Source organism: Emydura macquarii, unplaced genomic scaffold (genome assembly GCF_026122565.2).
Source record: "Emydura macquarii macquarii isolate MOO-44397 ecotype Brisbane River unplaced genomic scaffold, CSIRO-AGI_Emac_v2 contig_561, whole genome shotgun sequence".
NCBI classification, from domain to species: domain Eukaryota; kingdom Metazoa; phylum Chordata; order Testudines; family Chelidae; genus Emydura; species Emydura macquarii.
This window is the reverse complement of record NW_027130698.1, coordinates 2,603,973-2,725,868: the sequence shown is the minus strand read 5'-3', so window position 1 is coordinate 2,725,868 and position 121,896 is coordinate 2,603,973. Positions and strand designations below refer to the sequence as shown.

General features: G+C 43.6%; 2 protein-coding genes across 2 annotated transcripts; both read right to left on the bottom strand.

Annotated features, from left to right (window-relative positions):
• Positions 1–230: 230 nt before the first annotated feature.
• Positions 231–106,605, bottom strand: TDRD12 (tudor domain containing 12). Its single transcript, XM_067540026.1, is given in 29 exon segments — positions 231–747; positions 14,187–14,313; positions 15,461–15,472; positions 18,051–18,227; positions 19,875–19,967; positions 20,711–20,921; positions 21,436–21,623; positions 36,815–36,914; positions 37,839–38,059; positions 38,191–38,330; positions 42,351–42,468; positions 47,810–47,938; positions 49,580–49,771; positions 56,460–56,587; positions 64,951–65,107; positions 74,541–74,726; positions 79,081–79,185; positions 80,403–80,463; positions 82,244–82,320; positions 84,401–84,480; positions 92,230–92,428; positions 94,188–94,273; positions 95,942–95,997; positions 98,120–98,239; positions 98,938–99,074; positions 99,540–99,692; positions 103,792–103,845; positions 104,509–104,631; positions 106,494–106,605. Coding segments are annotated over 27 exon segments (3,372 nt in total). The 5' UTR covers positions 103,822–103,845; positions 104,509–104,631; positions 106,494–106,605; the 3' UTR covers positions 231–658.
• A 5,045-nt stretch (positions 106,606–111,650) lies between these two features.
• NUDT19 (nudix hydrolase 19) lies at positions 111,651–115,761 on the bottom strand. Its single transcript, XM_067540025.1, has 3 exons — positions 114,996–115,761; positions 113,826–114,033; positions 111,651–112,547 (listed from the first exon to the last, which is right to left on the bottom strand). The coding sequence occupies exons 1-3, from the start codon at positions 115,707–115,709 to the stop codon at positions 112,309–112,311; spliced, it is 1,161 nt and encodes a 386-aa protein (XP_067396126.1). The 5' UTR covers positions 115,710–115,761; the 3' UTR covers positions 111,651–112,308.
• Positions 115,762–121,896: the final 6,135 nt, after the last annotated feature.

Sequence of the window (121,896 nt, the reverse complement as noted above, 5' to 3'; positions counted from 1 at the left end):
TATCTGAACTCTAATCTGAAACGAAGTTTGAGAGGTAAGTGGAGTCCTTGATGCAGAACTGTCAGCAAATGAACCAATTAGTGCTAAAAGTGATGCTGATTCTGTGACATATATACAGCGTTAGTTCACTAGGAACTGGACTTGCAATAAGCACTTCATTTTACCAAGGCCAGTGAACAACCATAACATGGCAACAATTTTTAATCATTGTTAACACAGACCAACCACGCATCAGTGACCTAGCAATAATAATTCCAGTTGCTTCCCCCAATCTAGTTTAGTCCTTTTTAAAATTTTTGCTATCTGGGCACATTGTTTTTTATACAGTACACCATCAATAAATGACACAGCTATTTCAAAGTAAATGAACAAAAAATATTAAGAACATAGGTAGCCATTCTTCTTGCATGGCATAAAATTATTATTTCAAATTCAAGTAGCCAAAATAAATCAGACAACATATTTTAATGCAATAAAGGGCTCTGTTCACTGTTATTATACCAAAAACATATGGACTTGATCTTGCAGCCCTTAAACTGTTTGCGTAGATCCACAGAGTTTAGAGGAAATGTTCATGTGAATAAGATCTGCAAAACAATCTTTAATCATCATTCTGGGTTGGGAGAAGAAAAGGGATTGATAGAGATTTATCTGCTGACTAGTCATCACTCTCTGTTCCACTATCTTCTGAGGATTCTTTCATTTCTTCGGTTACCAATGCAGCAGCATGATGTACTTTTTTTGCACCTACAATAATGAAGGAGGAAATGTAGTAAATTATAAAGTAAAATAAAAAAGTTAGACCATTAAAATATATTTTGTACAAGTAGTATGAAAAATGGTACTGTAGACTTGTAGTTAAAAAACCAAAGCACACACTGGAGAAAAAAGAAATTGATGCAAGAAAATAATGGCGTACTAAACTGGTGCTTTGTTAAGGATGCTGCATTCACAATTAAAAGCAAGACTCATTTTTCTATACCAATTAAAAAGAGCCTGAATTTACCTGGTTTTGGGAAGAGGTGTGTAAATAACTGTTTGGTCCAGATGCTTAACAGGAAAGGATATGTTTATACATCAGAAGTGAAATTAATACCCATTAAACTTGTACTTAAACAGAACTACTAACCTGTCCCCAAAGGAATGGGTGGACAACCAGAGAGGAAGAACAACTGGCACTGAGCTCTGGACAAAAGAGTCAAAATGAGAACTTAACAGGCATGAAAGGGGGGGTGCATGAAATAGCTGGGCCCCAAGGTCAAGTGCTTCCCCTTATGAGACATATCCCTCTTCTGGGATATTCTTGCTGTCTCGTGTGGAAGGGCTGCACAAAGGGGGCCTGTGACCTGTATGGCTGCTGTTGCTGTGCCTCATAACGGCATCTCTATGCGGGTGACATACACACCCACAGAAACTTTAAGGTAGCCCTTGAATCCTTGAAGGAATAGAGGGTTTCATTAGTCTTAATTGAAAAAAAGGTTCGGCCATCCAACAGCAAGTCCTCAGTTGCTTGAATCCAGCACAATCCCTGAATTCTAGAGCCAGGATGTCCTCCTCAGAGTTACCTGACCAAAGTGTACACATCAAGGGCAGATTGCAAGGATTTTTTTTGCCACCAAGCAGCTCCCAGTGACAAATATCTGAAATACATCCCGGGAGGTCTCGGAAAATTGCTCACTGAACTTGGCCAAAGCCAACCAGTTGAGGAAGTCGTATTTAGCCACCAGGGCTTGCTGGTTCGCTATCCTCATGTGACCTGACAATGAGGTGTACGTCTTTCTGCCTAGGAGGTCTAGGCATTTTGAGTCTATCTGTGGAGGACTTCAATCTTCCCTGCCGGGGCCTGTCATTCACCACTGTGACCACCAGGAAGTTCAGGGTTGAGTAGGAATAAAACCCCTCATATACCTGAACTGGGACAAAATAGTGCTTCTCCAAGCACTTGGCTAACGGCAGCATCAAGGCCAGTGTGCCCTCACAGGCTTGGGGCGCACCTCATTAATTGGGAGGGCCACTCTTCCAGTAACAGAAGGCTGGAGAATATCCACGAGTTTATGTATTATCCTGGAGAAATTCCACCTGAATTCCCAGGGAGAAGGCCATCCGATGTAACACATCCTGGTTTGCCCTTAAAGTCCTCCAGGGAGGATGAACCAAGCAACACTGCGCTGTTTGGAGATGAGGATGAGGCTGTTGGCTGGACCACTGGCAGGTCCTCCAGAAAAGGAAACTCTGGTGGCTTCACAGGCAGGGGAACCACAGGTGTCTGAATTTGCATCTGGTCCACAGCCACCAATGCCACACAAGCAGGGAATATTACTCGACTTCAATGATGAGCGAGACTTCCAAGAGCAAGGTGCCTCCCCCTGAGCCCAACACAGACACTGGTATGGGAAAGGCACTGGAGGCCAGTAGGCACTGGGTCAGAGACCTCCATTCTGGCTCCATCCTGTCACATGCTAATATTGGTAGCCATAGTGTTTCACTGGTGTCCCCTGGACTCCCTCAGGTGAAGTGGAGTGGGACGATGAGGAACATGACTCCAAAGCAGACAAGTCCCAGGACCTTGGAGACATGGGAGTGATTATTCCAAAGGAAGCCAACAAAAAGAGGTTGGGATCAGCGCTGCCGAAGTAGTTGGCACCAGTGGTGCTGAAAAGGTTGCTGCTGCAGGCAAGGTTGGTCCCGAGGTAAACAATGGTACCAGAGCGCCTGCATGCCTTGACACTGAGGATAGTGACAGCCTCCATGGTACCATTTGCGGTGTCAATTGTGTTGGTGCCAAAGAAGGACCAGTACTGAAGAGCCTTGTACTCTCTCTAATACAGTGTCCATACCAACCCCCCCAGAAGGGCTGTGTTGTGGTGCAGTGCCAAGACTTCAGCAGCATGCTCCAACTGGGGTTCCAACACGGGCGTCAGCCTCATGAAGTCCTGGAGCAGCAGGACTGAAAGGCAGAGCAGGACCATCGCAGCCTGGCACACCAACAGCACTGATCCTGTCAGTATTGGCATTGTTTCCATCTGTACTGGACTCAATGGACGCCTGGAGGATGGAACCAGAGTCGATGGTACAGGGCATCTATCCTTCCCGCCCTGCACCAAGGGAGGGTCTAAAGCTCCTGTGCGTTGAAGCCAGCACCGTGCTGGTCTGTGCTCTTCTTAAGAGAGTCATCCCAAGACCTGGGGCACTCCCAATCAGTCTCATGCGACCTCTTCTTTGGTGCCAATGATGCAGAACAATTCCTGTGCCTCTTCAGAGATCCCTTTCTTGGAAAGGGAGGCAGAAGCACTTTCCAAGCACAAAGGAGATCTGTGGCCCAAGGAAGGCCTCAGTACTGGATCAGGCCTCATGGCCTGCTCCAGCAGGTGCTGCTTAAGGTGAAGGTCCCGCACCACCTGAGTCTGCTTCTTGAATGATCTGTAGATCAAATAATACATGAGCAAGCACCATATGTGGCGATCACTTTTGGGAATCACCACTCCACACAAAGGGCAATGCTTGAAACTCAGTAAAGGCATCACTGGGGAGCACTACCACTACACTAAAACTTTTAACACTACAAACTAGTTAATAACTATGTATGACAAACTAAACTAATATATGAATTTGCGAGGTTGTGAAACAACAACCGCACAAAAGCTGCAACTCCAACCAATGGATGGGAAGAAGGAACTGAGGGGTGTGAGAGTACTGCCACTTCGTATAGCCACAGAGAGACCACAAGCATGAGCACCACCCCTCTATGGGTACTGCTAGGCAAAAGTCTCCAGCTCCAGCATGCACATACCTACTTGGAATAAGTCTGCATCTACTTGAAGGGTTAATGTGATGCTTGTCCCTTATTAATAGTGAGATTCTTGTATACAGGCCAGACTGATTAAAGGAACCTAAAACCTCACAGGAACAAAGATGTGCACCAGTAAGGTTACTATCCATATTCTGTAATATTTCATATAAAAGGATGTTGAAATTATTACAGGTTGTATTGTTTTATTTTGGTGTTTCTTAAGCCACTGCTTACTAAAGACAATTTCCAATAAATCCTGTCACAAGAGATTGTGACCAACTGGTTTTTAGATTTTGGGTGCACAACATAAGGGCATCTCTTCTCTGAATTCAGAAGGTATGAAAAAATCTCTGAACTTTGTAGGCAAGGAAGCCACTTCTGTAAATACAATTGAGAGAAAACACTTGTCCTTGGTTATACTTTACTATTCTGCTAGAAACTAGTCTATAATCCTAGTGGTTATAGCAGAAAGAGTGAAGAAACTGTCAAAATGTATCTCTACCTTTGCAGAAGCCACTGGTTTGGGCTTTCTTCTGCTGGAGCTTTGCTACAAAAAGGGACACAACTGGAGAGCATTAATTATTTGTATGGTGCATATCAACCTCCAAAATTAAGTCACTGTCAGCCCATTTCAACTTTTTTAAGCTCGTCATATCTGAATTACTCCAACTTATTAAATGGCACCAACTGGAGCGCTATAAACAACACAGGATAAATAGGATAGTAGCTCAAGATCTGATCTAGAGGATCAAGTGGTGATCTAACAGGAGCTATGAAGTAGTGGTCTAGAACTGAAAGAGCGCAGGGTCACTGGTATTCTTTCTGGCTCTGACATCACCTATAATTAAAAGTCGGCAATTAGAATTTACTTAATTTTGTGGATAAAGAGCTATCTAGAATAGACTCTTGCTCACTTGTCAGCGCACTGCAGTGTTAACAGAAGTAAAAACTAGTTGTGACAGATGTGAGATCTTGGAAATGCAGAAATTTCAGAAGACTATTATACTGAGACACTCCAGATGCTAAAGGAATATGGAATATTCATAGACTTCAGTATCTCTAAGTATTATGCGTATATTTGTGAGCTGGGGACTGTATTCCGACTCTATAGGGAAGGATTACAGAGCTTCCTTGAGGAACTAAAATCAGTGGGACATAATTACTGCAAATCTCTGGACAGGTCACCTCCTTGGGAGGAACTGCATATAGTAGTTCAGACTAGGCTCAAGAGGCTACAGACAAAGAATAATAATAATTTGATAATAAAAGGGGAGCTGAACCATTTCAAAAAGCTCTTATTTGATCCTCAAACTGACAGGAAACTGTAAGCATGAGGGCAAAACCCTGCCAGAAGGACTTGAAGAACTTTGTGAACCTAGCAGGGTCTCAATGTGGAAGAGGTGTGACACTTGGTAAGCCTTGAATGTGTAGGTTGTTTAGTTTTTTATGATATGCTGCTCTGTAATGCTTTTGTCCTAAATTAAATATACTGTGCTAAGTAAAAGCTGTCTGGTCACTAGTAAACACTGTCATTGTCCCTTGAGAGAGAGTGTTTGATGGGGACTGGACTAAGGTCAAATCTACTGGGATAGTCACTGTGAATTGCAGAGGGACTGCAAGCTTAAACCCCAGTCAGGAGAAATAGGGATGAGCATTCCTGCCCATAGAGAGATGAGGGCTAGAGGCCCGAGATCCAAAGAGGCACCACTAGGCAGACCACAGAAGGGGCAACAGTGCAATTCATTCTGGAATTATGACAGTAGTAAAAAATTATTTGAACCAGGAAACTGTAACAGATGCGAATAATACACCATAGGGTCAGTTGTGTTGAATAGAAAGATCCCATTTCTAGAGTCACTTGAACCATAAATGCATAAGAATGTAATTTCTGTTTTCTACAACACAGAGTTCTTGTAGTAGGATATTAGTCACATGTGTACTTTGATACTGCAGCCATGTTGGAAACGAGGAGTGGTGAGCATGTTGGATCTAGATTTCTGAGCTCCTTTGCCTCAAAATTTGTAGCTATGGAGAAAACAAGGTTAGTTACCAGTAACTGTTGTTCTTCGAGATGTGTTGCTCATATCCATTCCAATATAGGTGTGTGCGCGCCCAGTGCACAGATTCCCGGAACCTTTTTCCCTAGCAAGCCTCACAGGGCCAGCTCAGGCGCCCCCTGGAGTGCCGCGCTCATAACGCGGTATAAAGGGCGCTGCTGGCCCTGCGGGTCCCCAGTCCCTTCTTTCTGCCGACTCCGACAGTGGGGACGGGGGGTGGGTTTGGAATGGATATGAGCAACACATCTCGAAGAACAACAGTTACTGGTAAGTAACCTTGTTTTCTATCTTAGAGTGATTGCTCATATGCATTCCAATATAGGTGATTACTTAGCCATACCTTGGAGGTGGGTAGGAGTTATCGGTGACCTGCTCTTGATAGCACGGCTCTGCCGAATCCCGCATCTTCCCTTGCCTGCTCCACGATGGCGTAGTGCGACGTGAACGTATGGACTGACGACCAGGTCGCTGCTCTGCAGATGTCCTGCAGGGGCACCTGTTCCAGGAAGGCCGTGGAAGAGGCCTGGGCCCTAGTAGAGTGTGCTCTCACCGCACCTGGAAGGGGCACCCCTGCCTGCTCGTTACATGCTCTGATGCAGGCAGTAATCCAGTTGGAGATTCACTGGGTGGAGACAGGTGAGCCTTTCATCCTGTCCGCCACAGCCACGAATAGCTGTGTCGACTTCCGGAAGGGCTTGGTCCGCTCGATATAGTAGGCCAAGGCTCGCCTGACATCCAGCGAATGTCCTCTCCTTTCCTCCTCCGAACCGTGGGGTTTTGGAAAGAACACAGGAAGGAAAATATCCTGATTACAGTGGAACTGGGACACCACCTTAGGCATAAATGCCGGGTGAGGTCTCAGCTGGACCTTATCTTTGTAAAAAACTGTGTAGGGGGGCTCCGAGGTCAATGCCCTTAGTTCGGAGACCCTCCTGGCCGAGGTGATGGCCACCAGGAAGGCTACCTTCCAAGACAAAAGGAGAAGGGAGCATGTGGCTAGGGGCTCAAAGGGGTGTCTCATCAGCATGTTAAGGACCAAGTTGAGGTCCCAAGGCGGCACCGGATCCCGGACCTGAGGGAAAGTCCTCTCCACCCCCTTAAGGAACCTAACTGACATGGGGTGAGAGAATAGGGACCGCCCCTCCATCGGCTGGTGGAAAGCCGAAATGGCTGCCAGGTGTACCTTGAGGGAAGCCAGGGCCAGGCCTTGCAGCTTAAGCTGCAGCAGGTACTCTAAGATAGCCTGTATGGGTGAGAAGCTCGGATGTAAACCTCTCGATTCTGCCCACCCCGAAAACCTCCTCCAGTTAGCTTTATACGTAACTTGCGTGGATGGTTTCCTGCTTCCCAGAAGAACCTGCTGAACCTGCAGGGAACAGGCCCTCTCTCCCTCCGTCAGCCACAGAGTCTCCAGGCAGTAAGGTGGAGGGAGTCCAGGTCGGGGTGCAACAATCTCCCCTGGTCCTGGGAGATCAAGTCGCATCGTCTGGGTAGCGGAATCGGCTCGGTGATGGAGAGGTCGAGCAGCATGCTGTACCAATGCTGTCTTGGCCACGCTGGGGCGATAAGGATGACGTTCACCCTGTCCCTCTTGATCTTGAGAAGGACTTGGGGCAGGAGCGGAATGGGGGGGAATGCGTACATTAGGTCCCCTGTCCAGTCTATCAGGAATGCATCAGACAGCGAGCCTGGCTCGCAACCCCTGAGTGAGCAGAACCTCAGGCATTTCCTGTTCCAGGCTGATGCGAACAGGTCTAGACGGGGAACACCCCACCTCTGGAAGATTAAAGTCACTATGTCCTGGTGTAGTGACCAGTCATGGCGGGGTGAGAATGACCTGCTGAGGCGGTCCGCCTCGTCGTTCCGGACCCCAGGGAGGTGAAAGGCAGATAAGTGAAAATCGTGCCTCACCACGAAATCCCACAACCGGATAGCTTCCTGGCAGAGAGCAGAGGAACGTGCCCCCCCCCCCCCCGTCTGTTCACGTAGAACATAGCTGCCGTATTGTCCATGAGGACTTGGACCACCCTGCCCTTCAGGAACTGAAGGAAGGCCTTGCAGGCCAACCGGATCGCTCTGAGCTCGCATACATTGATGTGCAGAGCTCTCTCCTCCAGTGACCAAAGCCCCTGGGTGCCCCGGTTGCGACAGATGTGGGCTCCCCATCCCATATCGGATGCGTCTGTGATGAGCATCACAGATGGGGTTAATTCTCTGAACGGAACGCCCATCATCACTTCCCTTGGGTCCCTCCACCAATTGAGAGATGACAGCACCTGTGGGGGAACCATGACCACTCTAGTTAGAGAATGTCTGTTTGGCACATATACCGAGGCTAACCACGCCTGGAGAGGCCTAAGCCTAAGGCGGGCCAGCCTCACTACATACGTAGAAGCTGCCATATGTCCCAACAGCTGCAGGCAATGCCTGGCTGTCGTCGTGGGGGACCTGTGGAGATCGGATATAATAGCCGCCATTGCCTCGAACCTAGTCTGAGGGAGGAAGGCTCTGGCCTGTACCGCATCCAATGTAGCTCCAATAAAATCTATACATTGCACTGGAGTGAGCGTGGATTTTTGTTCATTAATAAGCAACCCAAGTCTGGTGCATATCTCGCGGGTGAGGAGTAGACTATTTCTCACATGAGTCCTCGACTTCCCCCTGATTAGCCAATCATCTAAGTAGGGGAAGATCTGAACCCCGTTGCGACGCAGGTGGGCTATTACCACAGCCATGCATTTAGTAAAGACTCTGGGTGCTGAGGAGAGCCCAAAAGGTAAGGACCGAAACTGGTAGTGTCGCCCAGCTACCATGAACCTCCTATGGCCAGGTAATATGGAGATGCGGAAGTACGCGTCCTTCAAGTCTAGGGCAGCGTACCAATCCCCCGGATCCAGGACCGGAATAATCGTGGCGAGGGAAACCATGCGGAACTTAATACGTCTGATATACTTATTCAGACGACGTAGGTCCAGGATGGGTCTAAAGCCCCCTTTCGCCTTGGGGATTAAAAAATATCTAGAATAAAATCCCCGGCCTTCTTCGGCCACTGGGACTTCTTCTACCGCCCCCAGCGCCAGGAATGACTCAATCTCCCACACCCGGAGTTGAACGTGGGCGGGGGTCCCAATGGGGGAGATCCTAGGGGGAGCATCGGGGGGGAAGGCCATGAGTTGGAGGGTATAACCCTTGGCGATCACCTCTAGGACCCACCGGTCCGTAGTAATGGCTTCCCATTCCGTAAAGAAGGAACGGAGCCTATCTGCAAACGGTCGGTTGAGATCCCGGGGAGAAGGAAGAGTACTACCCTCCTGCACAGGGTCAAAAGCGTTTATTAACATTACCCCCTTTAGAAGGCCCTTGTTGGCCCCCAGCAGAGGACCCTTGCCGGCCTCCTCTGTTGGGCCCACGATAGTGCTCGCGACCTCTCCTCTGCTGGGCGGGTCGGGGAACCTGCCTAGATGGGGGTGGTGGTTACCTCTGGGCTTGCGGCCTGGACGGTATACAGCCCGAGGGACTTCAGGGTAGCCCGAGAGTCCTTAAGGGCACGCAGCTTTTCATCTGTCTTTTCTGAAAAGAGCCCTAAGCCATCGAAAGGCAGGTGTTGTATGGCCTGTTGAACCTCCTGCGACAGGCCGGACGCCTGCAGCCAAGAACAGCGGCGCATGACGACAGCGGAGGCCATCGCCCTGCTAGCAGTGTCCGCCGCGTCGCTGGCAGACTGCAGGGCAGTGGTTGCCACCGCCTCCCCCTCCTGCAGTACCGTGGCAAAATCCGCCGCTTGGTCAGGAGGTAACGTGGCTGCAAATCTTTGCATAGAGGCCCAGAAGTTTAAGTTGTACTTGCCCAAGAGGGCCTGGTGGTTCGCTACTCTAAACTGCAATGCTGCAGTAGAGTAGATCTTCCTCCCAAACAAGTCCAGCTTCCAGTCCTCCTTGTCCTTGGGAGTATTCCCCTGGTTCCCCTGGCGGTCTCTTTGATTGGCCGCATCGACCACCAGAGAGCCCAGCGCAGGGTGGTTGTATAAGAACTCAAAAGGTTCCTTGGGAACATAGTATTTTCTCTCACCCCTTTGGAAGTGGAAGGTAGGGAGGAAGGGGTCTGCCAGAGGTTCCTGGCAATCTTCATGACCCTGTCATGAACTGGCAGGGTTGCCCGTGATGGCCCAACGGAGCTCGAGGGTCCAAAGAGGGGGTCCTCCTCCTCGGACATGAGTTTGAACTCCATGCCCAAGTTCTCAGCTGCCCTTTTCAAGAGGTCCTGGTGGGCGCGGAAATCGAACAGGGGAGCCCTGTGATCCCTGGCCGCCGCATCATCAGGTGATGAGGAGGAGGATGGAGGTATGGGTCCAGTGGAGGATCCCTCCCCTGGGTCAGAATCTTCCTCTGAGACTTGCCCTTGTGTTTTAGGGAGTGGGGGCACTGGAAGGGCCACTGCCGACTGTATAGACACCGACCCTTGGGGCATAGGAGCATTCCACGGTCCCCAATATGGCCACTGCCATGGCACTTGGCTCCAACCCGGGGCCTGCAAGGGGGGCGGCTGCTGTCCTGCGGCCCGTTTGTCTCCCGAGCCTCCCATGCGTCGCTTGCCCCTTTGACGTGGAGAACGGCTGGACGACGATGATGTTGACCGGTGCCGACGTCTGCGGTGCCGGTGGTAGGACGAGACCGGGGAAGACGACAACGTAGAGGACCTGCCCCTACGGCAAGACGATTTGCGGTGCCGCTTACCCTCTCGAGAGCGTGAGCGGTGCCGACGGTGGCGATGCTGAGGAGACTCTGTCCTCCCAGTCATCGGTGCCGGGCCCATCGGCGTCGACGTAATGACTGGGGCCAGCACGGACGGAGGCTCCCGGGTTTCCGGTGCCGCTGGTCGTGGGCTACTGTCCCTTGATGTAGTGGACAGAGACCGGGATCGGTGCCGGGACGGGCTCCGTACCGGAGTTCGTGAGCCCGAAGTGCGGCCCTTGCCGGGGTCGGAGCTGGACCGACGTCAACTCCAGCGATGGACTCAGGACCGCCCATAGTGCCGCGGTGCCGAGTCGCTCGACGACCTAGAGTCGGAGCTCGGAGGGGAGCCGACGCTCTCCACCCTCCGTGACCGTCTGGATGGAGACCTAGATTGAGAACGTCTCCAACCACCGGGACCACCCAGGGCGGGTTTGCCCCAAGACGCAGGTCCCTTGTCCCAGGGGGGGACGGAGGCGTAGGCATGGCCATGAGGGCTCGTGCCGCAGTAAACGCCTCCGGCGTTGACGGCCCTTGCAGGTGCACTCCCCCACCCCCAGGAGTCGGGGGAGGCAACCCGCGTGGAGACACCGGGGCCGGAGTGATCTCCACGGCCCGGGGCTGGGGTGTCTCCTTACTCGCTCCGCGCTGCGGTAGCAGGGAGGAGTCCTTAGGTGCGGTCAGGGACCGTGCCGTCTTCTTTGGCCCCTTCGGTACCTGCGTCGGTGCCGAGGACGGTGCCTGTGGGGGGCACTCCGCACCAATGACACACTCGGTGCTGACGGTGACCGAGAAGGCTCGGACGCTGGTCGGAGCGCTGACTCCATCAAAATCGCCTTCAGCCTCGCATCTCTTTCTTTTTGAGTCCGAGGCTTAAAGGACTTACAGATCCAGCACTTGTCTCGTCTATGTTGTTCACCAAGGCACCGGAGGCAACGGTCGTGTGGGTCGCTGACCGGGAAGGCTTTAGCACAAAGGTCGCAGTTTTTAAAGCCTGAAGAGCCCGGCATGGCTCCAATAAAGGACCCAGTTCAGGGGTACTTCTCTCTAACTTAACTATAACACTATCACAGATACTCAACACTAAACTCTAAAGAACAGTCAATAACAGCTAGGGTACGAGTGCTACTTGCACACAGCAAGAGGCAATAGTTCCAGCAACCGTCACAGGCGGAAAGAAAGAACTGGGGACCCGCGGGGCCAGCAGCGCCCTTTATACCGCGATATGAGCGCGGCACTCCAGGGGGCGCCTGAGCTGGCCATGCGGGGCTTGGTAGGGAAAAAAGTTCCGGGAATCTGTGCACTGGGCGCGCACACACCTATATTGGAATGCATATGAGCAATCACTCGAAGATAGAAAGCATTTTATCTTTATTTCTCTTGTAACTGTATAATGCCTTATACTTCTACTCGCTTAAAATCTCTTTGTAGTTAAATTTGTTTTATTCTTTAAACAAAACTAATTGTGTTGTGAATTGTTTTGGTTACTCCATTTAAAATAGCAACTGTTAGATATTTTTCCCTTACAGGGGCAACAGATCTAAAATATCTGAATTGTCCAGTAGAGGGCTGGAAAAATGCAGAACACAAGCTTTTGGGGAAAAATTCGAGATGAGGAGTGTGTTGGAGTTACCTTGCAAGTAATAAACCAAAGCTGCTGGAAGCCAGAGTATGGCTGGTGTGCTGCTGACAGGCTGCTGTGGTCAGAGGTGCTGGACCAGGCTTGTGGCTATACACAGACACGCAGGTTGGATGTTACAACAGCAAAGTATTGTGTGATTCATTATAAAATATATTCAAGAGGCCAAATAACCAATGTCAGTCAGGTTTATTGCTATAAGCCAACAACAACACACTACAGGAAAAAGGTTCAATATAACACCAGTGTTCAGGAAGCTCTCAGGCAGTGTTGATATATTCACTTTACACAGTTGTACTCCCAAATTTATACCCCCTAAAGCCAACTTTTTATATCCTTCCTGTTTATAAGTCAAAGATACTGAAAATAGATTTCTCATCAGCTTTCTACCTGTTTTTTCTGGCACCATGGTGTATCCCTTATCTTTGACCTGAACACGACACTTCAGGTACCAAGAGCGTGAAGGCACTTCCTAGGTTTGTTCTAGAGCAGAATACTCATGTCTTGATGTTGACCATTTCCCTATCTATTTAAGCCAAAACTTACTTCAGCAAATGGAAGGTGTTATGGGATACTTACATAAGTGAACAGGATTATAGTAAAGGCAAAGGCCAATTTAGGCTATATATAACTTATATTTGTGCTTAATGCTGTTTGTGATTAATGCAGACTAATATTTATGGCAGAGATAATACATATTAATATTTTATGCACATAACATATATATTAGCCTGCATATACTGGTCAACAAAGCCGAGACAGATCTTCACAGGAGTAACAGACTTCTCAGCATGCCCAGGCACATTGTCAGATGGGGGACGGGCAGTAAAACCAATGCAGAGCAGTATAAAAGCCTCTGTGGAGGGAAAAAAGTTCAAGCAAACATTTCCCTCTGGGTGGGAAGATAAAGACAACAGGGTTTAAACACTAATATTTACACCACCTGCTCATCAACAAAATGAGTTGACACCTTATTAAGGGGATGCTTGCTTTTGCATTTTTGGGACCAAAAGCCTCTAGAGTTTGCAAGACTTATCCTTTAGCAGGCTGAGAGAGTTCCTCCTGGCTGTGGGAATGCTCATGCTCCTTGTCTAGCCTCCCACAATGGAATTGCAGCTTTATGCATGCTTCAGGACCTAGACCCCTCTCCACTTCAAAGCTCTATGCTCTAGCAGAGTGAAGGTTGGTGGCTTGCAACTACAGGACATAACTCTGCCTCTCAAATCCATATCCCTAGCAGAGCAAGGAATGACATCTTATGGCTGCAGAGCATACCTTGCCCTCAAAGGCTCCTAGAAAGCTGCCTATAGAACATGCTGAACTTGACTCAATGCTTGCAGGGCTTCACTGCCACCTCCGTGAGGGGAAGAAGGAGCCCACTCATGCCCCAGAGGTGCTGTAGCAGAAAAGCCAGAATTAGAGCCTCAATATTCCAGTAATTCCTCACCTCAAGAGTGCGTGAAAGGAGCTAGAAGTCATAATGACGTCTATACTACAAGAAAAACAAATGAAAATTAAAGTTATAAACTAAAATTATCAGCAGAAATAGAACCATCAAGCTGTTCTGCCACTGGAGGCAAAAATTTGGTGGCCTAAGCTGAAGGGCAGTATTTGTCCTGGAGCCTCCAGTAACATTGGAATACCGCTGAAATCCACCTTTGGGAGGTACAACACATTAATACTGAATGAGGAGAGCAGCTGTGCAGCAGAATTGACATAATCCCATTCTAGTGTATGTTATCAAGTAATTTACAGTGTATCTACTGTATCTATTGCTTCAGTGCAGCAGTTCAGTGTACTAATATATTGCATACATTTTTCAGTATGCTCAGGGCAATATGCATTTTGTAAAGAGAAAATCAATAGATGCCATAATTTAAAGATTCAACATTCACTTACATATTATCTTTTTATGGAAATTTGTTCAGAAAGTTTGCAACAGTTTACCAAATAATGGTAGAAATACTTACCACACTGATAATTTTTCAAAATCATTTGAGAGCAATTGTGAATGTCAGTGAAATTTTCTCCCATTAATAAGCTATGTGGACTGGCCGTATCCTGCTCCAGCATACTTTGTGGGCTGGCCACATCCTGCTTAATTCTTTTTGGTGTTAACGAGAGCATTCTGAAAATAAGAAAAGCTTGACTACTATGTAATAGTTAATAGTATACTTTATCTTTGAAAATCTTGCCAAATAGTATCTTATTGATATATATTGAAAACATAGTAAAAACGTGTTAATATACTCTTTTGACATTTCGTGAATATCAACATATGATTCCTGAATTTAGAATATTAGGGAAAATTTTCCACAGAAATTAAAGCACACAGAAATTTCAAAAGTTTTTATTTTGTGGTGGTGACTATTTGGTACTCTGTACTGTAACCATATCTATCATTAAAATTAGCTTGCATATGTAACGATTGAAGGGTAGCCAATAGAGCTAGGTAGAGAATGGCAAGTCTGCTTTGTAGAAGATTGGGGTTTCAAAATCTGATTTTGTTCTAATCTGGAATGAAAATCAAAACGTCTGAAATTCTCCTTGAAATAGAATTACAGTTTTCCATTCACCTCTGCCAAGAGCCCTGGATTCTAGGCTCTCAACTACTTGGCAGCCAGAGTGCTCAGGGTCCTGGGACTCCCAAGACCTCCAGACTCTCAGCTCACCAAGCAAATGGATGAGAGTCTGGGACCCTGGAAGAATAAGCTGGCAAAGAGCTGGGTGGCTAGTAACCAAGCAGGTTTCTGACAGCAGAGTTCTGTGGGGAACCTCCCTTATTTTCTCTGGAAAAATGTCAAAATCAACATGGTCCCACAGATTGTTTCAATTTTAATGAATTGACAGATATTGACATAAAACGGCTATGATAGGTACATGGCTCCACCTACTCAAAGTGTTATTTGCCCCTTCACATAACACACAAACCAGGGGTCACCCAACGTAATTAATATGCAGCACATTTAAAAACAAACATAACTAAGTACTTCACACATCACACAATCAATCTATGACACTCATTGCCAGGGGAGGTTGGGAAGGTCAAAAGTATAACTGAGTTCAAAAAGGCATTAGATAAATTCACGGAGAACAGATCCAGCAATAGCTATTAGCTAAGATGGTCAGGAACGCAACATCATGCTCTGCATGTCACTAAATTTCTGACTGCCAGAAGCTGGGAATAAACGATAGGGGATGCATTACTTGATTAATTGCCCTGTTCTGTCACTCCCTCTGAAACATCTGGCATGGACTATTGTCAGAAGACAGAATACTAGGCTAAATGGACCACTGGCCTGATCCAGTATTGCTATTTTTATGTTCTTATGGCAGGTAACACCTAGGAATAGCTAGATATGTCATTTGGGAACATGGACCTGATACTGTTTTGGCACTGACTTTGTATATTGTGATGTACGTTTTGATGGCAGCTGGTCTGCCTTTCTGGTTCTTACATGGGTATGTAAATACAAATGTAAAGTAGTATTGAATTCACACACAAGTTTTATTATATATTAGGTTAAATGTGGCACAAACTTTACTGCGTATCATCTCATGCCCATTCTCAGTAACTTTCATAATAAAAATGTACAAACTGCCAGTGTAATTCATAAACTATGAGTTTCAGTACATCAACAATGATAAAATGCATAACACATTTCCATACATTTTATTAAAGCGTTTACAAAATTCACAATATATAATACCAATATATTTTGAAAATTCTTCCCACAGCTGCCCCTCACCCATGTACAGCAAAACCTCTAATATAATCTCATTCCCCCTCATGTAAGACCATGCATACCCATCACGTGGATACATGTAGCATCCCTGATTTCCATTGCATGTCAATCTACCACCAGTCATGACAGATGCACTATCTGGCTGTGTACACCAGTTCAGAAATCTAGCAGTATCCTGAGTCCACCTGTGGCGACAAGGTTCCCCCCTGTTCTTACAGACATTGTGCAGAACACAGCAGACCACAATAATGCAGACCATACTGATGACATTGGCATCTAAACCATTTTGAAGGCAGCACCAACACGATTTCAATCTGCTAAATGCTCATTCCACCTCCATCACCATCCTACAACTATTGAGTGTGTAGTTGAACCTTCTTTTGCCATACCTTCTGATGAGGGTTTCATAAGCCATGGCAACAAAGTGGTTAGTGGGGTCCCTCTAAAGCAACAGGAGGAACAGTAACACCATTTATAATTTCATTCAGTGGGATTAAATGTCTCAGTTGTCCATGAAGGTAAAGTCCCGAACTCCAGAACACCCTGACATCATTCACCCTGCCAGTGCATCCCACATTAGTGTCCATTAATCTGCCCCTATGGTTGACCAAGGCCTACAATAACAATAAAGTAGTACCTCTACAGTTTATGTACTCATGTGCTCCTTGTGGAGGGCAAACAACAAGCACAAGTCCCAGCAATGGCCCTGGTGCAGTTTGGAAAACCCACTCTCACAAAGCCAACGATTATTTCAGGAACATTTTTAATGCCCATCAATTTAGGCATATCACAATCCTGATCACCTCACAAACCTCTGCAACAACTACCCTGACGGTTCATTTGCCAACACAAACTGGTTAGCCATGGACCCGTAGCAGTCTGCAGAAGCCAGCTTCCAAATGGCTACCACAACCCAAATATTGACTGACATGGCCTCCCTCATGTGGGTGTCCTGGTGCTTGAGAGTTGAGACAAACTTAACACAAACCTCCAGCAACACCTGCTTCTTCATGCAAAAGTTCTGAACCCAATGTTAGTCATCCCAGGTCTGTATGACTATGAGATCCCCCCAGTCTGTACTTTTGTCCCTGCTCTCAAGTTCTGGCCTACACGGGGAATCTGCGCCTAAGGCAACAGGCATGAGTAGGCATCAGCTAGGTTGTAGCTGGCAAGTCAGTATCCCTCCACAAAACCTGTTGCCAAAATGTCCATCAGCATCTTGCAGATGCTTTGCCTGTTTTCCAAAATAGTACTGACAGCATGAGGCGGAAAAGTTCTACCAGGTCAAGATCCATGCTAAATAGTTCCAGCTGCTGGGAGCATGCAGACACAAAATACCTAGTCTGGATGTGTTTGCAGGGTAAAACCACCCAAAACACTTCTGGTCAACTCCCATGGCATAGCAAACAAGTTCTGTCATACCCCACTATGAAACATCTCCTAAAGTGGCTTTAGCTGGCAATAGTGCTGGAAAGCCTGGGATACAATGGTATATACCTACAGAAGCTGAACATGTGACTCAAGACTGTATAGTGCAGCATGGATACATCAACATAGTTGCGAGGCCCAGGTTTCCAATACAGTGTGGATGCTCAAGTGGATGCGCTTGGAAACAAGTCTGCAGGTATGGGTCACACCGACCCAAGCTAAATGTGCTATAGTCACACCCTGAGTGCAGTGAGGATGGAAGATAAGCATGTATTTGATTACTAACATTTCACACTGGTAACCGCAAAAGTCCAGTCTTTATATTAGATTTTAACAGTTCACCTGCCCTTTTGATGGAGGATACTGAAATTTGGTACTTATTCCTTAAGAGCTACTCATCACAATAAACAACAAATTTGACTTTTCTATAATAGGTCATTTGAAGGTTAGCAACAATTTCTAATTTTTTTCCTATGATGTGGCAATGTTGGATATGAGCCCAGAAAATGCTCTTAGAGACAGCAAGTATGCTGTAGGTGCCAACCAAGTAGACACCACGTCCAAGCAAAAGGTCAACTGTTGTCAATTAGAATTCATATTGTTTAAATATCCTGTTTATCAAATTAAGAAACAATTTGCTGACCAAAAATCAAAAGTAACCACTTATGAAGTTTGCAAGGTCTTCTCAAGAGCTACCGTTTTTGCATGTTTACACAACATTTGGAGTTGTTTTGTATGTTCTGGATTGTCAGTTCCCATTCCCATAGACAAAATCTCAGATCGAATATTGTATTCATTGATAGAAGTCTTCAAATCTGAAAGTTTGGTGACCCGGACCTTAAATTAAAGAAAATATATCATGTAAACACAATGGTTCTTATAAGAAACTCATTAAAAGCAAGGAGTTCTGAAACTCTGCCCTAGACTACATTAAGCCTAAGCCTCAGAAAACACTTCCATCATTTGAGTAACTTCCAGAATCACAGAGGAGGAGTATTGTGAAAGTTAATGTTTATGAAGAACTCAAATACTATAATGATGAGTGCCACAGAAAAGCCCACCAGGAAATTAGTAATTCTGTCTTCATAGCAGGGTTTGAATTGCGTGCAGTAAGGCAGGCATAGGGCCACACACACTAAACAATAAAAAAAACAAAACAGAATGAGTGCACTGAATGAGGCAGGTGTCTTGTGGAAAAAAAAGAGTATGTGATCATGTAATTAAAGATGCATACTCACAAAGAATGAAATTAAGGTGAATTAAGGTGAATGAAATTAAGGTTGCACAGGAAATGCCATAATTAAGGTTGCCTAACTTCTGAGTGCTTGATTTCGTAACCTTAATGTTCTTTTAATGTAGGTGTGTGTGCACGTGTGTGTGCGCATGTAACACACACAACTGTAAACTCTTTGGGATAGGGACCATCTTTTCATTGTGTGTGTATAGTGTGACAGTTTTGTGAAAATGTCTGTGTCCACCAATAAGTTTCATTTTGTTTTGTATCATTTATTACTGCAAACCTGCATTGTTGATTAGAACCGCCACTTTTTATATTACTCTACTTTGTGTCCTGTGTTGACAGCCAGCATATGTAACCCATCAGGATGTATAGTAAGGCCAGAGAAGGAGGGGGTATTTCTTACCTTGTGAAGAACACACAAGAAGAGTTACCCACAGTTGCCAAGGACTACTGACTTTTTAATGACTCTTATGAACTTTCCCAATTCCCTTGGAAATAACAGGGACTGTGCATGTGAATACAGCATAGTAGGGATTGTGTATGTAAAGGGGGCCAACCATTACGAGCAGCAAGAGAGGGTTGAACGCCTGAACGAGGACCTTAGACCCAACAGATTTTCAGGAGTAGTGACAAAAAATAGAGGTAAACACACAGACATTTGTTTTGTTTTTTAAATAGATCTATCACTCTTGTACACTTCATAAGTGTGTGGTTATTTAAAACATTTATTTACAAAGCCTGTTTGTTCCTTACTTTAAGGGTATAGCTAGACACACCAGAGCTCACCCAGTACTGGAAGGAACAGGTCTAAGCGAATGGTAAGCTCAAGAGGACTGACACACTGCTTTCAGAGTCTTAGCAGCTGGACTGCAGGGTCATATAACCAAGACACGTATCAGACACAGGGTCTGCAACTGAGGAGTATGCCTGAGTAAACCAAAGCTAGAACAGTGATCAGTTGCTACACAGACTCAGGGAGCTTAGCAGCCCATGGAATTAATGTTTTACTGGCATTTATTTGGGATGACCTGCATAATTTACTTGCACTTTTGCCACTAGAGCATAATGCAGCTATCTCAGAACTTACATTACACCATCATATGTTTTCTAACTCGGTATATGCAATACACATTCACAAAGTATATATTACATACCAATAAAAAGAGAGAAGGGACAAAAACATTTACGGGGCATTTAGAAGGAATTTAAATAAATATTCTCTAACAGTACAATTTAATACTCACCATTGGATCAACCCAAATTGTATTTCCCAAGGCAAACACTATTTTTGCTTCATGCAGTTTTCCTTTAATTTTGTGATGAATATATCTAGTAACCTAATAAAAACAATTCTGATATTATTTAAAGTACATGTCTTAAATCAAACACAAATTTGTAACTATTTTAAGCTTAGAAGGTTACTGAATTATAATTAACAATGAAATCAGGGCACTTATCAAATAATGCCAACAATTTTGGAGCAAACCGCACACAAACTATGAAAGGTACACACTGAAAATTTACACTTAGCATTAATACTGCATGATTAAGGGGGCTGGCCTAGAAATCTAGTGAATTGTTTTTTACTACTGCAACATGGAGAAAATACAAGTATCAGTCATGGGTATTGGAAGCTGTATCTCCAGTTGCTCCTGGCAGACCCCAAGGAGCAGTGATGGCTGGTGCTGGAAGAAGCCACAACTAGTCTTCCTGCATTGGTGGAAGGAGGCAAAAATGATTTCATAGGATTCTGAGAAAGGTTCTCTCAGAAGCCCATTCCCCAAAGAAACAGCACCAAGCATTTGCCAACTTGGGGCGGGGGGGAGAGGGAGAAATTTGGATTAAAGTGAGAATTATGAAATAGGTTGTTTTGTCCTTTCTAAAGGCACAGGAATATTAAATCTCTCAGTAATGGAAGGTCTTTAAAAATAATTAATGAAATTTACTTACTATACTGATTTCTAAACATTAAGGATTAACTATGAAGCATAAACTACCAAAAATATTGGCTTCATTTAAGTGATTCAGAAGTAAGTTTACTGAACAAAAAGAGAAACATACTGTATAAAAGAAAGATTACCTTTGGGTACCATTCAATTTCATTATCAATAGGTTTCACCCTACAAACAATAAATTCCATAGCCTGAGGGGGCAAAATTTGAAATCTTGAAGGTAAGTGAAACAGCTGATGACCTTGAACTTGACCAGTTCTGCCTTCATCTATATACCTGATAGTAACATTGTAGAACAAACAATTTTCATCTTTTGGGAGTATCTCCAACACTTGAACCCTTAAGGGATAAAAAAAAAAGTGAAAAAGTATTTTCTTTTGCCAAATTAAATACAGTATCAGAGTAACAAAAATGAAATACTAAATACAATCTTAATCTATTGGGTTTTGCCTAACATTTATGAAAATATAATCACAGTAAATGAAAATATGAGCTAACTGAGAGACAAGTTGAGTGAAGTAATATTTTATTTTATTCACCAACTTCTGTAGGTGAGTCACAAGCTTTCAAACCACTCAGAGCCCTTCTTCATCTTGTCTCTCTAATACTTTGGGACCGACACAGCTACAACTACACTGATGCTATCTAAATGAGACATCGTTTGTGTAGAAAGTTTACAAAACAACTATACGACATGGAATCTGATTAATAATGGTCTCAAAGTCCTTTCAATACTAATAATTCGAGCTTTTTCAGGTATACACAAATATTTCAATACAAAGTACTTATTTTAAAATACCCAGAAATTTTATTTTTTTAAATAATTTTTTCCAAACCAATCTGAATATTTTACCTGTGAAAAATATCTTCTTCATGTAATCCATATAGAGCTAGTTTCTCTACCATCTCAACGGACATTTTATTCTTGGCTTTCATAAAATACTCGATCATCTCTGCAGCAAGAACTGCATATTGATCTTTTTGTTTATCTACTATGCGACCAAAGTAGTTTGTTGCATCCACAATATGGAGAGGTACTATCTGAAAGTGTTTAATAAAGGATATATAAAGAAGGACAGACAACTCATGAGATTAAATTACTGAACTACACAGGCTTTTATAGCTAAATTCACTGATTTCATTCCAACACAGGTCAGTAGTAACAGTAGCCTATAAGAAAAGGAATACTATGAACTGGGCCTCAGTCCAGTTTCTAATGGATGGGTATTCATATTATAAGAGCCAACGCCAGACTACCAATATGCACAGTGTTTCTACAGAGGCCAAGAATTGAATTGCACCCATGTTTGTTGAGGTGTTAAAAATTGAACAGGCAATCCAGACTGTTCAGCTTGATCCTAGTAGTAATTCCTCTACCACAGAGTTGAGTCAATGATAACCAAAATGATTTAAAATGATAACCAATTATTTAATACTACTTTGCAACTGTACAGCATTTTACATTTACAAATTATTCAGCAAGAACAACCACAACATTCCTGAGAGGTAAGTACCATCCCCACTTTACATGGGACCAAAAATACAGTTTAAGTGACCTTCCAAAGGCCACACAAGTCATATAGATACATGTACATTTTTGCACAATAAAGTCAGAAAGTCCATTAGGAACGTATTGGTTGCTCATTTGCAGCTTTCTTTTTTCAAATGAGAACCAAAGAAATTAGTGCACTATCTATCCCTCCTGATTCAGTTCTAGTCTACACATCTAGCAGATGCCACAAAGATGGCACCCAAAAGACCACCTGGAGAGTAAGATGGTGGATCAAGCAGTCCATAAAGCTTTCAAATGACTATGCTGCAATTCCATGATAGAGTAGATTCTCTGATTGGTGGGTAAATATGCGTTAGGTTCTTGAAAAACTTGGATACTACCAGATGGGAGAAGACCAAGAGTGAAATACTGGCAGATGATATACCAATATTGCTGCCACATGGACCCTAACAAAGCTAAAAGAAAATCTAGAATGTTTTAACTGCAGCCCACAGCCAAGAACCTTTGGTACTGGGATTTGCACCAGCTCCAGGGCATTTTGGGAAGCCCATATTGAGAATCTTTTCCATTTGGAGGAGTTAAGTCTTCCTCAGACCTCTTTTTCTGTCCTGTACCAGATTTCTTGTGAGCAGTCCTTTTTAACATGGTGCTCAACCAGCCAACAACCAGGCTATCAAGTGCAGCTTTTTTGGGTCTGGATGTAATACTTGACCCCAATCTTGCACCAACAGGTCTGGAAGCCTGGGCAGTGGTTTCATGCACATCTGTAATAGGTCTATCAGGCAAAACTACCTCAATCAGTACGCAGCTATGAGGATGAGCATGGGCCTGGTCTCATCTGGCTCTGGCAGTCACCCCTGGGGACTAGCAGGGGGAGAGGAGAAACAGAACTGGTACCCCTTTGTTTGCTTATGTAGTCCACAGCAGATATACTGTCCTTATCTGCACTATCATGGAGGAAAGCCACACATCAATATAACACCCTGTATTGTAAGGTGTTTATATATGCAGGCCTGTGTCCTCTGGGACCAGGTTCCTCTTTTTGTAGATAGTCAGGGTGAGCTCCTCTCCAAATACTGACACATCCATGACTAATGTCCTGTTGGGACAGGGTCACGAATAGTACTTATTCTGGGGCCGTGTCAGGATGCAGCCACTAATCCAACACTGCAAGGATGAGGTAGTAATAGGAATTTCTTGCTTTGCAGGAGAGTAGACTGATCTGAGATAGAGCTGTAGAGGCCTCAGGTGAAGTGTGGCAAGCACGGTCATGTATGTACAGAGACATATGGATAATGGATAATAATGCAAGGCAATTCAGTTCCATCATTGCCCGGTATGATTTCACAGTGTTCAGCGGTAACTTAAGTGAGAGAAATGTGTCCTCTGGCAAGTAAGCCCTCACTGTCACAGAATCTAACCTGGGCCTTATATAGATTATCATCTGTGATGGGATGAATGAGTTTCTTCAGTTCACCAGGAGGAACAAGCAGAGAGAACAAGCAACGGAGAAAAAGATTACTTACCAGTAACTGTTGTTCTTCGAGATATGTTGCTCATATCCATTCCAATATAAGTGTGTGCACGCCACATGCACAGATTCACGGAACTTTTTTCCCCTTAGCAAGCCCCCTAGGGTCGGCTCAGGCGCCTCCTGGAGTACCGCGCTCATACCGCGGTGCATAGGGCGCTGCCAACCCTGCGGGCCCTCAGTCCCTTCTTTCTGCCGACTCCGACAGCGGGGATGGAGGGTGGGTTTGGAATGGTTATGAGCAACACATCTCCAAGAACAACAATTAATGGTAAGTAACCCTGTTTTCTCTCTTCGAGTGATTGCTCATATCCATTCCAATATAGGTGATTAAATAGCCATACCCTGGAAGTGGGTAGGAGTTACCGGCGAGCTGCTCTCAACAGCACGGCCCTGCCGAAGCCCGCGTCCTCTGCACGATGGCGTAGTGGGACGTGAAGGTGTGGACCGACGACCAGGTCACTGCTCTGCAGATGTCCTGCAGGGGCACTTGTTCCAGGAAGGCCACGGATGAGGCCTGGGCTCTGGTTGAGTGCGCTGTTGCAGCTCCTGGGAGAGGCACCTACGGCCACTCGTAGCAGGTCCTGATGCAGGCGGTGATCCAGATGGAGATGCACTGGTGGAGACAGGTGAGCCTTTCATCTGGTCCGCCACTGCCACGAACAGCTGCGATAACTTCCGGAACGGCCTGGTCCGCTTGATGTAGAAGGCCAAGGCTCATCTGACGTCCAGCGAATGTCATCTTCACTCCTCCTCTGAACCATGTGGTTTAGGAAAGAACACGGGGAGGAAGATATCCTGGTTATAGTGAAACTGGGACACCACCTTAGGCAGGAAGGCCGGGTGGGGCCTTAGTTGGACCTTATCTTTATAGAAAACCATGTAGGGGGGCTCCGAGGTCAATGCTCTTATCTCTGAGACCCTCCTAGCCAATGTGGCCACCAGGAAGGCTACCTTCCAAGAGCGGACGAGCAGCGGGCATGTAGCCATGGGCTCGAAGGGGGGTCCTGTCAACATGGCGAGGACCAGGTTCAGATTCCAGGGAGGCTCCAGGTCGCGGACCTGCAGGTATAGCCTCTCCACCCCTTTAAGGAACTTGACTGACATGGGGTGGGAGAATAGAGACCGCCCTTCCATTGGCTGGTGGAAGGCCAAGATAGCCGCCAGGTGCACCTTCAGGGAGGCCAGTGCTAGACCCTGGAGCTTCAAATGGAGGAGATACTCCAAAATCGCCTGTATGGGTGAACGGCTCAGTGGGATGCCCCAGGACCCTGCCCAACACGTAAAAGGCTTCCACTTGGCCTGGAACACCACCTGAGTGGAGGGTTTTCTGCTGCCCAGCAAAACCTGTTGGACCTGTACGGAGCAGGCTCTCTCTCCCTCCGTCAGCCACAGAGTCTCCATGCCGTCAGGTGGAGGGAGTCCAGGTCCGAGTGCAGCAGGCGACCCTGGTACTGTGAGTGCAGGTCGTAGCACCTCGGAAGCAGGATCGGCGTGGTGATAGACAGGTCGAGCAGCACACTGTACCAGTGCTACCTCAGCCAAGCTGGGGCGATCAGTATGATGTCCGCTCTGTCCCTCATGATTTTCAACAGGACTCTAGGCAGCAGCGGAATGGGGGGAAATGCATACATGAGGGTCCCCATACAATCTAGAAGGAATGTATCAGAGAGGGAATCCGGCTCGCGACCTCGAAGCGAGCAGAACCTCGGGCACTTCCTGTTCCAGGACGACGCGAACAGGTTCAGTTGGGGAACACCCTACTTGTGGAAAATGGAAGTCACCACATCCGGGTGCAGTGACCAGTTGTGGCGGGGTAACAACGACCTGCTGAGGCCATCCGCCTCATCGTTCCTGACCCCCGGGAGGTGAGAGGCAGATATGTGGAAGTCGTGCCTCACCGTAAAGTCCCCAAGACGAATGGCCTCCTGGCGAAGCGCCGAGGATCGCACTCCCCCCTGCCTGTTCATATAAAACACGGCCACCGTGTTGTCCGTGAGGACCTGAACCATTCTGCCCTTCAGGAATCTGAGGAAGACCTTGCAGGCTAAGCGGACTGCTCTGAGCTCCCTGACATTGAGGTGAAGACACCTCTTGTCTGTTGACCAGAGCCCCTGGGTGCTCAGGTCACAGCTGATGTGGGTCCCCCATCCCATATCTGAGGCGTCCGTAACTAGGGTTACTGATGAAGCCAAGTCTCTGAAGAGGACACCCCTCAAAACTTCCACCGGGTCTGTCCACCAGACTAGAGAAGTCAGTATCTGCCTGGGAACTGTGACTACTCTGTTTAAGGAGTGCCTGGCTGGCACATACACCGAGGCCAGCAACGCCTGGAGAGGCCTGAGTTTGAGGTGAGCCAGCCTCACCACATACGTACAGGCTGCCATGTGTCCTAACAGCTGGAGGCAGTGCCTGGCTGTCGTCGTGGGGTATCTGTGGAGATCGGCGATTATGGCAGCCATCTCCTCGAAGCGAGGCTGTGGGAGGAAGGCTCTGGTGGCCCCGATGAATTCTATGCGCTGCACCGGGGTGAGCGTGGACTTCTGCTTGTTGATGAGCAGCCCCAGTGTGGCGCATGTCGCGCAGGTGAGTGCTAGGCTGTTCCTCACTTGGGCCCTGGACCTGCCCCAGATCAGCCAGCCGCCCAGGTATGGGAAGATCTGGACCCCTCTGTGGCGCAGGTGGGCCGCTACCACCGCCATGCATTTTGTAAAGACCCTGGGGGCGGACGAGAGGCCAAAGGGCAGGGCTGAGAACTGGTAGTGGCAGCCAGCTACCACAAACCTGAGGAACCTTCTATGACCAGAGAGGATAGAAATGTGAAAATAAGCATCCTTGAGGTCGAGGACAGCATGCCAGTCCCGTGGATCTAGAGCGGGAATGATGGAGGCTAGGGAAACCATATGGAACCTGAGGCATCTGATAAACTTGTTCAGACGGTGGAGGTCTAATATCGGCCTCAGGCCCCCCCCTTGGCCTTGGGAATTAGGAAGTACCATGAATAAAATCTTTCCCGTTTCCTGTGGAGGAACCTCTTCCACAGCTCCGAGCAGGAGGAGGGAGCTGACCTCCTGTATGAGGAGTTGCTCGTGAGAGGGGTCCCTGAAGAGGGACGTAGGGGAAGGGTTGTTGGAGAGGTTGATGTAAACTGTAAGGCATAGCCCCCGAGACTATCCCAATGACCCAACCGTCAGAAGTGATCTTTGCCCATTTGGGATAGAAGGGCCTTAACCTGTTTAGGAAGGGGCGGGGTGGATCCAGGAGAGCAGTCGGGGTGCCAACCCCAGGCGCACCATCAAAACTGTCTCCTCCGGTTGCCCAACCCCCTGGGGGGGCCCCTGCTGGGGCGCTGAGGACGAGCTGGAAGGCTGATTTCTCCTTCTAAACCCTCTGTTCCTGTCCCTATTCCTATAGGGTTGAAAGACCTGGGCGGAGGCCTTGGATGCTGCTGCACCTGGGGCCGTGACTGGCACCCGGAAGCCTGGGGTGTGTACAGGCCCAGGGAGCGAAGCGTGGCCCTGGAGTCCTTCAGACGGTGCAGCTTCGCATCAGTCCAGTCGGAGAATAGGGCCGACCCATCAAAGCTGAGGTCCTGAATCGACTGCTTCACTTCCTGGGACAGGCCCGAGGTTTGCAGCCATGGGCACCTTCTCATGGAGATGACGGAGGCTATGGACCTGCCCGCCGACTCAGCAGTGTCACAGAACATCTGGAGCACTGCCCTAGCCACCGTTGTTCCTTCCTCCACCATGGTGTTAAAGTCTGCGGCCTGGTCCTGGGGCTGGGCCTCAGCAAACCGCCTGAGGGAGTCCCAGAAGTTGAAATTATATCTACCCAGGAGGACCTGATGGTTGGCAATCATGAACTACAGGCTTGCCATGGAATAAACCTTTCTCCCAAACAAATCCAGCTTTTTGTTGTCTTTGTTCTTGGGAGTGGACCCCGGCTGACCTGGCCTGTCACGCTGGTTAGCCGCATCTAGCACTAGGGTTCCTGGGGCACAGTGAGTGAACAGATACTCAAGCCCTTTGACCGGGACATAATACTTTCTCTCGGCCACCTTTGACGTTGGGGCGACCGAGGAAGGGGTTTGCCACAGGGCCTTTACAATTTTAAGGACTCTTTCGTAGACTGGGAGGGCCACTCTCGCTGGGGCAGCTGCCGCCAGCACATTAAAGAGGCTATCTTCAGCCTCTTCTAACTCTTTCACCTCCATCCCCAAGTTGGAGGCCACCCTCGAGCAGCTCCTGGTGCGCCCTGAAATCCTCCACTGGCGCCGAGTGGTCCCGGGAGACTGCCTCGTCCGGTGAGGAGGAAAAGGACTGCCGAGGCACGTCCTGCAGGTGCGCCCGCTCTTGGCGAAGGGTTGCACCCGTTGAAGTTCCCTCCATGAGGTCTGACTACTCATCCGAGGAGTGGTGTCTATGGGCCCTCTACTGTGCTGGAGGCACAGACTGCACCCCCATGACAGGATGGATTGGGACTCCAACCTCATCTGGATACCCCATGGGGGCCAGTAAGGCCATTGCTGCGGCCACTGACCCTGGGGCCAACCCAGGGCTGACTGCGCCACAGGCTGTGATGCTGTGTGGGGGCATCGGCTCTCCCAATAGCTGTCACCCCTGGGAGACCCTGAGACACTGGATCGGCGGTACCGTGTACATCCTCAGTCCCGGGCGCCCTTCCATGCCAGGGACCGCCCTCTCGACACCTCCGACCTGGAGGACGACAAGGACTGCCTCCATCGCTGCGAACAGTGCCGACGAACGGAAATGTGCTCCAAAGAGCTAGACGTATCAGAGCATCGTCTCAGTAGCGATGACTTCCGGTACCACTTGCCATGCTGCTCTGCAGACCCTTTCAGTGACAGAGGTCAGCGCCGCTCTGAGCTCCTTGGTGCCGAGATGGACTCGAGCGACTGGGTTCCGTGTCGTGGACTGCACGATGCTGAATCCTCTGATGGCAACTGGGTTCTGTGCCGTCTGGGCACGGGAGAACTCCTCAGTGCTGGGGAACTGGGATGGGAGCTGTCAGAGCGCCACCTGGCAGACCTCGACAGGTGCCGCCTGCCTCCTGGCCTGCGCTGCCTCCGGTGCTGGGGATTGACGTCGGCACCAAGAGGGAGACTCCAAGTCCTGAGTCGAAGCAGGTCGGCTCGACGACTCCAAACTAGAGCAACTGCTGGGGGAGCGGCTCTGCTCTACCCCCGTTTGCCGTCTGGCAGGAGATCTTCCTTCTCGTACTGGGGATCTCCACCGCCCTTCAGGGGGACCCAACATGGGTTTCCTCTGTGACACCGGACCCCTTCTCCCTCGGTGGGGGAGAGGGGGGTGTTGGAAAAAGATTCCAAGTGTAGTTCATTACCCTGCACCGATAAGAGACCCATACAGGATTTCAGGCTGGACAGTCTCCAAAAGAGTTTATTCTGCAGAAGGTCAATTCCCAAGCCCACAAGTGGACAGTGGAAAAAGACACCGAACAAAGGATTACGGACAATTTTATACCTTATTACTACTAAAACATTCATGACAAGACCATACATATCCACCTTACAAGGGCACAAACCTATTTTCTCTATAACTATTGATCTACATTATTATTCATAAGATACTTTTACAGATGTTTTGCAGCTAACTACAACTTATCTATCAAGGTTGCAGAGCTTGCTGAATTCAGCCGAGGCTTATCTCCTTCTGCATTCCTAAGAACTTTCCATGATCTGTGCACAGAGTGAAACGGCCTGGCCTTATAAACAAAGAAGCTGCAAAAATGGAGTAACTATAGTCAGACAATTATTTTCCTTCAGGATGGAGGTGGCATAGGCAAGGTCAACAAGGCTCTTGCTGCCTGAAAAGCCTCCGGTGTCGACGGCATCGGCAGGGGCACTCTTCCACTCCCAGGAGTCGGCTCCCTGATCAGAGATGCAGGCACCGGAGAAGACTCAACGGGCCAGGTCCAGTGCATCTCCGTGCTCAATCCATCCTGTACCAACAGTGCAGTTAAGTGTCCACACTCCACGCGTTGCTTCTTCCTCTTCAATACCAGTGATGTTGCTTGATGCCAAGTCGAGGTCGGTGGTGCACTCTGCATCGAGGTCACGCTCGAAGCCGAGGTGGAGTGGTCCAGCTCGGATGCTGGGTGGAGCGCTGACTCCATCAGCAGGGCTTTTAACCACATTTCTCGGTCCTTCTGAGTCCTCGGTTTAAAAGCCCTGGAGATCTTGCACTTTTCTTTTTGTGTGCCTCCCCCAAGCATTTAAGGCAGAGGTCGTGGGGGTCGCTGAGCGGGAAGGCCTTCCCGCAGGAGGCACACAACTTGAATCCCAGCGACTGGGGCATAGCCCGGCCGCTCTAGGTTCCCGCAGGGACTTGCCTTATCTCTAACTACTCTTTTTAACAACACTTAACTACTTAACTAACTAAACTACTTAGAATACCAAACAAGTTCAAAGAAGGGGAATAGTACTTGCTGAGAGCAAGGCTAGTTCCAGCAACCATCACGGGTGGAAAGAAGGAACTGAGGGGGCATAGGGCTGGCAGCGCCTCATATACCGCGGCATGCGCGCAGGGCTCCAGGAGGCGCTGGAGCCAGCCCTACGGGATCTGCTAAGGGGAAAAAAGTTCTGGGAACCATGCACGGAGACATGCACACACCGACAGTGGAATGGACATGAGCAAGCACTCCAAGAAGAACTGTCCTATTTTGTTGGTGTGATCTGCCTTCATCAGCCACTCGCCTAAATATAGGCAAACATAGATGCCCCTTATATCTTAGTTGTGCCACCACCACAGAAAGGCTTTTCCCAAAAGACTCTTGGAGCCCTGGAGAGTCTGAAAGGCAATTACTTTGTACACATTTAGTGATTTGGCTCCACTGAAACCAAGAGTTACTTACTTGTATTGTAACTACTGTTCAAGATGTTGTTGCACACTTGTATTCTACTCAGGGGTGTGTGGGCATCCAGAACATCTGAACTGAAGTATTCTGCAGCAGTATCCCCTTCAGTTTCTTTGCACCAAAACATGGCAAAACACGATCAGAAACCATGGAGATTGAATCAAGAGACCATGAAGACCCAAGAACTAGCACAGTCTCAACCAATCTAAAGCTATAAGAATTACCTTGGCGTGGTCTTGCTTCAATTTGAGGCTCACCTGTGGGATTAGTGGAATGTGGGAATGTGTTCATGAGAGTTGGTCTACAAGCACGTGAGAACGGCACCAGTGAGCGAGCCTGGACTTTGACCCATTCAAGAAAAAACAGATACTCACGTTCTTGTAACTATTCTTTGAAATGTTATGCATATATCCATTACTCTCCATTCCAGATGGAGCAGCACTTCCATTTGCTCAGATAACTAACGCTTGTGGAAGGTTTTCTGCTATTAAGGAGAACATTCTGTAGTACTGCCACTGAGCAATGTGCCTTCTCTGCATTTAACCACTAAAGAACTATGCAGTAAGGTGTAACTCTTTGAGGTGTAGCACTGGCTGTGGTGCTTTATAAGGACTCAGGTTACTGGTAACAAAAGGATCCAAAGTGGACAGTTTTTGGAGGTGTGAATACCATGCCTATTTTGGTTAAGCTAGGGCTATAGGGATCATTCTACCATCATCTTGTGAGAGTATGAGAATGAACCTTGAAATCAGGGATACTGGCAGGTATGCACAGAGCAGGCTCTTGTTCCGCAGAAACAGGAAAGCATCCAGTATTAATCCAGGACTGTGACCCATCCTGGAACAGAACTGGGGACACTTCCTGTTCTGAAGAGTCGCAAATCAATGCAGTGATGGAAAGCCCCCTATACAGAATACCTAAGCTACAATGTTCTTGTTGAGACCATTTATGGTTAAAGAATCTGCTCAAGACGATTTGCCAGACCATTCTGAATTCCCAGCAAATGAGAAGAGCCCTGAATGCACCAGTTCCACAACTGACTGCCTCCTGACAGAGGCCATCTGATGTGGCATCCCCTTGCTTGCTCACTTAAACACTGCAGTTGTGCTGTCAGAGACTACCTAGGCAGTCTTGCAAGTTCTTGATGTAGGAACTGCTGACACCCACAAAAATACTGTGAACAATTTGAGTAGGTTTATGTGAAGACTGGCCTCATAAGCAATCCACAAGCCTTGAGCCTGAAGGGCATCTAGATGCACTCCCCACCACATGGCTGAAGCATCCATTATCTGAGTCATGGACTGGGGAGAACAGCAGACATAATCTTAACTCATCCATCAATCCAGCAAGGACAACACCCTGTCCAGGATGTATGACAGCCTATCTATATCAAGGTAACAGGCAGGAGAGAAGACAGTTTAGCAGTTACACTAGCAAACCAAATCTGCACTCCAGAAAGCCTTCCAGGAGCCTGACTAAGAGAAAACGGATTTTGGATAATGTAAGGGGAGCAAAAAGGCCAACACTGAGGGGATACAGCATAAAGCACTCTGAGGCTGTGAAAGTTGGATCCCTTAGTCTGGAGGGCTAGGGATGCTAGTAACTTGATTTAAGAAAGAAAATTGCTTAGACAAAGACTTATTTGCTACAATTAAGCTTTAGTCATTAGAAAGCATGTCTGTTTTATTTGTAACAATACCATCTCTTCTATCCAGCTTCTACCTTCTACAATACCCACCTAGGGACGTAAAGAAACAGATTGACAGAGGCAGACAGGTAACCAGAAGTCACCTACTAAAGAAGTGACCCAAAAAGGAAAACAACAGAATGCCACTGGCCATTATCACAGCCCCCAGATAAAATCTCTCCAACACATCATCAAGGATCTACAATCTATCCTAGAAGATGATCCCTCACTCTCACAAACCCTGGGAGACAGGCCAGTCCTCACAGATAGCCCCTCAACCTGAAGTAAATTCTCACCAGCAACTGCACACCATATAACAGAAACACTAACTCAGGAACGTATCCTTGCAACAAACCCTGTTGCCAACTCTGCCCACATATCTACCATCATAGGTCCTAACCACATCAGCCACACCATCAGAAGCTTATTCACCTGCACATCTACTAATGTGATATACACCATCATGTGCCAACAATGCTCCTCTGCCATGTACACTGGCCAAACTGGACTGTTTCTACACAAAAGAATAAATGGACACAAATCAAACATCAGGAATGGTAACATTCAAAAACCAGTAGGAGAGTACTTCAATCTCCCTGGACACTCAGTAACAGACTTGAAAGTTGCCATACGTCAACAAAAAAACTTCAAAAACAAACTCCAGCGCAGAACTGCAGAGCTGGAACTCATATGCAAACTTTACACTATCAGACTAGGTCTGAATAGAGACTGGGAGTGGTTAGCCCACTACAAAAAACAACATTCCCTCTTTTGATATTCACACCTTCTCATCAACTGTTGTGAACGGCCCCATCCACCGACCGAATGAACCTCGTTAACACTTGCCCTCCTCACTCTGTGATGTAACTCACCCATCCTTGCATGTGTATATATGCCTACCAAACTGATGTTTCCACTTCATGCATCCGACGAAGTGGGTTTCTGTCAGCACAAAAGCTTATGCCCAAATAAATTGGTTAGTCTTTAAGGTGCCACAGGATTCTTGGTGTTTTGCTAATACTTTCTCTGTTATTCTTGCTTAGTATCACTTAAATCTCTGTTCTTTGTTAATAAACTTATTCTTGTTTTGTTACAAAACCATCTCAGTGCTATGTATTAAGTGAAGTGTAAGGCTTTAGCTAACCTAATAGGCTGATGTGTGCTCTGTCTCTTAGGTATGGTTGCCAACCCTCCAGGACTGTTCTACAGTCTCTAGGAATTAAACATTAATTTTTAATTAAAGATTATGTCATGTGATAAAACCTCCAGGAATACATCCAACCAAAATTGGCAATCTTAATCTTTAGAGGCAGCACACTTAATTTCTGTGAGTGTCCAGAGAGGGACTGGACACTGTAAGGAGATATCTCTGAGGAACTTGGGAACTGGAGTTCACGGTTTATCTTCTACAAGACAATGTTTAGATTGGCAAAGTCTTGAAGAGTTTGCTGGCAAGGTAGACAGGCTTGTGTATCAGAGAATGATGCACAGTTTAGCAGCAGCAAAGCTCTCACTCTTGCTAAGGCAGAATGGTAACAGTGGCTCACAGTTCCAGGTGTCCTGAACAGAACATCACATCACAATGTTGAATCAAGAAGTGCCTCCAATGAATTCTATCCTCCTCAGAAGCAGTGACATTGACTTTTCTTTGTTCATTTTCAGGTCCAGGACATTGACCAGACTTATTGTTTGATCGACTGCAGCCTGTACCTCGTGTCTGAAAGGAGCCCTGACTAACCAGTAATCCATGTAAGAATATCTGTGGATACCTGTTTTTGAGCAGGTAGGCAGCCACTACTGTTGTGTTCTTGGTAAAAATCCTCTAATAATGACAAGCTGCACGGCAGGATGGTGAATTAGTAATGGTCTTCTCTTACAACAAACCTCCTGAACTTATTGTGGGCAGGATGAATTTCCACATGGAAATATGCATCCTGTAAGTCAAAGGAAGAAAACTAGTCTCTTGGATCTAGTGAAGGGATAATTGTAGCCTGAGATACCATACAGAACTTTTTCCTGATACATCTGTTGAGGTTCTGAAGGTTTAGGATGGGATGGAGACCTCTCTGGCCTTGGGTAATAGAAAATATCAGTAATAAACCCCACCCCCCCTCTTCTATGGCTCCCTAAGAATGTAGTCTGCACTTCTTGTTTTAGCAAAGACTCAGGATTATTCTTGCTCAGTATCAGTATCTATCCCCCCTGAAGGATTGTGTCAAGGGGGACAGAAAGGAAGTGCAGGATATAAATCCTGATTCCACCATTCTAAGCACTCATTTGTCTGAGGTGATGGACTCTGACCCAGAAATGGGATATGGGATAACTGACCCAGAAATGTGGGGAAGAGCCAGTAAGTCCCAGATTGGGTAACATACTGTCCTCAACATAAAGTCAAAATTGCTGTTTGGTGCCCTGGGAATGCCTAGAAGAGATAAAGGAAGTAAAAGGCATCAGCCTACTCCTCAGGGTCCTTTGACTCTTTCTAGATTGGTCAGTCTAGGCAGATATTGAGGACAATATTTTGTCTTTTTCATGGCCAGAGCATGGAGGTCCAAGGACTTCAGAACTGTTCTCAAGTCCCTTAGGATGTGCAACGCCTCATCCATTTTGGACGAAAACAAGGCACAAGCCTCAAAAGGAAGGTCCTAAATTGTGTGTTGCACCTCCCACAGCAACACCGAAGGATGGTAATGAAGAGGAACAGCACATCATTACTGCTGTCGCCATGGATCTGGTTGCAAAGTCCATCAAGTCCATGGAAGCCTGTAGGACGACTAAAGAGATGAGGCAGCCCTCAGCGATGAGTGACTGGAATGACTCTTTGGAAGCTTCAGGCAGCTTGCTGGAAAATGGAACTATGACCTCCTCATTTGAGAAATCAGATCTGGACAATAAAGAGTGTTGACTGGAGACATGAAATTGCAAACTTGTTGCAGAATGAATTTATCTGAAAAAAAAAAAAGTTGAATTTTTTGGCATCTTTTTTTCTGAGCATAGCGTTAGCCTGACTCTGATGGCTTTTCTCTTTCAGCGTGACCACAACTAACGATCCAGGGGTGGAATGTAAATAAAAGAATCCTTTGGGACTGAATTTGGTATTTTCATTCCAATTGTTTGGTCACTGGTGGAATGCAGGAAGGTGACTGGCAGAATGTTTTGGCCAACTATATAATGGCATCATTTACAGGGAGGGCCACCCCCCCCCCAAAACAAAGGGATGGAGAATATTAATAAGCTTGTGCGTACTCCCCTCCACAAGCTCCACTTGAATGTCCAGAGAGGCTGCTGTTCTCCTGATGCACCTTAAAGTCACCTGGCACCAGGGAGGACACATCCAATACCAGGCCTTCATCCAGGTACGAGGCAGCTTGAAGGCGTGGCAACAAAGATGACTCCTAAGTCTGATCTTATGGTACCAACACCAACTGCAGTTCTAAAGCAGGCTGAGACAAGTCTGATACCTAGGAGTGTGAAGACTGACTGGCACCTATCATCACAAGCCTTTCAGTACTAACAGAAGAGTGCATTCTTCTGGGAAGATCTCCTGCTAGACCCTGGTGATGTAGATCTGGATACCGGGGGCATCCCCCCAGAGTATCCAATAAGGCCACTGGAGTGAGCAATTTGGGAAGGAGTCTTCAAAGAGCTTCCCAGGGAAAAATGAGGGGTTTCCAATGCTGGTCTCAGGGCAGCCTTCTTGAAGATATATTGGAGGCACTACTTCCTCAGCTTCTTCTTCCTGTTAAATGTGTTGACGCCATGACAAATAGAGTAATGTGACCCTCACCGAAGCACCTGAGACAATGCAAATGAGGTTCACTAACAAGTAACGGCTTTTTGCTGCCTATGCGAAGTTTGAAACCTGGGGACCTTGATACAGGCACCGCTGGTACTCGGTGGGGTCTGAAGTCTCACTGGACCGCTGGTACTGGGTGGGGTCTGAAGCCTCACTGGACCGGAAAAAATATCAAACTAAGAACTACATTTTCAAAAAGAAAATTTGAGATGTAAAAGAAAACATGTAAAAAGCCTAAAATTTGAGTACCAGTAGATAGAACTAAGCAGTTTTTTATCCATAGGAACCACAAATACTCCAGCCATCGACAGTAAGAAGGAAATGAGAAAGGGGCAAGGTGGCTCTGCCTTTTATACCCTTGCTTTGGAGCACAAAGAGCTCACCTGGGGGAGGGACCCCCACTACAGTTACCACCAGGAAAAACTCTCTGGCACCAATACAGAATGTGCACACACCTACAGTGTAATGGACATATGCAAGCACTCAAAAGAAATGTTGTCAGTTCTGTTCTTTCTTTTGTTCCAAACAAGTAGAATGATGGAATACCCCAGACCTGAAAACCACATCATTCCTCATGGAGCACTGTGGATACTGTTGTGAACAGCAGCAGTCACATCTGTTCACTTCCCTGAGATAAAGCAAATCAGGACAGAAAAAAGAGCTGAGGGGGAACAGGTCACACCAGGGACCAAACATACATGTTATTCTGTTGATGCTGTTAACTGTCAATCATCTTGCATACGAGTCCCACTTAGCACTCAAACCTAAGTGCTGGCAGAGTTAAACAAGTCAAATTCTAATAACTTACTGTGACACGTCCATCCATTCGTATAATGTTATCTGACATCTTCTGAGGCATGTCTATTTGTAAGTGAACTCGATGACGATCTGGACATATTCTCATATCCCTGCATAATCACGTCATAAGAAAAACAGTTTAAGAACAAGAGGAGAACTCATGTTTAAGATAGCATACTGAAATAATTTAGATCATGGTTTCAGGAAAGCTTAAAAACTCTAAAAGTCTGTAAAAACCTTAAGTGAGACAGAAGTGTAACAAGAAACATGAGGAATAACAAACTTTGGGGGACAAGCAGAGATTTCAGAAATGTGATGTGGAACTCAACAGCAGTAGAAAGAAATCAAGCACTAAAATGAAAATTCAGAACTGAGGATTATTTATTTTTACTATCTGATCTATGATCTGACCCAATTGCAGTAGGCATTATATATTAATCCATTAATTTGTGTGCACATTTAACCCCTCCTCAATCCACCAAAGCAAGAGAGAAGTTAATGTTTATCTTCAAAAGTTCAATTTACTTAAGAGATCATTTCAGCACGCACTGAAGAATGATTGGGTTGATTAGTCTTCACAAATGTACTCTCAGACATACATATTTAATCAAGACAGAAATAAATAATATTGATCATTACTACAAGAAAAATACCACAAAGACAACTGCAACAAAAAAAAATCCATCAGTTCTTTGCTCTTCAATGAGCTAACCACCAAAATTTTAACAATTATTTTCCAGAAGGCCCGTTCACTATCCACAGCCCCTTCACTATCAGAGGAAAACCACCTGACAGGCAAGAAAGTAATGTTATAACTGCCAAAGATACCTACTGTTCTGTGGAGGCATCTGAACACTTTTGCTGTTAAATATTATAGAGTACTTATCACACACAAAAGAAAAAGAACCATGACTGCAATTCTAACCTGAATACAATTCTCCAAAGAGAATTCTTATCAAATAACTAGTAACAGTCATTATTCAAAGCAGAAGACATTAAATGAGCAAGTTACTATAAACTTGGTATTTTCTTACTTGCAAACACCAAATCTTTTAAGGTACTGACAAAGTGGCCCTGCAAGTTTCATATCTTCTTTAGCTTCAAGCACCCCCGCTGTAAAGTCACACAGTTCCGGTGGAATTTTAGCTTGTGTGTGTTCTAAATAACGCAGTACACCAACTGAATGGCATCCATTTCTTTCTGTCAGCAATAAGATTGATTTTGCTTTTGTATATACTTGATCCACAGAAGAACCCTTCAGGAAAAGTGGAAGAAATTTATTTTTAGGGTTTAGAAGTTATTCAATAGTCATGTGACAAAATGTTACTGTTCATAAATGAATGTTAGCCAGCAAAACTAAAATGTCTATTAAGAAGATACTCAAACCTTTTCTAGTACATTTTGGAAGTTATCAGACATGCTGTGTAAGCGCACACCAAAGACTCTTGGAGAAGCAGGAAAACTAAAATGAACCACACAAGTTGCATCAGTAATTCCCAAGGATGGCATACAATCATCAGTTAAAACTGTAAAAGAAAAAAAAATTGAAACATACAGATAATGTAAAAGTACGACAAAGTATTACAGAAAAAGCACATTATTTAATGGTAAATTGTGTTTGTCATAGCTATTCTCCCTTCCTCATCCACTCCTAACTATGTTATAATTATTTTCCAAGAATCTAAAGGTAAGACGTCTTCCTATCTTCCATCAACACCCTTACAAAAGGCATAACTTAACCCCTTTGCAGTCAGTCAAGGAATTTTACACACAATCAAAAATGAAAAGAACATAGAATAGAGGAAGAGGTGACAAACTTTAACCACAGGTTATTTTAGTATGTCAAGGTATATCTCCTCTTTTCTCATTCAACAGAACAATTCCTTATCCTGAACTGATATAAAAGAACAGTAATGAGGAGAAGGAAGAGGTCACTGTATCATGCTCTTTGCAACAAATGATGTAAGAGCAGAAATCATGCTCTTCATGTAAAGCAAAATGGATGACAAACAGCTTTTCATAAAGATATATACAGAAGAGTTTTGATAAAATGAAGTAGATTATCCAATACCATGAGTGCTCAGGGTTTAACCCTTTGCTCTGCATCCACAGAAAAAGTGTCTACATTTGAAGCAACAAGGTGTGCTTTTTTATTTTTAACATTTTTCATATCTTTTATTGAACCAACTTTTCACCTCATCCACCCACTTTTTCCCTCCAATATCCTGGGATGGCTACAACAACACTGCAAACCATCAATCTGAAGCACCAGCTTTCCAGCTTGATGTTTAAGAACTTCAACAAATTTCCTCCAGATTCACAGCACAGTAATTACAAATACAGTTTAGGCCAAAATAAGGCACAGACTCACAGGTTCCAGGGGAGGTCACAAAAAGAACCTAAAAAAAGAAACTGCCTTCTGGAAACAGGAAACATATACAAAGTAAAATAAACTAAACTCTGAACTGGTATCCATGAGGTGAAAACTGAATGTGGAAGTAGCTTGCATTGAGGCCTTTCAAATGTTGCCAAAGAGAATTCACAGATAGAAGATACGGAAACCTACAAATGATTTATACTCTTAAGGTCTAAGTTTCCCAATGAAGGAAAACTTCCCTAGTCAGTTGGTATGTACAGCTGGTAGACTTTTTCTTAGGTATTAAAAGAACATCCACAGCTTCTGGTGATTTACCAAATTCTACAATATAGAATATCTCAAATTCTGTGCAGTTGGGCTCAATCTTTTGATACCCAAATATTTAAGAGGGAGCTTCTGAAGAAGGCTGAGAAAAACTGGAATTTTCATGATTGATCTTCCAATTTATCAGATGCTAACATACATTTATCTATTAAGGCAGCACTGAGCAATGACAATTATCTTATCCTTGCTGGCACAGATCTTCCTGACAACTCAAGCAAGAAATGAGTAAAGAGGGAAGTTATGAAAGAGATACTACAATGAAAAGGAGAAGACATCTGTGTAAGAGGACGTTTCTCTTAGAACCTGGAACAAGAGTTGATAATCATTTTGTTGGACTGAAAGGCACAAAGATTCAACTGAGATATACATAGATGCTATAATTTGACAAGTGTATCTCCCACCCATCCTGAGACATGATGAAACTACAGCATATCACCCTGAGGGTTCAACATTCCATTACGATGAACATTTTCTTGCTAACTCAAGAATGAAGTTTTATTGCTTGTGATCTTAGCTTTTCGTACCCTCGATGTATCTCACCCTGTTTTTCTGATATTACAGTTCAACTGTGAAATAGTGTTTTGAGTCTTTGGGAAACAAGTTATTATCTTGGTGGCTGCTTTGAGTGGAACAGTTCATGCTTCAACTCCTTTTTTGAATATTTTCTGTGATGGACTCCCACCTAAGTACAACATCTGGGCAAAACGTAAGCTTGATATAACAGGAAAATTCTTTGGGAATACTAAATCCAGATTCTGGTGCTAGAAACTCCTTCTCTGAAGAATTAAAAATTGCAGCAGTCTTTGATGAAGTGCCTACGTGTTTGTTCCCTAAAAAGAAGCTATCACCATGAGTTGTAGCAATTATCCCTTTTAGTGCTTTTAGAAATTTGTAAACCAAATGGGAGTCTCTCTGGTGTACTCCTGTATTTCTGCTGTTTTTGAAAGCGAGTTCTTGTTTCCCCATTTCTCCCCCCCCCAAGAATCAAGTCGATAACAGACCAAAACCAAAACCTGCAATGGGAATAAGGATCTCTTTCCCAGATTTAACAAAATCACAGAGAGGTTGACTTGATCTTGGCATGTCTAACATGATCCTTTTAACAAATACACGGCCATTAGAACAAAGAATGTTTTCATCAAATAGGGATCATCAAGGCATTGGTAAATTTGGTTTCCCTTTTCTCAAGATAACACGATCACAGGTAACTTGGAAAACAGATTCTGGGACTGAAAGGAAGCCGAAAAGTTAATACTTGTTACTTATAAGAAAATGAAAAATATAAGGCTGCCTGGAGAGAATAAAATTAAGGTAACAATTTCAGATCTATGGAGAACAGGTAATTACTTGTCTGGGTCCCTTTCAGGCATACGAATTGAAAAGTGACTAATCTGGGACCAGATGAAAGTCTCTGGTTGTCTTGGCTGCCACATATAATCCAGAGTAAACAGAAAAACATTCTTCTGAAGGCAGAGGGGATATAATCCAAAAGTTTAGGAAGTTCTGAATGGCTTAGAAAATTGCAAAACATTTCTCTGCAATAGAGGATAGAGATAAATTCAAAAAAATAGTGCCGTGGTTCTCTTGCATCCCCATTAGATATTCTCTGAAAATTACTTTCTGCATCCAGTTGTTTTGAGTTTTAGTGGCTAGAAGATCAAGAAATATTTTAGACATCCCCTAGTGGCGAAAGACGACTGGGCTACAGTTTCATTATCTTTGGTGGGTACTGAATTCTGGTTCTCCACTCACTGGAGGAGATCGTATTGCAAAAGCACAGTACTTTCCAATCCAGAGATCTGAAAGAAATGAAGAATTTGAAGGCTGATTATCATGAGCCTAACAGCTGAACCTGAATTGTTGAATTCTGATGTCCGTGTTGCCATGAGGCAAAATCCTCTCAAACTATGAGGTGTTCCCAAGTATCTTTACTAGGGATCCCTCAACTCTGTCCCATCACAAGACACTTGAGAAAGTCAATTTAGATGAAAGTCAGAGTTCCAACTCATCTGGCTAGTGCATTACTGGAAAAGCAAGTCACATTGCAGCAAGCATCAAATATTTAAAATGATTTTTAGAAGACTTTTGTTATCAAGATTTTAGTCATGACAGCATCACCCTGGAAGAGACAATACTGTTCTTGGAAGTCATCAAATGCCTAACAAAAATCTCTTATGAGAAAATTATGTGTCTTTCAGGACTGCAGAACCATTAAACAGAAAGAGAATGTTTTTGGAACTGTTCACTGTAATTAAAAAGGAATACATTATTTTCAGAGTAGAAGAAGAGCAAGGATACTCCTACACAATGGTTGTCATTAGGCCTCAAGTACCCGGCTTTCATCCACCTACCCCATTGTTGTCTATGCCTTTGGATATGTATATGTTGCCAATATTTGCTGTATTATTTCTACCAACTGCATCTGAGGAAGTGGGCTGAAGCCAACAAAAGCTTATGCCTGCTGAAATTAAATTTGTTAGTTTTTGAAGTGCTACAGAACTCTCATTGTTTTTCTCAGAGTTACTAATCTACTCCAGACTGCCAAAATTCAGAGCCAATTGCCTCCTGTAGAAAATCTGGCATAACCTAGCAATGAGTATTTAGAGTGGTGTATGATCCACACATGAAAAGTAACATAAAGCCAAGAATGGGCAAATTAAACATTTAGTGGCATTTTAAAGCTGCTTTCTCACTTTAGTAACGTAACTAAATTAAACATTTATCCACAAGTTCTTATATGAACTCAATGATGAAATACCATTGTCTGGAGACAGTCTTTAAAAACAATGCTAACGAAGATTCTACATTTTTTTAAAATGACAAACTCAAAAAGGAATGTACTTACCTAACACAACATGGGTGCCAGAACTAAATTTTTTTTCCCATTGCTCTATGGCATATTTAAAATGAAACTTCATTTCTTTGTGTACTTTCAAGCAGAATATGGAACTGCTCTCCACTGCCTGATGATGAAACATAAGAGTTATGAGTTTTTCCAACAGTATACTACACAAATGAAAGCTGATTATCAATTATTACTCTAGCTGAAACAAACTCTTCTTGGTCAACTGATACATTAACATACCTCGTGTGGAAGGGGTAACCACAAAATCTTCTATTTAGAAATAATTCTGCTTTACAATTTTGTTTTAACTTTAGGTAAACAGGTTTTTTCTTTATTAAAATAAATTTGGTGTTTTTCTTATTTAAAATCAATCCTCTGATATAAAAACTATCAGAATTCTATTTAAATGTTTTTGTGAAGAAATAGGTTTTCTTACCAACTAAAATGTTTGATGTTTTTTGAATGCAGGATAACTCAAAATTAGCTTCTTCAGAAGACTTCAACTTTCTGTGGACTTAGTCCTCCATTCTGATTAGAGCTAGAAAAAACCTCTCTCTCAAATAATTATCAGAAGTATTCAAACATTGCATCATATGCATGTACAGGATTTTCTGCTACTAATATTTTAATAATTTACCGGATATAGTAACGTTTATGAAGTGCACCATATATTGAAATAAATGCTACTGTTTTTATTTGTAATCCTTTTATTACACAGTCAGATTTTTTTCTTTCAAACTCTATTGAGTCAAAAGGAACACACTGCTACTCTTTTTCCATGATTCATTTGTGTGGTACCGTCTCTGAATATCTTGCGGTACTGTGCAAAATGCATTGATGCACCAGCACCGGTGAGCAGCCTGGAAACCCGGAACAATGAGTGTGACGGGACCAGCACTTGTCCTTAGGTTTCCTATAAATTAGGCGAGTGGGGTCATGGTGCTGGGGAAATGCACCATGAGTCTGGCGACCTGTGTCACTCCATAATGGTGCTCCGTTCGGTGCTGGTCTTCCAGAGATCGGTGACAGGACCCCGATCTAACAGTGTCTTGACCCGGAGAATGTGGTCCCAACTCCGGGGACCGCCTGCACATCAATGAGCGGTGCCTTGGTGATGGGGACTGTCAAGCAGATCTGTCTCTTGATAGAGCGCCCATAGGCGTCGGTGCCAAATCTCGGTGCGACGCCCTTCTGTCCCTCAGTGTCTGTGGCACTGGCAGTGCCAGGAGGTCCTTCATCACCTGGAAGGCCTTCAGAGTCGATGGCACCACTAGGCGATGATGGCCTCTACCACTACCTGGAGTCAGTGTAAGGCCCAGTGCCGGGGTCAACGCTCGCAGAGGCGAGGGACCCTTCTGAGGAGGGAAGGATTGGCAGTCTGACACAGGTCTTACCTGGTCTTCCTTGGCCTTCTCCACAGGAGAGCGTCCCTGTTCCATGCATGTCGTCTTTTACCTCTTCTTCGGAACCAGGGAAGGAGATCGGTGCTGAGAGGAGGAAAAGGGCCTGGAGGGACACTGCTCAGCGCCGAGTCCGACCTGCTCGGCTCTGATACCAGTCTAAGAGCTGACTCCATCAGAATGGCCCTGAGATGCATATCCTGGTCTTTCTTAGTCCGTGGACGAGAACTTTTACAGACTTTAAACCTCTTGTGGATGTGAGCTTTCCCCAGACACTCTAGACAACTTTGATGAAGGTCACTCCTCGACATAAGCTTCTTACATGAAGCGCGGGTTTAAACCCTGGCAGATTAAGCATGCCCCGACCCTGGGATTCGAACAACTAACAAACCAGAACTAACTGTAACCAAATGAGTAACTCTATACACTAGAAAGATGAATAATCCACTAGGTTTGGTAAAGAAAAACTTGCGAAGGCAAGAAACATTCCAGCACTGGCGGCAAGAAGGAACTGAGAGGGAGCCGGAGGTGCCTATATGCGGGTGCATGTGCACACCACTGCAGGGGGTGCTAGAGCCGGCTCCTATGGGTACCAGCAGGGGAAAAAGTTTTCCGGCACCAGTGCATGTGGCATGTACACACACCTAAACTGGGAATGGACATAAGCAAACACTCAAAGAAAGAATAGTTGCCAAAATTAAGGTTGCCTGTGCAACCTGAATTCAGGCTCCCTGTGCAAGTGCATTCTCATACAAAGAATCATAAAAATGTAGACCTACAAGTGACCTCTAAATAAATAGTCATCTAGTCCAACCCCCTGCACTGAGGCAGGAGCAGGTATACCTAGACCATCCCTGACAGGTGTTTGTCTAACCTGGAGTTATTGAAGAACAATTACAGGGATTCCACAGCCTCCCTTAGAAGCCTATTCCAGTGCTTAGCTATGCTTATAGTTGGAAAGATTTTCCTAATAACGAAACCCTTTCTCCAGCTGCAGATTAAGCCTGTTACTTCTTGTCCTAATTTCAGTGGACATGGAGAACAACTGATCACAGTCTTTTTTATAACAGCTCTTGGAATATTTGAAGACTCTTATCAGATCCTCCCTCTCTATTCTTTTTTCAACACTAAACACTACCAAGTATTTTTAACTTTTCCTTACAGGTCAGGTTTTCTAAACTTATCATTTTTGTTGCTCTCTTCTATATCCACATTTTTCTTAGTGTGGTGCATCTGTATTACAGATGAGACCTCACTAGTACCAAGTAGAGTAGTACAATTACCTCCCATGTCATAAATACAGCGCTCCCATTAATACACTCCACAATTATATTAGCCTTTTTCATAACTGCGTCACATTGTTGACTCATGTTCAATTTGTGATCCACTAAATACCACAGATTCTTTTCAGCAGAACTACCAACTAGCACTTATTTCCCATTTTGTAGTTGTGATTTAAATCTTTCCTTAAGTGTAGCACTTTGCACTTGTCTTCACTGAATTTCATATCTTGTTAATTTCAGACCAATTCTCTAATTTTTCAAGGTCAATTTGAATTCTAACCTTGTCCTCCAAAGTGGTAACTGCTCCCAGCTTGGTGTTATACGCAAATTTTATAAGCGTATTCTCCATTCCATTATTCAAGTCATAAATGAAAACACTGAACAATACCAGAGTCAGGACATACCCCTGTGGGGCCCCACCAATATGTCCTCTAAGTTCGACAGCAACCCATTGATAACTACTCCAAGTGTTGTCTTTCAACCAGTTTTGCACCCACCTTACAGTAATTTCATCTAGACCACATTTCCCTAGCTTGCTTATGAAAATGTCATGTAAGACTGTGTCAAAAGCCTTCCTAAAATGAAGATATATCCCATCTACTGCTTATCCACTAACCCAGTCAAAAGGAGGAAATTAGGTTGGTTTGTCATTATTTGTTCTTGACAAATTCATGTTAGCTATTCCTTATAACCCTATTACATTCTAGATACCAACAAATTGCTTGCTTAAGAATTTGTGCCAGTACCTTTCCGGGTATTAAAGTTAGGCTAACTGGTCTGTAATTCTCTGAGTCTTCTTTGTTTACATTTTTAAAGATAGGCACTATGTTTGCCCTTCTCCAGTCCTCTGGGACCTCAACTGTCTTTCCTGAGTTCTCAAAGATAACGGCTAACAGTTCCGAGATTGTTTCAGCTAGTTCCTTAAGGACCCTAGGAGCATTTCATCAGGCCCTGCTGACTAGAATACATTTTACTTATCTAAATATTATTTAATCTATTCTTTCCCATTTTGTCTTGAGTTCCTTCCCTCGTCATTAACATAAATTGTATTAATATATCTGGTCACAATATGCCTTTTAAGTGAAAAATGAAAATAGGCATCAAACATCTCAGCCTTCTTGATATTTTCTGTTATTAACTCTCCTTCCCCACTAAGGAGAAGACCTACACTTGCTTTCATCTTTCTCTTATTCCGAATGTATTTTAGAACCTTTTTTTATTGTCTTTTATGTCCTTTGCTACATGGGACTCATTTTGTGCCTTAGACTTTCTGATTTTGTCCCTACATGCTTGTGCTAGTCTTTTGTACTCATCTTTTATATCCTTTTGAATATTTGTAATTGTATTATTACATACTACATGGCCCTGCCTCATTCAGTGCACTGTAGGATGGTGCTCAATGACTGGGTAGCTTATTCAATATATCATATTATACACATTCATTGTTTGGCCCCAGACTGTATTTACCATAGCCATGCAAAGCCAGCACTGAGACAGTATTTATTTCCTTATAAGCTTTTATATTATGCTGCTCACAGTAGCCTCTCAGCGCTGCACAAACAATCAATTTATATTTACAACACCTCTGTGAGGTAAGACAGTATTATACTCATTTTACAGAATGGGGATCTCCAAATTAAGGTCAGGATTGTGTCCACTAATTCTAGGAGCCCAAACTAAAATGTCCACAGCCACATTTTTCTCAGTATTTAGGGATCATAGGTTCTATTCAAGGTTTTGGAAGGAGTGTGGCTATAGACTTTTCTACTTTGTCTACCCCAGCATGTTGCTGGTCTTTATGCTACCTCTATACCCTCAAAGCTGTCACTGTCTCCTCAGCTCCTACAACAAGCATCCCCTAACCTACCTCTGCCACTTCCACCCGTTTTCACTTGAGCAAGTTAGTTTGCGTCCTCCTCCTTACAGACCAGTCAGCCTAACTTCAATACCTGGAAAGATACTGGCACAAATTCTTAAGCAAACAATTTGTTAGTACCTACAGTATAATAAGGTTATAAGGAATAGCTGACCTTGCCTGAGAGACAGCAAAAGGTGTGCTGAGAGCTCTGAAATTCTGGTGCCTGATGCCACATTTACTCCAGGAAAAATTGCAGGGAAGATCTGCTTAGTTCCTGTACCCATAGTATAGAGTGTACTCAATCCAATCAGCAGACAGTAGTGTGGAGATGCAACATGTTCAGTGAAAATACAATTTTTGGAGAAATTTTCTGCCAGCCAGCCTCTGACAAACTGCTACTGAGCATGTACAAACTGCAATTTTCAGAGATTTTACTTAGCCAAATTATTTTGTGGATTCTCAATGAAACTGTTGTAAAAACAGCACATAGACAAAACCTAAACCACACTCTTTCTCCTAATTAATGCTTGGAAACAACTTTTGCTAAAACTTCCCACCATAGAAAAGGTCAACCTCAGAAAGAGCCACTATTAAAAATTTCATCCTGAATGGCTTATAACTTTATCAAACTTTTGCAGATGAAAACATCATCTTACATGAAAGTGTTAGGAAATCTCAACTGTACTATAACCAATGGCTAAAAAAAATGTCTCGGGAAAGTTTGAGCAAAGGAACTGAGAAAAGAGTATAATTTCTTTCCCAATGTGAAAAACCCATTCCAGAAGTCCAAACTCTTCCTCTCTACTCAGAAGCCAAGACAGTATTACCATATCCTGTTGTACCTTGCTACTTAAAAAAAACACATTCCATATCAACACATACATTATAGGTTAATAGCTAAATATTTCTAATACTTACCTTATAGACCATTTCTGTTTCATCCAAAGAATTAGTGAAAATCAGGGTCTTTTGAGCTTTATTGGGAGTAAAATCTAATATCTGGAGTAATACGGAGGTTTTCTCACAGTTCAAGCAAAGTTGCACCACCTAATAAAAGTGACAAAATAAAGTCAAGTCGAACTAAGAAGTCCCATAACATACAACTATTTTACTATACATATATTTTTACTTAGAGCACTTTGAGCATTTGTCTATTGCACTAATACTACCTGAATCAAAAGGCATAAGCCAATACTAGTTATGAAGCTGCACTATCTAATCCTAGATACTGTACTATAAAGATAGCATTGTTGTAAATAAGATGGTTTAGCTAGTAGCAATATTGTTGATACATACATTACATATAGTACACACACAGAGCTACCCACTCACCCGCATACATATGCAAGCAATATCCATGTGATAAATTGATTTATCATGCACCTTTGACCATTCTACTCATTAATTTATCTCTCAAATTCATACCAATACTACATTCATATCTGAACTATTTATGTAACTATACAGATCATGCATTATTTCATACACAAGTAAGATATCTATACTATGTATAATAGTTGCTCAATATCCTGAAAATGTTCATATTTATATACTGTAAGAAAGAACAACTCAGTTCGTTCCAGCTGTGGCAACAGTGCACACAGGCTGCATAAACATAATTTCTATTCACATACAGAAGGTGCACTTATAATCCATTACGGTTTTGGAGGTATTATTGATTAAAGTGATATTCCCCATATTTAAAGTTAATGGAATCCATAATACCTCTAAATCTAGAACGCACTTTAAGTATGCCCATTCCTTTGTCCTCCCCTGAAATGTAACCAAATCTGGACCAGAACTGCACCTTGCATAACACCACATAACAATATGTAGTTGCAATCAGCTAAGGCTCTGGAGCTGGAGTCTCCTCAGTATAAAAAAAGTGAGTTGCTAGCAGGGCATTCTCTGCAAGGAGCCCTCAACTTTGAAATTCACTTCCTCCTTGATCCAAAAAAGCCCATTTGCTGACCGTCAGGGAACCCTGCAATGCCCATCTTTTCATCCAGGTTTTTGGTTAAGAGGGTATGATAAGAGCTAGTATTTGTAAATAACCTGAGTTACTGTTTGATTTAATGTTACAGTTGGTTATTTTGGGGGGAAGCTCATGGTATTATATTTTTTTTAAATATTATGTTAAGGGTGTCTAGAGCTCTGGATAGCCATTTCCTCCCCCATGTGTCATATCTAAATAAATTAAACAGAACATTGAACAAAAGTTAGAAAATAGGAAGTGAATACTACATACAACTGAAAAAGCAGAGGGAATTTAGGCTAGAAGAATAAAGTTACCCAAATGGAAACTTGTAAGTCAAATAATAATGAAAAGACCTGATCTATAGTACATAGGCCCACAAAGCACAACTATAGAAATTATAAGCAATCCATCTACAGACTTTGTACTATTAAAATCTCAAATTTAACACTGAACTTGCATGTTTTTGCATATATCTTGATTGTTTTCTTCAGTTACCATTTCTAAAATAAACTTCCCTTTTTATCTTTTCTATACCCTACGATGGTAAAAATATAGAATGTTTTCCCATTTTTGATCAACACAAATATCTAGATAGATACATGTGTGCACACAACCTGTCAATGCAATGCAAACTGCCATTAAAATTTAAAATAAAGAATCTCACTATACAACTTTAACTTGGAAGAACAGCATAATCTCTGAGGTTTTACCTGTTGCACATTTCCATATACAGAAGCTTCTTCCAAAGCTGTTATTACAATGTAAGGATCATTCATAAACTCTTTTGTTAAATGTTCTATATGTTTACTCCAATGAGTTCCAACAGCAACGATCTGATGTGGTGCCGATTCCCGCTCTTCAACAGTAAACGTTTTCTTATAATACTCTAATATAGTAAATATCTATAAAATAGGAGTATACATTTATTTTTGGAAAATTCTCTTTTGTTCTGTTCTATGAACTGAAACAGTCAATGGAGACAGCATTGATCAAGCAAGAAAGCAAAAGAATTGCTATTCACACATAAGCACTAGCCCCAGCCACTTCTTCCCTGTTAGATACTTCCAAAGCAAAAAGGGGTATTATTTATAGTAGAAATGCTGTGTCAAGCAGCATCTTGAAACAGAGGGGAAAGGGGATATTTAGTATGGGAGAATAGAGTACAAAGAGAAAATATTGCCAGTGAATAATTCTGCCTGGTAATAAGTCCCTTTTCTCTCACCCTATACATAGAAATAGAGTTTGTCTACACAATGTTTTAATTCACACCAGAAGGATGTAAAGTCTAGTGTGCACTAGCATTCTGTGCACTATCTGTCCCATGTGGATCCTGCTGGCGCACACTATAAGTTCCCTAGTGTGTGCTGAGACTACATTAAAACTCACTAGGGGGAACTTTGAGAGCACATCAACAGGATCCACATGAGACAGTTAGTTCACAACACGCTAGTGAGCACTAGAATTTACACCCCTCTGGTGTAAGCTAATGCACTGTGTAGACAAGCCCATAGTCAATACAGATAGCAGATGTAGCAAGCAGTAAACCAAGTGTAAGGCTTACTTTAGTGAGCCACTTGGAGAATCTTCAGTTAGAAAAAGGCATCCTTTGATATTACAGGACAAGCTATTAATACTAAACAAAAATCTGTGAAGAGAGATAAATCAACTGCTTTGCAAGTCTCTAGTACACATGCATTGACCCGTAAAGTTCAAAAGCTAAGACACCTTTATAGTTGAATAACTCCTTACGAACTTTTGGCTGCAGACAGACAGCCTGTTCACGTATCTACAGAATACAATCTTTAAGTCAAAGTGTAATGAAAGTTTCAGGGCTGGCTTTATCTTTGTTGCATCCATCTAAAATACAACTGCTCTTTCTAAAAACTCCATATAAATCAGGAAAAAAAGCAAGTGCTTATTTAATATTAACTAAATGAAAAAAAATTTCTGAGAGAAAATGTACTTCATTCAGGTACTTTGTTCAGGAAGAACAAGGATTGACTAAAATACAAACAAGTATGCATGTCTAAAAATGTCTAATTTGGGGGAGGGGAGGGGGATGACACTTGTGTTTAAGAACAGGTTGTTACTGAATATTTTAAAATCATAGTTCTACCTGAAAAACTTATCTACTTTTGTTACCAGTACAAATTAACTGAAAGATTAAAGACAAACATTTCTCTTTTCCAATTTATTTGTACATCTGACAGCTCTTCATGGATAGCCAATTTCAACATTTCCCCTCAAGTTTGCATTGGTCTTTCACAATGAACAAGGCAGAGAAAAATATCTAAAAAATAGAACATTGCAAGTACCACATAAGTAGGCAAGGGAGTTCAGAGATATGAAATTATTTCAAATGTATTTGATGAAACTGATTAGACTTCAAGTTGGTGTCCCTTTAAAATTTAAGTGATACTTCTCCCAAGGACTCAAAAGAATGGCTTACCCACACTTAAGACAAATCCCATTTAAAAAGCAACTGTCAAGAAGAGGGCTACTTCAAAAAATAACAAAAATGATACATTCACAAATGGGAAAGAATCAGTTTGGCTCTGCTAAACATCTTATCCTTGAGACATCTTCTAAAACCCTGTGTTAATAAACTGACCATTGCTTGCTGGAAGAAAAATCTTCATGGCATCTCTCCAGGACCACCGGATAGTGTTTAGCAATAGTGGTAAATATCTACACCAGGGCAGCAATCTGGGTCTGTGGTGGTCTCCAGTTTTAAAGAGGTTATAAAGAGCTGTCCAGGATAGCATTTCATAGGGTCCCCTCCTCAGATAAAGAACAAAAAAAGACCATAAGAGGGTCCCTTCAGAAAAAACCATTGAGGAGAGGATGACCCTGACAGAATGAGCTACTGGGGTCTGGGGAGCATGGAGGCCAGGACAGAGAGGTAAGTGACACTCTGGAAAACCCAAAGACACAGGTCAGCAAACATAGAAGTTCTAGTAGAGAGACAGTTAATAGTGGGCAAGAATAAGTAAATTAGCAAGGTGGAGGGAGCCACCCTGAGGCTAGACAAGAGAATGCATATGCAATATCTCAGTGGTGAAGTAAGGTGAGCTTGTGGCATGCTACTACAGGAAAACAACACACATGGGAGACAAAACAGGCCAGTGCTGAACCAACCTAAAATTCGAGACAGGGAAAAAGAAGGTCCATGTAATTCAGTGTTTTTCTATGGAGCAGGGACCCTTCATTCCACTTGACTAACTTTGGCATTTAAGATAGTTCCAGAGGGGTAGCCGTGTTAGTCTGTATACAGCAAAAACAACGAGAGTTCTGTGGCACTTTAAAGACTAACAAATTTAATATTTGCATGCATAAGCTTTCAAGAGACTTCAGCTCTTTTCTTCAGATGAAGTAATACAGAAAATAGGTAACACAGAGGCATCTTATAGATATCCAGGTGCATCAATCACAACATAAGGGGCTCATTCACCTGCATATCCACTAATGTTATATATGCCATCATGTGCCAGCAATGCCCCTCTGCCATGTACATTGGCCAAACTGGACTATCACTACGCACAAGGATAAATGGACACAAATCAGACATAAAAAATAACATCCATAAACCAGTGGGAGAACACTTTAATTCCCCAGGGCATTCTGTCTCTGACCTGAAAGTTGCTGTACTTCTCCAAAAAGACTCCAAAAACAGACTTCAAAAAGAAACTGCTGAGTTAGAAATGATCTGCAAACTTGACACATTCAAACTGGGTTTAAACAGAGACTTGGAGTTGCTGTCTCACTACTGAAGGTAAATAACTTTGCTCACCCATTCTCACCTCCTACTCAATGGTCGTCATTAGGTCTTAAGTACCGGACTCCACCTCCCCCATTGTTCTCAATGCACTTGGATATCTATAAGATGCCTCTGTGTTACCTATTTTCCGTATTACTGCATCTGAAGAAGAGAGCTGAAGTCTCTCGAAAGCTTATGCCTGCAAATATTAAATTTGTTAGTCTTTAAAGTGCCACAGAACTCTCGCTGTTTTGGCATTTAAGCTGGTGCAGAGACATTTCAATATAATTCACTGTACGAAACACTTATAATACTAGAGTGTAGAAAATGGGTGAAATACCCCAAGTATCACCACTCCAATTTCCATCAGGAACGAGATGCTGTGAGTGGAAAAATATGCTGATGCTTCTGAGTAGCCAAGGTTTCTCAACATTTTATCAGAACAGTAAAGATACTCGGGAGAAAGTCTACCCCCCCACTTTGGCAGTACAAACAGTAGAAGTCCTGTAGGTGCCCAAGAAGAATTTAGACCTGGTGACGGCTCAGAATCAGGAAAAATCCAAGGTGGCATACCTTTTCCCCATTTCAATATCTTCTTTGAGATGGGGTGTCAAATACTGCACACAATAACCTGAGGCCATGCTTTTCATTATCATTTTTCTTGTAATATTCTCAATCCTGTTCCCTATGGATCCTAACACTTTTTTTGCTTTTTCAACTATCTTCAATTCACTGAGTTGTCCACAATGATACCCAGGTCTCTATTTCTAGAGTTAATATCATCGTCAGTTCCTCCCTTAGGATGTTGTCCCTAATTACCAAACAATACATTTTGTTCTCTATGCTCATCTTACATGGGGACCTTAGAACCTAAAAATTTAGCTCAAAATCTTTGTACAGAAATCTGTAAAAAGGGAGGTCTTTAAGTGACTCATGGCATGCTCTCATCTCAGTTGCTGCAAAAGTATGCCAAACCAGAAATCCCGAAGACAAGCCGAGACTGGTGAGCCGTTACAGGCTGTGAAGCATTTACTGCCAAAATCTACCAGATGCTCCCCACTATCTCCGAACTAGGGTATTTTCTGGGTTTTAGGTATACTAGGAAGTATGCTACTCTTTAAAGGCCAAACCGTAATCATGATTCACGCCCACAAATGGAAGAAAAAAGATCTCAAACTTAACACAGCTCTGCACAGTGCAGCCCCATGTCTGCTCCTTCCTGCCATCTTAAATCTCAACCTTTTGGAGCTTTACAGGGCTATCAGTTCCTGCAGGTTCTCTGATAATCCTAGTATTTGAATCCTGGAGCAGCCTGGTTGCTCCCAGGCAGCTGCAGCTGTCTCATGCCTAGCCCTCTGCAGAGGTAAGCTTATTCCTGACAGAGGTAATACTGCCCCAAAACAAATTCAGTTCTTCTGATCTGCTGAAGAATTACCACCTCAATGTTGTTCCAGTTACCTGAAGCCTCAAGGAACAATAAGGATGCTATTTCTTCATTGCTTGTTCAGCTGCTCAGTAGAGCTCAGGGCATCATACTGCTGATAAAACTATAAACTGTGTTGACTTGAGACCTCCATAAAGGATACAAGTGAGTTGTCTAAAATAAAAACAGCATTCCAGCCAACCAAGTCTGGTGTATGGCTCCTGTGGGGAACTCCTTCACTTATCACAGACTTAAAAGAATTACAAAGGTTTTAGAGGGAGCTGAGAGAGTGGAAGTTTGAACAGAAGATATGGAAAAGGTTCATATTCAACAGACAGTACTTCAGAAGACCAGAAATTTAAGAGCTAGGGAGTTCTAACATGTCGCATATTAAGATCACACCCAAAAGTGGGAACCTTGTGACAGTATTTTTAAAGGATATAAACTTATGAAGTCGAGAGAGAGAGAGAGAGAGAGAGAGAGAGAGAGAAATTTTAATACCAGGTAAAGGCAATCCCAAATTGTCTTTGATGTATGGAAGCCCCTAAGGATACCTTGTTTGCACATCTGTAATTAGGTACCAAAAAAGACACTGTGCAGAAAACCACTCAAGAATTAGTTAAGATGTGCTTAAAGCTATTTTCCTTCTTGAAACTCACTGTCATCTTTCCTTGACAGGGCCCTTTTAAAGATACACTGCCTTCCACTTCCATTGAGAAATGAGACTAAAGAAGCATCAGTCAGCAGGACCCAAACAGGGAAATCATCTCAAGGCCTCATAGCACTTTCTGGTAATCTAGCCCAGTGATTGTCAATCTTTCCAGACTACAGTGTACCTCTTTCAGGAGGCTAATTTGTCTTACATACCCAAAGTTTCACCTCACTTAAAAACTATTAGTTTACAAAATTCAGACCTAAAAATACAAAAGTGTCACAGCATACTATTACTGAAAAATCGCTTATTTTTCTCATTTTTACCAGAAAATAGAAAATAAATCACGACACCTGGTTGAGAAACACTGATATAGTATATAAAGTAGTATAAACAAGTCATTGTCCATATGAAATTTTAATTTGTATTGACTTCACTAGTGCTTTTCATGGAGCCTGTTGTAAAACTAGGCAAATATTGAGATGAGTTGATGTACCTCCTGGAAGACCTCTGCGTATCCCCAGGGTATGTGTATCCCTTGTTGAGAACCACTGATCTAGCCTTAGAGAGAGATTAGTATCTGGGTACTACGATAACACCTCAATACACAGAAAGGAAGATGGGTTCATACCCTGAAAGAGTCGATTTCTGGGGATCCTGCTCTGTTGAGCAAGACAAATGTCTAATTTTGCCAGTTCCAAAGAAGAACTCTGAAGTAAGTCTGATAGGAAGTTAAAAAGGCTTCTCTACCTGGAAGACACTTCTACTCCTATAAAGAGCTGGAAGAAACCCATGCACATTGATTGGGTACAAGGGCCTGCTTCTAGGAAACAATTAAGCTAGAAGACTCTTGAGTTTTACTCCGTTAAGTTCATGACAATTTTAGCTAGTCTTTGTCTCTCCTAGACAAGACAAAAGAGAAGACTCTCACCTTCTTAGAGGATACGGGAGTGGGAGAAAGTTGAGGGGTATAAGAGATGCAGCAATTAAGTCCCCTGAAACTGGAATTCTAAAAGGGACTAGAAGCCATGGACTCATCTACATGTCTTTCAAAAGTTAAATTCAGGAATTTGTCTATAAAAGAGTTTAGGTTTCCGAACAGAGATTTTGGACCTCTTTAATCTGGAATGTGGCAATGTCTGGTTGAACTAATTTCTGCCTTGTATGCTCTGAAGACTGAGGGTCTACCAGTGGTAATCTAAGGAAGAGATCTCAATGGAACAATTACTGGAAAGGGGTCCTTACTATAGGGGTGAAAGTAGTCTACTTAAGAAGAAGACATCATGCTAACTCCCATAAATTAGGTGTTTCCTTTTTCTACTCTTCAGAGGCAGTAGACACCATGGTGAAAAAGCAGCCTCTCTTAGGGGGAGTGGGAGGGTTTCCCATAACACTTCTGAGAGCAGTGATGAATAGCCAGAGTAAGGTAGAAGGGAAAGAGTAGACGAGAGAGAGGTGTGGGGAGAAATCCCCTATCAGCATTTGCTTTGTCTGAAAAAGAAACTCATTGTTCAAAATTGGTGGAGACTTAGCAGCAAAAGCAGTTTAGGAAGCAGTTTGTCTGTTTCTTTTAAAGCATGTAATATGTCTTCAGATCCAGAGGTTTCTTTTTTAGCCACACTCAGGCATTACATCATGGGCTATAATTTTTCTTTTTATACAAAGTTCATATTTATACTCTGTTCCCCACCCCCTTTCAAGGCTTTTAAGTTACATATTATTGAAGCAATGCATCATCTGAATGTATATTATACTCACTTGTTTGCTAGCTTCGGAGAATAAGTTATCAACCTCATCAAAAACAAGATGACAAAGTCTATGAAATAATAAGCTATGGTATTCAAGCAGTCTCAAAAGGCTGTGTGGTGTGGTTACAATCACTTCACCTATATTTTAGAAGAAAAGAGTTAACATTCATTGATTTGTAATGATTTTCAAAAGTACTATGTTATAAATTAAAACATTACTGTAACCATAAAATTGAGCCATGTTATTTTAGATTAATAGCAATTAATCTTTTCAAATAATTTTTATATAGTTCACGGTTTCAATCTTTGGCTCTTGGTCTGGCAGCACAAATTGGCTGAAAAATTGCCCTAAAGGGACAGCCAAGGATCCTGCCCACTGTTGAAGGGCAATTCTTGGGTGATGTAAAGCTACAATAGGTGGCCCTATGCCACCCATTCCTTCTCCCCACCCTCAAGTGTATGTCAGGAATGGAATGATGGGAGGAATGTGGCTGGAATGCAACAACCAAAGTAAGTAAAAGCAATATGCCAGGAAAAAAGTTACCTATACCTGTACTGTTAGTGTTCTTCAAGATGCTGATGCAGATGTATATTACACTTATGTGTGCCCAGTGAACCAAAGCCGGATAACTTTACTTAGCACAAGTTGAGAAAATGCTCATGCCTTTGTAGCCCCTCCCATAGCTATATACAGGAGGCAGCGCCCCAACCTGCCTCACTACCTTTGCAGCGGAAAGGCTGGAAACTTTGATGCAGAAGGGAGAGAGGGTGGGTTGTGAAATACACTTCTGCACCCACATCTTAAAAAAATAGTTACTGCATCAGTAAGTAACCATTTTTTCCTCTGAGTGGTTGCAGACATGTATTCCACCCAGATGAATCAAAAGCAGTACTGATAGGAAATGGGGCTCACAGTCTACTTGACCAATGACTGCAGAACTGACTTCCCCAGGTTTGCATCCAACCTAGATGACATGGTCATCGCATAATGTTTGGCAAATGTATATAGGGAAGATCATATAGCAGCCCTGCAAATGTCCAAAATTGAAATACTGCTGAAGAAAGCTATCAATGTTGCTTGAGCTCTTGTGAAATGATCCTGTAAAGTCTGTGGGGGAGTGGTTCGAGCCACTTCATAAGCCGTGGTAACGCAGGAAGTTATCCACCTAGAAACCATCTGGCAGATACCAATTGACCTTTCATCTGAATAAGAGACCAAAAGCCAAGGTGAGAAACTAAACGATGTAGTTGTTTCCAGATAGAACACCAAGCATCCAACATATGAAGCTGCTGTTCATGTGCATTCAAGTGTGGCTTAGGAAAGAATACAGATAATAACTTGTTTAAGGTAAAACTGCAAAGGTACTTTGAACAAAAACTTTAGTAACTTTGTCTCTGAAGAACTGTGTACATGGAGGCCCAACCAGAAGTGTTTACATTTTGTGAACTCTCCTTGCAGAAGTTATAGCAATAAGAAAGGTGATTTTCTGGGAAAGAAAAGACAATGAGCAAGTTGGTAGTAGCTCAAAAGGAAGAATTTTGAGGGCAGTCAGGACAGTATTGAGGTCCCATAATAGGACAGCTTTCTTTATACGTGAAAACAGATGGACCATGCCCCTGAGAAATCTCACTACCATGGAATCTGAGAACACTGGCCTCCCTTGGAACGCGGAGATCACAGTCACGTGAACCCTCAATGAGCCAAGAGCCAAATCCGAGGACTACAAATTTAACAATGCAAATTCTGGACATGAGCTAACATCAGTTGAATTCCCTTAGATATTGTCTAGATTGAAAAACGATTCTACTTGGCCAAATAGATAGTCTTCGTAGACCGTCTTCTATTATTTAGCAGGACCCTGTGAACTGCTTCCTAACATTTCCCTTCCTCATCGTCTAGCCACATACGATACATGTCATAAGGCATAGATTGTACATCCAATGCTGACCAATCTGTCTGTAGTGCTGAGTCAGTAGTTCAGAAAGGATAGGAAGAGATTTGGGAGGTCGACCAGACATGCTGAGAACATAAGAGAACTAACGCGGTCTTGGTCACGCCAGCACAATGAGAATCAGTTTGGCATGGTTCAACTTCATCTTGAAGATAACCTGAGGGATATGGGGAACAGGAAGAAAGGCATACATCAAAGCCACTCCCCAATTCATAGAGAAAGCAATAGTTAACAACTCCGGACTGAATCCTGCTTGAGAACAGAACTGCCAGTATTTCTGGTTGCCCTTTGTTGCAAATGGGTCGACCAATGGAATGCTCCATTCCCAGAAGATGGACCTAACCATGTTGCTCTTCAAAGACCACTCGTGGTCCTACTACTCAGATGATCCGCCAAAAAGTGACAAAGCTTCATCAGTTCCTGACAAAGCTGGCTGAAGTGGGCTTCTCCTTGTTTGTTCACATTATACACTGCAATGGTATTGCTGATAAGAATGTGTACTAGTTTCCCCTGATCTGATCCTAACAGGCTTGTCAGGAGTGAAAATGGCTCAAAACTCCAGTACATTGATATGAGAAGACCTCCTGTTCCAATCACAAACCCTGAACCTTTAATATCCCTAGATATGCTTTCCAACCTATTGTGAGGGCATCAGTGACTACACTCCTGGTTCACAGAGGACAGGCAAAGGGAATACCCTGACATACATTGCTATTTTCTGCCCACCACTGTAGAGTTCAGTATCTTTGGAGGTACTCAGACAAGCCTGCACAATGATTGGTAATTCAAGTGATAAACCACCTCAGCTATCACTGCACAGAACAAAAATGTAATCTTGCATGCTGGACCACATAAGTGCATGCAGCCATATGTCCTAGCAACTTGAGGCACACAAGGACCAAAGGATGAGATTTGAGGTTCAGACAAAGACGTTGAACTGTCTAGAATCACTTGTGGGGGAGAAAGGCCCAAATTTGTACAGTCTAGTAGGGCCCCAATGTACTCAGTTTTTTGAGCTAGACTGAGTGTTGACCTTGTCTTGTTTAAAATCAACCCTAGCTGTCTGAAGAGGTGCAGTGTGACATGCACAGGACAGAGAACTTATTGTTCAGATATGTCTCTCACCAGCCAATTGTCCAGGTACAGGAAGACAACTTTCTTTCCCCTGGAGATAGGCTGGTATCATCGCCATGCATTTGTTAAAGACTCATGGGGCCAATAGACTCAATAGATTTGTTAAAGACTCATGGCGGGGGGGGGGGGGGAGGGGGAGAACTGTATTCTGATCACGTTGATCACTGACCAGACTTCCTATAGCTTGGCAGATCGCCATCAAAAAGAAGATGTCCTGGAAATCAAGAACAGCAAACCAGTTACTGTGATTCAAGACCAGAAGAATTGTAGCAAGGTGACCATATGGAATCTCATGCATTTGATGGATTTTTTGAGACCACAAATATCAAAAATAGGCCTCATCCCTCCTGCAGATGAGAGGATCAGGAAGTACTGAGAGTAGAGTCCTTTTCCTGGATGCTGCAGGGAGAACTCCTCCACAGCCCCCAATGAACAAAGAGTCTGGACCTGTGAGAGGGGGCCCCAGAAAAGGAACAGGGTGGATGGATAGTTATAGAATGGCATAACCCAATCACACAGTGCTTAGGACCCTAGTTCTCAACCTATTTACCATTGTGCCTCATCCAATACTACCTGTATGGCCCTAAGGATGTCACATGGACACAGGTGTGTGCTGACTGGGCCCGCAGTTAAGAACCACCGGTTTATGACAACTTGTCTGAGGTTATTCAGTCCCAAGTACTGCGGAAGTGGGACAGCCTGTCCCAAAAGGAAAAAGAAAGTCAATGTGACTGCTGGTCAGCAGCTGACAGAGGAGGAGCTGGCTGGTTAAGGTCTGCACCAAGACACCTTCTCCTGTCAGCTTATGTCTTCTCTTGGAGAAGTCCCGTTGCCTTCAGGATAAGAAGGCTGTCTAAAATACTGCTGTGAACATGGATGGAAGTGTTGTTTTTGATGACCCGCATAATAATTTTTTTTTTTACTGCTGGGGTGTAAACCGCCTAAGAATGTAATGTAGCCCTGGAGTCCTTAAAAGAATGTAATGTCTCATCTGTCTTTTCAGAAAACAAGACAGTCCACCAAATGGTAAGTCATCTATGGTCTGTTGCACATGAGGAGCAATGCCTGAATTCTACAGCCAAGAGGCCCTCCTCATTATCATAGATGAGCCATAACCCTGGATGAGGTGTCCACCATATCGAACACTGACTGAGATGATGTTTTCCCCACAGAACAGCCATCTGCCAGGAAAGCCTTGAACTCTTCCCTGACATCCTAAGGTAGTTTCTCTCTAACTTTAGATAGTGCGTTCCAATTTACTAAGTCAGACAAAAGTTCTTGCTGAATAGCAATGAGCATCTGTATGGACAACACAGAGTACATCTTCCTCCTCATTAAATCAAATTTTTTAGCCTCTTTCTCTTTAGGCATAGATATACCTCCCTTGATGCATCCACTCCCTAGTCACAATCACCACCAAGCAAACTGGGAGCTGGGTTAGAGTAGAAACACCCAAAACCTTGCATGCGGATGTAGTAATATTTGTCAGTATGTTTCAGTGTAGAAGGCACAGCTGCTGGCATATAACACAGGGACTGTGCTAGTTCCAAGTGTCTCTTTTACCAGGAACGTTACCCTTCCCAGAGCTGAAGGCTGCAGAATGCCCAACAACTTAGGGGTGTTCTCTTGTACACACAAAGCTGCCGACATCTCCTTAAGGTCCTGGTAAGCCCTAAAATGTTCCAGAATCAGGAAGGATGAGTCTGGGGTTGTGGAGTCATTTGGTGAGGAAGATGACAGAGGTTGTGGAACAAGAACCTCCTCCTGAGGCAAATATTGTTCCTCTTACAGCATTGGAAATTCAGCAAGGACAATATCAGCTTGAGCATTCTGTCTCAGGGCAGAAGGTGAAGGACTGGATAATTCAATGACCACAGTCTAGAATGAGGATATGATTGACATTTTGAAGAACGTGAAGTGATCCATAGATGCCAAAGCAGTCAGTATGGAAACAAGTACTGTACCAGAGGCCAATAAACACCAAGCTAATTTCTCCTATCTCCTATCAATCTAGGTACCAATGACAGTCCTTCAGACGAGATCTAGAGGATTTACAAGATCAAACCCTGGGAGGAGACAAAGCATGGGTGCCGGAATTAGGGATGCTGCCGCACTCCCTAGCTTGAAATGGTTTCCATCATATACAGGGTTTACAGTTGGGTTTAATGGTTCTCAGCACCCCCACTACACAAATTGCTCCAGCACCCCTCAGACAAAGAATCAGAAGCTAATCCCAAGATGGAGTCTGAAGAGTGTCCCAAATAGCCTGCTAGTAACAGAGGGCCCAAACCTGCTGGGGCTACCAAATGCCGTGCCTCTGTCTGATGTCCAGTGATACATCAAGATCTCAGGCAGTACTGTAACCAGTAATGTCACTGACTGCCAAGCCAAAGCTGAAGCAATAGCTGGTAGTGGGATGACAATTGACACTGGAGTCATAGCAGGTCCCAAGAAGGGGGTCGGTGCTGGATCAGGAATCAGTCTTGCAGATGTCGAGATCCTGATTAGTGAAGTTGGTATTAGTACTGAAGATGGTATTAGTACTGAAGAGAGATGTCTCAGTGCCAATGATGGGACCAGTTTCACCTCTCTAGGAAGTCTCCCTGAAGCAACCACCCGTAGCATGTCAGGACTGCTGGGAGTACCACGCCAGAAGAGGACTCCTGAGAATCAGATAAGTGTCCAAGAGGGAAAGACAGAATGAATCAGCTACTGCCTGGTAGGCTAATGGATTTGAAACTGTCAGTGCTGAAACTGACATCAGTACAACTCAATCATTCAGCACAGGAGTTTACAATATGATGCAGGTCTGTTCTTGTCTCAGTAGTGGAGGCCAGGCAGACAACCCTGCTGTATCTGAGGCACTGAGAGAAAGATGGCAACGCCCCTCACTCCTCTCAGAAAAGGAGTAAGAATTTCTTTGAGCCCTAGAATGGGTCCAACCAGTTTTATGAGTTCTGTTCCTTGAGGAACCAGAGGATGGGGACCACTCCCTTCTTTTTCCAAGAAGAAGAATCTGAATCTGGCAGCCTATGAGGTACACACCAGCTCTGGAGACTGATGGGTCTGGCAATTCACAGAAGGCCCTGATGCCAAATCTGGCCTCACAGCCTGCTCCATGAGATGTTATTTTAAACACAAGTTCCAGGTGATCTGAGTCCTTTTCTTAAAGGAGCAGCAAATGGAGCACTTTTCTTTAATATGCCCCACTCCTAGACACAACAAACACCATAGTGGCTCTTTAGAATAGTCACCCCACATGAAAGACAGTGCTTAAACCCTGGCGAGGGCTTTAAAAAACAACCCCACAATAAACAAGCTAATTCCTAAACCAACTACTAGACACTAACTACAAAAGCTAACTATTTTCAGACAATCTCACTGTTGTGTTTCAAAAATTATGAGGTAAAATCTCCCCGGAAGCCCCAACTCTAGCTGCAGGCAGTGAAAATGGCTGGGCCAGACCACCACTGTATATTCCTGGGGAGGGGCTACTAAGGTTAGACCACTGTCCCTACGAGTACCATTAAGCAAAGTTCTCTGGCTTCGGTGCTCTGAGTTCACACAGACCAGAGTGGAATACACCTCTGCAACCACCTGAAGAGGAACTACTTCTGTCCCCAGCAGCCTTAAGATGGCTCAGGGCCATCCGCCCTGCCTTTCACAAAGCAGAGATGAAGATTCAGTCAATAAAATAAAACCAGAACACACACAAACTTCTACAAACTACCAGCACATTATGTAGACTAAACAGTAGTCTCTGCTTAGGAAAGGCTCACAATTTTGAAAATAGGAATGAAGTGAATAGTTGTAGTTGCATAAGGTTGTCTCCTTTTTTCTTTATCTGGTACTAATCAATTTTATTACTTGCTTTAAAAAAAGTTAACATTTAAGACAGAAAATCACACAATTGTACTACACTAGAGTCTAAAGATATGGGCTGAGATTTGCAAAGAATTAGTAAGTAAACATTTAAAATCTATTGTAAGGATTACTCAGTAAAACTGATAGTTATGCAGCCATTTATGATAAAAAATTATAAAGAATACTCAGATTGCAACACACAAACCTACTACCAGTTGAGTAAAAGGATTTAAGTTCGTCTCAATCAAGCCCTGAATTCACTTACCAGGCACTTCAGATAGCATGCAGTAAGAGTGAAGAAAGGATTTTTAAACCTGTTTTGGCTTTCAACCTTTGTTTCATTTGTCGTTCTTCATTCCAGCAAAAAGCCACCAACATTTTTAAAATTCAGCCAACAACCCCCACTAAAAAGCCTAAAAATTGTTTGCATTCATATTTAGTTACAACAATGAATATAGGGATAAGTAGTAGAGTGGGTTGATCGACTAGCCTTCAACAGCTAGAGATACTGGTTCAAAGTGACAATGGTCATGAGTATGAGTTTAGTGGTACACATCGCCCATTACCACTTTCTTCCATGCTGCCCTGAATGCATGGACTTCCCTATTCATATCAATCTGCACACTTACTATCCTTTCCAGCCTTCAAATCCCTTAAAACATACTTCCACTGTAATGCCCAATGGAAATCGCCTAACATTAGTAGCTAGGACAGGTAGCCTGTTCATGATTAAGTATATGATCCTGTCACAGAGGTCACAGACTCCATGACTTCTGGGATTTCCTCTGAGGCAGGGTTAGAGCAGCTATCAGCTCCAGGGCACCACAGCAGCAGCCCCAGAGCAGAAGCAATGGCCGGGGTTGGGTCAGCCTCCCTGGGGATGGAACAGCAGTGGGGCTGCAGCAGCTACCGAAAGTCAGCCCTCAGCAGCATTCTGACTATAAGTTTCTCCTCCCCTCTCTCTCCAGGTATTTTTATTAAAAGTCAGGGACAGATCACAGGCCTGTCAATTTTTCTTTTATTACCCATGACCTGACCCTGACTTTTACTAAAAATATCCATGACAGAAGCTTAACCTTATTCATGATTCACTAACAGCTCTTGCCCATTTTATGTTTTAAAAACATTTGAAGCTTCAGCACGAGGCCTGGTAAATAACTTCATTTTTGTCATCAGTGGACATTTTTATGCCTCACAAAATAAACAATCTCGAATCTTCATAGGTATAGGACTAATGTCCCAGTTCAGCAAAATACTTGAAGCACCAGCCAAGCACATGGAATAGTGCCATACACTTTAATGAGGTCTTAAACAACAGAGGTGTTATAGCTAAGGACATAGGGAAGTTTTCACTGCACCAGTATTAAGCTCTACCAAGTGTCACCAGTCCATCACTTTCATGGAGTTCCAAAGCCACATGCTTTGTCAAAAATTACATAGCATTGTCATTTAAAACCACAGATTTACAGAACATAAAGCGTAAACAACACTTTGTAATATAAGCTAAGCTCTATCATTTTCCAGCATAAATAAGCAATAAATAGTTCTTACATCCTCGTTGAAGTTTCACATTTTTGGCTTCTTCTTTATTCAGTCCTAATAATATCAACACTGGATAAAGTGGCCTGGAGCATCTGCCATATCTTTCAAATAATTCAAAAACAAGTTGCGCTTTCCTCCACCCAGGACATACAATCAATGCTATTGGCTGTATACACATACAACAAAAGACAAACATCAGTTCACACAATTTCAGTTTAGGGCTAGAAAAGTTTAGAATGCTAGAGGATATACGATCAGTAGTAAGTCTTGTAAGTCAGTAAAAAAAATTTGCAACAAGTGATTTTTTTAACCCTGTAAATACAATTTTTTGGTATTGTAGGTTCTCTTAAATTATTAAAGTCCAGATAGTGTAGTTTCCAGACACAGAAATGGAAGACTAAAGAAAAGCCTCACTAGAGTGGAACAGGAAGCACAATTCCATAGAACCAGCATAAACAACAGATATGCTAAATCAAGTCAGGACTATTGGACTATTGTACTATAACACATTATGATTCAGTTTTTCAAATTGGCAAAAACCCATCTTTCATTTGTACAAATGCAAACTTCTGTGCATACAGCATAGCAACATAAGGACCACTGATGGACAGCTTCCTCACAGAGGGCTGAGGAGTGCGCTCCCCCGCCTGTTTATGTAAAACATGGCTGTGATGTTGTTTGTCAGCACCTGCACCACTCTGCCTGTCAGGAATCAGAGAAACACCTTGCACATTAGGCGAATGGCCCTCAGCTCCTTCACATTGATGTGCAGGCGCCTCTCCTCCCCTGAACAGAGCCCCTGAGTGCCTAGGTTGGCACTGATGTGGTCTCCCCATCCTACGTTCGAGGTGTCAGAAATTAGGGAGACCAAAGGGACCAGTTCCCTGAACGGAATGCCCTTCGTCACTGCCCTGGGAGTCTGCCACCAGTTTAGGGAGGCTAAGAAGGGCGAGGGAACTGTGACCACCCGGTCCAATGGGCGTCTGCTCGGAACATATACCGAGGCCAACCATGCCTGGAGCAGTTGAGCCTCAGGCGAGCTAGTCTCACTACATATGTGCAGGCCACCATGTGGCCTAACAGTTGTAGGCAGTGCCTGGCTGTTGTCGTTGGGCATCGGTGCAGCTGGGAGATGATAGAGACCGTCACCTCGAAACGTGGCTGAGGCAGGAAGCGTCCAGGGTAGCCCCAATGAATTCTATTCATTGCACTGGGGTTAACGTGGACTTCTGTTCGTTTATGAGTAGTCCCAACCTGCTGCACGTGGAGCAAGTGAGGGTCACGCTTGCCTGCACTTGGGACCTGGACCTGCCCTTGATCAGCCAATCATCCAGGTAAGGAAAAATTTGCATACCCTTTCGTCTCAGGTGGGCAGCCACTACCGCCATGCACTTGGTAAACACCCTTGGGGCCAAAGGACAGGGTGTAAACTGGTAGTGGGAGCCAGCCACCGTGAAACAGAGAAAACGCCTGTCGCTGGGGAGGACAGACACATGAAAGTATGATTCCTTGAGATCGAGGGCGCCATACCAGTCTCCTAGATCCAAGGAAGGGATTATGGAGGCTAGGGAGACCATGCGAAACCTGAATCATTTGACATATTTATTTAGACTGTTGGAGGCCCAGTACAATTTGAGTTGCTTGACCACTATCCTACAGGCCTAGCATAGTTTCAGTTGCTTGCTTGGCTATTCTGACCCCCTGTAGCATGACATCTTCCAGTTGGCAGAGACTGAATAACCTTATAGATGTCTAAGTTTCTGCATAGCATGGCACATAATAAGACAAAATACGGATACTGTATGCTTGCAGCTGCACATAGATAACGGTGATGGGAACAACAAGTTATCCTTGAATGTCTGGAGTACACTGTTTTATTACCAAGGGGCATATTTTTACACTGCCCCTCCTATCACCAGATGTTGTTTTGACAACCCCAATTATCATGGTGAGAATGGAATGTAGTTAAGGGTGAAACCCAATGTAGGTAATTAGCATATACGATAATGAGAGAGAGAGAATTAGGTGAAGGTTGTTTATGGAAGGGTATAAGAAGTCACCACTTAGACAAGGGGGGGGGGCACTCCATCAACACCTGATTCCACGGGAGATGCTGCCGGTTGGACCAGAGGATCCAGTGACTCCCTGGCGGGGCCCCTGAAGAAAGCCGTTCCTGTATACAGCCTTCTGAGTAACTGCTTAGCTCTCCAGGCTTAGTGAGTATGATATGTTGTAGTTAATTTTAGGCTCTGTATCTAACTAGTATATTTATAGAAAACCTTGCACAATAAACCTTATTGATCTGCAAGTCGGGCCTATCGTGTCTCACTGGTATTCACAATGATCACAAAGTGTCCAGAATTAACAATTGGCATCCCTGGGTGGGCTCGATCAGCTGTGAGTGAGACAATTTTTGAGGCGTATGGTGCAAGGGTTTCTCTCACTGTTTGTCAGCAGGGTAGAAACCTGTCTGGCACAGTTCTCCGCAAAGCTGTATTTGTATTTGGCTTCAGGAGGAGGGCATGACATTCTCTACAGGAATGTGTTGAGAGTCAGGAAGTCAAGGGGTTGCCACTCCCGCTCTCCTTTCACTAGAACCAGTCTCAGATATGGATAATCTGGGTAAAAACCCATGGTCTGAAGGAGCATTTAAGGGTAAAAAAGCATATGCAGACTGGATGCTCCAGTGGGAACAATTCAAAGAGACAAAGCATGATCGTAAGAAAAAACGTTTGGCTGCTTTACATGGGCTCGTTTTAGTATCTAAACACTTACTGAAGAGTTAGGGAAGTTAGCGAAAGAAAACAAGGAGCTGCATGAACAATTAATAGCATGTCACGGTCAAGTACAGAAACTGAAAATAGAGTATGAATCTTCAGTGTCTCACTGTCTTACTCGGGCTAATTTGCTCTCTGACTCTCAGCGCGATGCAGAGGGTTACAAAGAGGAAGCTAGACAGTGGGAGGAAACAGCTCAGATCTGGGAAGCGAAATGTAAGGATGCACAAGCTGCGGTACGCATTGTCCTGGAGGACAAAAAGAGGGAAACTGAGGGCCAGTCCCATGCAATTTGTTGGCGGCAGTTGTCTCAGTGTACAAATCCATTGGCTGCTGCTCAGGGAATTATTGCTGCCATGCAGGCAGACGGAGGTTGTGACAGTGCAGAGAGTGATGGTATGCAGGACTGTGACCTGTCAGCCCTCTGTTATGCAGAGGAGGTGTGGGATAAGAATAAGTCAGATTAGAGCATAGAATATCCTTCCCCCATGCTCCTCTCAGGCAGTTAGTAAAACAGCTGGCCAAGGGAGATATACCACACCCATGGCTCCTGTGATTGTTGAGACCAAGGAAGAGACTATGGGAGAGGGGCAGGAGGAAACCACCACTCACACTACCACTCAAGTGAATAACATACTGAGACCTGAGCAAGCGCAGGCACTGAAAAAAACTTAAAGAAACATCACCCCTGAGAATGTAGTTGCCTGGTTTGCACAGCTTACTACAGTGCCTCAGTTTAATTATAGTGATTATGCTTTGCTCTTAAGGGAATGTCTCCCATTAGACACCTTCTTGGGACTTCCCATGGATATACAGAGAGGAGAGAAAGCACAGAGGGGTACCCTTATGAGGGATGTTTTGATATAGTAGATTCTAGCAAGCACACTGAGGAACATTTTCATTTGGAGCGGCAAGCCCTACGGGGAACGCCCTAATGCTTACTTACAATATAAAAAGATCCTATGGCAAGCTATGGGGCATGAGGAGGAAGGTCAAGACTTTATGAACACAGACTTTCCAGCTTGTTTCATAGAAGGGCTAGGTCTCTGCAAGTAAAATTTGCTTTGGGTACTCTGAATTTAATAGCTATGACATGGAAGGCACTGTTACAGAGAGTTCGGCAAGCTCATCTACTAGTGAGCCAAGCCTTTCCTGACAAGCACAAAGTGAAAACTACTGCACAGACAGAAGGAAAAGTGGCTTCTCAGATCACTTTTCAGAATCAAAGGAGCAAGGAAGGTGATTTAGTCCATGAGGGAGTTAACAGAGGGTGCGGCCGAGGCTGTGGGAGGATCAATCCCCTGCCCGGGGTACTGTGGAATCAAGCTCTCCAATATGCCTTTAAATCTCTAATTATGGAGGCTAGGAAGACCATGAGAAACCTGAGTCATTTGACATATTTGTTTAGATGACGCGGGTCTAATATGGGTCTCAGACCCCCCCCCTTCGCCTTGGGGATGAGGAAGTAACTTGAATAGAACCCCTCCCCCTTCTGCCTTAAGGGACCATTTCCACCGCTCCCAGACTGAGGAGGGTGTCCACCTCCTGCAAGAGGAGTGCTCGTGAGAGGGGTCCCTGAAGGAGGACAGAGAGGGAGGGTTGTTGGGGGGGTGGGTAAATGTAAACTGTAGGGCATAGCCTCGAGCCTATCCCAATGACCTAATGGTCCGAAGTGATTTTTGCCCATTCGGGATAGAAGGGCCTTAACCTGTTTAGGAAGGGGCAGGATGGATCCAGGAGAGCAGTCAGGGTGCCACAATCAGGCCCATCATCAAAATTGCCTCCTCTGGTTGCCCAACCTCCTGGGGGGCCCCTGCAGGGGAGCTGAGGATGAGCAAGGGGGCTGATTTCTTCTTCTAAACCCCCTATTCCTATCCCTATTCCTATAGGGTTGAAAAGGCCTGGGCTAAGGCTTTGGCTGCTGCTACACCTGGGGCCATGACTGACGCCTAGAAAACTGGGGCGTGTAAAGTCCCAGGGAGCGAAGCGTGGCCCTGGAGTCCTTCAGACCATGCAACTTCACATCGGTCTGGTCAGAGAATAGGGCCGACCCACCAAAGGGGAGGTCCTGAATAGACTGCTGCACCTCCTGGGACAGGCCCGAGGATTACAGCCACGAGCACCTTCTCATACAGATGGCGGAGGCTATGGCCCTGCCCTCCGAGTCAGCAGCGTCATAGGATGTCTGGAGTGCTGCCCTAGCTATCGCGGTTCCTTCCTCCACGATAGTGTTAAAGTCTGCAGCTTGGCCCTGGGGCAGGGCCTCAATGAACCGCCTGAGGGAGTCCCACAGCTTGAAATTATATCTCCCCAAGAGGGCCTGATGGTTGGCAATCATGAACTGCAGGCTTGCCATAGAATAAACCTTTCTCCCAAACAAGTCCAGCTTCTTATTGTCCATGTTCTTGGGAGTGACCTTGCCTGTCTTGCTGGTTAGCTGCATCTACTACCAGGGTTCCCAGGGCGGAGTGAGTGAACAAATACTCAAACTCCTCGGCCAGGACGTAATATTTTTTCTCGAACTCCTTTGATGTAAGGGCTATGGAGGAAGGGGTTTGCCACAGGGCCTTTACAAGCTTAAGGGCCCGTTCGGGGACTAGGAAGGCAACTCTCTCTGGGGCAGCTGCCGCCAGCACGTTAAAGAGGCTATCTTCGGCTTCTTTTAACTCCTTCACCTCCAGACCCAAGTTGGAAGCCACCCTCCTGAGCAGGTCCTGGTGCGCCCTGAAATCCTCCAGTGGCATCAAGTGGACCCAGGAGACTGCCTCATCTGGTGAGGAGAAAGAAGACTGCAGAGGTGTGTCCTGCAGGTGCGCCCCCTCCTGGAGAAGGGTTGCACCTGCTGAGGGTCCCTCCAAGCGGTCTATAGGAAGCCGCTGTGGCCTCCCACGGAGCCAGAGCCCGAGGAAGGGCGCGAGCGCCGTGATTGGACCATCCACGCCCTGCCACGGAGTCTGCCCGGCAACAAGGGACCCGGGCCGTGATAGGACCATCCAGCCAGCCCAATTGGCGGCAGTGGGGCGGAGCCCCAACCGGAAGGGGAAGTATAAAAGCCAGGCCTCTGAGCTCAGTAGGCCCCAGACTGCTGCCAGAGACAGACGTGCGGCCCTGCCAGCAGAGGCCTAGGCCAGAGCTGAGCCGCCGCCGAACCCCGGCCCCACCTGGGCCTGGGGACTGGATAGGGCCTTTGCAGAGTTGGACCAGGCAACCCGGCCAGGACGACTAGGCCGAGCTACCCCAACCCCAAGCCTGGGCCCGTGCTCCGGAACCACCGGACTGGGCCGAGACCCCGGAGCAGCCCGAGTGGCGGGCACCCCCGGAGGCTGGGCCGGATCTGGAGGAACTGCTGGCCGCCAAGCCCCTCCCTGAGGCGGGGCAGGACTTGGAGGAGCTGCCAGAGGCCGAGCCTCTCCCAACCTACAACGACCTTGAGGAGCTGCCCCCTGAAGAGGAACTCCCCGCCTTACCCCCGGTCGATGAAGAGGGACTGACGGCGCTACCCCAGGTGGACTATCCTCGCAGCACGGAGGAGGCAGGTACTGGGGACAGTGGGGAGGAAGTAGCCCAGGGACAGCCACTGCCTGTGGCTGAAGCCGCAATATAGTCGGTGTGTTGCGGCGGGAGCCCTGCCGACACAGTGGCAGCCGCTTCTGCCACTACTAGGGCCCTGGGCTGGGACACAGTGGAGACGGGTGGGTCTCCCCTTCCCCGTTTCCCTAGCCACCCCGAGGAGAATCTCTCTCCTGACTGCTCCTGAAGCCGTTGCCTTGCTGGCTGCTCACCCTGCCCAAGGGTTGGAGCAACTGACTCCTTATTCGCTCGCCCTGACTGAGGGCCTGAGCGATCAACCGCTGCTCACCCTGTCTAAGGGTTGGAGCAACTGACTCCCTGTTCGCTCGCCCAGATTGGGGGCCGGAGCAGTAGACTGGGTGCCCACCCTGCCTAAGGGTGGATTGCTAAGACTGCTCACTCACCAAGCACGAGCTATTTCCCTGTCTGTAGAAAGCCGCTGTGGCCTCCCACGGAGACAACGCGCCTACAGGGTCCAACTCCTCATCCGAGGAGTAATGTCTATGGGCCTTCTTCCCTGATGACATAATGACTGCATCCCGATGACAATGGATTGGGGCCCCAGCCCCACCTGGATACCCCATGAGGTCCAATAAGGCCATCGTTGTGGCCACTGTCCCTGAGGCCAACCCATGGCCGGCTGCGCCACAGGCTGTGATGTTTGTGGGGGCGTCAGTTCTCCCGACGACTGTTCCCCCTGGGAAACCCCAAGTCATCCTCATAGTCAGAGGCCCTGGACCGGCGGTGCCGTGTACGTCCTTGGTCCCGGGCACACTTCCGTGCTGGGGAGCGCCCTCTCAACGCCTCTGACCTGGAGGATGATGAGGACTGCCTCCGTCTCTGCGAGCAGTGCCGACGAACAGAGGTGCACTCCAAAGAGCTAGAGGTACCGAAGCGTCGTCTCGGTACCAATGATTTCCGCTGCTGCTTACCCTGCGGCCCTGCAGACACCTTCAGTGACCGAGGTCGGCGCTGCTCCAAACTCCTCTGTGCCGAGCCGGACTCCGGCGACCTGGTTCTGCGTCATGGACTGTGCGGTGCCAGGTCCTCCGACAGCGACCGGGTTCTGCGCCGTCTAGGTACGGACAAACTCCTCAGTGCCGGGGATCTGGAGCAGAAGCTGTCCAAGCACTGCCTGGCAGACCTCGACTGGTGCCGCCTCCTGGCATGCGCTGCCTCCGGTGCCAGGGATTGATGATGGCGCTGAGAGGGGGCCTCCACGTCCAGTGTCAGAGCAGGTCAACTCGACGACGCCAACCTGGAGCGACTACTGGGGGAGCGGCTCTGCTCTACCCTCAGACACTGTCCGGCAGGAGATCTTCCTTCCCATACTGGAGATCTCCACCGCCATTCAGGGGGACCCAACATGGGTTTCCCCCATGACACTGGCCCCTTCTCCCTCACCGGGGGATGGGGGGTATGGAGGTGGCGTAGGCAAGGCCAACAAGGCTCTTGCCGCCTGAAAAGCCTCCGGTGTCGATGGCGTCAGCAGGGGCACTCTCCCACTCCCAGGAGTCGGGGGAGGCTTCCTGATCATAGATGCAGGCACCAAAGAAGACTTGACAGGCCAGGTCCAGTGCATCTCTGTCCTCGACCCTGCCCATACTGACGGCACAAGGGAGCGTCCGTGCTCCGCACGCTGCTTCTTCCTCGTCAGTGCCGGCAATGTTGAGTGGTGCCAAGTCGAGGCCGGTGCCGGCGGTGCACTCTGTACCGAGGACACGCTTGGTGCCAAGGTGGAGCGGGCTGGCTCATATGCCAGGCGGAGCACTGCCTCCATCAACAGGGCTTTCAAATGGATCTCTCAGTCCTTTTGAGTCCTCAGTTTAAATCCCTGCAGATCTTACACTTCTCTTTTCTGTGGGCTTCCCCCAAGCACTTAAGGCAGCAGTCCTGGGGGTCGCTGAGCGGGAAGGCCTTCCCGCAGGAGGCACACGGCTTGAATCCTGGTGACCGGGGAATAGCCCGGCCGCTCGAAGTCCCCACAGAGACTTGCCTTATCTCTAACTACTCTTAACAACACTTAACAACTACTTAACTAACTAAAACTAACTTAAAATATCAAATAAGTCCGAACAAGGGGAATAGTACTTGCTGATAGCAAGGCTAGTTCCAGCAACCGTCATGGGCGGAAAGAAGGAACTGAGGGGGCGTAAGGCTGGCAGCGCCTCATATACCACGGCATGTGTGAGGGGCTCCAGGAGGCGCTGGAGCCGGCCCTACAGGATCTGCTAAGGGGGAAAAATGTTCTGGGAACCATGCACGGAGGCATGCACACCTATAGTGGAATGGACATGAGCAAGCACTCGAAGAACCACCTTTCTTCTTGAAGGATCCCAAAGTGCTCTACAAAAAAAAAATCCAAAATCCTTATAATCTACCACTGAAATTCAGCTATCTTTAGAGTGAAATCTAGGAGCATTTAACAGCATGTAGCAACAATTACAAAACAGTTAACCACAGAGAAAGAAATGGACATTACCAACCTTGTGCAGTAACTGAAATTCTTCGAGATGTGTTCCCTTATGGATGCACCAATTTACTTGCTCAGAACCAAAGGTGCATGGAGCTCATGCACACCTGATATGGAGCACCCACAAGGACACTACTCAGAGAAGAAGAATATCTCATCCAATGAAAACTACAGGGGAAATTTAGACACTTAAAATATTTTATTCAACTACGAATATCAAGGTTATTACCTTTATATTTCATTACATATTAAGTAAAAAGAAACAAACATTTTATAAAAGTTTTTAATGGGCTAGAAAGGGGGACAATCTCATACATCTTGTTTAATCTCTCTTATAGATGTGTCTAGAACCTTAACACAGATGTAATCCACCTATTTTTTAAAAAAACTAATAGTTTGAGTTGTATTTCAACTGCTTTTACATTACAAAAGTTCCAGAAGGGTAGCCGTGTTAGTCTGTATGCAGCAAAAACAACGCAAGACTTGTAGCACCTTAAAGACTATCAAATTTGTGCAGGCATAAGCTTTCGTGGGCTGCAACCCACAAATGCATCTAACGAAGGGGGTTGCAGCCCACGAAAACTTATGCCCACAGAAATTTGTTAGTCTTTAAGGTGCTACAAGACTCTCATTGTTTTTACATTACAAGTTACTCCTGAATTGCCTATGTTTTATACTCCTAATGTGAGCATATTTTCAAATGATACTCCATGAAAGTCACTTACACTTTAAATTAGAAAAAATGGCACTGTATTGTAAACATTTTTTGTTTTACTTACCCCATTCCTAGCTGGCAATGACTTGTAGCAGCTTCCTGATTGTAAAAATGTAAGAATTGGTGGAATATACAAAAGAGGGTCATTTCCATGATGAGAAATGACAACTGAATCACATCCACGAGCTATTGGTGGCCAACAGTAAGATTCTGTGAGATTAGGACCGAGAAATTTATTCCGGAGAAGCTCCTACAAAGAAAATGAAAAATGCTATGTTAAAAAAGTTACGGACATTTAAGTGCTTAATTTTGAATGTATTCTTAATAAAAGAAAGATTTAAAGATCTGAAATATCTATAAGGAAGAAACAAATGCAACATCTATTTTTCTTGGGTCAACATATTTAACTGTTGTGGTGAAAAGTTGTTTCACTGTATTTTACAGTCACTTTTGGGTCAGTTATTGCCTCCAATAATACAGCAGCAGGGTCCTTCATTCATGATTTCTTAGATCCACATATATAATAACTATATTATCAACTATAACAACATACAACTATAACGTAAATAAAATGTCAAGCAAACAGATTACACAGGATGGAAAAGACGGTTACTCACCTAGTAACTGTTGTTCTTTGAGATGTGTTGCTCATGTCCATTCCATTGTAGGTGAGTGCGTGCCCCCATGCAGTTACCAGAATTTTTTTCCCCTTAGCAGTATCTGTAGGGGTGGCTTCGGTGCCCCATGGAGTCCCGCACACATGCCGAGGTACATAAGGCGCTGCCAGCCCTATGCCTGTTCCTTCTTGCCGTCAACTCCGAAGGTGGGGATGGGGGGCAGGTAATGGAATGGACATGAGCAACACATCTTGAACAACAACAGTTACAAGGTGAGTAACCTTCTTTTCTTCTTTGAGGGCTTGCTCGTGTCAATTCCATTATAAGTGACTCACAAGCAGTACCTTGGAGGCAGGTTCAGAGTTCACAGATAAGCTGCCTGCAGCACCTCTCTGCCGAAGCTGGCATCATCGCTTGCCTGCTGAACAATGGCGTAGTGGGATGTAAAGGTATGCACTGATGACCACGTAGCGGCTTTGCATACTTCCTGAATAGGCATTTGCGCCAGAAACACTGCAGAAGAAGTTTGAGCTCTAAAAGAGTGAGCGGTAACATTTCCCGAAAGGGGAACCTTCGCCTGATCGTAGCAGAACCTAATGCAAGTGATTATCCAAGAGGTGATCCGCTGGGAAGAGACCGGTAAACCCTTCATCCTGTCGGCCACTGCCACGAAAAGCTGTGTGGAATTACGGAACAGTTTCATCCTCTCGATGTAAAAACCCAGGGCTCTTTGCATGTCCAGCGTGTGCCACCTCCATTCTTCCTACGAAGCATGCGGCTTTGAGAAGAATACCAGCAGGAAGATGTCCTGACTGGCATGGAATTGTGACACCACTTTGAGTAAAAAGGAAGGGTGAGACCTCAGCTGGACCTTGTCCTTATAAAAAACTGTGTAAGGCGACTCTGAGGTAAGTGCCCTAATTTCGGATCCCTCCTAGCCAAGGTGATGGCAACTAGGAAGGCCACCTTCCTATGACAGCAGCAAAAGGGAGCAGGTAGCAAAAGGCTTGAACCGTGCCCCCGTGAGCTTGGAGAAGACTAAGTTCAGGTCCCGGAGGGGTAACAGATCCCTAAATTGGGGGTAAAGTCTCTCTATACCCTTCAGAAACCTAACCGCCATGGGGTGAGAGAAAACTCACCTCCCTTGACTCAGAGGATGGAAGGCTGAAATAGCAGCTAGACGTTCTTTCAACAAAGTAGTGGCAAGGCCCTGTTTAAGGTTTAAGTTTAAGTTTAAGTTTAAGGTGCAGCAGATAGTCCTACACTGTCTGGACTGATGCTTGGTGGGGCATGACCACCTAGGCTGCGGCCCAGCATGTGAACCCTTTCCCACTTGGCTAAATATGACACCCTGTTGGAAGGTTTCCTACTACCCATTAGTATTGCCTGCACCTGAGACGAGCAAGCCTGTTCCTCTAGGCTTAGCCAGTCAGCCTCCATGCCATCAGGTGTAGTGACCCCAGGTCTGGGTGCAGAAGTTACTCCTGATCCTGGGAAAGCAGGATGTGCCAACGCAGCAGTTACAGAGGGGGAGCAATGACAGTTCCAGGAGCATCGGGAACTAGTGTTGCCTGGGCCACACGGATGCTATAAGGATGACATTCACCTTGTCTCTCTTGATTTTTAACAGGACCCTGTGAATCAACAGGATGGGAGGGAAGGCACACAGAAGCCTCCCTGACCACGAAAGTAGGAAGGCAACCGAGATCGGTGACGAGTCGATACCACTGAATGCCTCCGCTGTCAGTGCTCCGCCTCCGGTGATCTTCCCAGTGACGGGAAATGCTCCCTTAGGGATCGGTGCCTAGAGGGGAGGAGACCTTCTCCTTGGCGACCTCGCTCATGGAGAAGCACGCTGGGGCTCCAGAAAGCGGTGCAGCCATCAGGGGGGTCCCATCAGGGGCTTCTCTTTCGATGCTGGTGTCTTCCCTCTCATCTGCTCCATCCAGGGCATAGGTGTTGGAGGCAAAGGCAGTGCCATTAAGTCTCCCACTGTTTGAAATGCCTCCAGTGTCAACGGCACCATGATCTGCGGAGGCCCTCTTCCACTCCCGAGTCAGAGGATGCTCCCTTGGAGAACTTAGGGCACTAGGCAGTGAGCCTTGCTCTTGCAGAGTCTGCTCAGCATGTCAGACCTGATGGCTCTGCACTCGACCCTGCTTCCTTGGTCTTAGGCGTGGGGGAGCAACCCCCCTCCAAGCATTGTTTTTTCTGTTTCCTCTTCGAGGGCAAAGCAGAAGATCGGTACCGTCAAAGTTCCGGTGCTGGAGGGGCAATTTGCACCAACGTGGTGCTCGGCACCAAGAAGGAGCAAGACAGCTTGAGGCTGGTCTTAAGGTGGCCTCCATCAGTAAGGCCTTCAGACGGATTTCCCACTCCTTTTGAGTCCTTGGTCTGAACGCCTTACAGATACGGCACTTGTCCTTCCTGTGCCATTCCCCCAGACACTTCAGACAACCTTCATGGGGGTCGCTAAACCGGAAGAACTTGCCACAAGGCTTGAAGCCCAGAGATCAGGGTATGCCCCGCTGCTGGGCAGAGGTCCTATACATAAGGGGACTATATCTTAACTACTAAAATATTTACAACCGTTCACTACAAATACACTAGCTACTTATAATTAAGAACACTTAACACTAAATGCTAAGAGGCACTGGTGGGAGTAAGCAACAAATGCAGTTCTAGTAACAGTCAGTGGGAGAAAAAAGGAACTGAGGGGGCGTAGGGCTGGTGGCGCCTTATGTACCATGGCATATGCACGAGACTCCAGGGGATGCTGAAGCCGGCCCTACAGATACTGCTAAGGGAAAAAATATTCCAGTAACCATGCATGGGGGCGCGCTCACACCTACTACTGAATCGACATGAGTAAGCACTCAAAGAACGACAATGACATTTCTTTTCTAAACATGAGAAGGTATATGTACAATCTAAAAGCGCTTCAACATGGCCAGAAACATTGCTTGCACTTGCATTAAATGGCCTAAGACCTGTTCAGAAGTATTACTAATTCACTTTCATACCAATTTTTAACTGCAATTATGCTTTCTAAATTTAGATAGAAGTATCAATTGGGGCTGAATTGAAAATTCACAGGTTAGGAACCATTTTGAGACCAGCTACCATAAGTGAGATCCCTTTGATCAAATAAGTCAAAGTAAAATCAGGAAGGAGAGACTGCCCTGCTATATAGCAACAATGAGAAATTCAACCAGCTCAACATACTTCTTTTAGATATAATTGATGTTGAATGAAATAAACTGGGTGTATTAAAAAGCTTTTGTCCACTTCTTAAAAAATCCAGTTTTTGAAGGATTTGTTGAGATAATATGCTAAATTATGGGATCTGAATCTCACTTGAACATGTTCAAAATCACCCTGAAGTAAGCAATGGATGAAGTGAATATGGAAACTGTGAAACAAAGGATCTCTGAGTTAAAAGTAGCAGCTAGGGCACAAAGGTAATAAAAGAATCCAGAGTGGGAGGGGATGGAATCTGAGAAAAGGACACTGTTGTCATCAGCACCTTTCCCCTCCATCTCCTGATTATTGCTGGCTTTGGCCCCCAAGACACTGTTCACCAGGAGTCTGCCCCTCCATGTTAAGCACAGGGAATACGTACAGATGTATTCCCCTCAGTGTCTCTTGGAGGAGACATTTATAGAGGAATGCTCCTTTCCCATATAGGGGTTCCAAAAGAGGGTGAAAGGTTCTACTAGTTCATTGTGTGGGCAGTTCTCTGATGTTTCTTTCATCTGTATCATCAAATAACCAATCTCCTAGCCTCTGCCTCCACCAAGAAATAGAGGTGGGGCTGGAAATTTGAGAACTGAGTCTCAAAGAGGTACTATTTTTAAAAATACAAACTCTCATTCATTCCTGCCTTTCTTTTTAAAAAAATAGGGCCCTTTAATATTTAAGGAGTGTGCTGGGGCATAAGAACCATCCTTTAATATATTCAGTGTATCAAACAATAAATGATATTACCTTTTTCAGATCTACAAAAAGTGGTGTTGTTTCAAGAGATGAACATGGCTCTATTTTGTTGCTGAGAACAATGGGAGGTTGTTCTCTATTGCTCTTTTGAAACTCCTGAAATTATACACATCATTTAGAAAACACTAACAAAAACAATATGTAATAAAAAATTTCATTTCATATGCTACCACACTATGGTGGTCAAAGAGTATATTTTATTTAAATTTTATGTTTTTAGGAAAGGAATTAAGAGTAAGAAAGTCTACTCACCAGTTCAAGTACTTCTCCATATTCCCACCTGTATAGCTCACCAAAAAAAGTAGGACCCTGCAAATTTTTTTCATGTGCTTGGACTTAAGTGTTCTGCTCAATGGTTAAATTACCCCAATAGGCATTGCATTTCTAGATGGTTTAAAAGCTGAGAGATGACAGTCCCATGCATAATGAAAACAGGAATGTGCAGAGGCAATTTTTGAAAATCCTTTATTTATAAAAAAAAAAAAAAAAAAATCCCAAAAATCTGCACCCCTTTTCTTAAGCATGCAGACTCAGTGCACTTACATGGTTGTTCTTGTTAGATTATGAACTAAAAACTGTCAACATATTAAAAAGCTGAGTTAACCAACAAAGTCTCCTTGTTTGGATTTGTTAAAATAACGAAAATATAGATTTCTTCCTCTTTTAACTGGAAACATCTCATTTTCCTCTCCACTACAGAGTTTCTGGTTGCTCTTAGTTACTGTTTATAGGAGTAAACTTCCTGGGCACAAATCTGACAGAGCCGTTAATGGACAGTCACGACACTATCCATTCACATAAAATTGTCACCAGAGAAAGAACTCTAAAAATTCAGTGTATTTTAGATGATTAACTCAGATTAATTTTTAAGTCAAACTTTGTCTAATAATTATGCTATTAGAACTATGAAAAAATTACATGTGCAAACTCTAGATGCAGATATAAAGTATAACCAAAAAGCATAGGTGAATCTCAGAAGTTGCTCTCATAAATCTATATGAATCATATATACATAAAGCAAATCTACACAACTATAAAAGATTATCACAGTTCAGTTACACAGAAAACAATACGAATGCCTGGATAAATGCCAGCAATTAGGCTTCTGAAAATAAGGACATGATGATATGTATCCTGTCTAATGATAATGCCGTTCTTGTGTCCTATTAAACTATTTACAAGAAAGTATTTAATATATTTTAAAAATAGGACTCATTTGATAACAAACATCAATATACAATCACAAGATCATAAAGAGCTTACTAGTGAAGTTTATACAATAAAAGTTAAATGAAGTTAAGTTATACAAGTACCTGCTGCTCATAATGAACGTCATCAGTTTTCAAAGGATCAGGATTCAAAAACTGCAGGAGCCTGAAAAAGTGTTCAAGTATTAAATCCAATACTCATGAAACGGTGAAGTCCTTTTGCAACCACCACTACAACCAGTTTTTGAACTTCACTTAAAAGTGTTATATATACATTAATATGCTGTGAAATATTTCACATCCATCATGTATGCAAAGACTTTAAAATTCCCTTTAAATCGCACAGAAATTCACAAGAAAACTGCTGTTACTAATAAACCAAGGTGTTTAGAATGTAATACCTGCCTTTGACTTCTAACAGTCAGGTAAGGGAAACATCACTCAAATCTCAATAGCTAATTTCCCAGGATATAGAGAATTAAACCAAACTCGATCTAAGAAAAAGGGGTTTTGAAATTTCAAAAAGAGAAACAACTGATCAAGTCTGGCTTCCACCGCCAAACTCACTTGTTACCCAGAGTTATCTGAACCCAAAAGCAGTGGTAACTTATCTGTTTCTCTTCAGGCGGTGTTAGGAATAAATCAATGGGAATACAGCTCTAGCATCTGGTAAATGATTAATACAAACTTAAGTGCTTTTACCTAAAATTACTCTATTAGGTCAGAAGCATAAGCATGCACATACACTGTAGCAGTAGGGTCAGAGCATTCTAAATATTTATATTTACTAAAGTCTAAGATGGTTTTGAGCAATCAACAGCAAGACCTACGGAGACCTTCCTTTCCTCCAGCTCCTGCGGAATTTTGGTATCAGATCCTTGACCAAAGAAAAACTTCCTCGGATTGCTCCAAAGTTGTTTGCTTTTTTAAAAATTTTTATAGCTATAATATTTTTGTTTAATTTTTATAGCTAAATTAAAGCACAGAACTTAGTGACTTTAGTGGATTATAGTAATTTTGATGAGTTATTAATTTTTAGTTTTAGCAAACTATTTATTATTTTTATTATTAAAGCATATCTTGTTATAACAATAAAATTTATATCTCAGAAGCACTTAAAACTAAGGTCGGCTGTCCAAACATTCCTTCCATTTTAACGAGAAAAACTGCAAACATGCAATTATTTGGCCTTGCCTCCCAGAGCCTAAGATTATTCCTAGCTATGTGGTTTGGTTCTCAGCCAGCAGTGGCTGAACACACAAGATTGTTGACTGTGGTACTGTCAAGTTCCAGAGTAACATGCAGAATTATCAAATTCTAGGTTACACATTCACCTAGAAAAATTTACTTCACAGCCACTTTTTTCATTGTGTTCTTTTTTAATCTACTTTAGCTGGTTTTTAATTGTTTTCATTTAAGGCATTAGAATAAAAGTCATTTCATGAACTTACATACATACACAAAAACACTTAGCTACAAAAAACTGAAAAGACATCTAATACAGATGAGAAATGCCAATATTTTCACTTAGTTGATGTTTGACTGGCTAAACTGCATTCCATCATCAAGCAAGACAAGATTAATTTGTCTTGCTTTGTGTACATAAAGAAGTTGTAAACCAAATTTAGATCCCCATCTAGAAAGGCATTTTAAACACAAATGCTCATCTTCAATGGCACTAGATGCGTGTTTAAAGTTGCATATATGTTTAAATATCTTCCCAAATTGGGACTTTATTGATTGAAAAATAATTCTTTTTAAATGTAATCATTAGTTTTACTCCAAATATGAACCACCACTATCAATAAATCCCCAAAAAGCTAAGTGGTCTTTTTAATGGCCTCAAAACATGGGCTGAAAACAAACACTTTAGGATTTGTATTATTGTTACATACAAAAAATGTTTTAAAAAAAAAAAAAAAAAGATAAGAATATTAGAATCATACCTGTTTACCTGCCCAGTAGTCTGTGCAGAAATATTTATATTTGCTTTAAAAGAGAAACCCACAGCTGCTCTGACAGTCTAACAAAATAAGACAAAAAAGATTGATACATACTTTGTCACTGCCCTGAGGAAGAGCATTTTAGAAAAACATTATTCCATGTGAGAAATGGAATTCGAATGATAAGATTGGTTTTGTTTCTCATGCAAGACTACAACCACTTCCAGCTAGAAAAAAAAAAGCAACTCATGAACAGAGTAAAACAAGATAAAATTAATTTCACATCTTTGGAAAAATAGAACAGAACAGAAACAATACCTTACAAAAGCAACAGGAACAATAGATAATATTTTTGTTTCAGAATTAAGACAAAATGTAAACATATAATTCATACCAACATTATCAGAACACTGAAGATATTTTTAAAAGTTAGAAGTTCAGACTACTGCAGTTATAAAAATCTAAATACCAAATAAATCTAGAAACTAAATCAGTTATCATACCAACACCAGCCTTAAAAGGACACACTCACCCGAATTACAAGTAGCTTCACAAAATGGGATGTCTGTCCTCAAGTCCTCTATGTATTTTTTATGGTTTTACAATCAATTTTCCTATTTTTAAAATATTTTTTTCCATGATGCTATGTGAAAAATCCATACAAAAAAACCACAAGGGGAACAGATTGACTATATAGAGAAACACTGAAACTGAAGTGCTGTAATATGCTACTTGTCAGGATAGCAAGTAAAAACTTTTCTGACAGAAACATAATATAAGAGTCTTTTAACTCTTACCCCTGACTGCCATTTCACATCAAGTTTTCAAATATGAGCTGCAACTTCGTGGCTATACATGCAACAGAGAAACAGACTGCATGTGTACAAACAGAAAAAGTTCGAGTGACCACATCTATGAGCCTAAAGGCCCCACTCTGGACAAGCGTATATCACCTGAAGATTCAAGAAGCAAGCCCTCCATGAAGTCTGACTGGGGAAAATATGAATGTTAGTCTGAGATACATAATACATTAACATATCACGCTAGCTTGAATAATTGTGTTATCTCACTTTTTAAACCAATATACTCTTCACCGTTTTACATTAATAAAAATATTGAATGATTTGTATAATGGAATGGAGAGTGTGCTTATAAAATTTGCAGATTACATCAATCTGCAAGAGGTTGCAAACGCTTTGGAGGACAAGATTAGGATTCAAAATATAACCTTGACAAATTGGAGAATGGCTCAGAATTCAACAAGAGGAAATTCAATGAAGACAAGGGCAAAGTACTTTACTTAGGAAAGAAAAATCAAGTGCATAACTATAAAATTGGGAATAAATGGTTAGGCAATAGTACTGATGAAAAGGATCTAGGGGTTACAGTAGATCACAAATTGAATACGAGTCCACAAAATGATGCAGCTGTGAAAAAGACCAATATCATTCTGGGGAGTATTTAGAAAAGTGTTATATGTAAGACCAGGGAGGTAACTGTCCTGCTCTACTTAGTACTGATGAAGCTTTAGCTGGAAAACATTGTCCAATTCTGGGTGCCACACTTTAGGAAACCTGTGGACATACTGGAGGAAAGCAACAAAAATGACAAGTTTTAGAAAACCTGACCTATAAGGAAAGGTTAAGAATTCTGGGCATGTTTAGTCTTGAGATAAGACGACAGAGGGAGGACCTAGTAACTGTCTTGATATGTTAAGGGCAGCTACAAAGAGAACAGTGACCAATTGTAATGGGTTTAATCTACAGCAAAGGATATTCAGATTAGATATTAGGAAAACTTTCTAACTAACTATAAGGGTAGCTATGTTCTGGAATAGGCTTCCAAAGGAGATTGTGGAATCCACAGAATTGGAGGCTTTTTAAAAACAGATTGGACTAACACCGCTAAGGGATTGTCTTGGTTTACTTGGTACTGTCACACAGCAAAGGGCTGGACTTGATGACTACTTGAGGTCCCTTCCAGACCTACATTTCAATGATTCTATGTAATTTATCTGACTGGGTTTTAATTTAGTACTAATATAAGCAAACTGCAGAGAAAACAAATGAACTTTACATTAAAGAGCAACTCTGACCATCAACATGTTTTATGCAAATTTTAATTTCAAGTCATGTTTGAAAGATGATATGGAATACTTACAGACTCAGTTTTTCCATTAAGAGAGGTTGTAGTAATTTTTTTGTATGTCTTTTCAAGAAAAGAATGAGAAGCAGCATCACCTAGAGGAAGCATATGATTATGCAGCCACAACTATAGCTACTAAAATAGCTTTCAAAAATGTATTTGTGTTTTTATTATTAAAAATCACCAAAACACATATGAAATCAGATGATCTATAACAGGACCGCAACTCAAGTTCTACAAGGAAACTCAAAGAGCAAATTTTCCTAATTGTATACAATCTTAATACATTTAGCTACTTCTATGAAGCATGTGTATACTTCTAAAGCTTACCTAGTATTCAGGGGGCACTGCATGCACTTTTAAAAATTTGGGACACTATGGGTATGTCTACACTGTAATTAAAAACCTGCGGATGGCTCATGCAGGATGACCTGGGCTCGCAGGGCTCAGGCTAAGGGGCTGTTTAACTGCAGTGTAGATGTCCCACCTCATAAGGTCCTACAGCCCAGGTTTCAGCCCAAACAGCTACACTGCAATTAAACTGACCCTTAGCCTGAGCCCCATGAACCCAAGTCAGCTGGTACAATCCAGCTACGGGTTTTTAATTGCAATGTAGACGTACTCTATAGAATTTCATATTAAAGGGGTTGAGCTCCCACACTCCCCACTGACAAACTGGCAAAAGTCATACTGACAGTATAAATATCTGATGACAATCTTTATTTTAAAAAATATTACAAAATACCAAAGTTATTTAGCTGCTACTAGTATTGAACAACTTCAGTTCAATCAAGGATTAGGTGCAGTCAAGACTAGCAGAGCTGAGGCAAAAATCAAAAATGCAATTATGAATAAGAGATCAGGTAGGACATAAGAATGGCCATACTGGCTCACATCAATGGTCCATTTAGCCAGTACCCTATCATCTGACACTGGTCAGTACCAGATGCTTTACAGGAAATGAACAGAAAACAAGGTTATTTACCAGTAACTGATGTTCTTCAAGATGTGTTCCTCATGTCCATTCCACTATAGGTGAGTGCACGCCATTGTGCACGGTTCCCGGAACTTTTTTCCCCTTAGCAGACCCCGTAGGCCGGCTCTGGTGCCCCCTGAAGTCCTGCGCACACGCCGCAGTATACGAGGCACAGCCAGCCCTACACCCTCTCAGTCCCTTCTTTCCACCAACTCCGGCAGCAAGGACAGGGGGTGGGTTGTGGAATGGACATGAGCAACACATCTCAAAGAACGTCAGTTACTGATAAGTAACCTTGTTTTCTTCTTTGAGTGATCGCTCATATCCATTCCAATATAGGTGATTAAAAAGCAATACCTTTGGAGGTGGGTAGGAGTTACCGATGAGCTGCCCTCAGCACGGCTCTGCCAAATCCCATGTCCTCTCTTGCCTGCTGGACAATGGCGTATTGGGACATGAAGGCATGCACCGACGACCAGGTGGCGGCTTTGCAGATGTCCTGCAGGGGCACTCTCTCCAACAAAGCTGTAGACGAGGCTTGAGCTCTGGTTGAGTACGCTGTGATGGTTCCCAGAAGTGGCACCCTTGTCTGCTCGAAGCAGAACTTGATGCACGATATAATCCATGAGCAGATGCACTGGGTAGAGACAGGAGAGCCTTTCATCCGCTCCGCCACTGCAACGAAGAGCTGCATCGATTTCCAGAATGTCTTTGAAGACTCGATGTAGACGGCCAGGGCTCGTCTCACGTCCAGTGAATGCCATCTCCTCTCCTCCGAACTGTGCGGTTTAGGAAAAAACATGAGGAGAAAAATATCTTGATTACAATGAAATTGGGAAACCACCTTGTGCAGGAAGGCTGGGTGCAGCATCAACTGCACCCTGTCCTTAAAGAATACTGTATAAGGGGGCTCCAAGGTCAAGGCCCTAATTTCAGAGACCCTCATAGCTGAGGCAATGGCCACCAAGAAGGCTACCTTCCACGAAGGCATGAACACAGGGCATGAAGCCATGGGTTCAAAGGGGGCCCCGTGAGTCTCAAGAGGACCAGGCTGAGATCCCAGGAAGGCACGGGGTCGTGGACCTACAGACACAGCCTCTCCACCCCCTTGAGGAACCTGACCAACATGGGATGGGAGAACGGGGATCTCCCCTCTAGCGGATGATGGAAGGCCAAAATGGCCACCAAATGAACCTTCAATGAAGTCAGCACCAGACCCTGGAGCTTTAGCTGGAGCATGCACTCCAGGATTGCCTACAGAGGCGAAAGACTGGGCGGAATGCCTCGGGACTCCGCCCAAGAGGTAAACCATCTCCACTTAGCCCAGTACACAACCTGTGTAGAAGGTTTCCTGCTGCCCAGCAGGAATTGTTGGACCTGCACCAAGCAGGCTCTCTCTCCCTCCGTCAGCCACAGAGCCTCCAGGCCATGAGGTGCAGGGAGTCCAGGTCTGGGTGCAACAGGTGACCATGGTCCTGGGAGAGAAGGTTGTGCCGCCTAGGGAGCTCCATGGGCGGGGAGATCGAGAGGACCAGCAGCATGCTGAAACAGTGCTGCCTCAACCAGGCCGGAGTGATGAGTATGACGTCCGCCATGACCCTCTATTTCCAGTAGGACCTTGGGCAGAAGCGGAACGGGCGGGAACGCGTACATGAGGGTCCCCGCCCAGTCGGTGAGGAATGCGTCGGAAATAGACCCGGTCTTGCGACCTTGGAGCAAGCAGAACTTCGGGCACTTCGCACTCCAGGCCAATGTGAATAGGTCCAGTTGGAGAACACCCCACTTTTGGAGGATTGTAGTCACTACCTCCGGGTGCAGCGACCAGTCATAGCAGGGTAGAAATGACCTGCTGAGGTGATCCGCCTTGTCATTCCTCACTCCCAGGAGGTGAGAGGCAGTCAAGTGGCAAAGTCCCCCAGATGGGTAGCTTCCTTGCAGAGAGCCGAGGAGCGCGCCCCTCCCTGCCTGTTTATATAAAACATAGCTGCAGTGTTGTCCGTCAGCACCTGCACCACTCTGCCTGTCAGGAATCGGAGAAACACCCTGCACACTAGGCGAATAGTCACGTTGATGTGCAGGCGCTTGTCCTCCCCCGACCAGAGCCCGAGTGCTCAGGTTGGTGCTGACGTGGGCTCCCCATCCCACATCCGAGGCGTCGGAGATTAGAGTGACTGACGGGACCAGTTTCCTGAACGCAACGCCCTTCAACATTGCCCTGGGAGATCTCCACCAGTCTAGGGAGGCTAGGACAGGCGGGGGAATTGTGACCACCCAATTGAGTGGGTGTCTGCTTGGCACATATACCGAGGCTAACCATTATATGCAGGCCGCCATGTGGCCTAACAGCTCTAGGAGGTGACTGGCTGTTGTCGTGAGGCATTGGTGTAGCTGGGAGATGATAGAGATCACCGCCTCGAAACGTGACTGAGGCAGGAAGGCCCTAGCCTGGGAAGCACCCAGGGTGACCTCAATGAATTTTGTGTGTTGCACTGGGGTTAGTGTGGACTTCTGCTTGTTTATGAGCAGTCCCAGCCTGCTGCACATGGAGCAAGTGAGGGTCACGCTCTCCTGCACTTGGGACCTGGACCTGCCCCTGCCCCTGATCAGCCAATCATCCAGATAAGGGAAGATTTGCACACCTTTTTGCCTCAGGTGGACCGCCCCTACCATCGTGCATTTGGTGAACACCCTTGAAGCCGAAGATAGGCCAAAGGGCAGGGCTGTAAATTGGTAGTGGGAGCCAGCCACTGTGAAGCGATGGAAGCGCCTGTGGCTGAGGATAATGGAACCATGAAAGTATGCTTCCTTGAGGTCGAGGGCATACCAGTCTCCTGGAAAGGGATTATAGAGGCTAGGCAAATCATGCGAAACCCAAGTCGTTTGACGTATTTGTTTAGACAACGCAGGTCTAGTATGCGTCTCAGACCCTCCTTTGCCTTGAGGATGAGGAAGTACCTCAAATAAAACCCCTTCCCCCTTCTGCCTTGAGGAACCATAACCACCGCTCCAAGATTGAGGAGGGTGTCCACCTCCTGCAAGAGGAGTTGCTCGTGAGAGGGGTCCCTGAAGAGGGACAGAGGAGAAGGGGTTGTTGCGGGGGGTAGAGGTAAACTGTATGGTGTAGCCCCCAGAGACTATCCCGAGGACCCAACGGTCCGATGTAATCTTTGCACATTCGGGGCAGAAGGGCCTTAAACTGTTTAGGAAGGGGCGGGGCGGGTCCAGGAGAGCAGTAGGGGCGTCACCCTCGGGCGCACCATCAAAACTGTCTCCTACAATTGCCCGACCCCCTGGGGGGCCCCTGCTGGGGGGCTGAGGATGAGCTGGGGGGCTGATTCCATCTTCTAAACCCCCTATTTCTGTCCCTATTTCTGTAGGGTTGAAAGGACCTAGGCAGAGGCCTTGGTCACTGCTGCGCCTGGGGCCGTGACTGCCGCCTGGAAGCCTGAGGCGTGTACAGGCCCAGGGAGCGAAGCGTGGCCCTGGAGTCCTTCAGACGGTGCAGCTTCGCATCGGTCTGATTGGAGAAGAGGGCCAACCCATTAAAGGGGAGGTCCTGGATTGATTGCTGCACTGCCTGGGACAGGTCTGAGGGTTGCAGTCATGAGCACCTCCTCATGGAAATGGCGGAGGCTATGGCCCTACCCGCCGAGTCAGCAGCGTCACTGGACATTTGGAGCGCTGCCCTAGCCACCATGATTCCTTCATCCAGGATGGTGTGTAAGTCTGCAGCCTGGTCTTGGGGCAGGGCCTCAGCAAGCCACCTGAGGGAGTCCCACAAATTAAAATTATATCTCCCCAGGAGAGCCTGATGGCTGGCAATCCTGAACTGCAGGACTGCTGTGGAATACATTTTTCTCCCAAACAAATCCACAATTTTTTGTTGTCTTTGTTCTGGAGAATGGAACCGGGCTGACCTTGCCTCTCCCACTGGTTGGCTGCATCCACCACCATGGTTCCCGGGGCCGGGTGAGTGAACAGATACTCGAACCCTTCAGTCGGACATACTTTTTCTCAGCCATCTTCGACGTATGGGTGACCGAAGAAGGGGTTTGCCACAAGGCCTTAACAATTTTGAGGGCCCTATCGTGGACTTGTAGGGCTACTCTCACTGGGGCAGCTGCCGCCAGCACATTGAAGATGGTATCGACGGCCTCCACTAACTCCTCGACCTCCAGCCCCAAATTAGAGGCCACCCTCTTGAGCAGCTCCTGGTGCACCCTGAAACCCTCCAGTGGCGCCATGTGGCCCCGGGAGACTACCTTATCCGGGGAGGAGGAAGAGGATTGCCAAGAAATGTCCTGCGGGTGCTCCCCTGCCTGCCGAAGGGATGCACCCATAGAGGGGCCTTTCATGGGGTCCAACTCTTCGTTTGAGGAGCGGTGTCTATGGGCCTTTCTCCTGTGCCGGCGGCACGGACTGCACCCCTGCTGACAGGGTGGATTGGGGCCCTGGTCCCATCTGGATGCCCCATGGGGCCCAATAAGGCCACTGTTGCGACCATTGTCCCTGGGGCCAAACCAGGGCTGACAGTGACACCTGCTGTGACACCTTGCGGGGCTGTCGGCTGTCCCGACGACTGTCCCCCCTGTGGGACCACGAGCCGCTAGACCGGCGGTGTGTGGCCTTCCTCGGTCCCGGGTGCCATGCCATGCCAGGGACCGTCTTCTCGCCGCCTCCAACATGGAGAACGACGAGGACCGCCTCTGTTGCTGTGAGTGGTGCTGATGGACGGAGGCACACTCCGAAGAGCTCTCGGTACCGGATCCTCAAAACCGAGGACTTGCGGTGCCGCTTACCTCTTGGTGATCGAGACCAGTGCCACTCCGAAATCCACGGTGCCGACCCGGACTCCAGCGACCAGGTTCCGCATCGGGGACTGCGCAGTGCAGGTTCCTCGAATGGCGACCAGGTTCTGCACCGCCTTGGTGCGGGCGAACCTCTCAATGTCAGGGATACGGAGCAGGAGGTGTCTGAGCGCTGCCTAGCAGACCTCGACTGGTGCCGCCTCTTGGTGCAGTGCCTCCGGTGCTGGGGACCGATGTCGGTGCCTTGAGGCAGACTCCACATCCTGCACTGAAGCAGGCCAGCTCGACAACGCTGACCTGGAGTGATTGCTGGAGGAGCGTCCTTGCTCTACCCCCGGTGGCCGTCTGGCAGGAGATCTTCCTCCCCGTACTGGGGATCTCCACCGCCCTTGTGGGTGACCCAACACGGGCTTGCCCTGGGACACTGGCCCCTTTCTCCTCGGCGGGGCGGGGGGGGGAGGCGGAGGTGGAGTAGGAAAGGCCAACAAAGCTCTTGCCGCCTGAAAAGCCTCCGTGTTGACAGTGTCTGCAGGGGCAGTCTCCCACTCCCAGGAGTCGGGGGAGGCTCCCTGATCGGAAATGCAGGCACCAGAGAAGACTCAACGGGCCGTGGCCGGTGCATCTCTACACTCGACCCTGCCTGTACCGATGGCGCTGGGGAGTGTCCGCTGTCTCTTCTTCTTTGGCACTGGGGATGTTGCTCAGTTCCGAGTCAAGCCCAGTGCCAGTGGTGCACTCTGCACTGAGGTGACGCTTGGTGCCAAGGTGGAGCGGGACAGCTCGGACGCTGGCCGGAGCGCTGCCTCCATAAGCAAGGCTTTTAACCTGATCTCTCTGTCCTTCTGAGTCCGCAGTTTAAAAGCCCTGTATATCTTACACTTGTCTTTCCTGTGCTCTTCCCCCCATGTACTTAAGGCACCGATCGTGGGGATGGCTGAGTGGGAAAGCCTTCCTGCAGGAGGCACATGGCTTAAATCCAGACGGCCAGGGCATAAAATCCCCCAGGGACTTCTTATCTAACTACACTACTTAACAACTACTTAAAACTAACTGAAGTACTTTAAATAACAAAGAGTTCAAAGAAAGGGACTAGTACTTGCAGAGAGCAAGGCTAGTTCCAGCAAGCATCACACGTGGAAAGAAGGAACTGAGGGGGCGTAGAGCCGGCAGTGCCTCATATACCATGGCATGCGCACGGGACTCCAGGGGGTCTGCTAAGGGGAAAAAGTTCCGGGAACCGTGCACTCACCTACAGTGGAATGGACAAGGCAATTTACCAAGTGATGTAACCCTGTCATCTTGTCCCAGTTTCTGGCAAGCACAGACCATGAAGGGCCTTAGCAGTGAAGACCAGGTTTCAAATAAAAGCTGAGGGTGATGAAGAGTTGCAAGAAAGAGAAACATGGGACAGAATTATAGAACAGTGTGATGGTTTCAAGACAGCAAAGAGAAGAAAGAATGAATTTATGATAGAATTCAAAAGGTCCCAGAACTTCCTCCTCCAAAGCAATCAGTGGAGACAAAGGGACAAGGGGAGAGACAGCAAAAGCTAGAAACTGGTAGGGGAGACAGAGAAATGGAAGAGAAAGAAAAAGCTTAAGATGAAAGAATAGATACTGCTGAAGACACTTATCCAAGGATTTTTGCTATGTAAACTTCGTGTACTAACAAGTTTCCACATTTTTAAGCAGATGGTCCTTCATGTATTGCATATAATGTTCTATTACTTGTGCTCCTGAAGACTCTACATTGTCTTTAGACTGTGGAAACATATTGTTAAGAACATATACTGGAAATATGAAGTGCCTATTTCCTGATCTCAGGAACAAGATGTTGGAGAATTTTAAGCCTAGAAGACTGCCACCATTTCACAAGAATTAAAAAGGGGACTCAGAAGTTGTGTTCAGGTGAAAAGAGTGGCTTTTGGAACAGAAATTATGTCACTCAAGTGCAATCAACACACAATTTAAGTCAATATATAGTGCAGAGTGAACTTCTCACTTTTAAAAAAAAATAAACAAACTGGGCTTCAGATGCAAGGGAGTATGCATTGTACTCACCTGTTTCGAGATTATTCTGTATCTTCCCCTGCATCAACACTGGCCAAAGAGCAAGTGCAGGATTGATCACTTTTTCTGGAGAAGACATCAGACTTAATGAGGGCCATGTCTTTTGGCTTTTTGCAGAATTAACTGTGTTCTCTTTAGTCATCACATAACGAGCAAAGTTCTTTGCGACAAGATCATCATTAACACATACCTACAAAACAACAGATTTCCTAAACATGAAGATAAAATACATAGGGGTCATCAACTGAAAATTCACAATGTATATCTGGAATATAGCTGAAGATGTGTATGCCACAGCATAGCAATGAGAATGAACAGAGGTCTATTTGTGGACATTTTCAGCAGAATATCCCTTTGACAGCAAAACAAAAAAGGAAATTAATTTCTAGAGGTTAGCATGTTGGCACATTACAGTGCAGTTCCACTCAAAAATGAATTTGCAAAAATAACATTATGGATTCCATGCTTACTGTCTCATTAAATTTTATAACAAATGTGCTCAGTTAACGTACAATGGTTTTCTTCTGTGACCCCTAAAAACTCATTGTGACTGGAAAAATCAAGCTTATTTATTTCCTTCTCATTCATTGCTAATAGCGATGGCAGGTCAAACTATGTCCTCAGCTAAACCTGTGCAACCCTGTTGTCTTCAAATGCTGTCATCACCAGTGAATACCACAGGTTCCACTGGCTTACATTATATTGCACAGGTATAACTGATTGGAAATTAGAAAGCAATTATTAAGTAGGAACATAATCCAGCTCATTCATTCAGCTCTACCTTTTCAATAAAAATAGTAAAAATATATTTTAGTCACCAATGTAAGTAGATATTATGAATACGCATAAGAATATGCAAACTAAGGAGTAGAACCGCACAACTGCCAAACAGCCAACTCTTGTCACTCAGCACTCTTGTCACATAGAGGGTAACTATTGCAGAGCAGTGGACTTAAGTGAAGCCACAAATTTGTAGTAGGTTTAAAAGGTTAATATTCTAAAATAAGTAAAACAGGGAGCATGGAAAGTACTTAAGGCCAACATTTTCTACGTTGGGTACCTAATTCAGATAGTGACATTCATATCTAGACACCTAAACAGCAGCAGCCTGATCCTCTCAGGTGCTGAGAACTCACAATTCCCACTGAAGTCAATGAAAAGTATTTTCAGCTAGCTAAGCTCTTCTTTGAGCACATGTACTTGGGATTTATTTTTTTAAGAAGCTGGAGTTTTGGGTAGTTTATTGAGTAGCACAATAGCAATAAACAGAATTTTGGATTCATTCTAAATTGCTGTCCTTGAAGAACTAAATATCCACATAAAGAAAATCATGCATTCCCATTATAAGTGACAAGCATGATTTAAAACAAAGAACAAAAGAAACACAGCACTGAAGGCAGTACAAAAGGCACCTTAAAAAGGGTTTATTTCTAAAAAAATTGACAAAGGGTCAGAGAGACAAGGTCTCATTTTAGAATAACCTGTCTGGCCATCCCTAGAAGACACCACTTTGAAACACTTTGTGCATATCACAAATTTACAATTTTCTCTTCTGCAGTCAGTTTCAACAGCAGCCCCATGGCCTATCAAACTTGAACATTTAAAGGTAAAGTATTCCCTTCCCCACCACAGACACACACACAAAATCACAAAGGGGCTACATACTCAAAACAATTCCATCCAAATGTTGTGGGTGTTTTTCAGTTAACCATTTTTTGGCATAATATCGGCTATGAGCAACCAGGACTTAAAACAAAAGCTCCATTAAATATTTAATTTTAGCTTTTGCAGTAATTGACAGAAGTTAGTATCACTGTAGCTCATTCAGAATTAAAAACTCTTGATTCTCAATAAACTGATGACATACCAGTGTGACCACAGTGACTTGTAAAATACTGTTTGTGGATAGATTTGTAGGTGGATGGATTTGTAAGTGTAAGATACGTCACCTTTTCATCCTTTATTGTTACATAAAGATAAACGTCAAAATTATCATCTTCTATAGCACATAACTTTGCCTCAATACGGGTGGTTCCTAAATGTAATAAAACACGAAAAACAACATTAAAGGACAAAAAATGTTTAATACCTAACTAATTCCCCACCACAGATTTCTTTCAATGTTTTCATTGCTTCTTTCTGAACTACGCAAAAAGGATTAAAGCAATTTTGTTAAAACATATACAACAGGTGTATTTAAAGACACAGTACTGTTTTTAGATGACATCAGACCAGAATCAAAAACTTCAGTTGATAACTACAGCTATGTTTTTGCAATATATTAGTTTCATACTGGTTCTGTAAGCTAACACTAATAAGAAATATGTCCATATAGCCAAATAAGAATTGACGGATCACATTCTGTACTATGAAGTTTGAAACTGAGAAATTAATTCCTCAGGGCAAATTTTAAGGTTACCTTAAGAAGGAAGTCACAGCTGATGCCTCTATAATACACACAACCACCTTGTCACATGGAAGCTGTTGCATGTAATTTACTCACTTTCAGAGCCTGAATAACTTGACAGTGGTCTTTTCCCTATACTGTTTATCAAACTTAACTAATTCATTTCTATGATTTATACTGGTAGATGTCAAAATCTCTGCTGGTAGGCTTTGGGCTGTTTTAAAGCATTTATTATTGCTTTTTTCTGGTACATCAGTTACTAGGTTTGTATTATTACTTTTAGTGACATACTGGGGATATGTCTGTGTCACATTGTAAACACTGTTTTGGATTGTAACCTTCACTGCAACCTTCATTTTGCACTGTAACCTCCATATTGGTTCATGACATGACTCCAAGGTGGTGTGGAAAACGAGTCTAATTCTGACAAGTCAGCCTAGTCTGGTCAATGTGCACTCATGCTCAGGTGTGGGACACCCTAGCAAAGGGTTAACAAGAGAACCATCAAGGGCCATCAACTCTGTCTCTCAATTACCAGCTTATCAATGAGTACAATGAAAGGGATGCAGCTCTTCAGCCAGGAGCAGATGGGCAAGAAGGGAAGAGAGATCATTTAAAAAGATGGCTGCTTCTCTAAGAAAGAGGCTGCCCACCACCACGTACCAGCCGACCAGGCTATACAAAGGGAAGGCCACAAGGCTGCATGGACTAAGGACACAGACCAGACCAGACTTCAGGATTCTCAGTAGGGATCGATCAGACTGCAGGACTACGTTCAGGACTGTCTTAATTTTCAAGAGATCTGTAACTTATGTGCTTTGTTAAAAGTAAAGTGTCTGTGTCTGCTTTGATAAATCTATGTTCCTTGCCTTTCTGCCACATTGTCCCTGAAGGGATTAACTGAGAAACCAGAGCTCCCACAGCCAGTTGAACTCTGGGAATACACACCTAAGTGACCAAGGACTCAGGAGGGCTGTGGCACTGGTTCTGGAGTCTAAGGAGCCTGACTACAAGGCCCTACTTTGCAAGAAGGATACTGACACAGGCTCTGTCCACAAGAGTATGCCTGAGACCCCTAGAGCTAGGAACAGCAGTCAATCATCACACAGACCCACCAGGGCTTAGAAGCATGAAGGGCCCAGGATTCGAGTACTTTTATAACAGACTGATGCCCAACTGGAGAGGGATTCTGGATCAGATTGTAAAACTTCCTACAGCAAGTTAACCAGTTATTCATTTTGATTTCACTTGTGTCATTTCCATAAAATTCTTGGTTGTAATTACATTTTTCTTTACCTTTTAGAAGGTTTTGGAAGTACTGAATAGCAGCACTGTCCCATCTCTTTGCAGGTCTAGAAAGATATAAACAAGAGCAATTATCTCACTGAAGCATAAAACAAATGATTTTTCACACATTGCTATTTTATAGGATAGTACACTTGACTGAAATTATGAAAAATATTTTAACAGCTAAATTAATTAAGAGTATACTACCAAGGATGGCAGTTGAAACACCATCACTGGAAAAAACGAAGAACAGAGTAGAAGGTACAATAGGAACAACTTTAAGAAGCTTGCTACCCTGTACATGAGTTCAGTCTAGTTCATCAGAGCTACGTTTTCCAGCTCTCCGATCAAGAGGAATTGCGCATTACTGATTTAGGATTGCTGAACACAATTATGTCAATTGACTGCCATTGTTTTTTTTAAATTCAACGCAAAATAAGATATCGGTAAAAGACAAAACACTTCGGTTTATATCCTCATAAAGAAAGCAAAGGGAAGCTTGTCTCCAAAAAAGAGAACAGACAATTAAATTGCAAGAGTACATTAGTTACTTTTAATAAACATTAGGTTATTGTGAAATAATGTTTTAAAAGTATGACAAATTTCCTAGAGTCCACAATTTAATGCAACATGAATCCTTGTTAAATGGTCCCTTTTTTTTTTTTTTTTTTTTTTGGGGGGGGGGGGGGAGGAACATGGCCCATAAATATTTTAACAGCTATTTATTTAAGCCTTTTGAATGCCTTATCACCTCCCATTTTCTATACAGATCGCCCAATGACTAACACCCTGATACACATAGAACGTACATCAGAACAGCCATACTGGGTCAAACCAATGGTCCATCTAGCCCAGTATCCTGTTTTCCAACAGTGGTCAATGCCAGGTGCTTCAGAGAGAATGAACAGAACAGGCAATCATCACCAGCCTCTGGCAAACAACAATAGCCACTGATGGACATATCCTCCATGAACTTTAGTTTTTTTTTAAACCCCCTTATAATTTTGGGCTTCACATCATCATCCATCAAGAAGATCCACAGGTTGACTGTGCATTGTGTGAAGAAATACTTATTTTTGTTTGTTTTAAACCTGCTGTCTCTTAATTTCATTTGGTGACCTCTTGTTTTTGTGTTAAGAGGAGTAAATAACACTTCCTTATTTACTTTCTCCACACAGTCATGATTTTATAGACCTCTATCATATCCCCCCTTACTCACCTCTTTTCCAAGCTTATTAATCTTATTAATCTCACCTCATATGGAAGCTTTTCTATACCCCTAATCATCTGAGTTCTCCTTTTCCCATTTCTTTGTATCTTTTTTGAGATGGGACGACCAGATCTGCATGCAGTATTCAAGATGTGGGCGTACCATGGATTTATAGAGGCAATATGATATTTTCTATCTTATCTATGCCTTTCCTAATGATTTCCAACTTCTGTTAGCTATTTTGACTGCTGCTGCACAGAGTGTAATTTACATATATTGAATATAAATTACCTCTATTACATTCAATTACATATATATAATTTACATTCAATTACATATACATATGTAAATGTAAATTAAATATATTCCTTCTTCCAAACCAAACCAAACAGAATACTACAAAAAAAGAATAAGCCAGTTGCACCAGACTAGTGTTTGTACTTTTATACTGAGTTGGTTTCCTGTAATTGATCATTTCCTAAGCAGGGACCTTAACCCGTGCTACTTAAGTCATTCAGAGCTTTGGGCACAGGATCAGGCCCAAGGCCACCAGGAACTGAAGAGCCCTGCAAATCTGGAGATATCCGCTTTATATCTGCAGATGCAGGTATCTGCAGACCATGTTTGCAATTGCGAATCAGATGCAGATACAAATTTTGTATGTGCGTAGGGCTCTACTGAAGTATTTTTATTACTCAACAACTAGCTCTCTCTCACAAAAGGAATCCTATCAAGTCCTTTGCAAACAAAAAATATAGTGGGCCACTGCAAGAATGGTACAGAAATACAGGAGATGAAAAAACCCAATAGCAATCCAAAAGACTCTGCTAAGGAGAAAAAAAAATATCCAAAAAAAGTGGATTATAAAAATAAAATTTCTTCTTTAAATTGTTTGCAATTAAGCTGTGCATTTAAATAGAAAATGAATGACAACTAATTTTGCATGCAGTACACTATTTCTCTCAAGCCATACTTACACTATTTCTGCAGTGTCCTCACAGAAATCTATACGCAACGTGACTGGCTTTGTGCAGTGCAGTCTAAACTTTTTCGCTCTATATGGGAGTTGCATAAATGCTTCCACTGCAACCCGAATGCTAAACAATGAAAAGAAGTTTTAAACATAATTAGATGTAGCAGCCTGATATGAACCTCTATTCACCACAGATCCTAGGCCTCAGCAGCACTCACAATCTCCCACCCCACTGCAGCTTGCAACTCTGCTAGGAGCATGGTGGATTGACTTAAACCAAAGCAAATTTATTTTAATCATGACTTAAATAAAACAAGCAAGAAATCTTGATCCAAATCATCCATCTAAACCATGTTTTGCATTTGGACTTTTTAGTTATTTCATAAAGACAGACTGAGGCTCATTAGTCAGTAACATTAAAATGTGTTGATTTGCAACTAAATATAGGCTTATACTAAATTTGGTACAGTACTTCTTTTTGCTAACTATACTCATCATACTGTTATAAGCAGTGTGCAGTGTAGACATACCCCTAGTCGCATCTAGCCTCTGTAGTGACAAATTCAGAACCTGATACTGCAATTAACGTCTGGCAGTGCTTAATACTAAGAATGACCCCATTATATGCCTAGTAGTGTTTGCAGGACCTGGCCCACAGTCTTCACAATTTAAACTACCATGGCACTCTAGTTTTAGTCAATATAAATCAAGATTAAAAAAATATTCAAGTGCATTAATTTGAAAAAAAAAAAAAAAAAAAAAAAAAAAAAAAACAAAAAACCACCCTTCGGCAATAACTTCCTAAATCACAACAATACATACTTTTTTGTTTTAACAGGAATATACTTGGCATAATCCACAAGGAAACACTCTGCTAGATAATGATCCGCGCAGAACAGGACTGACTTAACAACTGCTCTACACCAGCATTTCAGGTCCTGACAAAAAACCACACAAACCTGGGGAAAAAAATACGTTTCTGTACATGGAGCTAATTTTATACAAGTTATATATTCACTTCTTGAATATAGAAATAGCTATAGCACAAGGTCATTTATAAAGAGAGAAGGAAATATACTTTTATCTCTAGTGTTGCCTTCAAAAAAATTTTGCAGCTTATGTGGTCATATAATATTTCTACAAATGTATAAAACATGTATAGGTGCTCATCCCCTAACTTAAAATTACATAATACAATATTAAAAAGGACTACCCACACATCCAAAACACCTCTAAACCCACACCACACTTTTCTCAAAAGTCCAAGATAAAGATATAGTAACATTTTAATTATCTGCAATGGAAATAATTTCAGGGCAAGGAACATATTTAACAAATATATAAACCTCTTACAACCCAATACAATACCAGAATTTTCTATTTCTCTCACAATTTTTATGTAGCAAAACAACTGGAAGTTTTACCTGCCCTTCTTCTAATGTTAATGGCTTTACTTCCTCCACATCTCTGTTATAGAACTGATTCATTTCAGCATGCAGTTTTTTATATTCCATTTCACTCTCTACAAAAGGCCCGCATCCTTTTACAATGACCCAAAAGCAACCTGGGTCTTCAATCTAGTCAAAAGGTGAAGCATAATTAAAACTACAGAAAAAGATGACAAGAAACATGAGCAGTATGATGTGCTGAGCTTTTAAAAAAACCCAAAAACAAAAAGCCACATTTTCAAGAATATCTCAGCAACATATATACACAAATTTTCAATGATAAAAAAAGACTAATGTTCAAATCACATAACCATCAGTGTAACATGAAGGAAGTTAAAGGTCAGAGCTTCTAGTTGCTTAAAGTCAAAAATCTTCTGACATTTACACTCTCAGTCATTAAAAAATGAATGGAAGAGCTTTTGTAAAAAATAATCGATAATCTGTTTAACATTCCAAACAACAGAATTTATGCATTTAAAATATTACACACTAAACTCTTAGATTAACAAAATCCAGTTCACCAAAATTCAGCTATGTTGCCAGGAAAGTATTTTGCCTGTCTTTAAGGAGGCTGCATTCCAGGGCCTCCAGAGCACAGCTTCTCTGGAACAAGGTTTCACCTCTCCACTGTGCTTTGGGCTTAAGCACTGACATGCAGGTTGTTCCAAAGTTCACCTGCAAGACAAGCTGGCTTCCCCAATTCTTTTAACCCTTAATTTTCCACAGTTTTGGATGAAAGCAGCAGCTTAAGAACGGCTGGTAACTTCCAAAGCTGCAATACATTCAGAACTTCATGTTTCCTTAATATATTTAACCCAACCTCTGTAACATAGCCTTTTAATTAAAATAATCCATTCTTCCTCTGGGGTATATGTTTACCAAAAATAAGTTCTCTAACGGAAGTTGAGACAGTTGAACATGAAGAGTTAAATCATCTGAACCCAAGAAATATATTTTCTTCTTCCTACTGCCTTCATATCGAACATCTTCAGAATGAGATACTGAGAGCAGCCGAGTTAAAAAAAAAAAAAGATCCCAAGACTATTGGACTTTTTAAACCATACATGGAGATACAAAAATTGAAGGACAAGAAAGGTTACTGACACTATATTTTGTAACATTTTCCTGTCAAATCCCATGGGATCATAAGAATGTCTATCTTATAGTGGTTGGAAAATACAGATATATAGGACCAAAGGATTCACCCAGAATGTTTGCTCATAAAATTACCTTAAATTTTATTACCATAAAAACTGACCATTATGTGGCTTCTCTTGTGGAGTGAGCAGTTTACAGGAATATTTTATAATCTTCTTCAAAAGATTTGAGGGTTGTGGTAGTTAATCAGCTGAACATGCAACTCTGTGGCCAAAAGGGCTAATGCAATCCTGGCATGCATATACAGAGGAAATCTCAATTAGGAGAAGAGATGTTATTTTACCTCTGTATTTGGTACTCGTACCACCGCTGCTGGAATACTGGGTCCAGTACTAATGCTCACAATTCAAGATGGATGTTGAAAAATTAAGAGTTCACAGAACAGCCATAAGAATGATTAGAAGATTAGAAAATCTGTCTTAAATTACAGATTGAGCTCCTTGAGTCTGTTTATCTTAACGAAGACAAGGTTAAGGGGTGACTTCATTACAGTCTATAAATTACTATATGGTGAACAAATATTTAATAATGGGCTCTTCACTCTAGCAAAGACAGGTATAACATGATCCAAAGACAGGAAGATACCAAATGTCATGGTGGAGTCTCCATCACTGACAATTTTAAAATCAAAACTGGATGTCATTCCACAAGATATGTTCTAGGAATTATTTTGGGAATTTTCCATGGCCTGGAGTAAACTTTGCTGGGAAATCAGAATTTAAGCCTGTTTTATGCATTTTTTTAAACATTAGCTTTCTTTCTGCATTATTAGAATCATCTAGAGACAATTCTAATAAAGACACAGAGCCAGATAATAAGTATGAGTCAAGTCCCCTTTACTTCTTGCCTCCCTCATGAGGATGAGGGCTTATCCTGCTTTGCAGCTGGAAAAGCAAGCTTAACTGTTCTCCCCTTCTATGCAGGACCGAAGCATGGTAGAGTAACTGGCGTATCGTGTTCTGTGCTTGCTCCTTTTCTCTTTGTCCATCTTTCCACTCGAAGCAAAGATATGCAGATTTGTTCTCTACACGCATCCTATTTCTAGAGAAGGTTAATAAATTAAGTTAAAAGGTTCAGCTAAGAGGATCCAAGGTCCCAGCCCAGCAGCAAGTTCTGGTTTACCACTAAGAAGTGTAAAAGAAAGATAAAAGAAACCCACTGACATCTGTTGGACATAAAGCAGAAAGATACTTGATAAAACACCAGGGATAGTCTGTTTGAGAAAGCAGGATAGGAACAGATTTGCTGACTGCATGGCAGGAAGAAGTAAACACCATGTACATGGGAAGGGATGAGGGAAGGTCTAATAGCAATGTAGAAAGGAGACAATTGTGTCTAGTGAGGGAGCTCAGGATGGATTTTTAACAGAATATTTAAAATAAAAGGAAACAAATGTTAGTTGTATTTCACTATTGTATATTTAATATATTTAGAAAATGTATGTCAAGGAAATACGATGTTGGGCATAAGGAAAACCTATATTATCAGTTTAATTCTTTTTAAATGATGTAAGTTAATCATCAGTAGAATATTACAGAGTTCTGTTAAAGACTGTCTAAGCAGTGACCAAAGATTTGGAGTTGGAAACTACAATTTTGGCCATAGGAGCAACCAACTCCCAAGACAAAAAAATTAGCCTTGAGTACTGGGATTAAGGTCACATTTCATGGTTTCACAACAGACAACATTCATCTCCTACAATCTCCTACGTATAAGGCATACCTAGAACACATCATACCTGCCCCTCCCTGAATCAGACCACAATTTGTACTAGTTCCTTCCTTGACTGAAGGATGATTTATGGAGAATCCTAATCACTATACTTTGGGGATAAAAGAAAAAAAAGCAGGCTCTTCAAGTGGAAACTTTCAGTTTATTAGCACTACAACATTTTTGTCCATTTTTTTCTTCTATCCTTTGTTTTCTTTCTGTATCCATAGTTCCATTTTTCTGGCATTCAGAAGTTTCCATCTAAAGCAGCCTTGCTAAATTATATGAACCTAAGTGGAGATCACTGAGGTGTAAAGATTTTGTGCCAGGGCTGGTAAATGTTAGTAAATTTTGCAAGTGCCCTAAAACCAAGCATAAACACCAGTCAGTCAGTCTATAATAGCATGGGCCTCCTTTACACAGGGAGCTGGAAACTTCATGAGTTTCCACCAAGAGAGGTTGGCTTTTCCCATCCTGAGGAACAGACAATGGCACACAGATCTGAAATTTCCATGGATCACAAGTAACCTGTGGAATTCAAGCAACTCTGTAATAATTTCCATTTCCCACAATCTTCATAGTAGCCAGGCTCCTGCAGAAGCATGCTCCTATGAGTCCCCAACTTGTTGTTAAACCTGTTTTTGTAGAAAAAGGTTGCATCATGACAGAGGACAGTGAGTGACAATACCTACTTGGTCAGCATTATGTTAACTGATGCTTCCTCACTTGTTTCCAAGGAATGATGCTGTCTCCCCAACCCACTAAGCACATAGAAGGCCTTTCATGTGGACAGGACAAAGAGAACATAATACTACAGAGCCGTAGCTCTCTGCTTTCCACCCTCCTGGCAGGATCTGCTGAATCTTAAAGCTCTGTTTTTCATAGAAGTAGCAGAACGACAATGCAGATTTTCATACACACAAGTCATACTTTTATCTTGATCACTCATTGTAACACCCAGAATTATTACAACTAAACTATACTTCATTATTTTTACATTTTGTTTGCTTTGCATATATAACAGCACTTTATGTAGGGTTACTATCATCATCTCCCCTGTTGCTTCTATGGGGCTTCATACAGTAAAAGGGGGAAAAATAAGAATATTAAAGTATCATTGCAAATAAAAACTGTCAGAGGAATTCAGGAGCAGGTATAATAACTGAAATTACTTTTAACTTTTTTTAAATTTACTAGATTTCAGCTTGACTGTGTCCCCTTAAGGTCAAGCAAAAAAAGAATGAACAGTTTTATATTGGATACTCTTTTCCTGCCTAAAATCCTCAAGTTTCTTGTGTTCTAATATATGCACAAGTTCTTTAAACAATACTAATAGACTTTAAAAAATAAGTCAATATACCTTCAATATCAAGACTTCAATCATTTTCATCTACTGAAGTCCTCTTCGGCAATGCTAAAATGAGATGTAAAAAATTACCAAGTATTTAGCTATCAATTTTTATAGAAACCTTATAAATTTTGAAGTTAAAATTGCAGTGATACTACCCATATCTAAAGACCCTACAGATTTAAAATGGGCCCACACAGTTTGCTGTATTTTGTAATGTATCTATCTAGCCATTAGATTTGCAAATACAACCTTCATAAAGTAAACCATTTTTTCTTAATGAGACTTAATTTGAAGCATAATTAAGATTAACTACCCAACACATAACCACATTCATAAAAAGTAACTGTTTAGTGAATTTAGAATATCTAGAATACACAACTTATTTTGATCACATATCTTACACTTCTACACCAAAGCTCAAGAGAAAAATTCTGCCTAAACACAGGACAGTTGCATATTAGTTAACTAAGCATGGGGCCAGGAGAGAAGCCACCTGGGGTGAAATCCTGTCCTCACTGAAGATTAAAGGGCACATTCACATTTGACTTTAATAGGATCCAGCAGTGAAATCCTAACTGTATTCCTATAACCTGTGTTACGCAGGAAGTCAAACTAGGCTGTCATAGTGGTCCTTTTGGCATTGAAAGTCTCTCTGCAAATTTGGACAAGTCACTTACGTTCAGATTTTCAGAAGTGCAGAGCAAAGCAAACATGGCTTATACTCACTTAATAGGAGCTGTGGATGCTCAGTACCTCTGGATGGCAGGGGGAGCGGAAATCAGGTCATCACCCTCTTTTATTCAAATTACCTATATGTGAAATGTAATGTTTCCTCCACTTTGTAAATCACTTTGAGATCAATGGGTGAAAAAGAAAATTATTATATGTGGTGAACAATAACAGCAGAATTAAACAAGCTATAACTGTTTGAATTATATTTTGATTTATACTGCAAAGTCCTATTAGGGGTTTAAATTAAGAACAGGATTGAAATAACCACCTATTTTCCCACCACTGTACTTTCCACCACCACCCCAGCCCAAAACTTGTATTTTTTCAGTGAACAACAGCTCATGATAGATATTCAGAAGCCAAACAAAAAAAGTGTACTGTATCTGCACTAGTCCAGTTAGCAAATTACCAGCGCTGAACTTTCCTAAAATCTTACAAGGAATTTAAGTATTGTAGTAGTTAGTATTTGCATTTATGAAGATATATTTGTCACACACTTTTTTCTTAAATTGGTCTTTGCAACAACAAAAGAGTTCACTTAATACCCTTCCCTAGAAACAGAAATTTGGGGCAAAATGGTGAAGTGGCCAAAGCTAAGTCACATGATTCAGTGACTGCCACACTGATCTACAGTTCTCACTTCAGTCTTACAAACAAACAAAAAACTCTCCTCAGTGAAGATTCCTGAATATAAAAAAAAATGAAGAATGCATAACAAACAAACAAAACAAAAAGATCCTTTCCTCCACAACTCTGATAAAAATGAGATAACTGGCAAACAGAGATGAGTTTTATCTTTGATGATACACCAAAAATTTAGAACGTGCAGTAACTCCATGTATAGAGACATCTTGTTTGAAGGTATACCATCAACTTAAAAACCACAAATGTCTGGAAATTGCTTAATACCTAAGAATACTATAAATTAACATATTACAGTAAAACATTTTTTCCAGTTTTTGTTCATTTGTCTAGTAACTTTCATTATTTCCTATTTGTAATCTGTCAGTTTTCCCTTCTAGTTGAGGGTTCTTTTCATACCGCAACCAAGGAGAGAAAAAAAATTAAAAATAAGAAAATGTGATTGAAAACCAAAAAACATGGCAGAGCTGTTGTGATACCAGAAACAACTTTGAACTCTTTAAATAAATATCAAGTTGACAAAATGCCACAAATATTTTAAAGGAAGCCCAGCCACAGGGAAGCAGAGAAGGGCTGAAAGTTGACATTTCAGAATGAAAATGAGGCCAAGTAAGTGCTGCTAAAGAAAACTGAATTTAAAAAAGAGCCTGAACCTAAAATCTAGACAGAAAGGGCACTTTTCAACAATTGAAAATTGGTGCATTTACATGGATTTATCATCAAAAGATCTTATGTGAGGGAGGAAGTGATTCCCCAGCATCTCTCAATTTGGGGATAAATGTGCAAGTTGTGAAGAAAGAAACACACATATCAAGAAAAAAAAAACAACAGAAAAAAAGACGTGGGGCTTCCTAACCCCTTCACTGATGTTTGGTTAAAATGTGTGTGACTGATGAAGGGACTCCACTCCTTCTTGATATTGGAGATAAAATATATGGGAGCATGAGAGTCTGTCCAAATTCCACATTTACCTCACTTCTGAAAAACCTATCTGAGGGGGAGGGGATGGTGAAACTTTCCAATTCCCCTCTCCCCCATATACAGCTCAGTACCGGGAAAGACATACACCTGGCTCAGCCCTACTGGCCATTTACACATCCCTCATTTGAGGGTCACATTTATAAGTAAAACACCCAACGCTCCTCCCCCACTGAGAGTGAAGGAAGACCCAGGGGGAAAGGAGAAAACCAAGGGGGATGGGGATGACGTCCGGGTTCCCAACCAACGGGGATATAATTTTTTTCTTAAAAAAAAATTAGGAAGATTTCCCCCCCTTCGTAACCTCCTTCCCCCGATTCTGTGTGAGTTTTCTCGGAGGCCGCCCTTAACAGCCTCACCGTCTCTCACACTTCCTCCCACCCTCACAAAGATGCCCGGAGGCCTACTGCGCCTACTACTAACAGCCGCCCTCGCGCTTCTGCAGCTTCTAGAAGGGACGACGAGCCTCTTATCACGCCTAGGCTTGGCACCTACACACAGCCAGCGGAGCCCAGCTAACCACGGCGGGAATGCCTCCCCCTACGACGCCTCCGCAACTCAACCGTGCACGCACGTGCGTCCCTATTGCGCCTGCGCACAGTGAATCTGCTACAGTCTCCCGTGACCCGTCCTCACGCCGCGCTTGCGCAGTGAGAGCTCTACTCGGGCACATGCTACCGCTGCTGTGCCAATGTCTGAGAAACCTCGCCCCCTCCCTCCTCACACGGTACGCCAGTCTGACGCGCCTGCGCACACTGCTTAGCAAATCCGGTCCGGACCGGTCCGGTCCCGTGTGCGGCATACCGCCAGTTGCCAAATGGATCACGTCTCCGCCCGCGCGGAACTCGTCTCATCTTAGCCCTGGCAGGCAGGCAGCCAGCCAGCTCGTGGAGTGCAGTGCTTAGGGCTGCCGAGCAGGGGTAGTGTGCAGGAAAAGGCGGGAGAAGGAGTACGGTGAGGGAGGAGACGGGCGCGAGGAAAGTGTAGGATAATATTACCTGGGCCCTGGGAACCGGCCCTTACTCTAACACTTCAAAGGGCTGCGAGTCTATAGCCCTGCTAATAAAACCGGACACAAAAATATCCCCTCACTTTTTTCTCTCTCTCCACTCTCATTATTCCTGCTCAAATCACAGAAGCACGAAGTTAGTCTCATGCAAACCGTAGCTTCTCCAGCTACATACACCAAGCTACAGCTCCACAGCCTGCTCTCGGGCTAGAAGTGATCTAGTGAAGCAATTCCTCCTTCCTACTGGGAGAACCTGAGCTTCTACCTCTGGACAGGCTTAAGAGACGATTTTAGGGTTTTTGCTCCCATCGTCTTCATTTTTATTTTTTTACAGTTGCCTATGAGTCCTCTGTAATTGGACAGCCATAACTAAACCAGCTGGGGCTACACTGGCAGGGATAAGAAGCAGCATCAATTACATTCGTGTCACCTGACTAGAACATTTCTAAAATAGCAAAAAATGTTATAACGTCTCCAGCAATCAGGCCCATTGATGCAGGGCAGGGGTAATTGCCCAGAGACTTGGCCATTTTAAAAGGCCTGGGTGGATGAGGGGATAGAGATATAGCCACCTTTCCTGCATACACCCCCCTCCCTCCAGGCCTCTAAGCGCACTCTCTGCCCCTGGTCCTCCCCTGAACCGAGCTTATATATTATGCACCATGTAGGTTCCTGGGCAGCTGAGAAGACAGTATCTGCTACTCAGCTTCCCTGGTTCATTAGTAATCTCCCTGGGGAGTCCAAGAGACCTGAGAAGTCCTCAGCCACCCATGAACTTGGATGGCACATCATAAATCAGCAAAACTTCTAGCAGAATCCCACTCAGACCTCAGCCTTCCCTTTCTAGGGGTGCCATTGAGTGCTCTGCCCTATGGCCTGGAATTGCTGTCGGTAGGCCTGTCCGCAACATAGGGAAATGGGGTCTTCCTGGTGCTTCTTTGAGATAACCTATTGATCAGCATCCTCCACTAGGGCTCTTTAAATCTTTATAACACTACATCATTTACTCTAAAATCACTTGTGTTTAAATGCACAGTATACTTATATCACATACATTAATCTTGTATGGGGGATTATTCTTAAAAGCTTATATATTTTGTTTTATTCTACTTCAGCTGCCTTAACTTGTCCTTCCAACTCTGATAAGTCTGTAGGGTCAACAAAGAAATCATAGTATCAGTTGAGGTAATTGATAGACACAAGCACACTATCATTTTCTCCTATTTTATATAAAGGAAATGATATTTTACACTTATCTCCAGGTTCCACACTACATCACAAATTTAGTCTTTCACATTTTTCCACCACTGATTTTCATTCAGTCATTAGGATCTTATAACATTTAGTCTCTCATAGAAATAATGTGCACATTCTATCTCATTGATTTAATATTTCCTTAATTTTTTATACCTATAAAGCTTTCTTGCTTTATTTTAATTTCTCTCTTTTTTGGCCTCAAAGCTGCCCCTGCTGAATTGCTTTTGCTTATATTGGTGTGTAACATACACATCAGATCATACAGATGTGAGAAAAGATGCAAACTACTCACTTAAGATTTCAAACTTTACTGACAAGTGATCCCTTCTCTTAAAAATCAGTATAATTTTTGTGAGAAGGAAAGGATATTTCTTGAATATTTTCAACTGAACAAGCTCACCTGTAATAAGAATTTGTTTGTAGCTTAGGTTTCTACCAAGAAAATGAACCTTATTCGATGTTAAATGTCCCTTTTATTTAGGTTGTTTAATAATCTTTTATTTCAAAAGTATATTACAGATAAAGATAATATTCACCCCACCCAGAAGAGAAACTGGAAGCACAGATAAGGAAGATACAATCATAAACTAACACACACAAAAAGCAAACCTTGAAAGAATAGGTTTTAAGTTTGAGACTGTAGTAGTGCAAAAGAGTAAAGGACTATTATGTAGAGCTGTACTGTCTTCCACCATCAATGAGGTAATCTCCTACAGGTCATCTTTGCTGTATTCCTTCTTCTCACAGGTCATTCTGGTATACAAGTCATTTTAGTATGCAATAAGTGAAGTAAAGGGAGCCAGATAGCATGCAGGTGGTAAAGGTCTCATGCTGAAGCTAATGAGTTGTAGCATTTTTAAATTATGTCTGATCTTCCTAGCACTCACCTAGTTCCCCTCAAATACATCTAAAAACTGCTAAATTATTGACTTATCATTTTGAGTGTCAGCCCCCAACTCTGAGTCCCTCACTGGTTTCACCCTCTTCCATTTTATCAAATGCAAGCTTCTTGTGCTTACCTTTAATGCCCTTTACAAATATTTACCTGCTCCTGTAATCTTATGGCATCAAGCTCCTAACTCCCCTCTCTGACTCCCATCAGTTGTATGGATGCATCGCCCATCCTGTGGCATATCTAGCACTCCTGCCTTATTTTCCCCTTTCAGACTCCCCATTAACTCCATGACAGTTCCCTTGCCTTAATGATGCTCTTCCTTGGGGACAGTTTATTACCAAAACATAACTCTCATAATCCCCAACAAAAAGTATCAAACATTGTTCATTTCCCCCACAATGGATATAGTCCCTAAAACCCCACTTTTCCCAGCAGGCACACCCAACTAGCCTCTCTGCTGGGAGGCCTTCCCAGACCATTTCCATTATCTTCTGCCACCCCTCAGCTGTTTGTCAGTTCTCTTTTATCCCTGTGCTAAAACAGCCACCCCAGCCCTTCCTGCTAGAGTAGAACACCACTCTTCCCACAGGCTTTCTATTGGGAGATCATCCTCAGCAAGAGAGGGTCCCTCACTCTTCCTCCTCTCTCACGGTTTCACTGAGTCCAGCTCTCCAATGTGCAGGTGTCAGGAGGAAGCCCCTTTCCTGTTCTCCAGCCCTAAACTTTGAGGTTCCACTTAGATGGTAGCAAGCAACTCCCTCTTGCTGCTCTCCAGTCTTTAGCCTTCTCCCAGGAACCAATCAACTTCCTTCCACGACCTTCCATGGTTCCCCTGGTCTCTAGCATCTCTCACCTGCTTTTTCCTGACTGAATCAGTCTGTACACTAACACCGGCCTCTTGCACAAGGTCTCTCCCTCTCAAAGGCCCAAGCTGCCCTCTTTTAAGCCCAACTGAGAGGCACATGAGGAGTCAGAGGTGCACTGGCCCTGCTTCCTCTTAAAGGGCTAGTGTCAGCCTGACAGTCTGCTTTCATCCCAACCCATAGGTATAGAACTCAGTCCCCAAACTAGTCCATAAAGCCATTACCCTGTCCTTAAGACTCACTTTTACTGCAATGCTTATGGCAAATTGCCAGGCAATGCCACCTAGACAGATGGACCTCTGCTATTTATCTTAGGTTTATTTGTATTCTATATTTTTTTTAAAGTTAGCTATTATAGCACAACTAAGTAATAAAAATTAACCATTGCAGCATTTTTGCATTATTTTACAGGTATATTTTCAATGCAACTCTTGTAAAAAAACAAAACGGCTATTAGTTCACTCCCTGAAAATTTAGCTATGAAGACTCATATTGTCCATTTACAGTGGCTAAACAAAAGTTTAAAAAACAAGCTCAAACTGGGGCATTTAAGTGACCATATACCCAAACAACAGAACAAAAGCATGTTGTACCTCTCATTCTCCTAGTACTACAGTGGTTAAGAGCTGAAATAACAGGAGACACTAGGCCACCAAAAGGTGGGCTTTGTTTTGTTTCTCCCAATCGCCACTTTCCTTCCTTTTCTTTTCTCATTGACTTTTTTTTCCCATCAGTATATACCATTTTGAAGAAGACAACACATTTCAATGAGATGTATTGATTTTGATTAAGTTTGACAAGAAGGTCTCAGAGACCCAGGATGAACTCCCCCAGTCATTTAAAAAAGGTCAGGTTTTCAAATTGTATCTGAAAATGGACATTTCAACAATTCTGACTGTGAAAATGTTCAAAAGGTTCCAATGCAGAACAAAACCAAAATTTTAAATCTTAAAAGTTGTCATGAAATGGAACAGTAATTCTCTGGCCAGTTCAACCTCTCTTCTCCCTTCTACATACAGCATAGAGCACCTTTATGTAGATCTCATATCACTGGGTCTTCTCTGAAAACTCCACATGTAACAGAAAAGTAGCAGAGCACAGCAGCGGTTTGGTAGCCATGTGAGCTGTATTTTCATGCTATGAGACTTAAAGATAGCAAGGCAAGATACAGTCAGTAAAACAGTCAAAGAGTAAATGTTTGAGGTATGACAGTAATGTTTTCAAGATGCTACATTTTCCTCTTCATTTGTTCATATTGATCATATGTACAGTAACATTAACTTCTGTATTCTCAGAACTATATAAACAAACAGTTTTTTCATCTTTTAAGTTGTTGAAATCTTTCATTTAAAGTAAATATGATACTAAATAAAGGGAATGGCTACTATCAAACCAATCGTTTGACAGTTGGTTAATTTGGAAGTAAACTTAATTTTGAAGGGAATAGATCTCTTAAGCCTCAGTACATTTTAATAAGGAATACAAATAAAACTATTGAAAATAAACATTTATTAACTTTTTAACAAAAAACAAAAATTAATGTTGACAAATAAGTTCACAATGAACACATTGAGATTCCCAAATATGAGAGTAGGAAATGCATTAGTTATACAATGGAAAACTCCTTCAATTACATTTCTAGACACATTAACATTAATGTGGTCTAAAATATATCTTTAGGAAGCAAAATAGAAGAGCTAGCTGAATTCTGACCATGACAGAAATATTTCAGTGCTCAATGAGAAAGGGGGACAGAATATTCCACATTTTAGTACCTAAGTTGGCAATTGCCATCATTACCATATAATGGCTCTTTGGTGAATGCACATGAATTAAGTTGGCAGTTTATATCAAGTTCTCAGTGAACATGTGTCCCCATCACACTTGGTACATTTGTTCAGTTTGAAAGCATAAATATATAAGCAGTCTGAACCTTCCCTCTTACCCAAAGTAGCCTCTCCAGATCAGGTTTGAGGTACATTGACATGGCAACGTAAAGAAGCTTGTACTGTTGATCCCCATGATGTACCTGTTCTTTGGCAAATGAAGACTTCAGGCTCCAGAGCTAATCGTTTAGCAACTGTCACAAAAGACTAAATGCACTAAAATAAAAATATTTTATACATATTAAATTTAAAAGAGATGACATATTATAGTCTGCTATTGCAATCTGCATTACTTCCCACTATAGTAGAGTCCATCTTTAGTGGATTGACGTGTTTATATTTTGGTTGGATATTAACATGGACACTAAGATTGTTAAGGTTTTGTATTACTATTCGATGACTCCTACTGCCTTCTTTCATTAGCTCTTCAACCTTCTTATCTGTTGACAAGAATAGTTTATTTTCTCCTGTATAATCTGGGTCTTTCGGATATAGCTCATCTCCTGAAAAATATTAAGTTTTAGTTACATCATTTTATTTTTCAGTAATCTAGCAATATTTAGGATACAAGCTACTTTATCATCATCATATGAAAATGTGGGAATGGAGTTCAGACTACAATCAGATTTAAAAGAAAATTGCCTCCCATCTTTCCCAAATTTCAAGATGACCATGAAATACCATAATAGCCAGCAGGGATGTAACACTGCAGGCTCCAGATGTTGAAATAAATGTTTCTGGGATCTAATGGAACATTAAAGTTCAAAGACAGCTTTTCCACATACTAAAATGTATTTATTTATTTTTCCATTACATATAAATACAGAAATATCCAAGAACATCATGTACACTAATGAATATGGCCTCAGTGCACCCTTGACATAGGAAATTAGATATTATAGATGGACAAATGAGGCAGAGATTAAGTGACTTTCCCATATTCACACAAGAAGTTGTGGCAGACTAAGAACAGAACCCAGAACAGATTACCCAGTTTTGTTTAAAAATACCTGATCTTGCTGGAAGAATTTTGTCCAGTTTTTTACAGAGCACTAGTGCAATATGGTGAAAAAATAGACAGGAAATTAGGAGGCAGAAGAGAGACCAACTGTACTTAATAAGAAAATTAGAGAGGAGATGATCAGAAAATAAACAAAAAGATTTTAAGAAGCAGAATATAGCAACATGAAGATACACTTTATGCCCTTTTTCAAAAGAAAAAAAAAGAAAGACGAAAAAAGGTAAAAACAAATGTTTAAATAGGCAGGTAGCAGCAACAAAAAAAATATATTAAAAAGATGAGCTAGCTAATCATCACTCAGGAGACTTCAATCTTTGGATCTGATTCTGCACTCCTTGCTAAGCAAGAGTCCCATTGCCCAAATGAGGCCAGTAGGATGGGGCTCTAATTCACTCTGCAGACAAAAATGGAAAACAAATAAAATATTGTCATATCCTTCAGTATGAAGGGTACTACATAAACTAAAATATTAATGACCCCCACTATACCCTGTTTGACAGTTAACACTTGCTGACAATCTGAATAAATGTAGAAATTACCATACTGATCAGATCAGTGGTCTACCTAGTCAAGTATCTTGTCTCTATCAATAGCAACTACTTCACAGGAAGAAACACTGCAGTAGGCAATTATGGGATAATCTACTCAAAGTTTTTTTCTGGATCCCTACTAATTGGCTGGCCACAAAACTTGAGGTTTTATATCCCTACTAATGCTTCTATTTTATTGTAATGAAAGCTCTTTCTCTTGGTTAATTTACCTGGTAACAGCTGAATGTAGCCATCCGAAGCAGCCAAAGTAACAGGCATCCAACGTTCACACCCTTCTAAAGCACGGTCAGAACCAAACCTGTGCAGGTCACAAAGTGAAGAAAAGTTGCACAGCCTACATAATTCATAGAACTGAGGTGGAGCAAACCATAGTTCTTTAGACTTAAAGAGTTCAATAGCTTCTGGAGGGGATGACCACTGTAAAAGGAAGACAAACATGAATATTTTCTTCTTGATCTCTTTTGGTGAAATTCTATCAATTACTTAAACTTTACTGAAACCCTTAGCAGTGGCAAGGATGTAAGCCCTAGGATGAACATCATCTTATTTGAACAGTCTACCTTATCAGTGTTCTGGATTCCACAAAGAGGTACAATTTTCACTGAGTGCCCGCAGATTTAGATGCAAAAACCCAATTAATATAAATGTGAAATGGAACTGCTGAGTTATACCAAAGCAAACAAAAGCACTGCACAAAAAGAAAGCATTTTTAAATACTACTTCTACAAAAATTATTCCCCCACCCCCCAAAAAAAACCAAAAAAACAAAACATAAGACACTTGAGGCATGCCAAATTTGGAGACAGAATTCAACCTTGTTTTTAAAGGGATATTAACTCTGCTTTTGGGGCCTGATAAAGACAATTGACTTCCACTAAAGTCAATGGAAAGACTCCTGTTGAATAACTACAAAATTTAATACAAATTCAGCTATAGAGTTGCTACAAAAGCCTTCATAATTTAGTGAAAAATTACCTCAAAGCACTTGTTTCTTAGCCAAGAAGATCGTGCAGTTTTCAGAAGTTACAAAAGCCAGGTATAGAGTGTTCACTTCATATCATTGTATTTTCTATACATGGGGAATTCTTCCACTATTATTTAAGTGTTAGTTTCATGTATCAGGGCATCAACACCATGGTGTGAGGCCTTTACTCACTCACCTTTACCCCTCCACCCCATGTTCTTGCAAATAACATCCACAATACATTTCTGAGATTATATTGTTAAAAAGATTTTTGAAATAATGTAATCAAATATTAACTTGTTCAAAATAAATTCTCTGAGGTTTTAAATTTTGGATTGCATTTCAAGGTGTGTGCCATGGTTTGTAAGGGAAGCATAGGGGGAGATAGAGGGTGTCTGTGGCGGAGAACCCTCACCAGGAAGCTCGTCACCTCCTGCTCGTCCTGCGACGTGTGCGGAGGCCGCTCCTCAAGGCAGCACAGGTAAAAGGCGGTATCGTAGCGCCGGTCGCCCCGGCCAGCTCTAGGCACCGGGGTCAGCCAGTTACCCCACTCGTGCAGCGCCCAGATGTTGGGGACGCAGCGCAGGTGGCGGCAGAGCTGCAGGAAGCAAGCTGGGTCCTTCTGCACCCGTCGCCGCCATTCGGCGAGCTCCGGGCCCGGGGGCAGCTGATGCTGAGGCAGCAGGCGGGCCGGGCCCGGGTCAGCGGCAGGGCCGGGGCCCGACACCAGCAGCAAGATGCCCGCCTCCTCGAAGGTCTCCCGGATGGCACAAATGCGGAAAGCCACGTCCCCCGGCAGCGGCGAGCCAAGGCCAGCCCGGTCGGTGGCGAAGAGCGGGGCTCGGTTGCCGCCCGGCAGCGACGGCCGCACGGGACCCAACCCGCAGCGGGGCAAGGCGGGCAGCAGCCCCAGCCAGTCAGAGGAGAAGTCGGCCGCCTCCAGAAGGCCGCCCGGGAAGACGTGGGCGGTGGGCAGGAAACCGCTCCGGGGGCTCCGCTGTAGCAGCAGCATGTCGTAGTCGAAGGGGCCTAGCGCGGACCGCGCCGGCCGGGCCGGTGCCCCGGCCCCGCACCCGGCCGCCAGCAGCAGGGTAGCCGCCTCTCGCCAGTGCCGTAGTCGCGGGTTCATGCCAGCCGGCCGGCATGGGAGGGAAGGGAAGGGGCGAGGGGAGGGGAGGGCACTGGCAGGGCCAGGAGAGGTAGGTAGCCCGGAGGAGCCGCAGCCGCTCTCTCCGAACTATCGCCCCCCAGCGCCCTGGAGGAGCTATTGCACCTGTGAAGCTGAAGCCGCAGGCGGGCTGCTCCCTGGACGGTGACTAGGGCCCGTAGCAGCAGCCCTGTTCAAAACAGTCAAATGCCAACACTCACGAATATTATCCCCAAAGAGAAACCCCTCCGCCTGATGCAGGCATATCAGCAACCGACAACGGGGGGGGGGCCGATCCCGGGAACATTTAGGCAGGCGAGTTGTCTCCTTCAGCAAGCAAAGTTCAGGTCTGGAGGACGGCGGGTTGTGCAGAAGCGTGGTTCGGTTGGAGCAGTGGTTCACAACCTTTGTGGCTCGAGGGCCACAAATATCATTTTTAACAACCCGGAAGGGCCACCAGTCTCCACCAGCAACCGCTGCCCCCCTCCCCCGTAGCCAAATGGAAGGAGTTGCGTGAGGAGGCAGCCTGATGCTGATCTCCTGTCCCCCTGGCTGCAGCAGGGAAACCGCATGGGTCCTGTAGCTCCTTGGGCTCCAGCTGGGTCCCTAGGCCAAGGGTTCACAAATGCAGCCACCAGGGGGTTTCTGTGCAGCCATGAGCAGCTGGGGAGGGAGGGGAAAGTGACCCCCCCTCTGCCCCTGCCTCTGGGTCTGCACCCTTCCCTGCCAGCCGCTGGCTGTCTGTCAGTGCCTGGGGTCCAGATTCCCACCCCCTTCCCTTCCTGCCTTTCCGACATCCACTCCCCCTTTCCTCCCTGCCTGCCTCTCAGCCGCTCCATTGCCTCAAGGGTCCTTGCATTCACCCACTCATTCCCTCCTCCCTGCAACCGTGTGAGTGACCCTCCCCCCAGCCCTCTCCCTAAGCTGTGGTTCTTCCTCCCCCCCACCAAGCAGCCCCCTTCCTGCCACTGGCTCAGGGCAGTTGTTGCACATGTAGCCAGACTGACTGTTCTGCAGGGAAGAACAAGTAACTCCCTCGAGCCACCTGGCAGGAGCTGCAGTTCTTCCTGCACCCCACTCACCTTTTTCACCTGAAAGGTGAGTGGTGCAAGTGAGGCAGCATTTCCATTCAAAGAGCTCCTCAACTTTTCCTAATATTCTGATCCACACAATTGATGCATCAAAACCCAGAACTTATTATTGGGACATGTATATGTGCATGTTTATTTGATTTTCCTAACGTTAACTGAGTATATTAGGAAAAATGTCAATGCAGCCACCAGCAACAGTTGGTGGCCGCACTCTGAGGCCACCAAAAAAATTGTTATGAGAACCACTGCCCTAGGCAGTGGCTCCCTTCTGCAGCCAGGCGGAGGAGAGCGCTGATATCCCATCCCCTTGGCTACAGCAAGGCGCCTGCACCAGTCTTGTAGCCCCGCAGCAACATGCGCCACGTGGGTCCTTAGGTGCCGACCAGCAGGAGGGGAGTGGCAGGCCACTTTGAAAGACCCCGTGGGCCACAGGTTGGGAACCACTGAGTTAGTGCAATGAAACGGGAGAAAAAATTCAATCTGCAGATTTCTTGAGATTTTAAAGCACCAGAGTTACAATAAGAAAACTAGTGATTTAATAGAAAATCTAGACCAATAACAAGTGGGTATGAAGACCTTGAGCTAAGAGTGGTGGCCCTATTTCTTCTTTTATTATTTGCTTCTGACCTCCCTAACTCTAGTAGCTGAAAGTCAGGTTACACAAACTTTCTCCACCATGTCATAGTGAAACAAACTGTGCACAGGAATCATCACATCTACCACAGAAATACAGCCATTTTGAGGATGAAACACTGCATCTGTTAACAGAAAGCAACAAATATTTATGGAATGTCAGGCAGGATTTACAGATATGGAAAGTAATTAACCAGATTGGAACATAGCCACTGTTAATACCCTGTTTCCTACTTTTGAAAAAAAAAATACTGTGGGATCTTTAATGAGCAGAAGCGATCAGGATTGGGGTTTGACATTTAATCTGAAGGGTGGCACACAAAATGCTGGAATATTGATTCAATACTGTTTCAGAGAAGAATGCCACCTACTAATTACTAATGCTATCTTCTGATGCACCTTGGAGCTCCTTGAAGGTCTCCCATAAGTGCTGAAGTAGTCCTGTGCTGGCTGACTTGTGAGTTCATTATTACAGGAGCACAGCACAAAGTACCATGGCAGCAGGCCATGCAATACATTTTATTTGTACAAAGCTTCCTTAATACACTAACACAAAACACGTTGAGAAAAGTCAGTCCTCAGCTAAAAAAAGAGGAAGGCTTTAAGAAGGGATTTAAAGAGAAGTGGCTCCCTGGCTCGAAGCCAGGGTATTGGGAGAGTTCCAGATATATGGAGCAGCTGAAGTGAAAGTACACTCCAACCCTCCTCCCCACTATTCTCTTCACTAGCTCTGTGACACCAAACTCTCTAGAAAGGAGACCCAGAGGAATGCCATAAAAAGAAGAATCTAGTTAAGGCCATCAGTGTGCAGGCTATAGAAGCATACCAGAATAGCCACAAAGCATGCAGACCTGTGGAAGGCAAGAAAAACAATGTTTAAATGGTAAAATATAAGAGATTATTTGAGTCAAACAGATATTGTACAGAAAACGTACATCAAGCCCAAATAAATTATATATATTTTTAAATGAGTTAAAAGAAAGTTAAGCTTCCAAAGTCAAGTATTCAGAAGTTAGGAAATGCTGGAATTAAGGTTGCCCATGGAACTTTACTTTGTCTCCTTTGAGTATATGCATAATGGCATAATCTTGAATTACATGCTAATTAAATCATATACTATTTTTTCAAACCCATGCTTCATTCAATTAATTACTTAATTTTGGTATTTTCTATCTTTTGAGTGTTTGACTTCCCAACCTTAACATTCTTTTCACAATTTTTTATGTAACATAATTATAGGAAGAACTAAAAGTGAAGCCTATATTTAGGCAAACAGACATTTTTCTTTTATGATACATGCCTTTTTCTGAGAAGCTCCATTGTTTGCAACATGGCTTTGATCTTTGACAAGGGAAAAGCCCGGGGACCAGAGTGGTGTTCATCTCATGAAATTCCATTCACATTTGGCAGTTACAAGCTGTTGAAAATCACTATTTCCCTACTGTGGCTTATGTTTTTAGAATTTCATTTTGTCGGCATGCCAAAAACCCTGAACATTGTAAAGCCAAACCATAGCTACAATAGCAGCACCATACATAATACTGGGAGCCCCCAGAGAGCAGAAATTCAAACCAGCTGCTGCTGGGCACAGCTTTGTGGCAGTGGAGGTGAGAGAGCTAAGTCTGACTGCCCTCAGTGACTCTGTGGACCCAGTGTATGGTTTATGCCCCACTGAGTGTTCACATAAACTCGGAGTAAAACATAGATGTCTAATATAGCAGATTGTCAGTATGACTCTCATCCACTTAGCCATGCTGCCTTTCAGAAATAACCTGCCATGTGTGTGTTCTTAGATATGCTATCTGTAAAATGGGGTTACTCATTCATTGTTAACATACTGTTTCAGTGTGCTCAGGGGATGAATCAGGGTTGTTGCATATAGTCATTCTTCATAGGAATCCTGCCATATTTGCTCTAGAAGTTGAAAGTGTGAAGAGTGAAGCAGGTTACTTCTGCAAGAAGAAAAAGGATGGTTTTGTGGTTAAAACTAGTTTAATGGCACTCAGAAGAACTCCGTTCTCTTTTTGCTTCTGCCACAAATTTCCTTTCTGATACTGGACAAGTTACTTAAACCAAATTTTGGCAAGTAGCCACTAAATGAGTTCTTAACTTTTCTAGGTGCTTGGAGATACCTAGGGCCTAACTTTCAGAAATGCTATTGAGCACTCACAACTACAACTGAAGTCAATGGGCGCTGTGGCTACTTAGTACCAGAGGCAATAAGGCAGTGAGATCTGGAGGAATGAGCACAAGGTTGTGAATCAGGAGAACCTGAATTCTGATCTTGACACTGACTTCCTGTCTGATCTCAGACAAAACTCTTTGTCTCAGTTTCCCCATCTGTAAAATGAGGATAATAATCTCTTGTCTCCCATGGATGTTGTGAATATAAATTCATTAATATTTGTGAGGCATTCGGATACTGTATTACACTGATAAGCACCATGAGGAAATTAATTCATTGTAGGATTTGGACGGTATACAGTAAATAAGGCATGAGGCTATATATTGATCGGTGAAGATAAAAAAGAGTATTGATCAGCTAACTCAATCACTGAACACTGCCTCCCACTGAATGAGACACAAGTTCTGTTGAAAAAATAGTATATGGTCATGAAAAGACTATCATAATGCATGTGCACTAGTGGGCAGAATTAAGGTTGAATACAGTTCTTTCAAAGGCTTGACTTTGCAATCTAAATAACTTAATTAGCATTTTTATTTTGTATGTAGTTTATTTAAGCTTTTAAAAAACCTTTAACAAAATCACTCACAAGAGGTTATTAAGCAAAGTAAGTTGTCAGAAAGTAAAATACTGTCATGAATTAAAAAGTGATTAAAATCCATAAAAGAAAGAATAGAAATAGACAATCTTCAATTTTACAAAAAGTTAACCAAGGGGTGCCTCAGACATCAGTACTAGAAATAGTTATTAATACAATCATCAGCGCTCTGAAAAAGAAGAGGAATAATGAGATGGCAAAATTTTAAAATTACACAAAATTATGTAGATTAATCAAATACTTGAAAAAGAGTTAACACAGCTAGGTGAATGGTCAGTCTGAGGGCAAATTAAATTCAAATAACAAATTTGTATGTCTTAGGGTAATAGTCAAACTACTCAGAAATGTTACTGAGTACAAAATAATCTGTATTCAGTCAGGAGAAATAACTGGGCATCTTAATTAAAACTTTTATTCAATGTGCCCTCCTAATTTGTTCCTCCTCGCTCTGAAATAAGAAGTTGTCCACAAAACCTTCCAAACATTTATTGGAAATTTTGTATTTTGCTGTATGACTTTTCAAGCAGATGTCTGAATAGTTAAAGTATCCCATTACTACCAGGTCTTGTGTTTTGGATATTTTTGTTATTTGTTCTAGAAATGCCTCTTCCACTTCTTCCTCCTCCTGATTTGGTGGTCATAGTATATACCCGTACCATGATGTTGTCCCTATTATTTCCCCCTCTGTTATCTTTATCCAGAGACCTGCAACTGGTCTGCTTCTCACCTCCTCCTGGACTTTAGAACAAGTGTATATGTTCTTCATGTACAATGCAACACCTCCTCCCTCTTTTCCCTTCTTAGATTTCTTGAACAAGCTACGCTCTTCTATAGCAATATTCCTATCATGGAATTTATTCCACCAAATCTCTGTGAGGCCAGTTAGGTCATAATTTAGCTTGTGTACTAAGACTTCTAGTTCTTGTTTATTCCCCATATTCCTTGCATTTGTGTACAGACATCTAAGCAATTGAGCAGATTCCCCCACTGATTTCTCACTTGTTGCTCCTATACATTATTGGAATTTACCATACCTGCCCTCCCCCTCCCTGCAAACATTGAGTCATCTGTCAGGATCTTTTATACCTACCTGTAGGCTTTTGTCACCTGTCCCCTTTGAACCTAGTTTAAAACCCTCCTCACTAGGTCACTGAGTCAGTGGATGAAGTTGCTCTTCCCCTTCTTTGTTAGGTGGACTCTGTCTCTTTCTAGCAGTGCTCCTTCATGGAGCAACATCCCATGGTTGAGGAAGCCAAAGACCTCCTGTTGACACCATCTGTGCAGCCATGCATTTATCTCCAGGATACATGTGTCCCTACCTAGGCCTCCCTCTCAACAAGAAGGATGGACAAAACACCATCTTAGGCCCCGACTCCTTCACACTGTCTCTGAGAGACCTGAAGTCACTACTGATCTGCTCAGGGTCATAGCTATCAGTATCATTAGTGCCTACATGAATGAGCAGCATGAGGTAGTGGTCAGAGAGCTGGATGAGCCATAGCAACTTTTCTGTAACTTCTTGGATACAAGCTTCAGGCTCACAGCACACCTACCAGGTTCTCAGGTCATGTCAGCAGATGGATGTCTCCATCCATCTCAGAAGGGAGTCCCCAACTGCCACCTCCCTATGTCTGCTCGTCTTGTAGGTTGTGGCCATGAGCC

What these genes read in the sequence shown, in the direction of transcription:
- NUDT19 (XM_067540025.1), bottom strand. Translation starts at nt 115,709, where the DNA reads ATGAACCCGCGACTACGGCACTGGCGAGAGGCGGCTACCCTGCTGCTG. An exon ending in AGGAGGTGACGAGCTTCCTG is followed by an intron (nt 114,034 to 114,995) that starts GTGAGGGTTCTC and finishes TTCCTTTTACAG; the next exon opens with TGGTCATCCCCTCCAGAAGC. An exon ending in CTACATTCAGCTGTTACCAG is followed by an intron (nt 112,548 to 113,825) that starts GTAAATTAACCA and finishes AATATTTTTCAG; the next exon opens with GAGATGAGCTATATCCGAAA.